Below are 144179 nucleotides of genomic sequence, written 5' to 3' on the forward strand. Positions count from 1 at the left end.
ATAGAGCACTCATCATTTTTCAGGAGAAGCAGCAGGCGTATTGGATGAAATCCTGGACCCATTGAAATTAATCTGAGTTTTGCAATTGACTTCAATGGGGCCAAGATTTCACCCATGTCCCTACTATTGTCAAACATAGGGTCAAATTCATCCATCCTTCCTTGAGCAATTCTCCCATGGGAGTTTTGCTCAATTAAGGATGACATAATTTGGCTCCTGGTTTGACTGGCTGGCATGAGTAGGGACAAACCACGTTAGAACCATATTAAAAAACCTTTAAAAAATATGTTTTGGCTTTATCTACAGTCACCAATCCACTGTGCCAGGAAAAGGTTCAGCAGGAGCTGTTTGAATCATTTTTAAAAGCTGTTTTCAAATATGTCCCCTTTCCCAGGATAGACTGGGCCTGTGACAGAGCTAAAGCTAAGCAATGATAATGACCATAATTTTCCCCGAAGTTTATTTTACTTCAAAAGGTGTGGCATTATGTTTTGAATTGAACTGTAATTTCAACACTATTCAAGGGAAAGGAAGGTATATACTACTGATTCAGACTAAAGGCCAAGATCCTTTAATCTAGAAAGCAGTCATCATATTTGTGTGATTTACTGGTATCATTTCAAAATAAAAATATGTATTCGTTTGAATAAATGGTAATCAGTAAAAACCAATTTATAAGGGATATAAGCAAGTTCAAGTTGTTAAAAAAAAGAAAGTGAAGAAAGTAACATAATGTAGATAAGCTTTAAAAGATGTTTTAAATGAAAAAAAATCATTCAGGGCTTCCAAATGAAGTTGCATGAAAGTAACTGGCCTTCAATCTAGGTAGTTCACTTAATTGAAAATGACATGGCACATTCTACAATTGTTCTGCAAGACTGCAGAGTATTCTATGTGAAATGAGTATAGAATATATCACTAAATGCTTAACTAATTATTTCTTTTGTTAGTCAAATGCTTTCTACGCTTTGACCTAAAAGCAAAAATGAAAACAAGAAGTGTACCTTCTGTATTATGAGTCACTAGAATGGGTTCAAAAACATGCCCAACTTCATAGAATCTCATTATTAATTATCTATGTAACTGGCAGCTTTCTACAAAGCCCAAAATACCGTCCATGTCCTTCAAGGATATCTTACTTGTGAATGTGGAGAGCACTGGCAGAAGTACATTTAAGTTGAACTAGTTCAAGAAGACTAATAATGTATCTACTCCATTTGTGTGAAAAACTGGAATAATGGGAAAATATTAACACTTAGTCACAACTAATCCATGTGCATAATATAAAAAGATTCCATTCAATATACCATAATCTATATTTATACTACAAAAGATATATATGTTTGTGCACAAACGTACTACTTATTTCCTTGCTTTTTGTGGTTTGCGTTGGTGGGATCTGCAGACTAGCCACCTTAACTCAAAGTTAATGAAGAATTTTGTATCCATAATCTCTTATACTAAATTATATATTATATAGAGAGGTTAAATCTCCCATACAAAATCATTCATTAACTTTAAGATACAGGATGCACTCATCCCTATTTATGTAAACCACAAAAAGCAAGGATCCAACAGTTCAGTATTCAACATCCCATCTGTATTCCACTCATCAGTTCTGCTTCTCCATCCTGAACTGTCTCCCTTCCCATGATTCAAGCCACCCTTATCCTGTACACCAATATTCAACCTGTTCAATATCCCACCATGTTTATTAGTTATACATTCATGTGTTTTTGGACTGGTACAGGGTTGCTGTGGCTTTCATTTATCACACAGAATGTGCTTTTGTAATAAGTCTGGTGCGATCTGACTGCAAATGGTAGAGCTGATTCTTCATTCTTTTATACTAGATTTACACCAATGTAACTCCACTGTTTAGTAGTCTAATATCAGTATAATGTAATCAAGAATAGGAAGCAGGCTGCAATAAATGTTCTTCTGTAATGTTTAAAAAAGTTGTATTTGTATGATCTGTCTTATTAATGATTGTTCTCAATTTGTTATGAATAAATTCGAAAATGTAAATCTACATATCTGGTTATTGGCATTGGGGTATTATTTGACTGGTCAGATTTGAGGGCTACATAGTGGTTGGTTAGGATGAGGTCTGGCTTATGTGGACTGTATGTGGCAGAAGGGTAGTAGTTCTGGTTGAGAAGGGGAATGGATAGGTGGGGTATAAATGGGGTGTTGGGGATCTGAACTGCTATTTCCTTGCCTTTTATAAGCATGTAGTGATTGATTTGCATGTAATAATCAACTAAAAAGTAACATTTTTCTGAGGGATTTCTCAGCTTTTTTATTCAGTATAGATATCAGAGTTAATAGTTATTCATATGGTTTCGCTCATGGATATGTTATCCACTAACCCCATGTACTCCCTTGCATAGCTCCAGTGTCTTCCATGCTCCCCAATCCTGTTTCCCTTCCTGGCTCCCATGCAGACCTGCACGCCTCTCACATAATCCCTCCATCTCAACTTGGCTCCCCAAAGAGCTACTGTAAGGTACAATGGGAGTAGCCTGAGCTGTATGGGAGTCCAGTGCCTTTGTATCATGGCAGGGATATGAGTAGGGCCCTACCAATTTCACGGTCATAGGATTTTTTAAAATTGTAAATTTCATGATTTCAACTATTTAAATCTGAAATTTCATGGTGGTGTTGTAATTATAGGGATCCTGACCCAAAAAGGAGTTGAGGGCATGGGTGTGGGGGTCGCAAGGTTATTGTAGGGGGGAGTTGCAGTACTTCTACACTTACTTCTGCATTGCTGCTACCTTCAGAGCTGGGCAGCTGGAGAGTGGTGGCAGTTGGCAGGGAGCCCAGCTCTGAAGGCAGAGCCACCAGCAGCAGCAGTGTAGACGTAAGGATGGCATAGTGTGGTACTGCTACCCTTACATCTGCACTGCTGCCTGCAGAGCTTGGCCTTCAGTCAGCAGCCGCCGTTCTCTGGCCACCCAGCTCTGAAGGCAGCACAGAAATAAGGGCGGCAATACCACGATTCCCCTAAAATAACTTTATGACCCCTTACAGCTCCCTTTGGAGTCAGGACCCCCAATTTGAGAAACACTGGTCTTCTCCTTGAAATCTGTATAGCAAAGGGTAAAAGCACACAACAGACCAGATTTCACGGTCCGTGACATGTTTTTCATGGCTGCGAATTTGGTAGGGCCGTCTATATGAGGCTAATTTAGGTAGAAGAGATGGGGGAGCCTGGTGTCTTTGTGTCCAGGCGTTGACGCTTGAAAAGCTCCCACTATGTTTCTGCCTTGGTTCCCCAGTACATCAGAGCAGTAGCCTAAATTTCTCCAGTTTTAAATCTTGGGTTTAGGCTGGGGGTTTGCACGGATAGTTACAAACTCAGTGTAGACAAGGCCTCAATATGCTGGAGGGCCAAGGCAGAATTGCTGGGGAAACAGAGGGTGAAATCCTGTTCTCATTGAAGTCAATGTTAAAATTCCTGTCAACTTTAGTGGGGCCAAGATTTCCCCAGAGTGTGTCTTGATCAGTGCTTGAAGGGCTCCTCAGGGTTTTGCTGCCACAGTGCTCAGGCTGATGAGTCAGGAGCATCAAAGGAGCCCTTTGAGTGTCAATACATCAACACAGACATTGGGGTCCTCTCACCCCAGGTGCCCTTCACAGCCACAACCCTGCTCTAGGTTCCCCCGCAACTGCTCAGCAGATAATCCTTTTACCTCTGAGCCCCTTATCCTCACCAAATCTCCCCCACATTCCTATTTACCTCCCCATGACATCACAGAGCTCTTCCCCAGACCCTCTCTTCTCACTCTTGTTGCCCAGTCCGTCTTCCTGATTCACCAGGAATATAGGAGAATGTGCAAGGCAACACTGGTTAGTTAGGGATAGAACAGGTCAAAAGATTTTGACAAAAACCATTTCTGAGAATAAATAACACTATTTTCAAAAAATGTCATTTGTGTGTCAAAATGTTACTTCTTGTCAAGGAAGCAGGCTGACAAAAAGGGCAAATAGAAACAGCTGATCCTTCTATGCAGTTCCATTGGCTAGTCTTGGTGAAAGCCAATTAGCTTATGATAAATAAGAGGAATAACTCCTTATGTGTTTAATTTTACAATTTGAAAATTGAGCTGTCTGAGATTTTCGCATAATACATGTGGGTTCTTGAAGTTTGGAGTTCATGAGAAATGTGATTGCTCAGCTAGAGGAGCCCAAAGATATAAGAGAAATAGGGCAAAATTTCAAAAAAGGGAGCATTATAAATATTTCATATATAAAAGTAACTCTTACTTTAAAAATTACATAGAAAATTCAGTTGTCCTGTTAGGACTTAAAGTGCCAAATTTGGAGATTAAATTAAATCATTCATTTTCATGGCGAAGCAGAAGAATTTTGAGTCCTGATTTAGATACAATCTTAACAGAACCTTCACTGTGGAGTCTCTACTGATGCATCCATAGTATGCTGCAAAATACATTTTATCTGTACTGTAAACTGAGGAGAGAAGTGTCATAGCTTATACAAATTAACATTTGTACCAATGGTATATTATCCATTTATTTTTTATTATTACCGCCTATCTTGAGTTAGCAATCTTAATAGTTCTAGGTGTTTTCCAACACAGAGGGTCCATGGATGCATACAGCCTGATTTAAAAAAGTGTGTGTATGTGTTTTATATACAACACTGATCCCATAATGTCTAACAAACACACTTACCTGTTCTCATGTGAGCAGTGTCAGTGACTTTAATGGGATTATTCACATGAATAAAGTTAAGCATATGTGTGTTTTCAGAATGTGTGCACTTACTATTATAAAATACACACTGTTCTTTCTTCTATGATTTGTCTCTGCAGAGAGAGGCAAAAGCATGATGTACTGACAGGTGGTCTTCATTATAAAGGTCATTGACATTGTCAAGCATCTTTTGAAAGGTGACACTGCACCTAGAAGCTTATCAGGCCAGAGCCATGAAATCTAAAACAATTTCTCTGACAACATTGTAAATGGGTAATCTCTCTGACACCCTTTTAGCTTTAACACAGTATAAAAGATTAAAGTTATGAAAGCAAACAGTTTTCTTAGAGTCTCTCCCTGTGGTTCTAATCACCCTTTCTTTTTCCTTCAGCAGGCATGTATTCACTTCTCCTAAGCTTTGTCTCTGTCTCTAAGTACTCTGCAAAAGTACCAAAGTTGTAAAGGAGCTACTTTAATTATAAGTACTACAGTAATGGATTCAAGTACACTCATTTATCATAAAGGGCTTCCTCATCTGTCTCTAAAGTATGCTCACAAATGCGGTGTATTTGATAACATTAAGGTGGAAAATTTAACACATTTTAGTTTTAAACACTGCATATTGGTTCACTTTTTGTCGGTGTGTCTGAGCATGTGTGGTCTCTTCCTAATTTATTTCCACTTCAACCCACTGGGATCAAACTGCAATCCCTGTAGGCAAAAGAAGATTAGGGAAAGAGACTGTTTTTTCCCAGACACAGAAGGGAAAGCAACTCCTCAAGTACGCAAATTCTTCTGGCCGCTGTACAAATTGTTCCTGAGTGTGGAGAGTTTCCAAAAGACCTAATTAGCAACTCACTGCAAACATTTCTTTGCATTAGCTAATGATCCAGCTACACTTGTAAGCAAACAGTACCAACATATCTAATCAATGCAGAAAAACCAACAGAATGCTTATTAAACATCTGGATGTAATTTTCTAGTTAGACTTAGAACAAAATGAAAACATATGCAGGTTCCTTTGATCTGTGCTTCAACAAAGAAATTGTTGATAAAAAAGCATACTGGCCAGTCAATGTGTCGTTTTCATAAAGCCTGGTCATTTCTCTTCAGATGTTCCCAATTTAATTTTGTTGGTTTCCCGCAATCTCTAATTTTACCATATTGTGCGAAACCACAAGAGATTCTTTGGATCTGATTTTATTTGAGGTTTTACTGCTGCATGATTTGCTACTGATTTTTTTTTCCTACTTAGCCTGGAAGAATTTTTTTAACAGCAGGAGATTGAGGGAAGGTAATATAGAGATGATGTCCTACTGGAAGTATTCAAAAATTCTTGTGCATAAGGAAATTATTAATTTGAAAAAAAGTTGAAATCATAAAAAATGTAAAGAACAAGTGTTAACTGTAAGATAATGAATTATAAGAAATTTAATTCTTTTAATTTGCTTACATCATTTGATTTTATAAATAAGGTAGACTCTTAAAAACAAGTATGTCTTTTGCATTTCATCATAACCCCAACAATATTGCACTACTGTATTACATGTACTGTATAACTCAGTCACTGTTTAATTTATTTTTGGCTCCTAGCTGTACTGTTTGTGCATTACAAACAAATATTTAAACACGTGCACTTTCTTTTTCTGACTGAAAATCCAATGAACTTTTAACTCTAGAATTTTTAACGCATAAAATCTATTGCATTTCATAATTGTCCTTTTTACATTTTTTTTCTCACTGCATTATGGGTTTCAGAAGAGTGAAATAAATTACAAATTTCAGAAAGAGTCCCCTTCTGCATTAGCAAAGTCCTGATAATTGACATAATCAGCATTTTATTATAGTGTTTTTGCCACTTTGTGGAAATTTTAAAATACCTGAACACACACATTCATATTGCTTTTAACCAATAATGTTAACTGGAAATGAAAAAACAAATAAACAAACAAAACAACCCAGAAACATCTAAGGTAAACTGAATATCATTTCCCTAATAGAGCAAGATGCTACATCTGAAACCTAATATTATACTAAAACTACATTTTGGGCCTGATCTTGATTTTGTGCACCAAAAACTCCCACTGACTTCAGTATGAGTTTTGGTACATAATCAAAACAGGATTAGGCCCTTATGCTGTTTGAAGTAAGAACATTACATTACTGTGCTCATAGTGGGGGGAAAAAATAACAGACTTCAAACAGACGAGTACAAATTATGATTAATCAGATTTCTGGTATTTTAGTATTGAAGGCAGCCTCTGAAAACTGTATGTTTATTTAAAACATAAGACTAAAGCAGCTTGATTGTTTAAACACTCTTATTTTTAATGCAGTTAGAGAATTTAGTAGTATAATTATTACGGCATAACAATCTGGGAGAAAATATTACCTTGAATGGAATACAGCTTTCTACACACTTACCCACTTATCCAAATTTTGCTCTTAATACTTAAACCAGTGCAAGAAATATCATAGACTCCAACTGAATTAAATTCAGGTTATATTTACATAGGTGTACCCAAGAGCAGATTTTGGTCTTCTACCATCAACCATATATATGAAAGAATGTATTCATTTATTTATTTATTTACTTGTTTATTTTATACCTATAGCAGCTTTCATTTAAAAAAATATCAAACCGCAAACAGTTCTGCTATTGGTTTTACTTCTCTTCCATACTGATTTTGATGGAAGAGGCTCAAAATGCCCTTAAGTCTCTGTTCCTAGCATCTCAATAAGTCAGAAAGCACTTGTTAAAAGGTATGAGGAAAGCAGAGAGCTGTATTTGTTAAAACATGCCCTGAAAAATGTAAATATGGTAAATAAAGATCACAAGACATTTCAACTTTCATGTAGGCGAGCAATTAAAAAAATCCACTTCTGTTCTTGTTCCAAAAGACACTGTTGTTTTAATGCTTTATCTGTTTTTATCTCATTAACAACTTGTGCCAGCAGGTTAAGCATAGTATTAACCAAAGCTGGATAAGAAAGTGTTATGTTGTCTCAGGTTCCATAACTACCAGGTGCACCCACAACATGTATAATAATGGTTTGCATTTTATAGCACTTTTCATCCGGGGAATCTAGAGTGCTTTATAAGCATTAATTAATTAAGCTTCTTAATGCCTGTGTGAGGTAGCTAAATATGCTAATACCTATTTTATATGGATAAACCAGTACACAGAGAGGTGAACTGACTTGCCTGAGATAATACAGCAAATCATTGGAAGAGTTGGGCATAGAACTCCCAGAAATTCTGACTCCCAGTCCTGTGGATGGACCACTAGACAAATTTACAGTCTGGTGCCACAATTACTGCCTTCTAGTGAAAAGCAAACCTTTGTTGACTGCCCTTAGGAAATGGTGAAAGAAGAAAATATACTTCTTACTTATGACATTGCACTCAATTTCAAAACCCTGAGGAGTGCAAAATTCATTTGGTGTTTTGCAAAATACTTACAGGTAATGAGAGTTTGCTTTGTTTTTTGTCCTCCCCACCTCCGCCTTTTGTCATTTTTTATTGTAGATAAAACTGGTAATAATGCAGTTAAAAAATAACACTGAGAATTGAATAAATCCATAAATTGATCATGTCTGATGTAACAATTTTCAATCCTATTGAATTTTAGCCATGGTCAGTTCTAATTTATATTACATACTGAAATTTAATACAATTATGAATAAATCACATACATGTTTAAAGGGAAGTTTAATTGTAGGGTAAGAAAATATTTACTATAAAATTGCTCCCTTTATGTTCCAGTAACTCCCTTTGATATTTTAGGGCTTCTGCTTTAGGTAAAATATATTACCTGAATAAGTGTAGGAACATTTATTCAAATATTATTTTAAATTATTTTAAAGCATTAAATTTAAATTATTTATTAAAGCATTATTTTAAAGCTACTAGTACCTAATGCTTGATTATTAAATTCTGTTATGAATAAGATGGTTGTTACTAGAGGATGTGTTCTGAAGATGTTTACATCCCATTGTGGGCTGTGTCAGTATTTGGCGGGGCAGTAGTCACACATGGAGCATGTGGAATTTATTTGACCCTAGTTTACTTCAAATACACCTATAAACTGTTTATAATATTGGATGTTTCTAACTGCTTAACTCCAGTGGAACCCTTTTAGAAAAAGTCAGTTTTACTCAATGGGCAACTTCAGTTCTGTGTGAGGGTCACTGTAACTAATATTGCAATTGGTGCATTGCAATGCATTGGATCAAGTTGAGACAGTCATCCTACTTTACTATATTTTCCCTCTATTGGAGTACACTATAAGCAGGTGCCAGTTTGTGCACTTATGTTTATGTAACCTATAAATTAAATATGTATGTGTGCCATATTTGTCCATCAGAGTTAAAAAGTAAACTGGGATAAGAAATCATAGGCCAAAATGTGCTTTCAGTTTACAGCAATGAACAGCACTGAGTTCTTTTGGATAAAAAATGAGGAAAATAGAGCAGAATGCGACCTGATTTTTATTTGATGTGACTTGGATATTGTTTTGGATGGGCTATATATCTGTATTATAACAACATAAAGAGGGTGTGTGTAATTTATATTCTTTAAATAAAATTGGAGTCTGTACATACATACTACACTAAAATAGCGGGCCACTAGTAGATGTTATGGGTAAATCGTCTTTCCCTACAAACCCCATTTTGTCATGTTCATAGTTTTCTGAAAAATTGTCTTTTGGGCTACAAGTTTTCATGCTGGGTCTGGTCCCCGCGGTGAATTATTCTAAGAAAAATGTAATACAGATAGATATGTGCACACCAAGCTCAAAGCCTGGAGCATAACACTCCAACCCCCAGCCAGTGTGTTTAACCAGGGCACTGTATGTCTGGCTCTAACTGCAGCTTGTCCTGCTCTATGGTAGGATGCAGTATTTATCTCCCCGTGTTACTTTCACAGATTGAGACTAGAGAAAGGGGGGAGGGCAAAATGGAGGAATAAACCAGATCCCAGCAATACACGCCTCCCTTCATTCCCTTTCCCTCCTCCTCCTTTTTCTCTGCCCCCCGCCCACGTTACTTTGATTGACAGTTCAGCCTCTCCCCTCTCCTTCCCACCGACCTTCCCGTTCTCCCTGCCTCGCTGAGCGTTCCACGGCCTCCTATTGGTCCACTCGGAAGAGTCCTGCAGCTCCGCCAGGAGAGCTGGAGGGACCAGAGGCTTGTCCCATTGGACAGTCGAGAGGAGTACATCAGCACCCCACGTTGGTGCATGAGCAGGCGATTGGCCAGGGATCCCCTCCTCCCCTCGAGTGGGCGGGGGCGGGTGGCTGGTTAGCTAGAGGAGTGTGAAACCGCGTGTTAATGTAACCAGCGCGGGCGGATACATTGTGTCCTGTATATTGAGAGGCTGCTAGTGCCGTGGCGCTGCGCTGCGCTCCCCGGCCCATACCCCGCGAAGTTTGCATACTGCGCACTATTATCCATGGAGGGGCAGCTGTAATTGGGGGGCTGTTTTTTTTTCCCGACCGCCATTATCTGGATGTGTCACCTCGGGGTGCTGGAAAGAACTTTGTCCCGGCCGTGAGCGGGGCGCCGGCCCACGGGAGCCCAGGATGCTGCTGCGCGCGGCGCTTGCGGAGCGCTGATGGGAGTCGCTGCTCCCCGATGCGCGGCCGGCCGGAGGAGGCTGTAGTGGCGCTGGTGCGCGGAGGAGCTTCCCTTTGATTAGTCCCGCCTGGGGGGTGGGTGGCCTGGGACTAGGGGTGGGTGTTGGTGCTTCTCCTTGCAACGGCCCGAGGGGATCTCCGCGGTTCGTGGTTCCCCTTCCCGTGGTGCATGTGCCGCTGCAGCCGGTCCTCGCTACTTTGCGACCGGCCCCTTCGCCAACGCCCGGGAGCAGCGCGGAGCTCGCCGGAGACTTTCTCTTGCGCCCCCATCTGCTGAGTGTCCCGCCGGTGCCAGCCCGTCCGCGCCCCGGCCTGGATTTCCCCTGCGGGCAGGAGCTGTGGGGAGAGGAGTCGCCTGCGCTCGGAGTTTCCGGTCTTACAATTGCACAAGTTACGAGTCTGCGAAAGGGGATTATTTACTCTGCAGACAGAAGCAGCGGCCAGAGAAGGAGGAGGAGGTCGGGCAGCGAGGGGAGCGGCCACCCCCCGCCTTGCACCGCCCCCGTCCCGCGGAGCCGCGTGGCCTGGGGACCGGCTGGGGCCGACGCGCCCAAGGAGCCGACACCTGCCCGTGACTCTTCCGAAAGCGGCGGGGGCGCGTTGCTGGCCGAGCCCCCAGCCCAACAACAACAAAGGAGAAGGCGGCGGGAGGAGGATGTCGCGGCCGGGCCGCTGAGCAGCGGCGTCTGCCCGCGGGGGCTGCTCGGGGCTCGGGATCTAAAGTTGGCGACTGAGTCGAGAATTGAGCTGCAAAGGAGCAAAGCGGCGGCCAGAGCCATGTTCCCCCAGAGCCGGCATCCTGTAAGTAACCCCCGGGCCGGGCTACCCTCCGGCGCCCCCTCCCTGCAGGAGCCCCATGGCAGAGGCGATCCCCGCTGCCCTTTGCCATGGGTGAGTGAGTGGCCCCTGCCCAGCTGCCTGGAGGGCTTCACTCTTCAGCCCTCGCTGTCCTGCGGGCCCCAGGGCTTCCTGCCCCAAGAGCGACAGACCCTCACCAGGGCACGGGGCAACTTCTTGGTTTTCCTGGCCCCACCGGGCGGGAGGGCTCCCCGCGTGTCCCTTTCCCGGAACACAGTCCCTGCCTGTGTATGGAGGGTACTGGGGGAGGGGCTCCTTCTCGCCCCTTTGTTTTAATGTGTAACTTATTTGCATATAAATGACAATGGCGGGGCCGGGACGCTCCTTCGCCTCGCCGCCAGGTTCGCTCCTTCCCCCTTCTTTAGTTGCAGCCAAATAAACTGGCTCGAGCAGACAGGATGTGTGCGACCCTCCCCACCCCCGCATGTGATTTTACCGCAGGGAGGAGTTAGCACCGACTAGTTTTCCTGGGATAGTGGTGACAAGTGTAAAGAGGAGAGGGGGGGATCCTGCTGCCCGTCTCTGTGCAGTTATATCCCAGGGTGGAGTGAAAACCACCGTACTTACTGATTGATTGAGAGGGGTGGTGGGTAATAGTGACGGGGTTGGGGGGGTTGAGTTGGGTCCCTAAGGCTCTTCCCCCTTTCTTTAGCGGTCTCCTATTGTACCCTGTGCTGGAATTAAGCTTCCTCTCTTTCCTGGGGTGCGATGTTCATGAGCGTGGGACCCATTGCTATTGGAGGTGCCCCAGTTGGAGTGTAGGGTGGCATGTTGCTGGGGAACGGTCTCTAAGAAATTAGCTGTGCAGACAGTGGAATAAGTAGCTTATCTTTCATGCATGTCGTATGGCCTTGCTAACTGTTTTTTATTTAAACATTTTTCCTTGTGCCTGCTCTTTCCTCTGCTGGCCTTTCTAGACACCGCACCAGGCTGCAGGTCAGCCTTTTAAATTCACTATTCCAGAGTCTCTGGATCGGATCAAAGAGGAGTTTCAGTTCCTCCAAGCTCAGTATCACAGGTGGGTGCAGCATGCTTTGTTCATAATCAATTCTTTCTGTACCATAGGCCTCAGGCATATACTGCATTTGAGGATCCAAGCTGGTGCACAGCGTGTTGTTCAGTGGGGTGTGTTTCTTTTTTCTTGTCTCCACTTTCGCTGGTGGGAGAAGCTGTGTTTTATATCAGCTTCCAGATGGTGGCGTGGGGAGTCACCCTTAAACCCTGTCATTCACTCCTTTTCTTTCCTTGCCATTGTTTTCACAGCCTGTTTTGCTGCTGTTCAGATGAACTTTTATTCTGTGTGTTTTTAGAGCTTCACAATAACTGTCAATATTTGCTCTTGGGGAATTTTGTAACTGGCTGTGTTCAGAACAGCAGGTCAGTGGGTGCTTTTGTCCTCATGTTCCTGCATTCCAGTACCAAGGCACTGTTGAAATAAGCTTTTAATAAGAGTTAGAAGTTCAGTAGGAAGCAGTGGAGTCTAGTGGTGAAAATGAGAGTGACAGAGTTTGGGACCAGTAAGTTCTGAGCCCAGCTTGGTCACTTAATGTTCTGTTTGTGACCATCTGTAAAATATTCAGGATGGGAGTGTGAAATGTAACTCTTTGGTAGGATCCTTAAGTGAAAAACCCTCATAAGTGCAAAGTATTCTGAGAGACTATCTACCCTAACTCCCTAGTAGAAAATGTTATAGTTAGTTCTCATGTAGTGTATGTCTGCATTTTTTTGTTTACAATGTTAATGCAAAAATATAAAAATGAAAATAAGCAGTAATTAAAGAGCAAATAAAGATTTTTTTAAAAAGCATACAAGTATTTTAGTGTGCTACCACAGATAAGTGAATTTCATTGCTTTGGTAGATTTGAGTTAGGGTTGCTATGCCATCCTTGAAGCTGGCAACTGTGTTGCTAGTTCTTGTGCTTATTGCTGAGGTCTCTGCAGATATCAAAGGTGCATTTTCCCATCATTACATAGATAATACTTTTGGCATTAACAGGGAATATGTCCCTTGGTGTATGGCTGAGCAGAGATGAATAGAAAGTTCTGTATACAAATTTTCTTCTTTTTGAAGTTTGGATTCGGCCTTCATGATTATGATGTATATAGTGTTTAGCTATACAGATAAAACCCAACTTATCAAGCCTTCTGGGGCCTATTTTTTATAGGTGTTATATTTAAAAATTGCAGAACTTAAACTGTATACTGTTACATATAAAAAAGGTGAGCATGCACACCAGCCACTTTGATTGCTTACTATTTTCTTTAATTAAAAAAAGTCAGTTGCCAGTCCACATTACAAAGAAATGATATTTAATATTTTATTTTAATTGGAGATATTGGCATAGTAAGGGTATAGGTTATTTGAAACTACAGCTGCTTCACTTTATTTTTGTTCTCAAAAGTATATAAAAAGAAAAGATATATCAAATTTTAAATAATGCTCAAAGGCTATACATCTTCAAGACTTTGGCTAGATAGCGTAGTACAAACTCAGGAGACTTTTTGGAGTAAAGGTTTAGAACTGAAACGCAGGTGAGTCTTCTGCTGTGGTTATGCTTTTGTACTCCGGTACAATAATTCCTAATCACCTAGAAAGATCTTTTTACTTCACATTTAAATTGTAGTAATTCAGGCAGTACCATAGTCTGGGGGTTGTGGCAATTTTTGGTAATCACTCTAAGCATAGTTTTTTTGTATTAAAGCCTTATTTAGTATGCATTTAAAATGAGTCAGATCTGATTTTAATGGATGCTGTGTACTCTTTATATTCATATCCTGTTTTTCTGTTATGATACCAGGCTAAAGTTTGTTATTTATATTGAAGGGGAAAGACTAAAAAGGTATCAAAGAGCAAATAGGGCAGGTAGATGTCAAAACAAGTGTCATAACATTTACATTAAAGTGTCTGTTTTATTTTTGTAGCCTTAAATTGGAATGTGAGAAACTGGCAAGTGAAAAGACAGAAATGCAGAGGCACTATGTGATGGTAAGTATGAAATATTTGTTTTTCCCTTTTGTTTATTACAGCAAATATTTTTTAATACTTTACTATTGTATACTGGTTTTAAATTGTATTTTCCTTTATTTGCAGTATTATGAAATGTCCTATGGATTAAACATTGAAATGCATAAACAGGTAAGATGTTCATGTAAGTTCATAACTACTACATTTATAGTCCAACTTTATAATGTGTTTAGGGTACTAAAATGCAGCTTTTGGATTTATATTTGAATTAGTGCAGTATGTCAGAAAGAGTGGATTGATTCATAGTTGTGACTAGTAAACATTGTTCACCTGCCTAATATAAAATGATAGGACAAATAAGGTCTGCAGAACAGAATGATTGTGTTGGTGCTGGTTCTGAAAGATGTCGATAAATATATAGGAAATGGCTTGCCTCTAAACAAAGACACTTGAGTTAAATAGTTTATAAGGAAAGAGATTTCTTTGAGGAAATTCCTAGTTCGTACAGCCCTAGATTTGTCTAATCAGTCTCTTGTGCATCTGCAGCATATGTTGATAGTTATTGAAAACCTAGCAATTTCAAAATATGAGAAGATTAGTGACTTGGAAAATTCTTATGACCGAGTTTGCAAGTTCCCATAAAATTCACACTTATGGGCACTATAATGGTGAATAAAAAAGAGGTATTGAACTGGAACAAGGCACTAAGGACCTCATAAGAGAAGAAAAGCTAAATGATTGCTCAGCCTGGAGGACCCTCAATTGAGTATTCATTGTCTGCCAAAGAAAGCATTAATGGCAGGGTGTAAGTATTCTGTAGATATGCTGACATTCACTTTTTCATCAAGATGCTGGTACAATAAGTCTTTCAGAAATCGATGGCCTCTTAAAAAAATTATCATTAGATGAAGTTGCACAGTTGGACACATTTCAAAGTGCAACAATACAATTCTTTCTTGATGTATATGTGCTATTTCATCTAAAACTCTTGTTTCATTAAATTAAAGAGCACGGCTGACCGGCTAGGGCACAGTAAAGAAATTGATTAGTTCAGGTTTCAGATCTTCAATGTATTCAAGGACTTTCATTAAGGAAGAATATTTCAGAGCTGAATTCTGTTTTTGTAACTCTGAACTCTTTGATATTTTTTCTTAAAATTTATCATGCCCTGGAAAATATCAAATTTGGTAATGTAGAGTTAGATGTGTAGCTTTACATGCTCCGTTGGAGATGCATTTGTTTAAATTCGAAGTATTGACTAATACAGAAATATGACAACTTTTGTTTTGAGGTAACAGAAAATTTTGTAGGGAGAAGATTTGGGCTATCATTTGTGAGACTCAGATTAGATATAGAGCTGATTTTTTTCTTTTTTTTTCTTTTGCAACATTGTCAGCTTTTACTTCAGGCAACTGTTTTGGGTTCAGTGGAAAAAACTCTTTTCTTCAAATAACTTAATGGTGACAAAGTTATGATAAAATTTAATATCTAAATGCAAACCTCTTCTGGTATAAGTATTACAGGAACTTTTGATCCTATTATAAGTTTATGTAACTGTCCTGTAGATGGGCTTAAAATAATGGAACAGTTGATGAGAACATGCATTTAGTGTATAAATGCACTAAAAATGTTAACTTTTGATGTTACTCTAAAGTTAAGTCCACAGAATCAAGGAACCTCAGAGCTCATATTTGTATTGTCAGGCTTTAATGTTTATATATAAATGGTGTGTAATGTTTGTTTGCTGTGGTGACATAGTGTAGAAACTTTTAAAATAAATGAGAGAATGTATTATAACCTGTGACAGTCTAGCTGGAAAAGGCAGTGTGTTTTGTGTTGCCTAATATTGTGATTTTTAATGTCTGTGTTTTGGTTAATCATAATCTAAGGGATGAAAAGATGATAAACTTCTGGGGAAGTGCGTGACGATCCAAAAAATGAAAGCTGACAAGAAAATAAGCGGCTTTAGTGTTAGTGGGTTCTCATGTCATCCATATAACATCTTTCACTTGAGTGCAGAATCTTTAAAACCTCAAATTCAGACCTAAACTACAGAGGTGCAAAATAGCACTGTTACAATTTAGTATAAGTTGTCTTAAATTGAAAAAACATCCTTCTAAATTTCAAATACTGTGAAGGCATTTGGTAGATAATAATCGTAATTCTTATTAAAACTGGTGACGTCTGGTCCCTAGGGTGTAGCCAGCCTCAAATTGATGCTTTTTGCTGGCTGATCACCAGCATGGCCTAAGTGCTCATTATGTTGTAGAGAGGGCCTTTGGAGCTCTCATTACGTTTGACAGGAATTCTCTCTAGGGGGAAACTGGGCATTAGCTAGACTCCTGACAGGCTGAAATTATTCCTGCTTTATGGCTTATAACCAAATGCTAGCAAGGCATCATCAGGGGACACAAGAAATTGTCATTTCTGACAACATCTTTGTTACAGAAAAATGCAGTGATGGGGAAACTTTCCACTGAACAAGCTTTAATGTTCTGAAGGCCTGTCTCCTGTGTAGATGTTACCCTTGCTTTGTGTGAAGCCCTTCAGAGTTGTTGGTCTGATGAATTTTTATTTTTTTATACAACTTCAGTGGCTCTTCACACAATGAAGTGCTGCACCAGTGTTAAAATAAATGTGTCACCCAAATAAAAAGTGATGTAATTATAGCTTGCCTTCTCATGTAAAAGCTGGTTTGTTGCACGGATATTATGTGTTAATGTTGTGTCAACAGTTCCATTATCCTTTAATTCAAGAGTTTATAACAACATTCAAGCCTCTGTGAATTTATTCCAGACAATTTGTTATAAACAGCCCTTTACAAAAGCAAATATGCCATTCTAAAATGTACTGCATTAACTTAAGCAGTCTTTTAGAAAGTGATGCACTCAGGTCAGGAAATGGCAAAGTTAAGGTTGCCTCCACAGCCTTCACTCTGCCCCTTGTGCATATGTATTACAGTAGTTTTTAATTACATATGCCTCTTCTACTTCCTACTTCTGCCTTATTTTAACTCTGGAGCATGGACAGTGCTTAGCGAGCAAAGTGTCTGTTCAAATATATTTATTGTCACTGTTCAGTTTGTAGCTTCCTTTCTTGTTTTTGTCATGGACTAGCTTTGGTAGACTTAAATTAGACTTGTTATATTGTTTAATATAGGTTTTTATGCTGTTTTACAGGTATCCACATTAAAATAAATGGAAACAAAGAAATACAAAACAAAACTTAATAAACCAAAACAAAAAAAACCTATAGAATTGTTCTCAACTAGTGTTTGGATGTGTGTAGTAGAGGAGATGATGTTCAGGATATATTGACTTGCATGTAGATTTTATACTCATTCTAATGACTGGGGAGCATTTTATAGGTTTTTAAATACTAACTTTTCGTTCTCAATCCTTTCCTGCTGTGACTTCCATGGCCAGCAATGGGTGCACTGCAGCTGCTGGCGCCGAGGCATACTGTCTGTCGGGTGTTAATAGCCATATTATACTTCAAGGGCTGCTGTCATCGGGTATTAGAGCAATGTCTCTTTATTTTCATCAGCAATGTCTGTCATCTTCTGGAATAAGTCAGGAGATAAAGCTTCCAGTGTGTTTAATGTCCAAATTGTTTAGGTGTAAGATTAGCTTTTGTTCAGTGGCAGGCAGCCAAAGAGAGAGCCATCACTGTTGAACCCACTGACAGAATTATATAAACTACTACAGTGTGTGGTGACTTTCTGCTGTCCTAAAATTGACAGGTGGGTCTCTGAATCTTTGGGTGGATAGTTATGAGCTTTGACCTGCCTTCAGGCAAATGTCTTTCCACTTTCTTTGGCTTATTGCCTTTCTTGCAGAATAATAAAACCCTTAACTGCATATATGTTAACCAGTAGTACAAGAGTTAAATGTCCTCTTAGTTAAGTCTGTCATGTGAAATCACTTTAAGCAATATTCGGGACCCAAGTCTTTTACTATCACTATCTCCAGGAGCTGGTTAAATTGTGGGGAATTAAGAGGCTTACTTGGCTCTCTGCAGCTCTTTAATACGATGGTGGTATTGTTGAAAGGGATTTAAAGATAGATTAATTTTTTGCCTTTTTTCTTAATTGCATTTTAATTATTGGAGTAAATTTTTTGGTTTTTTCCTAAAGATTTTGATGCTATGTAATGACAACATTAAGTGGCTGTTAACGTTTGGAAACTTAATATACATAGAATCTGTGTCTTAAAGGAAACATAAAGATAGGATCATAATGACTTTCTTCCCCTCTCAAAATGTCATATTTACTTTACAAGTGTGATTAATATATAAAAGAACCATCACCATTTCTAAATGGGTATAAAGTGAGATGACTACACTCAATCTGAGTTCTGGGTACTAGAAAGCTGACAGGATTGGTAATGAGACAGAACATTTCACCTCTTGATCATTGGCTTGCCCAAGTCAATGATGTAGTTACTACTATCTGTCATTTATTCAGTGGACTATGCTAAACGAGCTAGTAGTCTTCATCCATTTCTAAGTAGATAGCTTGCCACTTTGTCAGACACCATTACTGCAATCCTTTTAACTAGTCTCAGCAGTTGGGCCAAATTTAAACACAAGTTAAATGAATGGGTACTTTATTATTGTTGTTTATATTTTAGCACCAAGGAACGGTGGACCAGGCCCCGTGGCACTTAGCGTTGTACAAATACGGAACAAACAGATGGTCCCTGTCTCAGAGAGGTTATGGTTTAAATAGACACCTAGGGTGACCAGACGTCCCGATTTTATTGGGACTGTCTCAATATTTGCTTGTTTGTCCCACGTCCCGACCGATGTTAGGGATTTCAGTTTTGACATCTGGTCACCCTATAAACAACACAGGCACAACCTACGGGAATTGGAATAACGGAGTTAACAATGTGATGGTGGCAAGCTTTCCATGGTGCTTGTCTCCCTTATCAGCAGTGCATTTGGAAGCAGTATTTTGAGTCATCAGTTTCCTTGCAAACTTAAGTCAACTGGTGTTAATAACTAAATTGTAAAACAAAATTCTCATGAGGGATATGCCTGTGTTATATCCTGGAATGTGGCCTGTACTTTTCTGGTAGGTGTTTCAAAACAAAACATTTTTGGCAAAGTAGTAATTAAGCTGCTAAAGATAGTGGGCAGCAAACTGAGTTTCTTCCCAACTGATGTTTTTGTTCCTCTTACAGCTTTTTGATGTTTTGGATAAACAGTCGGTCAAAGTAAGGTGACCAGTCAGTGTATTGACAAGAATAGACACAAAAGAAAACTGCATTAGGAGGCAAGCCATTGGGATTTGCAGTAAATATATTACAGAACACAAGTGAATTGCCGATACTGCTTGTTTAGCAGTTTGCAAGGGCAATGCGAGTATGGATTTTTGAATTAGAAGGGAAGGACTGTTCTTTCTCTCTGCCGGAACATCTAGTTGATGGCTGAGGAGAAAATTGATTTAGAGAACAAAATGCTGCTGCCTCTATTTGTGCCATTTGAAAAGCTTCTATGGATTAGTGAGTGAAAACAAAAAGGTAGCTTTCAGTTTAAGAGAAGGGGCAGAATGGGTCTGTTTGTTTAGGTGCATCTTGATCAGGTATTAAGCACATGAGATGGGGGGAAAAACAGCTATTGTGAGGTCAAGATAAGGAAAGGGCATCTATAACTGAAGCTTTGGGTTTTACACAATCTGCTTAAGTCTGCCTAGTTCTAAAATTGTTTTAGAAGTGCTTATCTTCTGATAAACCCAATTGTTGTACTCTGCCCTGTAGTAGATCCAGTTAAGATTTTATTTTTAGCTTAATTAAAAGAAATGATGGAAACAAGTTAGGTCAGGTAGCTCTGTAAAATAGATTATCGAAGATTTCAGGTACTCACCATGTAGTAAACTGTTTTCCGCACTGCCGCTCTTGCTCGTGGAGTCTTATGTCTGCAGTAGCTTACAACAACATTCACGTGCATGACCTATTGGTATCAGTGTAGAAACATGTCCAGTGGATTTTAATAGCTTCAAAATCAATGCTAAATCTTTTTCAGTTTAACTCTTGTTAAAGGAACAGGGCCAATGTAAACATTTCATTTAACTTCTTTCTTGGAACTGTTAATAATGCCCTAAAATCTTTATTTCTTTAAATTTAATTGGTCATTAAATTTGCAACACCACTTGTTAATATAGTGTCATTCTGATGTGTAAATGTTTAAAAGTTGCATAATTATTATACCTTTCAGTGAAGACTTCCTATGTATTATTTTTATACTTTGATGTACTAGGGGATGGCTATGCCAGTTTCTGTGGTATGAATGTGAATTTTTCCATGTTACACTAACTCCAAGCAGCTCCTTCTCTTGATCCTCAAATCTGATGACTTTTTGTGTCTGAGTCATTCCACTGAAGTCCAAATTGCACCAACATTCTAATCTTTTATTTAGATTTTGGTAGCACCCAAAGGGCCTCAATCAAGATCCAAAACCTATTGTTCTAGGTACTAAAAAAGTGCATATTGGCCTAAAGAGTTCACTATCTAACTTGAAAAACCCTGGGGCCTCTCCAGCTGTGCAACGCTTCTGGGTTTTTTATTGCTACTTCCTGATACAGGAAAGTTCTATATGATAGAAGCTTCAAAGGGCATTCTTGCACATTGGTACATGTGTGGGTATGACTATGTATAAAGGGCCAAGTCTACTTGTTAAGACAAACACCTGTCAGGGATGGTCTAGATAATACTTAATCCTGCCATGAGTGCAGGAGGCTGGACTGGATGACCTCTAGAGGTCCCTACCCATCCTATGATAAGCATAGGGTAGATATGAAAGAGTTACTGAAGGTGACAGGATATTTAGAACTGGCAGCAATCGATATAAACATGGATAAGATTTAAAATAGTTACAAGATGTCCAAGGGGGAGAAGTTAGATGGGAGTAAAATGCTAGTTCTTGGTCCTTTGTATTCCTGTAAAGGAAGAGTCTTAATGTAGAGGCCCAGCATCAACGGGAATCAGATGCTGCATAGAAAGTAGAGATTCTGCCTGCAGCACTAGCATCTACCTGAAGGAGATATTGTATTCCTTTGTCCTGGGAGGACCGTTTATGTGGTTGATATTCTTCATGCTTTAAGTTGGATGGCTTTGGAGATGCTCTTGTTCCTAGGAGGGGACAGTGACAACTGGGTGGAATTGGGGCTTCAAGAAGAGAATTGGGTGTAAACAGTTGACCAGAGGTAAAGCTTAGTTTTACATTTATTCAATTATGAGGCCTAAGACAGTTTCATTGTGTATTCGAGGCTAGATATTGAAACAAAACAGTGGAACTGAAAGGCTAGTTATGGGCCTCTGTGAATGTGCGTAAGTGCTGAGTGTTAAGTCAGAATTCGTGAAGTGAAACATCATGAAAATTTGGATTAGCAGGCAGATGTGATAAAAGTGTCCTTCTGTTAAGCCTAATTTAAAAAGAGGCCTGACATACTAAAGATGTGTGAAAGGCTGTTGTCAAGATGCTAAAGTGTTCCTTATTCTTGCCAGTTGGCCTGGGTTCAACAGCATTTACAGCGGAAAGTGGGATGGGCAGTTGTTTACAATGCTTGGTCAATAGCTGCTGCAAAGCAGCTCACTGTGCTATTACGGAGAAAATTGGAACTGGAAAACTGAAATGTATCCAGTGACTCTACTTTAAAGTTGAGTGAAGTCCAAACCCACATCTGATAAATGTAACAGTTGACTTGTGTATCTATAGCTTAAACTGACATCTGAGAGGCTTCAGAAAAATGTAGCCTAGAGTCTGGAATCAAAAATGTAAATTTTCCACATTGTGAAATGTACATAGTATGCTTTGAGACTTTAATAGAAATCCTGATATTTTTATTTCCCAAACAAACTACATGCACCCTACATTTTCAGTGGGGAAACATTTAAAAGAAATGTGAGGATGTCATCTCCTGGGGTTTACACTCATAATATTTTGGCTGCCGTACCTTGTGATTTTAAGTGAGTACAAATACAAACGTGGGGCAGAGGGAGATATGCATTTACTAGCTGTCATGTTAAACTGTTGGCTTTTGCCCCAAATACAGGAATTGTTCCCTTTATATGAAATGAGTGTCCATTGCTGCTTAGTTTTCCTTTCATAGAGTAAAAAACCTCACCCCTCCTGTTGGTGAGAATATTAGTAATGACAGTGTTTATAATTTTTAAATATAGTTTAAAAGCTGACTTCTACTGTTTGTCGTATACTGGCTAATATGACTGTAAAGAGCAGATGAATTTGGCTACTTTTCTGAGTCTATTACTCAGGAGGCCTGTAAATTTGATTGGCTGTTACAATTCTAGCAGAATCATTCGATTTGAGAGCAATAGAAAGATAAGATATCCAATTACCCAAATGATTTGCAGGGTTAGCCAACGTTGTCATGGAGACGTGAGTTGGAACAAATTAAATTTTAAGCAATAAAATAATCTTAAAGCACGTCTGGGAACAAGAAAATTTGGCAGTGGCACTTACCTGAATTGAATCTTAGCTTGACGCACTGTTGTTTGACATTGATGTACTGTGCGGGCCTCAGCTTTTAAATGGCATGTTGTCTTCATGTTTTTTTCTTTTTGCAGTCATTGCCAAAACAAGGGACTGTATTAGTTGTAAATAAATGGTTATTAATAATATATGCTTATCTCAATACTCAACCTGGATTCAGTAACGCTTATGAACAGGAGAGTTCATAGAATGTTAGACTTAAAATACTAAAAAGCTTCAAATGATTTTAGTTTTCAGGTTGTTTATATTATTAAAAAAAAAAGAAACCAAAACCCAACCCAATTATTTGCAACTAACATTTTTTAATGTCTTTATATAGCAATTTTTTAGCAGGCATAGTGGAGACTAAGAAGTTTAGAAGCGAGACTGAGTTATGAACCCCTTTTTTGTTTTTGAGGATCTTGATTTTTTTGAAAAGCACTACTGTTCTGTTTTTTTTTTTTCAGCAATGCTGCAAGAATATGAGAAAATACATACCTCTAAACTTGGACTGATGAAGAATAAAATTTGTAAACAGAATTGTGATGTGTGAAAGGATTTTTTTTTTTATTAATGCAACATTTAACTGATTCCTGGCTTGCAGCATGGATTTAAAACAGTCAAGTGAGTCGCATAAAGAGAGCTTTTATCCACCTCTGTTAGACAGATGGAGATGAAAATTGGTCTGAGGTCAAGCCATTTGCAACATTCTCACATGCTTCGATTTTCATCTCATCCTCTCCACAGATCATCTCAAATGATTCAGTAATGACCAAGAGTGCAACATTGACCTCTATTCCCTGGTGGATTAGTGTTACACAGTATAAATGGCTGGACGTACTTTCCTTCATGCAGAAATTGTTCAGTGCTGTGTTTGGCCTTCCATGTGGAGAAGTGCAAATGAAGGCAGAGTACTTATATTTAGTTTCTAATGCTGTTGTAAGCTTGAATTGACAGTCTATAATTTTTGTCCTTGTGTGTTTTTTTTTCTTTTTTCTTTAAGATACTTGTTCCAACCTTTTTACACACTCGGATGCCTTTTTATTAATAGGATGAAGTTGGATAACTTGATTAGTCACTAATTTTTTTTTTAAGGCCATTTCTAAATGTAATCTGTGTTAGCTTTGGTCTAACTGGCAAAGACTTGATACAGTAGGATCAGTTTTCTTTTAGATTTTATCACTTGTATGACTACATTTCACATGCTGCTTCATTTTTACTTTTTTAAAGCTGCTTTTGTCCTGCAATATATGGAATTTTGGTGTAACAGTTTAAATATTTTAATGACTACTTACTCTAAAGTGGGTTTAATCTAGTAATTCCTGTAAAAGATTATTTTTGCTATTTTATGATTTACAAAGAATACATAGGTAAGTAATGATCTTGATAAACCACGCTGTTTATCGCTAAGGGTCAAGTCCTGGTCCCATTGAAGTCAATGGGAGCCTTTCAAATGGTCATCTTCCAGCACTTTCTGTGAATAACTTTATTATTTAACCCAACTAGAATGTACTTTATTTTTCTGCCATCTGCACCACTTTGTCTGGAGAGACTTTACGTACAGTACATAAACTTGTTAGAATCCCAGGTGTCACTGGAAAAGGAGCGGAACATCTGTAGTTGTAGCAAGCTTTTGTTTTAACATAAGCATCCGACAAAGTGGGTATTCACCCACGAAAGCTCATGCTCCAAAACGTCTTTTAGTCTATAAGGTGCCACAGGATTCTTTGCTGTTTTACCATAGACTACAGGATCATTTTAAAGCCAAGACAAGTGTTTTTTTGAATATCAGGTTTTTATATTTTAGACTTTAGCACCATTGGCAAAGAATTTACTTTTTAAATTATAAGATGACTAGATAGCTGAGATTTGGATTTTTATTCATGTTACTCCCTCTTAAATTGTTCTCTACATTATCTAGCATTCTAAAATGGATATGAAATGTGGCATACAAAACTGAATAATTATAAGGAGGCTAAAAGGCCACAAATGTGGCATGCAAAATCCTGCTCTCACACGCTTAATGTACACCAGAATCAGACTGAATGCTTTCATATCTTGATCTAGTTTTGTGACCTACAAAGTGTTGTTTTCAGATCTGTAGGAGCAGACTTCTCTTAACAAAGTGCACTAACCACACTGCTCCATGTTATGCTGCTAATTTTTTTTTTTTTTTCAATTTGGGCTTTAAGTTTTGAGGTGCCTTTTGAAAACAGATAATGGTATTGAGCCACAATATTTAACATGTCTTATTAAATATTGTAAATATATGACTTAAGATAAAGTTAGCTGAGATCTGAAATATCACTTACAGGGTTAGAGGTGTTTTTATGGATCCTTGTTGCTAAGGACACTTAAGCCCTATTTACACTTGTAGAATACCCTTAATAAATAAAATTATTGCATAGGTAACACTGTAGGAACTAACCATATGTTAACAATGTTGGGGGCCTTAGTGTAAAAAGGCCACGTGCCTTATACTATATGTTGACTTGCCCCAGTCAGAGGAGACTTGTGTAATACTATGTCAAAATGCCTGGTGTGCCCTCTGTGCTAGGGCTTCTTCCAACATTACTAGCAAAGATGAGCTAGTGGTAGTAATGGTGAGAACTTGTTGAAGTATTTTTCTTGTGTAACTAAGGCCTAATATGGGGGTGATGTCCTTTAAGATTACATTGCACTTTTTCCTTTCTCACTTCCAAAGCAAAAACTAGCAGCTTCCTGAAGAAAAAATTGGTTTCAGCATGGGTTTCTATATTATACGTTTTAAAACAAGGAAGTTGTTTGCAGGTTGTATTTTAGAATACTAAGCCATCTGTTGGATCAGACATTTGTGAAAATTTTTATTAGTATTCATCATTCTTTTACAATATGGAATAAGTAAATATTGTTGTATTGGTAGAAACACTGCTTTCATAAGTGCCTAAAAAGATCTGTGTGACAATCTTATTTAGGAATAAGTATGGCTGCTTCGTTTTTTGTCATTTATGTCAAGAATGCAACTAGAGCAAAATGACATTAAAAATACAAACACTTATGCTTAGCAACAGTTGGGTCAAAACATTTGTCATTAATTAGAAGGAACCAAGGCAAAAAAATTACATGAATACAACACTGCAGGCTCAGCTTCACTTTGCAAAATGCAGCTGAATTCCTTCATGTTAATTTTAATGATGCTTCAAAAAGGAGGGCAGCACTTGAATCAGGGGTCTGACAAGCTTGTCATTTGCAAATAAATCAAAAGACCATCATTGCAACAGCAAGAACCAATGAATGGAGTTGCTTTGTTATTCTTTGATAGGCCCCACACTCAAGCCTGCTATTAAAAATGAATGTATTCAAGAGGCTCTGCATTAAGAACATAAACAATTAAGGGCACTTGAGATGTTCTGCTAAGAGCTGCCATACAGATACTGGAGCTTTCACATGCAGTGCAGGCCTCTGCAGTCTGCTTTGCCAGTGCACCAAAGAGAACATGGACAATTAGTGTTCATGTCTGTGCACAAGTAGCTTTCTGCATGATTCCCCCCGCTTTTGTTGGTCTTCAGGCATACATAGATCAGTTAAAACAATCTGAGGATTGCATCAAATTGGAGACTGCCCCCAAGTAACTGTTAAAAGAACACTTTTAGCAACTACCAGATGACTGAATATAAATATCTAACTTTATAAGCCCCAAAAATTGGTGACTTAAGTCATGATTAGCTAAACCATTCAGACTCTCTTAATGGAGTTGGGTTTTGATTTTCAAGCATATTTCTTTCTAGGAGAATTGTGATGGGAGTTTGTTCTGGCAGTAATGGATTTAAATGGCTGTAGTCCTCTCTGGATCTGCATTTGAAACTTTCACAATTCTATAGGAACATAGAATACACTCATGTTCTTTCTTGGATTGCTAAATGAGCAACTAATATTCTTTACAAGGTGGTAACATGGTGGAGGTGAATATGTAGAAACTGAACTAACACATTACTTGTATACATCTAGGTAGCCTAAGTTTATGGAAACAACTTTTTTTTTTTTTTAAACCTTTGGGGAAGACTTCAGAGGAGCCAGGGCAAAGTTAAGTGTTCCTTGGTCACTAGTCATGCTTCCAGTGTTTGAGAGAGAAACTAATGTAGCTTGGGTATTAAATAATCCCTTTAGTAGCTGCTGATGGATTTTTGGTGGATACTTGAACAGTGTCTTTTTCTGAACTGAAATTTCTAACTTTCAGTATTTTAAAAGGTCCCTAGAGGCAGGTGCAAAGGAAAATTACTAATTAGGTACACACATCTGAACAGAGGAAGATCATTGTTACAGTAATGTTGTCAAAGTGGAAAAACATATATGTAACTGTTAAATATTGTGGTATTATCTATGGGTATTGTAGGAATTGTGAGTGTTGTAGCTAGATGTACGTGACTATTTCTCATCAATGTATATGTTGTTACATGGTTTAGTCATAAATTTCATCTTCCAAGCTTAAGCTTTCCAAGATTTATATGTTCCTGAAGATACGTTTTAAAAACAAAGTTTTGTTGGCTTGAGAGGATGGTGAAAGCTGTGATGGGTGGTGATTGTATTTTTCCTATGTTAGTAAACTCTTGAAACTTGGCATATTCTGTTAAAATCTGTTTTGATTTTTCACCCCTTGAGAATTTCACTCTATACCTATGGAGTCAACTTTTTCATGAACCTTGTTGCAGAGGTGATGCAATAGGCAGCGAAGGCAAGCTAAATTGTGCATGATATTACGTAACTGGATTAACTATTCATCCCTTAGTTCCCTGATCTAAAACAATTTCCAGGCATTTTGGTGAAATGACCAGTAAATGGGGTCATCAGCCTACTGTTCCATTTTTCCTAACAAAATACCGACGTCACTTAATATTTGAGGCATGTCCATGGGAGTTGAGGGAAGAGGGGGGGCTCAAAAGACCACTAATGGGTTTGCAGAAGACTTATAAATCATGATTGCTAGGATCTTCAGTAACAAAGGGTGGGTTTGTAGGGGTATGAGCTTAAAACAAACAAAACAAAACAAACCCCCAAACCACACCCAGACAATATTAAAGGGTTTGCTTCCCCATTGTTTAGGTTCAGAAGGAACTTTTGGATGAGACCAAGAACAATATCTCTTTAGTCCCCTTCTTCTCAGTGCACATGCTCATATGCTGATTCTTCAGTTTCAGGTTTACTGTTGTGGTTATTCTAGTAAACACTTTTACAGGGTCTTAGGAAACACGTACGCATGTGCATCACCAGAACAGTGCCTGGGTGCTGCTTTTATGCTACCAAGAGATAGGCAATGGTGCTCTCTATCCATAGTTTGATTCTGTGAACAACGTAAAGTTGAAAATTAGACATTACTTTTTCAGCTATAGTAATAAATGTTAATTTTTACAATACTAGGGCCAGAGTCAAAACATGAAAACAAGATTTTTAAATTGATAGTGCCCCTTTGAAGTAGTAAGTGCCCATTTTTAACAACGTGAAGAGCTCTGTGTTATCTCGAAAGCATCTTTCTTACCAACAGAAGAAGTTGGTCCAATAAAAGATACTACCTCACCCTCCTTGTCTCATGTTTTAACAACTGACCTTTCACTGTACAGTAAAAGGTGACATTTATCAAGAGTTAAGAGGAACAGTGGAGGCAGTGCATTTAACAAAAAACCCAATAACTTTTTATTGATTTTTCATGTATTTTTTTCATGTCACAAATATCTCTGGTAACCTCTTTGGTTGAACTATGTAAATATCTTAATGGTCCACAAATTCTGAAATGCAGATTGGATGTAAATTAATTCTCAAATACTTCAGTGATGTAAGGTCAAAAGACTGTTTATTTTCCACCAATATCAAGAGATTCACATTTGTTTGATGCATTTAGTGTTTTTTTAAGGAAAAGAAATCTGAAAATGCCATAAGGATGTTACATTTCATGGACAACTACTTGGAACTAAAAAGTGATCAGTAGTCCTGTTGTCTTGCTTTACTGACTTTGAACCATTTTTCATTCAATGTCTTTGATCCCTGTATATGAACAGAGGGCCCACACCTCCAAATGTCAGACTTCCATGAAACACCAAATATTTTAGAAGTCTTGCTTTAAAAAACACACAACTAACCCCCAAAAGCAAAATCTCTAATCAGTTACAGTAAAGGATTACAGGCCAGAGAATCTTTACTTAGGCTCTTCTGACCAGAACTGCTTTCCGCTTGAAACTAGAACTCATCTCCTCCCATCCTGAAAACAAAGGACTTATGACCTAATTTTAATTAGGTCATTCAGTCGATCAGGAACTATATATTACCACTCCTCTCTCATGGGGATTCAACCCATTACACAGCAGTCTACTGGCATCCTAATTGCTGGCAGATCTCCAGCTCAGGAGGGGATAGCGTGTGGGGAACATGCTGCAAAGAGTGAGTTTTGGTAACTACATAAATGTTAGTTGTGTACGTGAAACTTAGGAAAAATGCACATAATGCACAAACTGGCCAACAATAGCTTGATTATTTTTAAAACTGCTACAAACGTGTAACAGCTTTCCCATATTACTGATGCTATTCTTTTTTATTATTATTATTTGGATTGCACTAGCACTGAAGACCCCAGGCAGACCCTACCCCCCGGACTAAGAATGCAAATAAAATGATCTCCACTCCAACCGTTATTTAAATAAAAAAGCTGTTTCTGGTCACTTGTCATCTTGTGGAATGGGAAGGAAAGGTCAGAGAAGCAACCACTCCTTCCTCCTCTGAGGAAAGGGAATTCCGTTTCCCTTCCTCCTTTCCACCCTCTCACCCCTTTAAAAAAAATAAATCATGTTAAGGGGAATACTATTGGTTGTGCCAGTTTTCAGTGGAACAGCTATCAAGTAGCTGGCTGCTGGTCCCTGATTCTCTGTTCCAGCTCTGATGCAGGCTACCGGGCCCTGGAACTATTTTAACTTGCATCAATTGGGTTTAGTTCCCTAGGGTGCTAGGTGTATTCCCCTTCTCCAGCCTCCCTGCCAAGGGTTGTGGAGAGGGGAGCACTCAGGCAGTTCTACTAGTTCTGCATCTGCTGGGCACTACCCTACACACAGGGAATCCCCTCAAGGAACTTGCAGGTGGCTTCCACGTCTCTTGTTCTTCCTGGGTGGTGCAAAGGGAGCAGAATGGGACTGAAAATCTGCTCCTAGGATCATTAGGGTAGTTGGGTGAGGAGGAGGTTCAGTGGTTGACTTCACAGCAGAATCTTCAGCTGTGAGCTGCAGCTAAGATCTTTGAGTAAGAGTTCCTCTATTCACCATAATATTGGAATTTGACTTCGGGTAAATGGATGGAGAATCCTTGCTATCAACAGACCATTCTCTTCTGTTAACCCTATCTCTTATTTTATAGATGGGGAAACAGAGATGTACGGTTTAGTGATTTATCGGGGGGATGAAGAAGGCTCATGTTGATGATGTAGAGGGTATTAGGTACAATTCTTGGAGTCAGGGAATCTGGGTTCTACTAATCTTAGTCTGATACTGACATGTTACAAGTTGGAGGACACTTACTATATAACTAACAGGTGTGTAGTGAGGTATAAATAAATGTCTGAAATTCTGTATGTAAAAAAGATGAATGTCAGTGACAGTTGGGAATAGAATTTGGGAATTCCTGGTCCCCCAGCAGGCACATGCTCTACTCTAGGCTGTGCTGTGTCTGGGAAGGAAGGTAAAAACATCTTTTCCCTTGATGATGAAATATTTGAGATTTGCCGGTTAAGCTCTGTTCTCTACTGTCTTCAGTGAAGCTGATCATTTTCTCCTCTGCTGTTTCTCCTTGGGTTTTTACAATTCTGTAGTCTTGTTCTGATAAGTTATCCACTGCTTGAGTGATTCCTTATCCTTGCCATGCCCCCTGTATGTTTGCCTTCAGGGTTCTGTTCCTTCCTTCATCTGCTCCATTATTTCAATTGTTTCTGAATAGATGTTTCTCAAATCAATCTCTCTGCCAAGTCTCTGTCCTGTTTTGCACCTGTCTCTTGGGTATTTCGTGTACACTTTTGATTCTATCTTGCTGTCTCAAAAACTCCTAATCTATCTTCACTATCCCCTCTGTTAGATCAGTTTCTTCAGTGTCAAGGTCCTGCAAAAAATGTTTGCACCACCATGTTTGTTGTTATTTCTTTAAGCTCTCAGTCCTCCCTTGCTTTCTGCTCCTTTTGTCCCTGTCACATTCTTCATGCCCTTCTGTCATGCTCCCCACCTCTACTTAACTGCCAAGCACCCTCTCCTCTATCATATGCATCTCTTCAGTAATCCTTTCTGCTGTACCTTTTCCATCCTCTCCATTATTTGAACTGTTGTGTTCTTTTTTTCTTGGCTTTTAAATTGTTAATTCCTCATGGCAAGGAATATATCTTGCTCTCTAAAAGGATTGTCTAAACACAGCACCTGATAAAAATCACATGAAAGAATATTCACTTCACATGCCATTTTAGTAGAACACTATTCTGTGCAACTTGGTAAATTGAGTAATAAATCTGCCTTTTAAAAGGCTTTAACTTGTGTTGGATTTGAACAAATCCTTTACTTGTTAATGAGCTACTTATAAAGACCAGATTTTTCCTTAAATATATATATAGAGATTAGGTACTTGAGACATAGCAGATGTCCTAGAGTAACGAACTAGGTCAATGGCCTGATTAGGGGCCTATTAGTAATCATTTATACTTTCACTAGACATCTTAATGAATTTTTACAATACTTGTACTTAATATATGACTCTGTAAAGTAGCTGATTTATGATAATGTACCTCATGCATGTTTTAACCCAAATATTTACCTTTTTTTCTATAGACAGAAATTGCCAAGAGATTGAATACTATTTGTGCACAAGTCATCCCGTTTTTGTCTCAGGAAGTAAGTAAAACTGTTCAACTGTTAAAGTGCAATTATGTTGCTTCTCTGTTTGCAAATTAGCTAGTTTTAAGATGTTAATTTTATCACAATGCTCAAGTGTGAGGAACATCTGTTATAGCTGAAGTGTGTAGCTCCCTCCTCCCTCCCCCAGGTCCCCCCGCTAATTTAGTCTAACATCAGAGTTTAAACTGAAGAACTGGTGACAATACCTTAACCTCAAATTAATTCTCTTCAGGAAAAACTATAAAATGACTATAAAACAATTTTTTGTTTTCATCTTTAATGACAATATTAAGTTCTACTTAATAGTCAAGTGTTAAATTCTGTGTAAATAAGAACGTTGGCCTTCAATGCTAAAATATTCAGATATTATTTTTGGGTAGGTAACACACAGTTGGTAACTCAAATACAAAAAGTTGTTCAAGGGTATAAAAACATAGCTTGACTACAGCTATAGCATATTAAAGACTACTTCTGTTCAGTATTGGAACCTGCTTTGGATTAGACTTTCAAATACTTCATAGTTGCAAAGACTATTTGATGCTCTTGTTAGATTAAATGTAGGAAGCTGCCTAGTCTCTTTGTTACCTCCACTATGTTCATTATATTGGATGCAGGAGTTATAAATGACTTATAAAATAGACACTAGCTTAAAGTTGTCAGAACCTTCTCATCTCAGTTGGAAACTATGATTTAGTTACTAGAAGATATTCTCTTTAAAAGTTTCCAACATTTAAGTTATTTGACGACTTTTGCCTCACTCTCATAAACAGTGAGTAACGAATCAAGTACTTCTACATCTTAACTGGCATAAGATGACCTATAATAGATAACCTGGGCTTCTGTCTTATTGTGCAGATTTCTTTACAGAAACTATTTTTGTGCATACTGGTCTCGGTTTTAATGTACTGATGTTTTTAAGAGGTGGGAAGAGGAGACGCTGGTTCAACAGCTTAATTACACACATTTTTAACTTTTTTTTTTAAATAGCATCAGCAGCAAGTGGCCCAAGCAGTAGAACGTGCCAAACAAGTGACCATGGCTGAACTAAATGCCATCATCGGGGTACGTGGCCTTCCAGGTCTACCTCCTACAGTGTGTATAACCAGCTTTCATTTCTTATTGCTTTGGTTGTTTTAAAATAAACTTGAGAATTTTTTGATATCTAATCTGTTTTGATACCTAATATTGTTGCTCAGACTTATTTGACTTGGCTCACTCAGATTTTAGAGGAGGTAGAATTAACAGCAGCTTATTTTGTAACAGAATGTCTTTTTTCATTCCTGCACCCACATATTATATCAAAACCTTTGCTGCAAGAAAGACCAGGGAGTTTGGGAAGATTTATTATCTATTGATCATGGATATTGTATGCTACTTGATCTAAGTTGCCTTTGTTTTGCCTCCTGCTTTTTGTGACATTTGAGTTTTTGGAACCTGTACAACTATTCAGTCATCTTCCTTTTCCTTTCTTCTGCATCTTTTCATGAATTTTAAAGTAGCAGGCTAATGAAAGGAAACTTCTCTTTCTTTTGAAGTAGTATTAATTGTCTGACATAATGTTCTAATAGCCTTTCACCAAGTTTGTGCTTCTAACTATGCTGAAATAAGTTAATACTACTTGTTTGTGACTGGTTGTCAATCACAAGTCATTTGTTTTGCATTAATGAACTCTGTGAAACCTGCATTCCTTCCACTGCATGAGTTCATTTCCCCCATCACTAAGTCTAGAATATATCTCATGTTTTCTGCCCTTCCAGACTAAGTGAAAGAAGTAGCCGAAACAAGAAGCCGTCCTTTCTGATTTTATTCATATGTGAGCGCCTTGAGCGGATTCAAATTACTCATTTATCAATTTATGTTAATTGCTTGTGAGAAGATGTCATGCTGGTCTTTATAGTTCCCTCAGACACTTTGTAATGATAATTAGACATGCTGCTGTACGGATTAACAGTGCCATAGTCCAATGACGTCTACAGACAATGGAACCAGTTAATCCATCTGTGCTTAAAATTACATCCCAACTGGAGATGGGGGGGGGGGGGAAACATAAGAGCGAGGGAAGATTAAAAGAATGAGCCTCAGCTTGAAAACTCTCCTTTCATCAGTTTCTCAATTGCAGATCTGCAGTCGGTTTGCCTGTGGTAAGCTATTGGCAGTCAATTAGGTGAAATAAACTGGGAGAGTGACCTTCATTTCTTTTTAATAGCTTTTCCCTCCCTCAAATGGGGAGGTTCAGTGGATTTTCATCTTAAATTTTATTCAAGCTGCTTTATTACAGTTGACAGATTAGCTTTGCATAAACATACCCCCCTTCAAATTGGAACCCCGTTTTTCCCTTATTTTCAAATTTTGACTGTTACTGAATTAATTCACTAATCATGTTTAATAAAAGTTACATCTGCATTTGTCTGCAGTCTTCTCTGTGCTTTGCTTGTGTAATGAATTGCCTTATTTTGAAGATCAATTAAATATACATGCAAGCATATTGTATGAATAATATTTGATTAGCAGAGATTTATAGAGCGGTGTTTTCTTGCTGTTTTAAAAGGGTACAATTTCACTGAGGGCAGATCCTGAATAAAAAGTCCTTTCATAGTGGACTAAACCTGTAGGACACTTTTGCACAGTGCATTGTGTGTGTGTGTGTGTATGTGTGTGTGTATGTGTATATATATATATATATATATATATATATATATATATATATATACATATACATATACATATACATATACACACACACACACATTGGACCAAGAAATTATCCTGACAGCGAAGACTTACTGCATAGCAAAACTTGTCTTACCAAACTCGCTATGATAGTGTTGTCCCAAGTGGCATTTCCTGAATGTGTACTGTTCACTTCTGTGTTCTTAGGTCTACAATTAAGACTTTTTCGTAGGCAGGGTTTTTTGGAGGTAGGGAGAGGTATGTTAATCTTATGAATAGAAATCACAGAATTATTTAATTTTAAACTACCAATGATCCTTCAGTAGAAACATTTCCATTTGTTTTATGAAAGAGTACTCAACAATGCTGTCATAGTTCAGATGTTGTGAATGAGGGAATAAACATGTAGATAGCACAGATGTATTTTAATTTTCACTGTAGATCTGTGTATTATGCATACTAGAAATCAGATGCATGTGAAAATGATCTTTTACAGTTTTAGGTGATCAATAATTATCCTATGCTGCACAATAAGTTTCATGCTCTGACACATGCTTGATTTTGTTTGAAAGGGATTGTGTGCATCCTGGAAAATCAGAGTAGCATAAAATTGGGTTGACAATTCAGTGGACCTTTGCTCCCCTTCATTGAACATGCAGTGTGTCTTCCTGTCTCCCCAGAGGGGAGGAGGCATCAGGAGGCTGCTTATTCCTACAATCAGCAGCTGCACTGAAAGTAAACGCAGCCCGGTTTGATAGCAGCTGTCAGTATTGTTCAGGGACCGGACTTAGTGTAAAGAACAATAGAGGGGCCATGCTCTTAAACTGCAGTGTCTTTCAGGCCAAGAAAAGAAATAGTAATTTAACGGTTTAGACATCTATTATGAGTGTGAAAGATCATGAAAGACTTCTTTAAAATGTAAATAGGCCAAAGCATTCTCCAACAGTATAAGGTACAATCAAGTAGCCTATGGCGGCATCATGCTAAAGATATTTCTGTACCATAAGTGTTGGGGATGGGAAGAAAGTTAAGCATTTTCTCAGCAGATGTTCAGTTAGGTGTTCTCCCTGACTTGGTAAAATCTGCATTTTTGGCATTTCTGTCTGAGCACTGATTTTTCTTTCCTTTTTTAAAAAAGGATTGTGATTCCTTGACATGGTGTAATTCAAAATAACTGGTTCCATATTCAGTCTTGTCTCATTAATCTAGTTATAAAAGAGTCAAGACTGAATTTGTGTTCCCATTGGGCGCACATATTGAATTGGGGAGGAGGGAAAGCAAAACCAAACCTTGTAATTTAGTGGACATAAAAAAATTAGATTGACCCATCTATGTCGCTTGGAGGTGTGAAAATCCACACCGTTGAGCAACATAATTAAACCGACTTAAGTCCTTTTGTAGACAGCACTTGGTCGACAGAAGAATTCTTTCATTAACCTAGCTACCACCTCTCAGGGAGAATCCCTCCCTTCAGCCCAGATAGTGTCTACACTGAAGCACTACAGCATCACAGTTGTAACACTAATATTTTAAGTGTAGACAAGCCTTAAGACTTGTTTCTTGATAGGCCACTTTTAAAATACAAACACACTACTACTTTAGCTACTTGAGAAAATTGAATTTAGAGCAGGACTGAAAGATATTGTGGGGGGAGAAGGGGAATTATCTACCTCATGTAAAAGCAATTTTTAGTCAGTGTAGATAAAGTGTATTTAGATTGGAGGAATAATGAGTGCGCTGTTGCATTCAGAAACTTTAATGAGTGAAAAATAAAATTCAGGTAGTGTTAACTTATTTAATTAAATGTTGGAATATCAGTTGTGAGATGTGTGTTTGTGCACACACTCATTCACAGCCCCATACTAATGATTATTGAAATGTGTTATTGGGATTGTCTAATTACTCATGTTAAGCCACTACGTGTTAGTTTGGCTGAGCTAAGTATTTTACTTTTCAGCTGTTTTACATGTCTGTGCATGTTCAGCCATTGTACACGTCTTATTTTTTTTTTAATTACACCAGTGTTCATTGTATTACTGTTTTTCACTAAAGTTGATTGAGTTAAGTAATAGATTTGCTAGATACTTAAATGAAAAGTTTGATTGTAAAGGATAGGTGCACCTGTTAACTCCTTGGCACCACTGATTTCAGAGCTTTGCCTGAAGTCTGTTTGGGGGTTGAGGAGAATCCAGATCATGGCATGAAAGGATTAAGTGGACTATCATGATAGAACTTGAAGGGATTTTTTTTTGGAAGATATGATTAAGCAACAAGCTGGAAAATCAGAGATGCCTATCAGCTCACATCAGGAAGAGCTAAGGGACAATTATAATTAGTCTATCCCACTGTCAGCAATCACATAATTTTGCAAGATTTATATACGGGCAACATTAATAAAATCCAGACATTTCTATAAAGTGTACATTCTTAATTTAGAACTACAGATCTGTAAATTGGAAAGGTTTTTTAGTATAGAGAATGTAGCATACAGACATGAATGCTTAGTTTGACATTAGTTGCTAATGGTTCTGCAAAGTGTATCTTTTTGGATTGACAGTATTTTTCAAGACAGATTGATTTGTAGACCTCCAAAAGAGCTCTCCACTGTTGCATCAGGTGATTGGCTAAAGGATTAGCAAACTGCTGAATTATTTTTCTCTCCTTGGCTGTGGTTGCCAGCTATCTCTGGGATGGTAGTGTGAAGCTTAAGAGGATGAGGTTAACCTCTTGAGGGTTTATTCTTGTGAATGTGTAGTTAATCCTTGGAAAGCCTGTAAATAACTAGGCTGTATGTTTTATTATAAAATAGAAATACAGACTAAAACAGAAATGAATGCAAAATTCTGTGCAAGGGAAGGGCTAAGCAGCTGTAGCATTACTTTACTTTAGATCCTTCTCAGCAGTGATCTGTATTTTATGCCAAGTGATATTTGTGGGGCGGGGCAGTGTAAGAACAATGACTTAGTTTTCTGTAAAAAGAAAGCTGAGTGCAAGATACTAATGCATCTTTTTGGTACACTTCATAGTGTGCTAACCTATAAGAAACAAGCTAAAACTTTGGTGTTCAGATATTTATAGTTTTTAAGTATGTACAAAAGTGCATACACACACTTTCTGTTGTGCCTTAAATTACATGGGATTTCTTACTGTGTATTTGCATTAGATACAAACCAAATAATTGATTTCCTTTTAGTTATCGCAGCTGAGGCAAGATTCATTATTTCAAGAGCAAGTGACTTGCTTAATGTTGGGATTAAGTAGTTACCTTGACTTTAAGCTTTTCTTATTTTATTATGTGATTTTTTATTTTATTTTATTTTATTTTTTTTCCCTTCACTGAAGTTGTGAGCACCCATTTCTGGAAAATCATGCCACAAGGTAATTGCAGTTCTCAAAATACACATTCTTGCAAGATGGCAACAGTTATGTATACTTTCTGTGCTACAGCCCAAGCAATAAGGAACATAAGTACAACACTTTCAAATAATAATTAAATGTGACCTTTAATAATTATGTATGTGGCTTTTACTATATAAAGAAGACCTGAAAGGGGGCTTAAATATGCCTGTGTGGATTTGGAAATCATGATCATCATGTTTTCCATGATTTTGCTGGAGGATCTGAGAGATGTGAATGGTACTTGTATGCAAGGGGTAACAAACAGCATGGTCGGTATCCAAAACATTAGTGAAGTTGAACAGTGTGTTTTGGTTTTAAACTGACTAAAAATCCCTTCCTCTCTCCATTGCACAGTTTTTATTTTGTCTTTTGTCCTGTCACCACTTCAATGGAGAACTAGTGATCAGTCTTTCTCCTAGATAAGACTTTTATAAAGCAAGCAGGTACTCCTCTACCCCGATATAACGCGGTCCTCGAGAGCCAAAAAATCTCACAGCCTTGTAGATGAGACCGTGTTATATCGGGTTTGGTCCAGTATACCGGACCGGACCGGCTTCCCCGGCAGTGATTTAAAGGGCCCGGTGCGCCAGCCGCAGCGGCTGGAGCCTCTGGCCCTTTAAATCTCCTCCCGAGCCTGGCTGCCAGAGTCCTCGTGGGGATTTAAAGGGCCCACTGCTCCAGTTGCTGTGGGGAGCCCCGGGCCCTTTAAATCACTGCCAGAGCTCTGGCAGTGGGGCTCAGGTGGTGCTTTAAAGGGCTCGGGGCTCCATGCTGCTTTACCGCGTTATATCTGAAGTCGTGTTATATCAGGTCACGTTCTATCGGGGTAGAGGTGTATAGGGAGAATACTTTCAAGTCCCTCTACATCGATCATAAAAAAGCAAAAAAGGATACAATACTCACATCACCTTTAGACTGGTGTGTAATTCAGCTAATCATCTCTGCATCTCAAAACAGTATGGATATGCTTGCATTGATTATATTTTAGAGGTGTAATGACTGAACCTGCAAGTAAATGTAGATGGAGATGGGCAGAATTACAAGGATTATGTGGTTGACCCAACAAAAAATTATTCTTTGTTTTTGGTTGCAGAATTTGGAGAGCAGTACATATGTGCTGACAGATTTATTCTAGTAATATTCATTAGCCCTGTCAATTTCCAGACCAAATTGCAAAAATTTGTCTAAAATAGAAAAACATGCTTTAAGTGTTTTAAAGGCTTGCTTCTCTATCCCCAAAACCACTCCCAAAGTGGATTAGGTAAGTGGTTTCAGATGCCCAGCCTGTAGGTTCAGTCCAAATATAACAATCTAATTCCATGATAGAGTAAGATACTACAGAATATACCTGCTTGATTAGTTTCTAGACCTTTATGGTTAGGAACGCTCTTTGAATGTCAACCAATGTAGTATTGCCTTCAATGTTTGGGGACACCCTTGGCAAATAAGAGAGAGAGATTTTCCCAACAAGAGTCAGCACTCCGCCGTATGTGCTTCCCTTTATTGTACTTCACCCTCTCCCCTTTGTACTCTTCTCCTTGGTCCAATATTCCAGGCTTTATCCTTCATTGTTTTTTGTTCCACCAGTGCTGACCCCACCCCCATTCTTCCTGCCACTTAAAAAAATTCTTTCTCTCTCATGTGTTCCAACTTCCTTCATTTTATTTCCCTTTCTTTTCTACTGTTGTATGGTCTTTGAGCCAAAGACCACGTCTTATTTATGCAAGTGTCTGTCACACCTGTAGTGCTATATAACGATATATACTATAAGTATTAAAAATCTAATTAAAATAATTACTCAGTGAAAGCTTAACTGCTGATCATAAGCAGAAAAACCCATCCAATGTGCAAATACAAAGGGGTGGGGCTCTTCAGCCCCACTGTTTCAAGAAGTGCAATGTTATACTCTGCACTGCGGAGACCTACAGTAAGATCTTTCATCTTCCTGACATTGGGCCTGGGCTTGTCTTTTGAGAGCCAGAAGGGAGGGAGGAGAGAACCTAGGTGTTGCTGGATTTCTGGGCATTCTTCCCAGAGGTTTAGAAGAAGGAAGAGCCGCTGTACCTTCTACTGACTGCTCAGGAAAGAATTTGAGAAAAAACAGTACAATATTCGCAAGTTTTACCTCTCTTAAACAACTTGCTTGCAAAATCGGACATAAAAATACAGAAGCATCACAGCACACTAATCCTGAAAAATTGCTGCCTTTCTCATTTTTACCATATAATTATAAAGTAAATCATGATTCCCAGTTTGAGAACTAGTGTATGGAGCAGTATAAACAAGTCATTGTCTGTATGAAAGTTTAGTTTGTACTGACTTCACTAGTGCTTTTCATGTAGCCTGTTGTAAAATTAAGCAGATATCTAGATGAGTTGCTGTATACCTTGAAGACCTCTGCAAATAGTGTATATAGTGTATGGAGCAGTATAAACAAGTCATTGTCTGTATGAAAGTTTAGTTTGTACTGACTTCACTAGTGCTTTTCATGTAGCCTGTTGTAAAATTAAGCAAATATCTAGATGAGTTGCTGTATACCTTGAAGACCTCTGCAACCCCCCAGGGGTATGTGTACCCCTGGTTGAGAACCACTGCCTTAAAGTAAAATGAAGAATGTATTAAAATAAAATAAGGCGTTACAATAGTGTAATGCTAGTCTGTATGAAAAGAATGAGATCTAGAGATATCCTAAGAAGGAGATACCAAAGCATTCAAGAACAAGCAGAACAGTCCATATGATAAGAAGCCTAGGGAGGAAGCAGCAAATCATCTGCTCCCACCGGATAAGTCTTCATTCGACACTTTAAACCTGGAGTTAACTGAGGTATATCTTTGTAGAGGCTGGTGTGGACACCCCACACGTTTGTTCCTTACCCAAGGGTGTTCATCCATGGGAACTGAAGGGAAGAACAAATCTTTGCCTCCTGGAACAAACATGTGGGGAGTGTTCACACTAACCTTTGTCAGTTAATGTGAGGTTAATGAACAAATTTGTAGACAGTTGACTCAAGTTAAAGTCGGCTGAAGATGACGAGAAGCATCTTTCTTGTGGCTTAACTTTTCGTCGCGAAAACTGTGTGTTTTACACAGATTGGTACCTTGGTGTAAAATTCTAGTTAAGACCAGGCACAGGCAGACTTTACCTCAGTGCAAAGACTTTACCTAGTCAAGGTCAACCTTGTATCCAGCCCACTCACTTTCATTAGGGACTTTTTAAAAACAAACACCCCCCCTCCCCAGTGAACACACAGCCTCTTTGGGGCCTTGATGACTGGGTAAGAGTGGGAATAGTTTGAGATTCTCCTGAAATGTGGGGTGGGGAAGATTGCAAAGAAGATAATGGAAGAAATCATGTGAACATAAGGAAAGATATAATAGACAAAGGAGGATGGAAAAGGAAGAGAAATGGCAGTGGTTCTGAATCTTCTGCTTCTTGGCCTCTCATGGAGTTGTAAAGATTCCTATCATGTAGATGTTCTGTTGAGGGTCTCATGTCCCTAACTTTGTAGATCAAGGCAGTGTGTGTGATGTGGGTCTTAATTCATTAATATGTGTATATATGCCTCTGCAGAGTGAGTTTGACACCCTTGTTTCACCCTGAGTTGAACTAGTTTTAGAATTAGAATTAATTTGGATGGGTGAGTTGGGAAGGAGTTGCTTTTCGCTAGTGTTTCATTTTCCTACTTAACCTACCCCATTTCAGTCAAACAAATTTGATATAACTTTGTTAGATTCCTTAATTTTTTTTTTGAGATGAGCAGTTGAGTATTAATTAACATGGTTTAAAATATGAGTTGACTGAAGAACAAGGCAGGAGCTCTGAAACGTTAGCTGATTTCATATGGAAAATGTGAAGAACAGTTGTAAGCCATTCTGCTAATATAAGGTTAGCCTCCATAGAAAAGGCAGTTGCTTTAAAACAAGATAAACTTACTAGTAATTTTTGTTTTTTGTAATTTGACATTGTTTTAGCATCAGTCATCTCCACAGAAATAAATGGTGCCAAACAAGATTATGATTTTGTGGGAAGGCAAAATAAGTGGCAAGAGCAATAAAGATCCTGTTTTCATGCATTTGTCTATAAGAAAGCAGGAAAGAGAAATAGAATTTTCCCCCTGAGACATTTAGGCTTTTAAATAATAGCTAAGTCCCATTATTACCCATGAGCTGTATGTATGAAATGTATAGATTTCGATAGTTTTGCTGATACTACCCTTCTGTAGACTTAAATCTCTTAGCAGGGTCACATTTTGTGTAGTTAGAAATAGAACAGGTTTGCTGAAGACACTATTCCCTTGTTTTGAAGAGAAATTCTTTTCCCCAACACAGGGCACTATAACTTGTTCACATAATGGAGATCTTTCAGATAACTTGTGCAGAGCTACAAAGATTTCATTCTCAGCTGTCTAGCTGTGTAGATGCAGCAGTGTGCACTTGCCTGTTTGTTTTCTGTGGCATACTATAGCTTCAAATCCCAGCAAATAAAATCTGAGCCTAGAATGAAAGAGGAAATAAAGGAACTGAAATAAGTACAGACAATTCAAAACGGTGGATTGAGTTAAATCAAAGTTATTTTAAGTCACTAGTTTTTAATCATGATTTAAATCAGCAAACAAGAAAACTTGATTTAAATAATTGATTTTAATTAAAAAGCGCAAATGCAAAAGAGTGTTTTATAAACAAAGGTTGATTTGCATTGGTTGGTAATCATTAAAATACATTGATCTGCTATTAGATAACAGCCTTTACACTAAATTTATGCAGTTTTACAGCTTAACTTGCATTTATTTAGATTCTTAATATTTACATTTTTTGTTATAGTAAAAAATGTGAATAATGCATGCCTTATTCACTAGACGAATTTTTATTTGATTTGTCAATCTCTTCAGATGGGAACACAATTAAATGAACAAAACTAGCATTTCAAATTTTTTTATTAAATAAAGCTACCTTAAAAGTGCCTTGATTTTTTGTTTTTTTGTTTTCAAAACATGTCTTGCATTTAGAACTAATGGATTTATTTAAAAAAGGAAGTATTATCTGTAGCTAATTGAACTGGTTTTCTGGTCCCTGTGTCCTTTAGGATTTTAAAACTAGTAGATCTCACCCTCACACCTAGTTTTTATTTATAGATTGAAAGAGGACACCAAGATTTTCCACTTTTTCAACTTCCAGTTGGTTTCTTAACTTTTGAATGAACTAGTAATTGAACTGAGCTAGTTGAATAAACTGAAATTAAGAAAATATTCTCTCTCCATTTTCAGGAAAGGCTACTGCTGTCAAAAACAGGTTTTGCACATCAGCAAACTCTTTGGGTCCAGGTATTTAACCACTGATTTCCACCAGTTCAGTGGTTTGACTTCCTTTAAAGTTTAGCAGCAAACATGCACTGCTTAATATTATTTTTGTATTTAAATTAAATGATTTTAATAAGGTTGGACCTTAACATAAATTGTCAATTTCAAAGCTAGTTGAAAAAATCTTAAAAAAACAAATAAATAAAAAATCAGGTTTAAATAAGATTGGGGATGGTGGGGGGGGGGGAAGTATTTTTAATCCACCCTAAATCAAAAGGAATTAGATGAAGATTAAGCAATGAAGGTAGCAGCTAACTTTTTTTTCACTTTTTCACAAATGAACTCAGATAGGGAGAAACTAACCAACAATTGGATTATGATATTATTGAACATAGAGATACAACTAATTTGACAACTTCATGGACAAACATTCCAGCCTCATGGATGCGGTGGTTAGATAGCTCAAAACAAGAGCACATCATAATGATTGGGAAAATGTGCTCTTCTCTGTTGACTCTCTCACTGGAATAACCCAGGATCGAAGTGTATGATGTCCAAAAGATAAATTTGAGGGACATTCAGCATCTACTGTCATTGGAAAGCCTGAGATGATGATGTCCTTAATGTGGGCCTTTTTACACACTTATACTAGTATTGGGCTTTGTTTTGGTATACAATGTACTTGACAAAGTTCTTCATGCTAATCAAGACTACCACAGGGCACCACAGGGCACTCTTCCCCCAGACTACCTTAAGCACTCTAGGTCTCTCGCTGAAACATTTTTCCTTTTAAGTGTGGCTGTGGAAGTGCAGATAAGGGGCAATAGTGCTTAGGCCCTCTGTATCTTATGAGGTGGCTACAACTTTCCGGGCTGCTAATATGCATTTGAGTGAGCAGCTGGGTGGTTTGAGCATTGTCCTGCTAAACCCAGGGTTGTGAGTTCAATCCTTGAGGGGGTCATTTGGGGATTGGTCCTGTGTTGAGCAGGGGGTTGGATTAGATGACCTCCTGAGGTCCCTTTCTACCCTGATATTCTGTGATTCGACGAGTGTGATTTCTTTTGGACTCTGCTTCCTAAAGGGCAAGCAGCTGTATACAGCACCAGCTGGAGACTCCAAGTAGCCTTCAAGAATAGCCCCAAAATCATTGGGTTTAACCTTGAGGCTACAAAGATGTATCTTATGTGACTAGCTATGTATCCCTGAAGAGTGGTGACCATTTTTGAGCAGACTGGAGCTGAAAAGGTATTCCTGGCCACTGCTGTGTTTATTACCGTTCAGGTATATTGAGGAGTTCAAGAAAACCCTGAGATTGTCTTAGCTACCACGAGTTTCCAAAGCTGTGTTTTTTAAAAAATTAGGTGCTTACATTTAAACAAGGCAACACTAGTGCACATGGGGATGAAGAGGCAGTAAGGCTGAGTATAGCAATAAATTTTCCCTTCTGTCTTTCTGCCCCCTCAGAAAGCCAGACAGACTTTCTGTTTTGGCTGAATTTGGAAAGTCTCTTTCTAGCAAGAACAGTATTTCAAGGCTTTAAACAGTGTCTGTGCTTACCCAAGCATTCTTCAGGAAATCTCCCACCTTTTCAGTACCACTGGGACAGCTCCAGTGGTAGTAACAATGGAAATAGCGCTAATGCGGGAAGGGCATAAGTGCCTTTACCACTGTGTTGTGTGGACATGCTTAGAGCTAGTGGCTGTGACTTGATGGTAGAAATACTAGTCTTTTCTGGGTTAGTACTAGAATCCTGTCACCATCAATGGAGCTGCCCTAGTAGTAGTGCAGAGTCAAGAGACTTCCTGAAAAATGATTACATAGATAAGCAAGTAATCACAGGTGTTAGAACACTTTCAGAACCGCTCCCATCATTCTCCATAGGTACCAGAATCCTGGAGGGCCAAAAGTTCTTTGGACTGCATGCTCACTAGGATTAATGTAAAGATGGAAGTGGGAAATATGACTATAAAGGCGGGGGTGTTTTCGCTCCGTCATCTATCTCAGTGCAACTTTGAAGTATGGGAATGCACTTCTTCCTTCCCTTTCAAATTCAGCACCAATTGCTAACAGGAGGGTGTGCAGAAAAGTCCAGCCCTCTTAGTTATGACCCTGTTTGTTCTGGGGCCAGCTCAGTATGTGAGACGCAATGACAGCCTTCTTTGTAGCCCTTCGTATGGTAAGAGACATTAATGGCTGCTGGAAGAAACGTATGTCCGAGACAGTTTACATTTTGCAATGTGTACTCTGTCCTTATGACCTGAGAGAGGCTGAGTTAGAGGAATTAGGGTGGGAATTGGGGCAAATTTAGATAAAAACTTGTATAACCACTCAAACTAAGCTCAGTTTGTTCTCTAGGAAAGTGTCATTACTTCCTCCAAACTCAGTGTAGGTGTGCCTGTTTTAATTTGCAATTTACAAATGTATTTACAAACAGTATGACTTTATTCTCTAATGGGAACACACAGCAGCATGTACATAAAACACAAAAACCAAACGCAGCATTACAATACAGATGCACTTCCTCCCCTAGGGAAAGGATGTGAAAATGAATACCGTGTAACAGATATTAGTTACATCACTTAATACGCTACTGGAAGGTGCTCAGACACTATACTGATGAGGGCAGTATAAGAACTTGCATAGAATAAATATTTCATATGCTCATATACATGCTTCATAGTTGTGTGTCCCCGTCCCTCGATTTGATTAGATGTGCTTATTATTGGGGGAAACAATCTGGATACAATATTTTTGCTCATAGTCCAGATTTCTAGTGTTGCAGTAGAGATGGGATAGAACTTCAACTAGCCAAAAGAAGGTGGCAGAAAGACTTGTGGCTGTGGAGGATGGAGCTTTAGTTTCTGAGGTTAAATCTGGTAATAGCACTACTTATCTCTCCTACTCATCTTGAGTTTCACCAGGGTAGTCTGACATTACCACTCTGCACATAATAGGCATTAAGAATATGGTTCAGGCTTCTGCCTGGGTGGTGAAACTGTCTACACTAGCTCTGCTCTTTGGTAGCTGTTGATCTGTGGCTTGGGAGATAGCCCTGCAAATTCTACTTGCACCAGGTCTAACTGCAGGAGGACAAACCCCAATTTAAAAGTCTGCATCTACCCCATGTCCAGACTGCTGAGCGTACTTCACCTTTTATGAGTCTTTAACCTGGTCTCAGCCCAATCAGGTAACCTCTGTGCCTGTTCATTTCTAAGTCCCTGGCTGCTGGTTTTTTTCCCTTCCACACCCTGACACTAGACTGCTGATCAAAGCAGGGACACAGAAGCTACATCTGCCCATACTGAGACTAGCAGGATCTGTATGTTAAGACATTTTTAGTGGCGGGCTGTGGATCACCCTATCGGAAGAGCTGAGTATGTACTAACTATAATCATTTTCAGAACTTGGTGCAAAATGCATGTTTCTGAATAAGCCTACTTGCGATCTAGGAACTACGAGGCGTGTGTAAAGGTATAGGAATGGCATGTATACTCTATGCTGTACTGTCTTTATATAATGTGTGACTATTCATGCACTGTGCATATGTAACAAGGTGGAGCTCTCCCAAGATGGTAGTCCCTCCCCACTCCCCACACTTGCTCTACCTCAGCTCCTTCGTGCAGCATAGATAAGGAACGTATACAACATTAGTCACCTTAATATGTAGGCACTACACAGATCTTTTGGGGCTCAGCCACTTGCCTAGAAACTGAATATGCTTCAGTTACAACTTGTGACCGAGCCCCAGAAGGTGAAAGCAGTGACTGCTCTTTCTGCATCTTGTGCCCTTTAATATTTTGGGCCCCATGGCAAGATATTAAGGTGATTGATGCTTTGTACATACCTTATATCAGGAAGCTGAGGAAGAACAAGTGAGGAGAGACTACTGCTGGGGAGATTGCCACCTTGTTATGCATGCACAAGCGAGAGAGACTACCAGTTTGGGAGCATTTCCCTTAGTACTGCAGTATTTGAGGAGGGGTGGAACTGCTGCTTCTGCCTCTGCTTGGCAGGCAGAACAAAGAACTTACTAGCAATTTTTTTCCATTGTCAGGAACTGGGAAAAGAGAGGAGTGATGGAAGAAGCCAGGAGGTAGGTTTAGTGGGGAGAGAGTTGTAGAGTAAGGTGGGGCCTGGGCAGGAAGAGGATGACTGAGTTTAGGGCTTGTCTAAGTGAACACCTAGTTCAAAGCCAGATGAGGCGTAAATCTGCCCCCACTACTGTGCCGTGCACTAAGGGCTAGTCTACACTGGCAGTGCTAAAGCACTTCTGGGGCAGTGTTGCCATGGCAGCTCTTTAATATGCCTCGTTTAAAAAAAACCCACCTCAAAAAAACTGGGGTGTAGCTCCCAGTGCTGGGGCACTGTTTACACTGGCGCATCACAGCGCTGCAACTTGCTGCACTCAGAAGGATGTTTTTTCACACCCCGGAGCGAGAAAGTTGCAGCTCTGTTAATTGCCAGCGTAGACAAGCCCTAAGTGTTCACTTAGGCAAGTCCTTAAAAACTTAATGTAATCACTGTGTAGAGAGGAGAATGGGCTCCTGGCAAAGATTGCTTGCCTTGGGAGCCCTGGATTAAATTCCCTACTCCACTGCAAGCTTCCTATGTGACCTTGGGCAAGTCACTTTAGGACCAAATCCTCAAAGTTACTTGGCTGTTCCTCCACTCAACACCTAACCGATAGGTGCCCTCTGCCTCAAGCTATGTGCCCACATTCCCTCTACAGTGCAGGAGGAGAGAGAGAGAGAGATGCCTAAGAAAGAAATCCCCAGAAGTCAGTTGATGGGAAGCCACCTAAGCTAGTCAGCAGTGAAATGCTGGGGAAAGGGGTGGGGAGAGGCTTATGTGCCTGGCTGACAGGCTGGAGATAAATGCTTCCCTGTGCTTGGGATGAGTCATGAACCGTGTCCAGCAATTAAGTGCCTGGCCCAGGTCAACTGTTTAGGTAGCCCATGAGCTAGCAGCCAAAACCATTTGCGCAAAACAGACACATTTCACAGTTTTTACAATGAGTCCCCACAATAGCTAGTAGGCCAGGGATTAGGTCATTCACTGCACATGTGGGAAACCCAGACCTGATTTGGAGCAGGGACCTGAACCCTGGTCTCGCATATTCTGAGTGAATGCCCTAATCCCCAGGAGAGAGAAGAAGACATACGCATGCATCCTACCTTGTCCCCAGGTGTCTTGTGCTGGCTGTGCTGTACTGGCCCCCTTCCGCTATCCATGGCTTGCATCTGGCCTTACTTCTGCAGGGTCTGATGGTTCCTAGCCATACTCATAGCATGCCTACAGTAGTGGGTTGTGCTGAAGAGAGAGGTGCTTCCCCTGCAAAGCTTCAGGGCCTCTGTAACTTTGACTTGTGGTGTTGCTCCAAATAGCTTGTTAGCTGTGGGATTGTGTCAGGGCTTAGGTGGCTTTGAAAAGGCCAACTGGTGGAAACTTTGGGGACTTAGGTGCCTACAGCATTAGGTGGCAGCTCAGTGGTGGCTTTGAAAATGTCAGTGTCTAAGGATCTTTGTAAGTCTTGGCCCAGGTCTTGCCTTACCTCAGCTTCCTATCTATAAAATAGGGGTAACTATTTCCCTACCTCACAAGGTGTAGTAAGGATAAATACATTAGAGTGTGAGGTGCTGAGGTACGACTGTGGTAGGAGCCAAATAATTTCATAAGATCTAGACATAGGAACGCCAGGATAGATCAGTCTATATGGGTAAGTACAATCGTATGCTAATATGACACACCTCTGTAGACTTATAAAGAAGTTTGATATGGTACCCATAAGAAAAATATCAGTGGTTTGAATCATCAGAACCTCTGTGTTTTAATCGATATGAATCATCTAGACTTAAACAGAACTTTTCAAAGCAAAGGTTTCTAAATCTTGTTACAAACACGAAGGCTTGCTCTGCAATTCTAAGTAATGTGGCCCACTGAAGTTACTCTCCAGTAAATTTGGTGGAATGTGGCCCTTGATTTTTATATATATATATATATATATATATATATATAAAAGGGCCACATTCCACCGTGATATATAAAATCATCATCTCGACAGAAATGCAATTGCCTCAGAATTTGAAACATAGCCTCTGTTTTGATAGCATACAATGTACTACACAGCAGTTGAAGAATGCAAGAACATTGGAAATATAAAACTACTGGCAAATTTAAGCAGGCCCTAGGTATTTAGACACTTCAGAAATCACACTATATAGATCAGGAATCGTCAACCTTTGGCACACAGGGTAAGCACACTGGCACACCAGAGTAAGCACGCTGGTGGGCTGGGCCCGTTTGTTTACCTGTCATGTCCGCAGGTTCAGCCAAGTGCAGCTTCCGCTGGTCGCTGCTACAGGCCAATGGGAGTGGCGGGAAGTGGCACCTTGGCCCACGCTGCTTCCTGCCGCCCCCATTGGCCTGGGACAGCGAACTGGAGTCAGTGGGAGCCACAATCGGCCAAACCTGCAGACGCTGTAGCTAAACAAATGGGCCCGGCTCTCCAGGGTGCTTACCCTGGTGAGCCGCGTGCCACAGGTTGCCGATCCCTGATATAGATGTGTAAAAAGAGCTTACAATCTAAATAGAATAGATGAGTTAAAGAAAGGAAGAAGTATCACCATTTTGCAGATTGGGAACTAATGCGCAGAGATTAAGCTTGGCCAGTATATCTCAGGAAACCCCTGACAGAGCTAGGAATTGGACCAAGATTTACTCGGTCGCAGTCCTATGCTTTAAACAAAACCATCTTTCTTAATGACTAGATTTGAACTTTGACAACACCCTTATTCCAAACCAGAGGACCAGTGAAATGTTGCCCTCTGATAGGATAACTGAGTTTTTTAGCACTTGGTCTTTTGAGCTGTTTTTGATGGTGAGGGGAAATTGGGACAGAAATTTTGAGGAAATAAATGCTGTTTGAATCAGCTTTCAAATGATAAACTGAATTGTTCTTTTGCCAATATTAAAAGAATTTGAGGGGTGGGGAAAGGTGGCTGTAACAAAGCAGTTCTGGTTCAATTAGAGATTATTTTTAAATCAATACTGTGGTCGATTACCGCAATACGATTGCTTGTGCGTGCATCATTGCAATTATTCTCCCACTGCCCTCCTCCTCCCCCCGCCCTGAAACTGGACACAGCTCTTGCTCTGCAAGTAATGATAGTAATTGGTGGTAAGACAGACCTGTTACTCATCTTTCTGAGCACATTCCTTATGGCAGGTGTCTAGATTTTAATTAAGTGCTAATGAGCATGCTTATCAGACGGTGATACTCTACCAACTTTTTCAGTTTTATGGCTCACTATTGCTGAGCTCTTAAAAAGAGACAGAGCCGGCATTAGTATCTTTGAAGTGACAGGAAGGTGATTATATGCATAATATAACTGTTGCTGTCATCTAAAGTGGTGAATGCCTACTTAGTGAATATGTCCTCTGATTGTTGCTGTTATCCATTCTCCTGCTCCCTCTTTTCATTTTCCTGTTGCAGACAGCATAGGCTCTCTGTTTGGAGTGGGTGCTGGGGAAGAAGACTAAGATATCTTAGGTTTTGTCTACACTGGCATTTTGTCGGCAAAATTTTTTTCATTCAAACAAAACAAACCACACCCCGGATGATTAAAGTTTTACTGATGAAAAGCACCTGTGTGAACAGCAATTTGTCAGCAGAAGAGCTCTCTCCTGCCGACAAATAGCAGCTACGCTGAGTAGCTTTTAGCAGCACAGCTGTAGTGGCACAGCTATCTCTAAAAGATGCGTAGTGTAGCCATACCCTTAATAACTGAGTTTTTTCTAACGGACACAGAACATGAGCTCTTCGGGGCTGGGATTGTCTTCATCTGTGTTTCATATAGCACTCTCAGTCTATGCATGGCTAGAATATAGGTAAAGTTTTAAATTGAAACTAGATTCAAATCATACACACTCAAATGAGATTGCTCCAGTGTTGCAAGAGACCAAATTTAGTCCCTTATTTTATAGCAATTATAGCAATCATTCTGCAGATAGTTATATAACTGAGAGTCCTTACAAATAAGCCAAAGTCATAGAATCATAGAATATCAGGGTTGAAAGGGACCTCCAGAGGTCATCTAGTCCAACCCCCTGCTCAAAGAAGGACCAATCCCCAACTAAATCATACCAGCCAGAGCTTTGTCAAGCCTGACCTTAAAAACCTCTAAGGAAGGAGATTCCACCACCTCCCTAGGTAACCCATTCCAGTGCTTCACCACTCTCTGAGTGAAAAAGTTTTTCCTACTATCCAACCTAAACCTCCACCACTGCAACTTGATACCATTACTCCTTGTTCTGTCATCAGGTACCACTGAGAACAGTCTAGATCCATCCTCTTTGGAACCCCCTTTCAGGTAGTTGAAAGCAGCTATCAAATCCCCCTTCATTCTTCTCTTCTGCAGACTAAACAATCCCAGTTCCCTCAGCCTCTCCTCATAAGTCATGTGCTCCAGCCCCCTAATCATTTTTGTTGTCCTCCGTTGGACTATTTCCTCATCCTTCTTGTAGTGTGGGGCCCAAAACTGGACACAGTACTCCAGATGAGGCCTCACCAATGTTGAATAGAGGGGAATGATCGCATCCCTCGATCTGCTGGCAATGCTCCTACTTATACAGCGCAAAATGCTGTTAGCCTTCTTGGCAACAAGGGCACACAGTTGACTCATATCCAGCTTCTCGTCCTCTGTAACCCTTCGGTCCTTTTCTGCAGAACTGTTTCCTAGCCATTCGGTCCCTAGTCTGTAACTGTGAATGGGATTCTTCCGTCGTAAGTGCATGACTCTGCACTTGTCCTTGTTGAACTTCATCAGGTTTCTTTTGGCCCAGTCCTCTAATTTGTCTAGGTCCCTCTGTATCCTATCCCTACCCTCCAGCGTATCTACCACTCCTCCCAGTTTAAGTGAGGTCTATCCCTCTCTTAGTTGCTGACACAACACTGACCAAGATCAGTTCTGTAAAGGATCGTATAGGATTCGTCCACAGTTGTGCTGGAGAAAGTGTTTTCCCCATTGCTGCTGCTTTGAAGGTTTGGTGAAAGCACTTCAGAGTGTACAGCAGGTGAAATGAGTGATTGTGGTCTAAGGAGGAATACTCTACTCTTGATTTTTCCCAACAAAATGCATGCCTGGCACCATTATGAATGGATGCAGGAACAGATGGCTGATACAAAACAAATTCAGTTTTGTTAATGTTTGTATACTCTGAAATGCTTTCACCAAACTTTTATAGCTACTGAACTTAGCTAAAAGGAGAGTGTGGTATAATAGCTGCCAAAAGGGGGAGGCAGGAGGTGGGAAAGACTAGGTTTAACTCAAGCACTTTAGGCAGTGTACGCTAAAGAATGCAGGTTTCTACAACAACAGATCTGGAATGCTCATAACATTCCACAAACATTTCAAGTATTGCTAAAGCTTCAGCAGCTCTGTGTAAGTCCAAGAACAGCTTTGCTAATGTCAGTTCTGTCTGAACTCTTGGAGTACTGCTGTGGGCTGGAAGCTGCCCCATTTCAGTCAAGTAGTGTTCCTGGTGTAGTTCCACAATGCTGTGCCCAGTGATAGCTCTGATAACTCAGAGGATTGGATCAGTCTGCTTGTTAAGGTTACCCATCTACTGGCTGTGTGTGGGCTCAAGGGCAGCTGAGAAGGTATTTGGCTGGTCTTGGCTCTGCTCTCTTCCCCCTCACTTGACACCCCAACCCCCCGGACGTTAAAGAAAGAGAGAAACAGCTTCTTTAAACCACAATTTTAATGTAACCTTTTTTCCTCCTTCTGCTTCATGCGTACAAGCCCAAAGACTGTCAGTGATCCTCTGCCATCTGTATGGATTGTGTGGAGATGTAGAAAGGCATAACTTTTCCCTTTCCACCATGTGCAATCCTTGTGTGTGACCGTTCTTTTTGAAACAGTAATTGGACCAAATGATGATGTGAACAGGTGCAAATATGTGTCTTATGCAAACATTAGATATGTAATATTGCATAGCTCTGAGAAATGCAACAGATGCTTTACATGTAAACACAAAAAATATATAAAACAAGAAAAAAGAGCTAAGAGATGAAAATATTATCTAAAAGTTGCAAAGTCAAGCACTCCAGAGTTACTACGATAGTGTGTGCGACATTAATTTGGTGTCCTTCCTTGTATGTGTGCATTATGATGCAATCTTTAATTACATGATTGCATGCTGGTTTTTCCACAGGCCTTTTTCCCTCAGAGTGGGAATCATCAATCACTTAATGAGCAGCTATTCGGTATTTTGTTTTGTTGTCATTGATCATGCCCCATTTAGTGCAAGCTATCCCAACCCTGCTCTGAAGACAGGATTATTAAATTTACTGTTGGGCTTTTCTGTGATGTTCATTGCCGTACTATTCAAGTGCATCACAAACTTTAAATTTATTTTCACAGCGTCCCAAGGGGAGAGTTTTAGGTGGGGAACTGAGGCACAGAGACATTAAGATAAAAAATGTCTACTAATTATGGGTGCCCAATTTGGGATGCATAGGATCTGAATTTTCAGAGTATTCAGCATTATACGGCACTTTATATGTTCAGAGCATAGTTCCTATTAACGTCAGTTGCAGTTGAGTCCTTTGCACTGCTGTAAATCAGACTCCATGTCTCAAGTTGGACATATAACGTGGAATACACGAGTGAACACCTGTTAAAAATTTGGTTTAAGTGACTTGACTAGCATCACATAAGAACTCTGTGGCAGGGGCAGGAATGGAATTTAGTTCTCCAGTGTGGCATTCACCTGCCTTAACCATGAGGCTATCCTTGTCTTCCTATAATCCCGTCTCATTTAGACTTCTGCACCAAATGAGGCAGCGGTCCGGACCTGCTTCACTGCTGGAGCAGGTCCATCCCGTGAACTGAGTGAAGCATGGGCCCTATGGGAAAAAGAGTATGTGATCATGTAGTTAAAGACTCTATCATAATGCATACCTGCAGGGAGGGCTGAATTGCATAGGAATCCTTTATTTTGGTATTTCTAACTTTTGAGTGCTTGACTTTGCAAATGTAATGTTCTGTTATTGTAGTTTTTATGTATTTAATTTCTTGGATTTAAAAAAAAGCAAACTAACCCCCTCCACCCTGCAATTCCATCCTATGACATCATAGTGAGACATATATGGTTCAACAACAGTGTTGAAACATTTAGATCCTCTGCCACTTGAGCTTATGGAGTAACTAATAGTACTAGTAGGTTGTCATCTTCTGTGTGGCCCAGCACATTCCAGAGGGGAATGAAGCATGCAATTTGTCAGTGAGAGACAGATGTTTGCAGACTGCAGAGGAATAAGGAGATACAGGAATCTTGGGTTACATTCCAGGTTCTGGAGAGAAATGTCTGTAGTGGTCAGATATTTCTGTCAAGCCTGACTCCCTTCTGCTCCTCCAGCCATTCTCAGTTCCAGGCCTGTCTCTCCCCTCCTCTCTGCCTCCTCCTCCCAGACTCTCTGTCCCCCTGGCTTCTTATCCCAGTCGCAGTTTCCTAGCCGGTACCAGTCTCCACACTCCTTGACTAGTCAGTCCTAGTCTATCCCTCTCCCAGTCCTATTTCTTTCTCTCACCCACTGGCTCCTTGTCCCATTCTGCACCTCCTGCAATGACTCCCTGCCCCACAGTTTGGTTGCTGTTTCCTCTGCACTCAGATCAAGCTACTCTCTTTTCCACACTGCCTTGGTGCTAGCACAGGGTCAGCTGAGAGCACGGGAGAGACAAGTCTCCCCACTCTGAGTTCTTGTGCCCAGGGCCACAGCTGGTTGCAACAGTCAGGAGCAGCAATTGCAGGAAAATCCCTGCATACCTGGAATGGCAAGTGAAATCTTTGTGGAAATTAGTTGCCAAATTCTAACTACTACACATTTAGAAACTTCGATGGATTTACATAGGGGGAGCACAAGGCACATCCCTGACATGAAGGAAACCCCTTGCCAAATTTCAAATCCCAACTTCAAAACAGGAGTTCTCAGTGAACTAATTGAAGGAATTTTTTAACTTGGGCAAAACAACTTATTTCCCTATAATCTTGTTCTTGGAAATGGCGGAATGATTTTTTGCAGAAACTTGCCCAAAAAATTTCAGCTTGTGGCATGCCCCCAGCATGGGAGATTTCAGCTTGAATGGTTAAAGTTTGGTAAAATTATTAGCAACTTAAAACAGAGCCTTATAATAGGAAGTGTTAGGCAATGTTAAATAAAGGCAGCGGTATACACCTGATCTAGGAAGCTGCACCTGAAATTGAGAGAGGTGTCATAATCCATTAGCACCAGTGCTGTAGGGAGTGCTGTATTTGAATGCATGAACTGGTTGATGCTAGCTAGGTTTTTTAGTGTAGACACTGAAATATTTTAGGAACACAGGTTCTATAAAAGCTCAGTTTAAGCATGAAATAATGCAGTCTTGTAGGCTGTCTTTTTGGTAGACATTTTTTCTTATAAATGGCCCATCATTTCAGTGATGATGGGAGTGCTGTTATAGACAGAGCTAATGTGTTTTTAACTGCTTTGTTTAGCTTTACTCAGATCAGGAGTAGGTAGTGTGACCAGACAACAAATGTGTAAAATCGGGACAAGGGGTGGGGGGTAATAGGAGCCTATATAAGAAAAAGATCCAAAAATCGGGACTGTCCCAATAAAATCGGGACATCTGGTCACCCTAGGATGACAGGGTGACACGAAGTGTGGTGGGGTGGAGAGGAAGATAAGGTAAAAACAGGATTGATTATGAATAGCTAACCAACATTTTTCTTCTCTTTTCTTCCTCAACTATGTGCTTTGCGTACTTCCTCCTGTGAATAACAATACCATCCATAACAGCAGCAGCAGTTGCAGGCTCAGCATCTTTCCCATGGCCATGGACCTCCAGTGCCTCTTACACCACACCCATCAGGACTTCAGCCTCCTGGAATTCCTCCACTTGGAAGCAGTGCTGGCCTTCTTGCCCTCTCTAGTGCTTTGGGTGGGCAGTCTCACTTGGCAATAAAAGATGACAAGAAGCATCATGATGCAGAACACCACAGAGGTGAGAGGCATGGCAAGCCTGATTAGGACATTGTCAAATTCGCACATTGCTGCAAATTGTGTGCATCTCTAAAGAAATCAAATTATATAGAATGAAAACGAGAACAAACTGTTGTAAAAAAAAATTTTTTTTTTTAAAAGCGTGTCTGCATTTCTACCACTGAAGCAAAATTAAGCTTGGAAGTTTTCAGTATTTGAAATAGGCAATCCATTAGGTGTCTCCTGCTTTATAGATTGCAGGGCATTTTAACATCCTGGGAAATGCTTAGTGTAACACCAGTGCCTGCACAATATTGTGGATAATTGTTAAACTGCATAATTGGGTAAATTTTTTCAAAGAAACTAATGTTGTTAAATGGCTGGGGAGAAGGGAAGATGGGAATGAGAAGTTAAATTTTGAAGTGAATGTGTTAAATGAAAGGTTTAGATAACTGTATCTGTTACTTTGGTTTCATAGGCTTAAGTTCTAGTACACATTTAAATATTGGGCAAAATTGCACTTGACTAATTTTTGAAAAAAATAATTTATTCTGTCATGAAATAAAAACTAGGCTTTGTGTATGTTTAAACTGTAAATCTATCATGTTTACAAAATACTGTAATTTTCAGGAAATCACTGTATTAGGAATGTGCAATGACTTATATAAATAAAAGCCATTTTAAAACTGTTCGGGGCTTGTGTTCTAATTTTTTCCCCCCTTTTTTTATTTCTGTTCTTGCCTCTGTGTCTGAACGGGCATGTCTGTGCATTTCTTGGTTACTACGGGAGCAGACAGAGAGCCAGGCACAGTAAGTACCAATACTTCTGTTAACATTAAAATGTTTCTGCTTCAACAGTACTAGATAAACAAAAATTACTCACACCTGTTTTTTCTCTGTAGGTTTCCTTGTTCTCCCTCCTGTGTAGTCACAGTTGTGTATGACAGGCATATATGTACCCTGTTCAGTACATTGTTTAAGTTGGAAAAATTAAAAGAAACTGTTTAATTACAAAATTTCTGTGGTCATTATAAAATCCTAGCAATGTCGGAGATTTGAACTTTAATCAGACTTGATTTGTTTGCCTTCTGGAGCTACTTTTTTTTTTTTAAGTCATGTTTATTCCTGCTCACATTTTGAGTGGCAGTTAAGGTGTTTAAAAAAAAAAAAAGAAAGATCTGCAGAAGTTTAAGTTGCAGAACAGGTGAGAAATCAAAATCCACACATTACTGCTATTTTCAGTCTCTTGGGCATTGTAATTTCTCTAACTGAATCTCTCTACCCATACAAATGTCTTCATTACTTGATTTATGCTTCAGCTGCAATTTCCCTTGAATAATTTCCTTTCAGGCATAAATTAATAAAAATTTCATTATAAAATAAAGGTCTGGCTTAGCCCCCACCCTTCTGTCCCCATCCCAAGAAAAGTCCCCCAAAGGGTGCTACTTTGTTTTTTCTTCACACTTTTGTGTCTGAGTAATGATGTCAAATTCAGGTGTCAGCAGGTATTTATTTTGATTTATAAAATGAAACTGTATTCACTAATGCCGTGGGTGAATTTGGTCCTTTATGCAGCAAAATGAGTTGCGATTATTCTCTTACTCTCAGTTAGAGAGCAGTGTAAGATGCAGTTTCACTAGAGTTATTCATTGTCTGATAGCCTTAAGACACTTACCTGTTTTTGTTTATATTGCTTGTATATGTCGGTTGTTTGAATGGCAGGGCTTGGAAATATTTTAATTAAAAATTTCCTTCATGCTTTTTATATGATAAACTGATCTTTTTCTCTTGCTTCCAAGTTGGAATTAACCGTTCTTATTTATATCCTTGCTCAGTGCAGTGGCATGGAAATGGTTAAAGGGTAGAATTCTCAAAAGCTCTGAAGGGATTGAGGAGTACAAGTCCCATTATATAACAATGGGATTTGTGTTCCTAAATCTATTTGGTGCTCTTGAGAATCCCACCCTTAGGCCACGTCCAGACTAGGAATTAAAATCGATTTTAGATACGCAACTTCAGCTACGAGAATAACGTAGCTGAAGTCGAATTTCTAAAATCGAGGTACTCACCAGTCTGGACGGCGCTGCATCGATGTCCGCAGCTCTCCGTGTCGATTCCGGAACTCCGTTCGGATTGATGGAGTTCCGGAATCGATGTAAGCGCGCTCGGGGATCGATACACCGCGTCCAGACTAGACGCGATATATCGATCCCCGAGCAATCGATTTTAACCCGCCGATGCCGCGGGTTAGTCTGGACGAGGGCTTAGTTAAGTATTTTCTCAGAGTCAAAAGATGGATCTCACCACACTTTTTTCTTGGTCCTGTGTAAAATACTTTGCTAAAAATATTCTGCAAATAATTTAAAGAAAAATGTGACAATTTGAGAAATATGCAGTATGCTTAAACAGCAAATATGCAAAGGACACTTGAGATGTGTTGACTTTAAAGATTAGGTGCCCAGAATGACAAGGCAGTGTTATAGAATGCAGACTCTGTGCAACCCTTCATTATGTACAACAAAGAAAGTTAGATACAGTATAAGTCTGATCTGCTGGATAGGGCTGTCAGAAAAGTATTTTTAGTACATTGTGTGGGTTTCCAGTTTCATTTTCTTAATTATAATTGAACTCATAGTCAACTGAAACAATTTCACCACAGTCGTGACCTGCCACCATATGTAAAATCCATGATTCCCTGCTGTGGGTGTGAGGTAACTGGCATACGTGCATTCTGGGATATCATGTAGGATCATGTGGGACTTCAGGGCCCTGAAGAATGCACAGTAAATGTAAAGAAAATTACATGCTGATTGTCCTTGCTGCTGGATATGCCACCTAGAATTGGATGTCTGCCACTCTTTAGATCCTAGTTCAGCAAAACTCTTAAATGGGTTTACATGTTTTGCTGAATAGAGATGAATTTAAGCATGTGACTTAACACATATAAAATGCATTGTTATTTTGGGGTATCCGTTTCATGGCGAACAGAAGTTTGCGTTTTTATTTACTTATTTATTTTTAAAGCTATTTAGACTCCATGGGACATTCTCCAAATTGAGATTCAACATTGGTGGCTAACATTTATTTGACAGTGAGTTTTGGTTGGTTTGAATTTTCTTTCTTAGTCACATCTTTAATGTCACTTTGAAATGGTTTTTATATTTAAATACCTTTTAAGGCTAATATTCAGCTGGTCAGAATTACATAAGTCATGTCCACATGACTATAAATCTTATCATAGTGTTTCCTAAACTAGCACTATATTCTTATCATGCAGATTACTATTTTAATCAGTCATCTTGGTTACCTACATATTTATTTCAATGAGGCTTTGCATATTAAATGCATATGGTGATGCTGCCAAAACTGCTGACAAAAATATGCTCTGATCACCCAAGACACTAGAAACCATATCGTAATTTAAAGTAGCTGCAATATTGTTTAATATTGCTTTGCAGTACTTCACTATTATTTCCAGTGAAGATAACTGGTGTGAGCTTCCAGTGCAATCAATGGGTGTTGATTACTCTAAGATAAAAGTATTCAAATACAAACCAAGCTTTTTATGCTCATCGGTGAGGTATTAATGTATCTTAATGGATTAAAGTTGTTCGAGTTTTTTTGTGAGGCTCTTTTTAAAAAAAACAAAGTGCGCCCAGACTAGTACGTGTAGTCAGACTAATACATGCAGTCAGAGTTTATAACTGCGTGGTTTGAAACAGATGCATAAGCTAGTGAAAACTGGGAGTAAAATACTCCATATGTGGAGGTTCATTAAGCAAATTTATTATAATTCTGGATGATTGTGTGTGAGCAATGCCTATAGAAGTTGCTACTGTACATACACTCACTGCATCTGGATGGCTGGACTACAACAATTTTTTTTTCTCCCTTACCTTGTCACTCTTCTTATCCTAAAAATCCTGAAATTGGTATAAGAGCAATTTGTCTGCAAGCTTTTATTTTTCAAAAAGTTATTTTGTGCACAGGTTCTGAGGATGATGATAATAATTTAAACTAAATCTTTAAAATTCAAATTGGCCAGTTTCAGAGGCAGAGGTGTGCACTTACAAACTCAGTCAGGTTTCCACTGATGTGATCCCAGCTGTCCAATATTGAGCCAAAAGTTTGGTGCAGGAATGCAGACATTTTAACTGTTGTGATCCTTTTGGCTAAAAAGCTGACCAGTCAGTTATGCTAACTAAGTTCTGTAACGAAGTTTAATAAGGGTTTTAGGAGACTCCAGTGCAAGCAAGTTTTGTCCATATTTTTCTCTAAAGGGTACAATGGCAACATCTGTCAGACTCATCTCAGGTATTCATTTTATCACTTGTGCTCTCACCGTTCTAGCAGTCTATTTAGACAACATAGAAATGCAAATATTTTCAAGTACTGTATTGTATCAACAGTAATTCATAGTGGAGTTTTTTAATCTCTTTTTATGCACTTGTGATTCATATAGTCTGAAGACAAGAATTCCGACTATGTTTTTAGAAGACTTATAAAGTACCTTTAGTTTGAAAGTAGTTAATTTTTTGCCTTGATTACCGTTTATGAAAACAGCAATATTTATAAAGCAGTCATGTTCTTTGTACAGTGAATAGAAAACTTTCTTGCTCCCCACCCCACCCACAAAGAACTCAACACCCAAAGACAGGCATCCTAAAATATTTCTTTCTTTCTTTCTTGGGGGAGGTGATTGTGGTGGACATAATGGTTTATGTAAACTATTTAAAATGAAATTTTGAATAAATAATAATTTGAAAAGCTTAGTATGCATTTTTATATATGAAAGAACCAATGCTTTCAAAACTGCACCAAGATGATAGTATCCTTCCTAGAGCTTATAAGAGGGAAGCTACAATGCTTTCTTTAACCATATGATATCCCTCTTATTTATTTTTAAGGGCCATGTCAAGTTAAAACGTAAGGCCAATCCTGTGTCCAAATGCATGCAAAATACCGGTTAACTCTAACTAGAGTTACCTGCATGCAACTGTGAAATACTGTGTTGCAGTCTAGTGTGAAACTAACTTGAAGCAGCAAGTGCCGATGGCTGGCAACAAAAGTTACAAAACAAAAGAGGAGAAGAAGGGGTGGTGAAGATAATGGATAATTCCCCTGACTCCCATTTTGACAGGCATTAGTTAGAAAATATTGAGTTCAACAGAAGCACAGAGGAAAGCAATTTGGCATTTCTCACTGTGCTCGTATAATAATGTAAAGATACCAGTTTTTATGATGGTGGTTGCTGCCATTATTAGATTTAAGTTCCAGTTGTAATTAAACTTTTTCAAATACACTTCAGTTTTTATGTGGGAAGCCTCCTTCATTCTGTGCAGGTCATGACTAGTCTACAGTAGTGAACAGTAGTGGTTTCTCTAGCTTATGATTGGTGCTGACAATTGTGATACTGTATATGTAAATTAAAAGTAATAATAATTAGTGTGCACACTCATTTCAGTTAAACCTTCCTCCCCCCAAAAATCCAACCACTGTACTCTTCAGTCTGTTTCTCGGTGTTTGAAACTTCTGACCCATGCCATAGAAACTTGTGTTGATTACTGCCCCTGTTTTCAGGCAACTTGTCCCGCTGAGCACATAAATAACTGGTAGCTTTTTAATAGTAGCAGTGGTGCTTCTCTATCCTGTAAAAATATAAAATATTTATAATTAATTTCAAGTAGAGGAAGAAAACGGGGATTTGGGGGTGGGAATAAAAATAAGAGAAATGAGGGAAGATGGCAAAAGAGCAATGAGGCTTCATATTTAAAAGAAAAATCCACTTATTTTAACATTAATTTCCTACAGCTTATTTTTCTGGAAGAAAATTCTCATATTTAAGGGTAGTGGGGGTTTGGTAGAGAACACAGCAAAAGTTGTTACTAACTGTAAGTTGTTAGGACTTGCGTCAAATAAATCTTTACTCTTGGGCAGATATTTTAAAAATTTACAGCCCATAGGATCTGTGAAATGATTTCCCTCCTATTCAACTCATGCTGTTTGTTTTTGTTTACTAGTGGTGCATGACAGTCATCTTTCTCTTGATAGGGAGCATCAGAGCTTACTTTGGCCCTCTGATATTTTGGTTGTAGATGTTATATTTGCTCCTGCTTTTCTTTCTGACAAAGGATAAACGTTTGTTTTCCTGGTACATAGAGATGTTGGCAGATAATGCTGGTGTGTTGTGCAGCAGATCAGGTCTAATGCAGTAGCTAAATGAGCATATCAGCCTTTTTTTTTTTTTTTTGTCTGCTGACAGTACAGACAAGTGTGAGTTCAAACTGTGACAATGGTTGAGGTCAGTTATTGCAGTTGGTTAGATGTACAGCAGAATCTGTAAAATGACCAAGCACAGTGGAAAAAATACAGCTCTAGAGAATGTCTTAACTGGTCCTATGTGCAGTTAAAGCATGCATGCAGATGTGATGGGAACCCTGCTACCTAATTGTTATAATGTTCAATGTAAAGCTAATTGTCAGTGTGGTGTGTGCTAGCAAATTAACTTCCGTATGCCGTAGTATAACACAGGATAAATGAGGTGTTTTGGACTCCCAGTCTGTACTGCTGACACATACTTTCCTTGTGGTTTGGAAAGAGTTCCTAAGGGGAATCAGAATGGCAGCTAAGGAAATCCATTTGAATAATGTGCATTATATTCACATTAGGGAACCTGCCTTCTCTCTCTACATCCATGAGCGGGTTTTCCTTTCACATTTATTGCCGATGGTTTCGGTGTTTGAATTTTGTTGGCAGCAAAGTCGCTTTGAGATCCAAGATTGTCTTTATGCTGACTGGTAATGACAGGAAGTAATGTCACATTAAGCTTTTTTCTTTTTCTTTTTTTCAAGAATTACTTGAAGGGAATCTATGCAAATAAATAATAACACTGAACCACTGGAGAAAAATAAAATGTTAGTTATAAAATTGATTTAATAATTTTTGCCAATCTGGATACATTGTATGTAGACTTTGCATTCTTAATCCCTGATAAATTGGGTTCTTGGCATGAAAGGAAGGATTATCCTCAATTAAGTGTCTAGTCTACGGAAATTAAGACAGAACAAAAATTGGTGTCATGCTGTTTTTCTTCTTAGTGAGTCAACCAGATATTTTTTGACACACAATCAAATCAGTTAACACTGTAGATTTCAATCCAAAATGAAAAGTCTACTATTATCTATAAAATCTGTATTATTCCTATAGGGAAAATAGTAATTCTAACATTTCAAAATCAGTCATTTGTAGAATGATAAGACTACCTTTTTTATTTCATTTGTTGTATTTTAATGAGCCATAAAAGAGAGACGAGAACTGATTAGATCTCTATAGAAATATCAGCTGCATGAGGGTGTTGTGAAGCTGCTGCTTTTTCATGCTATCAGTCCTATATTATGCCATTTAGGGCACTAATCATGCGGGAAATATAGACAGTACTTGACCTGACATAATGGGAGAATCTTCTCAGTTTGCTGTTCTAATCGGTAACTGTTCTCTGAACCCTCAAGTCACTTCTGTTGGCAGGAGGCATGCTGAGCCCTGGGTAAAAAAGTTTGATATTGTCATCTGTGTTCTAGTTTTTTGTTTACTGTCATTTGTGTCACTTAAGTATTTCATAAAGTGCTAGTAGCATGACTGGAAAATGGAGACCGTTTCATACCACCTGATGAAATTCCATACAACTGACACTGCGAAGGAGTAGTTTGCAATAGCAAGCAGACATACATAAAAACATACTTTCATCAATTGTAGTGTATATTTTGAAGCTTGCTCTTAACCCTTTAAATATTTTAATGTACTATTTTCATTTCTTGCCCAGACTAATCATTGAATTTATCCAGTCTAAATTGATTGTTTTCAGGACTGCTGTTAATGTAACTATTTTTTTGAATAGTTAGTAAAAATCTAATTTTTAAAATACCCCTTTATTGTCTACTGTGACTGTATACAACTCAGAACAGTGTTGGCATAATCTGTGAATGAACACCCAAACCATCCAAGATCTCAAACTCTAGGATGTTGGACATGTTATGTTAATTTATCCTCTTCACATTCTTACATCATAGACTTCAGCGATTGTCAGGGAAATTGACTGGAATATCTATTGCAGTAGCTTCTCATGTGGATATTTTTATTCCAGAGTAAGGGCTGGTCTGCACTTAAATGTTGCAGCAGCATGAAGTGAAGGCACTATCTATGCCAACGGGAAGGCTTCTCCTTTCATTGTAGGTACTTCATCTCCACATGCTGCTGTCTACACAGGGTTAGGTTGTTTAACTATGTCGGTTAGGGGGATCTGGATTTTTCACATTCCTGAGTGAAATAGTTATACTGAGGTAAGTTTATAGTGTAGACCTGGGTGAAGAGACTCTCGTTGTGGGTTAAGAGTTTCCATATAAGGAACTATTGAGGAATAACTATTCTAGTCACTTTTTCCTTTTTCCTCAGTCTGGAAAACTGGAGAGGGATGGAAGGGGCTGAAAAATCATGAGTAGATTTCTTGATGCTGCAAGTTGGTGTGGAAAAATGGTGTTTTTTTGTTTTTGTTTTTTATTTAAGAATAACCTTAAAAAGATTGCCAATTAGTTTAGTTTCTCAGGGCCTTGCTACCCATTATCCATCCCCAGTGTGACCCTGCAGGGTAATGAAACTGTATTGGGGGTAGCTCTAACATGCCTTGCCCCTCCCCATTTACACTCCACACAAATTTCAAATGTCTCTCTTCCTTCCTCCACTCCTTTGCCCACAGTAGAAATTTTGGTGAAAACGGTTTCTGCATTTAAGGCCAGATCCAAAGTAAGTGGGGATGTTTGCAATGATCAAGTCTGCATTTAGTACCCAATAAGATACATTATTTTTTCCAAGATCTTTTAAAATAATTATCTTGTCTGCTACACCCCAAACTATATCCAGTCAAAATGGTTAGCTTTTAAAAATATGTTGGAAGTCGCGCATAGCTGACATAAAGAAGGCAAGGTATTGTTAATGCCCCAGAGCAGTGTTTCTCAACCTTTCCAGACAACTGTACCCCTTTCATGAGTTTGATTTGTCTTGCGTACTCCAGGTTTCACCTCATTTAAAAACTACTTGCTTACAAAATGAGACATAAAAATACAAAAGTGTCACAGCACACTATTACTGAAAAATTGCTTGCTTACTTATTTTTACCATATAAATATAAATCAATTGGAATATAAATATGGTCCTTACATTTCATTGTACAGTATATAGAACAGGATAAACAAGTTACTGGGTGTGTGAATTTTTTGTTTGTACTGACTTCACTAGTGCTTCTTATGTAGTCTGTTGTAAAACTGGACAAATATCTAGATCAGTGGTTCTGAACCTGCAGCCTGGGGCCACTTGTGGCCCAGTCAGCACCCATGTGCGGCCATGTGACATCCTCAGTGCCATACAAGTAGTATATATATTGTGTGGTTGCAGCCTACATCACACACACAGAGCTGCATGTGCAGCCCACGATGGTAAATAGGTTGAGAACCACTGATCTAGATGAATTGATGTAACCTTTGCGTATCCCATGGGGCACACGTACCCCTGGTTGAGAAACGTTGCCCCAGAGCACTGTGGGGGAGCAGGGGGAGAGGTGGTGTTATATAGGAAGTTTGCAGATGCTCTTATCTATTTGACTGGATGTTTTCAAGATCTATAGTCTCCCTGTTCTTAGGAATTCCAGTTTGTAACAATAATGGATAAGGACTACTAGTGGTTATTGGGATGGGGAAGTTACATCCCGGAAACTGTGGATCCTTGTCCCTTAATAATTATTCTGTAAACAAGTAATTAAATACATATCATAGGAACTGCTTGTGTGTGTGCACGAGTATGCTTTTGGGGTTTATATAGTGCCACGTATACTTTTTCGACTGATAAGTTTTTCTTTGTTTTTTAGAATACTGAATTGCACAGAAGCGTGTCATCGTTTGGTATAGACACGTGCATGAAAACATAGGGTGCGATCATATGTGCAGGAACTATGCATTAAAGGGACACTAAACTTAAAAATAAAATAAAACCTATTTTTGATCTCTGTTAATACTTGAAATTACTCTCTACATATTTTAGGCACAGATCTTGCAAGTTGCTTGCATGAGTGGAATTTACACCCATGTGGAATAATTTGCCGGATCCAAGTCTTAAAAATACAAATTGCTCTTTCCTTTTTTGCAGTTATTTTCTGTGAGTTTGGAGAATGAAAACCAATGAAGTCAGTTTTACATTTTATTATTAGTTTCCCTTTCAGCTTCTCAATCCTGCAATATTTGTGTTGCTTTAAAAATTAATTCTTAGCTTTTTTTTTTTTTTAAAGAACTATTTCTGTTGGTCTTGGGTTTAGCAAAAGCAGGCTTTTTCCTCCACAACTTTTTAATTTGTGGTCAAATTTGAGTTGACAGTGTCTCTTTAAGCTGTATCTTCTATTGCAGACATTGGGTGTTCATTTTAAAATACAAATCCATTTTTCATCAGAATTGGAATTTTAGTATATATTGCTTCTGAAATGTTGGCTTCCTTATCCTCTTGTGTGTGTATTTGGAAGGAGAAGCTGGGTTAAATTCTGCCTATACTTATCAAGGTAATTAGTTCAGTCATCCAACAAGCCCACCTTTTAGCCACAAAAACATTGTGGTAAAGACATTACTGTGAGCTTCTTTATACTGAATTTCATTGGACCCTCCCATATGCTTTGTGTAAAGCCCTCTGGCATTTGTGTAGCTTGAATAGTCATGAATAAAAGAGCTTAGAGCGAGCTTTAAAGTACAGCCTCTGAAGTAGGCAAAAGAGGATTCAAGTTGTCTTGTGTACCCTGTTTTGTTTTCTTCCACTGTGGTTGAGCATTAATGTTTGAGCACTGCAAAGCTTCGGTTTCAAATGCGGAGTCATTCAATGAGTAGCAAACTGACTGACTTTATGTTTATGATATTTTAAGAGTGAAATATCTATGGCTTTTAATTGTACACAAATATTTCCTTCTGGACTCACCACTGAATCTGATTTGGCCTCAAGTAAGTTTTCTTTTAAATATGTTAATATGTATTGGCACCATGCTTCCTTCTTGTGATAAATTTTTTTTAGATGGCTTTTAGAAACCAGGCTTATCAGATAGGAGTTTTTTGCACAACTCATTCAGCATTGTTCATGGCATTAACACATCACTGAACAAATTGCCCTCTTGCATATGCTAATTCTGTACTTAAAAGAATTCATTGTAACATGTTTTAATGCTTTAGCTGGAGGGGAGATGGGAATCAGAGGCATGTCAAATTGTGTCATGTGACCCAAAAATATTTAAAATGCCTTTTTTTCTTTGGGTCAACAGTTTGTGCTTAGCATAACTGAATGAAAGTAGCCTGTGTTATTTGTAGAAAAGATTAGTCTTTGCTCTTGTCTTTTGTATGTGTACTGGCCTCAGTTTTTAAGTCTAAGACTGATTAAAAAATGTGATAGCTTTAATTTCACACTAACGGTGAATTTTATGTTGACAGTGAAAATATTTAATCTTTCTGTTTGCAGTAAATTTGTTGAAGACATCCTTTTGAGGTTACTATCACAGCTAATAAATAAATAAGCACTGGGTAATCTTACTCTGTAGTGAACACCTACTTAATTGTTATTGTTTTAAGAGGTAGTGTTCATAATGGTATATGCAATGGGCAGATCATCCAAGCTTTATTTGTTTTTGACATTGTAAAAAAGAGAAATCCATCCTTAGTTAATGACTTTAAATTTGCAATTATAATGTATAAATGCCACTGTATGTTTGTATATATGTGAATACATATAAAATACTGTATGTTCATGAATAAACAGTGTTTCTCCTAAAGTAAAACAATGAGGTCAGTTAAATTGAGTAACCTCACAAATAACTACTGACAAGTGAACTAAATTTCTGATAGGTTGATTTATGCAAAGATTAAGCAAAATATAAAATGCATGAATCCCTATCATTATAATTTGCCTTTGAAAATTCTGATGAGTTGAATTAAATCGAATGAGAGATTGAGAAGGTATTACATGTCTAAAATATCTATTGCATCTAATTTTAGTTTTCAGGTGTATATGAAGGAATTCGGGAAGGAATTTTTGATTGACCTTGTTTTTTGTCTTTATAGAGTAATTCTCTGTTGGTACCGGACAGTCTGCGAAACACGGATAAGCGCAGGAATGGTCCTGAATATTCCAATGATGTCAAAAAAAGAAAGGTGGATGATAAGGATTCTAGCCACTATGTAAGAAATCTGTTTCAAATAAATGATTAATTTATTTACTGATATTTTGTGTGTGAGCAATGAAATAGTTGTTAAAAGCCGGGCAGATTGATTTAAATCAGTTATTTAAATCACTCATTTTAACAATTATTTAAATTAGCGAACAGGCAACCTCATTTAAATAATCTATTATAATATGGTTTTGTATTTATACTTTTTAGTTATTTTCCTAAAGAAGATTAATTCTCATGTTGAATTGCAGCTAAATATAGCTTCACATTAAATTTGGTGTTTGTTTTTGCTAATCAGGAGGATACACCACATTTATTTAGGCAGTTATATAGAATAATTTACATTTATTTGGATTCTTAATTTTTCTTAATTCACTTTTAATTTTTTGTTAGAAAATGTGAATGGTGCATTTCTTATTTATTAAATGATTATTTTTAACATAAGATTTATGTCAAGTTCTATTTTGATGGAATTTCAATTAAAAGAGCACAAAAAAATGGGATAATTTTTAATTAAACTATCTTAAAAATACTGCATACATAATATGAAAGTTTATCAAAAGGTGTATCGGAGTATGTTTTTTGGATTTAAAACATCTGATTTGTTAAACAAAGGAAGTATTATCTGTAGTTGGTGAATCTGATTTTCTGGTCACCGTGTCCTTAAGATTTTAGAACTAGTAGATCTCATAGTCTCAAACCTAGTTTTCATTCATAGATTGGAAGAGAAAAACAAGCTTTCCAGCATTTTCAGCTGCATTAGTTACTTAACTTTGAATGAACTAAGCACAGAGCTGAAATAGTTAAATAAACTGAAATTAAGAAAATAGTCTCTCTGCACTTTGAAATATGTAATGCTTAATATTATTTTTACATTTAAATTATATTATTTTAATACATTATAATAAGTTTAGGCCATAGACCATAGATTGTCATAGGTCCAATTTTAATTGTAAATAGGTTTATTGAAAACAAAAATAAAAACTGATTTAAATTTTTTTTAAAAATCCACCCTTGTTAAAAGCTGTATTTCAGGTTTCGTATGGTTGTTGCCACACTTATTGATGATCTCCATATTCATTCATGCTATATAATGTAATGACTGAATAGTTTAGCCTAGTCCCACGATTATTACTGTCATTGAGTTTTAGGGAACCAGCAGTGCCTGCCTTTAGGAGTCAGAAGCCTTCTAAGATTCAGAAGCAAGTTTTTTACCTCTGTTTCCTCCCCTTATGCAAATTGTAATACACCTCTACTGCGATATAACGTGACCCGATATAACATTTATTCGGATATAACATAGTAAATCAGCGCTCCGGAGGGGCGGGTCTGTGCACTCTGGAGGGTCAAAGCAAGTTTGATATAACCTCGTTTCACCTGTAACACAGTAAGATTTTTTGGCTTCCGAGGACAGCATTATATCGGAGTAGAGGTGTAGTAGCCACCATTATAGCTTGAATGTGCCTCCGGGTCCATGAGGGTACATCTACAAGGCAAGCAGTAACCTGTGGTGAAATCCACCCCCCTTACTTCGGAGCCTGAACTCAAATGTCTACACAGCTATTTTTAGCGCTGTAGTGCAATCCCCACAAACTTGAGTCTGTATAGTCTTTGAAACACACTGCCACTGGTTTCTGCTTGCAATGTAACCTAACAAAGCTACTACTACTTACCCTGACTGAAATTACAAAATTTCTATGAAAAGCAATGGGAAAAAAAATAAAAACCCACCAGTAAAATGTTTGCACGACTTGTGTGTTGTCTTTTGACCAGCTTTACTTGCCCCTGAAGTTCCAAAGAACCACAGCAGAAAGGGTCGTGGATCATATGCGCTGGCTGCAGTGGCTCCTCTTTTCTCCCCTTAACCTTCTTCCAAGATTATGGTAGATAAGCATGGGAGGAGGAGAATTTAATGTAAATTAAATAGAAATAATAGTAATTGGAAAGAGAATGGAGATGTTAGTCACACAGAGAAACAGAGGGGAGGACTGATCTATTTTTGTTAAAAGTGAATTGTGACACAATTGTATGGTGGTAAGAATGCTCTGAGTCTGTGGCTTCAGGCGCTAGCTGCATTGCTGGTCACTCAGACCCAAGAAAATTAGATTCTGTTGTACAGTAACTCCTCACTTAGGGCTTGTCTACATCAGAAAGTTGCAGCGCTGGTGAGGGAGTTACAGCGCTGCAACTTTGAAGGTGTACACATCTGCAGGGCATCACCAGCGCTGCAACTCCCTGTTTGCAGCGCTGGCCGTACTCCCGTTTTGTCTCGGGTGTAGAGGATCCAGCGCTGGTGATCCAGCGCTGGTAATCCAATGTAAACACTTACCAGCGCTTTTCTTGACCTCCGTGGAAGGAGGAAGCCTCTGGTAATCAAGCTGGTCTCCTTTCCCGGTTTGCTCTCTCGTTCCCCGAACCGCCGAGCAAGCGGTTCTCCTTACCTGCTTGCTCGGGGTTCCGGGAACGAGAGAGCAAACCGGGGAAGGAGACCAGCTTCGCCGCGGTTTGCTCTCGCGTTCCCGGAGCCACCCAGCAAACCGCAGGGAAGGAGACCTGCTTGCTCGGGGTTCCGGGAACGAGAGAGCAAGCCGGGGAAGGAGACCAGCTTCGCCGCGATTTGCTCTCTCGTTCCCGGAACCCCGAGCAAGCAGGTCTCCTTCCCTGCGGTTTGCAGGGTGGCTCCGGGAACGCGAGAGCAAACCGCGGCGAAGCTGGTCTCCTTTCCCGGTTTGCTCTCTCGTTCCCGGAACCCCGAGCAAGCAGGTCTCCTTCCCTGCGGTTTGCAGGGTGGCTCCGGGAACGCGAGAGCAAACCGCGGCGAAGCTGGTCTCCTTCCCCGGTTTGCTCTCGCGTTCCCGGAACCCCCCTTGAAGCCGCCCAACAGCGCTGCAGTGTGGCCACATCTAACACCACTTGCAGCGCTGGTTGCTGTAAGTGTGGCCACACTGCAGCGCTGGCCCTATACAGCTGTACTAATACAGCTGTAACAACCAGCGCTGCAAAATTTTAGATGTAGACATGGCCTTAGTCACCCCTTAACATTGTTTTGTTGTTACCTTGCTGATCAATTAGGGAACATGCTCGTTTAAAGTTGTGCAATGCGCCCTCTAATGTGTTTGGCAGCCGCCTGCTTTGTCCACTGCTTGCAGGAAGAGCAGCCTGTTGCAGTGAGCTGGTAGGGGCTTAGAACCAGGGTGGACTGACAGCCCTCCTATCAGCTCCTCCATCAGCAGCCTGCTCCCCTAAGTTCCCTGTGCTGCAGCTGCCCAGCAGGCTAGCAGTTGCAACTGTCCGTCTGCCCTCCACCACCACCCCCAGCCACGTGCTGCTCCTGCCCTCTGCCTTGGAGCTGCTCCCCAAGCCTCCTGCTTCCTGTGCGGGGGAGGAGCGGGAGAGGGAAGGGGGCTAATGTCAGGGTGTCTCCCCTCCCCCCTGCTCCTACACCCCACTTACCCCTTCTCCATATAGAGCAGGATGGGGACACAGATGGAGAGAGATAGAGGGAGCCTGGGGCAGCAGCTGCTGTCTCAACTTTGTGATCCAAGACAGTGCCCTTAGAGTGGATCAGCTTCCTTAAAGAGGCAGTGTGCTTTTCTCTCTCCCACACACAAGGTGTGTGTCTGTCTCTGTCTGCTACGCTATCTACCCTCCCCTCCATTCCTGCTGTCTTGTAGAGTGAGAGGCTACATTTAACAACAATGTGTTAACCCTTGATGGCTCAGCCCAGTGCTATTTCATCATTTAGCACAGGGGTTCTCAAACTGGGGGTTGGGACCCCTCAGGGGGTCATGAGGTTATTAAATGGGGGGTCATGAGCTGCCAGCCTCCATCCCAAACCCTTGCTTTGCCTCCAGCATTTATAATGGTGTTAAATATCTAAAAAAGTATTTTAAATTTATATGGGGAGGTTGCAGTCAGAGGCTTGCTATGTGAAAGGGGTCACCAGTATAAAAGTTCGAGAACCACTGATTTATCAGCAAGGCATTCCCTGGAAAATATCCCACCCTCTAACGTCACCACCTCAACCAAGCTTCACAATCATAGCTGTGAATAGTATTAAATTCTTCGTTTAAAACGTTTACTGTGTGTATGTCTATATAATATATAGTTTTTTTTATCTGGTGAAAAAAATTTCATTGGAACCTAACTCCCCCATTTACATTAATTCTTACGCGGAAATTGGATTAGCTTAACATCATTTCGCTTAAAGTCGCATTTTTCAGGAACATAACTACAATGTTAAGTGAGGAGTTACTGTAATTCTCAACATCTGTGGGTATGATTTATCTCTTTCACTTGATCTCAGGTTTTCACCAGATGCTTGTGTTGATCATAATAGGTGCAGTTCTATCCTCAGTGACACCCTTTTAGTCTCTTTGATTTTGGGGTTGCATCAGAGCAACTGTAAGCAGATTGGGGCACCTTCCTTCTCCTGTTAACCTAACCCTATATTACCACTGCATCTTTGAAACCAAAGTCTGTGATTTCTTCCACCATCTTGTATAGATGCTGGGAACTTTTGACAAACTTTCCTATGCACTAAAATCTTTCAACTCACTAGTGTCCAGATGCTTGCAATTTTGGGAGTATTAGTAACCTCATTTATTCAAAGGAGAGCATGCTTAAACCATTGTCTGTTTCCTTGGGAATCATATACAATGTGAAACTGTTGATTTTATGGAAGATAAGACAACTTCTCTTTTTGGTAGAAACAGTAGGAATGGAACTGGATTATAAATAGATAAGATAAATACTTAATTCTTAAAACAGAGAGTTTGAAATAATTCCATGCTGTAACAGGCTTCATATTTAAAGATTTACTAGATTTCCAACTGCACTCACATGGCTGCTGTTTTCCTGCTTTCCTGAAAGCAGCACTTTTAATGACAAGGAGGCATTTGTGTCTAGAAAGCAGAAATAAGTTGGCTAAAGGGAATTGTGGGATTGGAAATAGAACAGTAAACTCAAGATCTTTCCATTTAATTTCTGCTCAAAACTTTTTGATATTATGAAGCTTCAAAATGGAAATTGGGATGGTCTCAAACTGGACTCTAGACTTATCCAGAATTACCTTGGATTTAGGAGAATCTTATGAAACAAGTATTACACATAGGAAACTTCTTTGAAAACCTTTGCCATTGTGCTTTTCATGTTCAAAGCACTGTGCAAACTGTAACTAATTCTGCAACTCTCCTTTTACAGTGGATAGGACTGAAACATATAGGTTAACAATGAGAGCAGTTAAGGATGTCTTTTTTCCTCAGAGTGTAAACAGTCACTGGAGTAGCCATACACCATTTATATTTTATAGTTAAATACAAATATTCTTTCAAATATCACAAATCTAATGTAAAGCTAAAAGGCAAAAGAGCTGTGCTCCTATTTTCATCAAATTTGTATATTTGCCCTATCATTTATAAAACTGGCAAAGGACTCTCTGCTGCTAATGGTGTGGCTCTCCTCTTTCTGTCTGTCTAATTCGGGTAGGACAGTGATGTTTAATATTCAGGTTGTTAATCCAGCAGATGCTTAGCCTTTTCCCATGCTTTTCAAGTGTATTAAATGAAATAAACAATTTTTTGTAGGACAGCGATGGGGACAAGAGTGACGATAACTTGGTTGTGGATGTATCCAATGAGGTAACTTAGTTTTCATTTTTTGCATTTTTAACATTTGCCTAAACATTGAAGGAAAAATTCACTATCATCTAAATGTATATAAAAATAATACTTGGCTATTTTCTTATTGCTAATATTAGTAATTAACCTGAAAAATCTTAAAATTTAATGCCTGCTGGCTGCCATATAACAGGACAGAGCAAAATGGGCTGTCTTATCTGCTCCTTCTTGCACTAGTTCATATACATTTCATCCTTCCCATAAGATGCATTTCAACATTTCACAGCTGCTGTCATGGCTGCCTCTGTGTGGTGAGGAAGAGTTAAGATGGGGATGTATGTACAGGACCAGGGTTGATCAGGCAGTGTTTTTAAATCAAAGTGTCTTCGGCAGGGGTGGGATTGGAACACAGGGTTAAAGTGAACTGAGAGTTGAGATGCAACTAGATATGTCCACAGAATTTCCTAGGGGATGAGTGGCCCTTTAGGAAGACCCTACCATTCCTCAGGAAAGACAGTCTAGGTAGTAGCAGTTCCTGCCAGCAGCACCAAGGTGGAGAGGACTAGTCCAACTCCCTCCTCCGCCTCTTATGTCCTGCAGATACAAGACTTTGGGAGCATAGGATGCCATCAGTCCTCTTCTCTTACTCCGATCTGCCTTCTAGCGGCACTGGGAGGCAGGGCCTTTACCAAGCCATGGTGTACAGATGAGGTCCGCTCTATCAGCCATCAGTTTCTTATCATTGGATGGTGGAAAGTGGGTATCCGAGCAGGGAGCTAGGTAACTAGCAACATCCTCAGAAGTCCAGACCACAGCAATATCTGAGCAGATAATACAGAATTGATTAAAATACTTTCTGCTCTCCTGCACCTGATACCACCTGCAGGGGTCCACCCGACCCCCAGGAGAGCAGCAGTGTGTGTGGAGGAACCATTGGAGTCCTGATGGCTTTGCAGCCTCCGCCCAGGGCAGGCATGTGGCAGGGGGGAAGGACGGGGAGCAGGGGGCAGGGGGAGGAGGAGTGGGGGGAAGGTTTGCTGCATAGAGGGGTAATATGGACAGTTTGTATAGAAGAAAGAAAACAATAGATAATACATACTCTATGGGCCAGGAGCTCAGGGTCATTTTCTTTGAGGGCGGGGATAAGCAAAGTGGGTTATCGTTTGACAAGAAATTTTTAAAATAATGTTTGCATTATTCAGAGCTATCATGCTGCGGACACTATGAACTGCATAATCATATTACTGTTACTCTTGTTCTCCCTTCCCTCTTACTGTTTGTCACACACTTGTCATATCTCATCTGTAATTATATTGTAATCTCCTCTTTATATATTTAAGAAAAAAATTACCATGTTATTATTTAAAACTCACATGCAAAATTAACTGGATTTATTTTAATCAGTGGGCTAACTGCCCCCACTGACCAGATGAAGAGGAGACATTGTCACAGAGAAACAAACAAAAACTAATATTTAAAAAAAAATTATGTATTTTAAACTTATCTACTTAAAACTTTCCAGTTTTTTCTTGGTGATAATTCTGTGGCAGTACTTTGTACAAGCCCATAGCCATAAAGTAGTTTTCTGCTGTCCCTCTTCCCCATTTGTATTTGTTTTTTGCTTTATTATTATTATTTATTTTAGGATCCTTCATCACCACGGGCAAGTCCGGCACACTCGCCACGTGAGAATGGCATAGATAAAAACCGTCTGCTGAAAAAAGATGCCTCTAGCAGTCCAGCATCCACAGCCTCCTCAGGAAGTTCCACTTCCTTGAAATCCAAAGAAATGAGTTTGGTGAGTATTAAAAGCAGTCTGTAGTCCAGAGGAAATACCTATCTATTTCTCATGTGTATGGTCTAACTACTAATCACTGTGCATAGTGGTTTGCTTGTTGGCAGCGGATGTCTGATTTTATATACTTGAAGTTGAAGCACGTTCTTGTTCTCCTAGACCTTTATAGTACTATACAATCCTCTTCTTCGCTGATAAAAACTTCTACTTCACACTGATCTTTCCTATGCACCTATAACTAATGGTTTCCAAGTTTACCGTATAATGCAAATGGTTCACTTTAAACAGTGTTTCGAGTTGAAAATAGCTTACACTTATTCTTCACTACAGACAAAACATACACACGCAGATCTTTTAAAAGTTCTGCAGAATCATGGTTGCCTTCTTCTAAATAGGCTGTTTTACTCTCTCTTTTGGTAAAATGTCATTAAGTTATTTGATCATGTTATACTGGCACATATTATTAAATTGCTTTATTTTAAGAGATTATCAATTAGGCATTACTCCTTTTTTGGACTTTAATCTGGGACATTAGACAAACTGTTATCTGTAATATTTGAGATGCCGATTTTAGACTGAAAGAATTTGGTGATATGTAGAATATTGTCCTGACATAAAATTATCTCAGACATATTAATGCCTGTGGAGGAAGGGAAAAATGACCTTCTGCATTTTGTGCTTGTTTAATTTTGGCAGGAATAGGAAAGGTCAACATTTCTCACTCATAAGTTAATGCTATCAACATTGTGTGGATTTATGAAAATTGGCTGAGGGAGTAAGTAGTAGGTGCCCAGTGTCCCAGCTGCTGTTGTGATAAATTGTGTAATATGGCCTGGATTAAAAATAATACTCATTTAATTTGTTTAATGATACCAGCATGAAAAAGCCAGCACGCCTGTTCTGAAATCCAGCACACCGACTCCTCGAAGTGATGTGCCAACTCCAGGCACCAGTGCTACTCCAGGACTTCGTCCAGGCCTTGGCAAACCTCCAACAATGGACCCTCTAGTTAACCAAGCTGGTAATGCATTGCTTTTCATGTGCTTTTCTAAGTCTTCCATTAATCTTTTACTTATGTAATTTGTGAATATTAAATAAATGTATTGCTTTATTCTTTATATTGTTGAAGAGGTTTGATAAGAAACAGATGTTCAGACTTAGCTTTCAGCAGCTTGTACATCTTTCAGACTGTTTACATTTTTTATCTTCTTTCCAAATAATCTAAACTATGTAATGACTTCTTTAAAGTTTCTGCTAATTATTCTGAATGCAAGCTCCTTCCTAGCCTTATCCTGTATTTGAAACAGCTAATATTTCCTGAAATGTAAATCTTGACAAATTCAAAGCAATGCTTACCTTCGCTGTTCAGTCTTCAGATGTCAGTTTTCTAAACTATACATCTCAGCCTTATTGCAGTAAATAGAGAAAGACCAAATAACGTGAACAATGGGGAGAAGGAAAATATGAAGGAAGGAAGGAATGGGCGGTATGTGTAGGGATTATTAAAAGTACTCAGAATAGCTAGGCATATATGAACTCTCATTTACAGAGAGCCAGGATATGTGGTGGTGATGAGCCTAGTTCAGAATGTACCTGGCAACATTAAAAGGGACTGTGGACAGAAGGGAAGACTGGGTGTTGCAAAAGAAGTATCCATCTGGAATGACAGTGATTTCTTCCCTGTATGCAGAGAAATAGAAAATTACTTGAATTCAAAATGAACACATTATTTCATTAAACTGCAGCTGCTGGTTTGAGGACACCCTTGGCGGTGTCAGGACCATACCCTACTCCATTTGGAATGGTGCCTCATGCTGGCATGAACGGAGAGTTGACCAGTCCAGGGGCAGCTTATGCCAGTCTGCACAATATGTCCCCGCAGATGAGTGCTGCTGCAGCTGCAGCCGCCGTGGTTGCCTATGGACGATCTCCTATGGTAGGAAACACATTGCTTGCCATCTCAATAGGATGAGTTTTGGTTCACTGGGAAAGCTACATGTGTCATTTAACATTGTCTAAGTTTAAGGCCATAACAACGCCAGAAGCTTGGCTACTTCACTGTATGTTTCACTTTGCTCTATGGCTACAGAAGCAAACTGGTGCCTTGAAAACAAAGACTCTCAGTGTATTTATGTATGTTTCAGTTTTTGTTTGCCTTCATTAGTGCTTTGGTTCAATAAGAAGTGCCAAACTATTTATATATTTTTGTGAATAAAAAGGTAGTGTTGGAAGCTACAAAGCTCTTCATTGGTTCTCTGGACATCTGTTTTTCTCCTACTGGAGCAGATTTGTACACTTTATAGACATCCTAAATTAATCTTGCAGCACATAGAAGGCTTTTTATCCACTCTTTTGTGCTTGTAGTTTTATTTTTTATGAAAATAAAAAGTTGAAGTTGGTTGGTGTCTTTTTTCTTTTTTTATTGCTCTGTGGCCTGGAGAGTTAGAAAATTCCTTATGCCTAGCAACAGTACAAATAAGGTATTCTTTAGTCACCACTACCATACAGTAAAACTAAATAGGGGCCCAGTTTTGCAAACATTTAAGTGTGTAACTTTAAGCACACAAGTAGTCCCAGTGAATTAATTGGGATTATTTCTGAGTAAAGTTATGCATGAAAGTATTTGCAGGATATGTGTGGCTTGGTTCTGTATTCTCTAAATTCTAGAATGAGGTTTATCTTTTTAACTGGAAAACAGTTTTCTTGAGCAGGAAGGATGGAAATTGTAAACGGCATATACATGTCTTTAAAACTACATACATTACGGTTTTAAGTTATGGATACCATTTCAAAGGATGAACTTTAATTCACTTTGGTCCATATTTGTTGTAGGCGTTGCTTGAAGTATGTATTTATGCTAGATGAATTAATATAATAAGATTTAAAATGCTAGGAAATCCTAAAGTAGCACATAATGTATTAAGTATATCATTACTGTCATATTTAAGCTGTTACGATCATGTACATCTATTGGTTCAGTTTTTGAATGTGAACACTGGAAAACATAAAAATAAATCTCTTAAGAATGTCCCTTTAATACATTCCAATAAGAAATATTTGCATTTCTAAAATACTCTACACCATTTTTTTTAATACATAAAATGAGTTGGGGGTGAAGGAAGGGGAGCTGTGTTTTCTCATTCAACAGGCTTGAGATTTATTCATTTTTCACTATCAGGTTGGATTTGATCCTCCTCCTCACATGAGAGTACCTGGAATCCCTCCAAATCTAGCAGGAATCCCTGGGGGGAAACCGTAAGTAACTTTTAACACCTTAGTAACATCTGAAACAGTGAGAGCACTTACTTATCTTATGTCTGCAAACAAGACTTCCAAATGGAATGATATCTTGGGTGTTTTGAAAGAGATTGCTGTTGTCCTCTTCTGATAAGGAGTGTATCTTCTAAATTCTCAACTGGCAGCTGTCTTCTTAATCACATTTGTGAACGTTTAGTTATTTCTGGAGAGAAGCTGTTGGTGGGATACATCCCTGAGTTTCCTTTCTCTCAAGCTTTGCTATTGAACTAGAGGTAGCTAGGGGAGTTGGAAATTAGTAGTGCTCAGCAGAAGAAATAAGATGTTTTCACCTTTATATTGAAACATGTGAAGCTGTCTTTCAGCTGCTACAAATAGTGGGTGCAAATCATATCCCCCTTATATTGGTAGATATTTTAGCAGGCGTGAAGGTCTGAAATCACTGTGTCTCAAGCTTCAGAAATTTAGCTGGCACTTAATGGGGATCATAAGTACTTACTCTGGCAAAAGGTACAGAACTTGCATAATGAAGCAGGCCCTTCTGAAAACTACCTCAGAGACATGCAGCTGTAGAGCAGCCGAATACACAAGCAAAGATGTACAATGGACATATAAAAGTAGGAGGGTTTATTTTCATAGCAGTGCTTGAAATTAAATGCTTGTATTAATACTAAATTCACTATATAAAGAAAAGAGCACTTAAACTAAAAAACTTTGTTAATGGTGACCATGCCATTTTGGATTCACAGATAAGTGTATTTTGGATTTTTAGAATAATTTAATTTTTTTACTGTAAAGGTAATAAAATGAAAGCAGTCTGATAGTTCGCTAATATTCTGTTCTGTCAGATGAACTGTGAAATTCTCTTAAAGATATCTGGCTTTCTGTATTTTCACAATGTAGTGCTTTGTTGGCATATTAAGCAACATTTTAAAATTATGCTGCTAAAATATGTTTTTCAGTTTGGTGGGTGAGCATTTTGTTGAACCTTGAGCATTTGCAGCAGTTTGATTTGAGTAGGTTGTAAAGGTTTAAGTAGCCTTAATTAAACTTGGTTAGGTTCCACATTTAGGGTAGAATCATGGACACAGAAAAAAACAAAAAAACCCAACCCTCTAAAAACTCCTTATTTTAACAGTTTTCTTAAAGATTTTTAGAAAATAATTTTATACAGTTTTAAACAAAGCATAATTTCCAAAGAATATATTATTGATAAAACTCAATTTTCTGGTGGTATTTCCTTTATAACAGGTATATAGTTTCCCTCTCAACCTGCTCTGTTTCCTGGCAGTGTTTATCTAAAATGCCTGCCTAATTTGTGTGTGGGAAACCTTCCTGTTGATTACAAATATTCTGCAATATGGTTCTAGTTTACATTAAACTATCTGCCTGATTTAATAGTGAAACTGGTTTAAATTTTCCCTTCTTCACTCACGTCTTCCTCTCACAGATGCATCATATGCCTCCTGATTACCTCATGACTTTGTTATGAGGCTTTGTGCTTACACAGGTTCGTACTCAGAATCACTTGTCCTGCACAGCTTTCAGAAGAATGCAGTCACTTAATTTTTAGTGTGATTTGTAAGTTATAAGAAACATTTACTGTGTTGAAACTTACAAGTTGAATCTTTACAAACACACCTTGATTTGCTTCCACCATGTTTTTCAGCCTCATGTGCCTGTCATCCTGACTGATTAAATTGTGCAGTGAATATGGTGTTTTGTGTAGTGCATGTTTCTTCTCCCACTTTTTCCTCTTTCATAGGAATTAATGCAAACTGCTTCTCCTAAATCTGTTTTCTTTGCTAATTACTGCACTTTTACATGCAGACTCCACGAATAGGTTGGCACTCTCAGTCCCTTCTTGGACCGAATTTCATGAATGAAATCCTCACCTGTGGAAAAGATCAGAGAAGAGATAGTGAATGTGCTGCATTTCTAAGAGGGGTCTAAGGATGGTATTATGCATCAAACATTGGCTGTCAAGTTAAATATTGAAGAGCGTACTAGTTCTTAAAATAGATTTTTTCTGTTTTAAGGGGCCATTCCTAGTGACTTCCTAGTTACTTCAGTGAAATGTGGCCCACAGTTTTATAAATAAAATATTGTTGAATCATTCATAGGGCCAATAGATATGAGTAATTTTAATTCTTGGACTTCATTTATTAAACCATTTCACTATTTCCATTTCATGACTTCCAGAAATATTTAATCAAAAGTGTACTGGGGAAGAGGCTCAAATCTAGATATCATTGTTGCAGTGTTCAAGGCACATCAGCCATGTCTGTTTCCTATTGCTTAAAAAGTATTATTTGAATGAAAAATATTGTGTTTGTTTTCCTTCTGGTCACTTGGATTTTGACTGAGAGTTTAAAGCTTAGTTATTGAAACTGCTTCTGAGACCCCTCACTTGCAGTTAAAAGTTACACACTCAGTCATACTCCTGGTCATACTACTTGGAGACTTCTTCCCTCCTTTGCTGATAGTCGCTGCCTCCTTTGCCTGTTCTTACTATAAATAAACATGATAAACTTTTAAAATCCCAGCAGTCTTCAATTGACTGCATTAGGATTTAGACTTATTTTAGCCTCGTTCATTCACAACTAGTAAGATGCCTTCCATTGCCCAGGGTAACTTTATGATATCATCTTTTATCTGTGTTAGATAAGTCTATTGACATTTTCTGGTACAAAATACGGGTCACAGAATTTCACAGACTGCAGGGGAATTCTCAATTTATATTTGAAACCTACTTTCTCCCAGACACACAAATTGAGATGCCACATTGTGTTTGTGTACTAAATGAGAGATGGCATTTTAGTTGTGTATCCTGTTGCAGGTGGGAGGGGGGAGGAAGTTTTCCAGTTAGAAATACTGAATCCCCTGCCATCTGTGTCTGCTGACTGCTGTAACTCTCTGTAGCTACTCTGGGCTCTTGTGTTTTGTTGTTGTTCTAAGTACCATTGACTCAGTTCTCTCTTTCCAAAGGACCAGCATTTCTGTGAGCACCTGTTCTTCTTTGACCACTGTACACACTGAGATCTTATTATTAGAATAGATTGCTGTTAGAAAAATAAGCTGCCTCTTAGGAACCTGCTCTTGTTTTCCAGTTGCCTGCTGTTGCAAGAATTCCCTCTGGAAAACACCCTTTTTTCTACAGCTTCATCTTCTGCTGTGTCACTAAGTTTAAGTCCCTTACTCCCAACCTTTACTGCTTTTTTTTTTTTTTTTAAATCTGCCACTGGCAAGTTTGTTCTCTTCAGAGCCTAATCCTGTTACCAGTGATGCTAGTGACTCTGGCCCATTGCATGCTGACCTAGAAAGCTGTAAGGTGTTTCAACTCTCAGTTCCCATTGCCACAAATTAGCTGGTCTTGGCAGTTGATAGCAGTGCCCCTTAGACACTCTTATTTTCTTTTCTTGTGTTTCTCCCTGAGAACCATTCCTTCCATTTTCTCTTCATCTTGCTGTCAAGCTGTATTTAGTATTTATTCTTCAGTTTTCCTGCCTTCTTTCTGTGGTTTTGTGGCGTTTTCCTTTTCTCCTGTATCATCTTTCTATATTCCCTCCATTGCTGAAGCCTACTGCTAATTTTTTTCCATTACTGTGGAACTAATATTTCTCTAAATTTTTCTTTTGTCTGCCTGTAACTGCTGTTATGACTTACTACTTTTTACTTCTTGTTGTTCAGTTTCACACTTCCATCCTCATAACAAATGATTCAAGCTTATACTTTAAAATCTCTTGCTCAGTAGTATTTGGAAGAGGTCCGATGATCTAAAACTACTTCAGTTTCTTTAGCTATTGGCAATTATTTATTTATCTTGTCGTATATTCATCATGTTGCACAAGAGTGAATTTCTTTAGATTTTTCTCTTGGTTTTTTTTCTTTCTCTTCTGGTGTGGTTTCCAAATCAGTAATTACTTTTCTCCTGAAATCAGTACTATTTGCAGAGATGACTATCTGGTGTGTGACAAATTGTGCACCTTGTCCATTCTCTCCCTACTGTACAGTGAGCAACACGCAGTATTTTATACTCTTCTTTTGGCTTAATGCCGTATTCATATTTGCTCATTTAATTAGTCATTCCAGTGGAGTTTTTAGCTTTCTTTACAGTCCCCTATGGCTGTTGAGTTAAGATTCTTACAGGTTTTCCCAGGGTGTGAGTTCTGACTTCTTCTAGCACTAAGTTGCTGCACTCAGCATTGATGCTAGAATTAATGGTAGCAACATTGTGGTCATAAACCTGACAATTAAAGAACATGCTGTCTTAAAATAGAATTGAAATGATTACAGCTGTTTGTGAAGGGGTGCTGCTGTCAGTGAGATTGGAGTGGCTGACAATATGGGGCAGAGCGCTGAGGCTGGTGGGGCAGGTAACATTCACTGGGCTAGGGGACAGGTAGTACTGGGATGGGGCAGAGGCAGGTACCTGTCAGTCCTCCAGCATTCAGGCAGCGCCAGGGCCAGCAGCCTCTTCACCTTGGAGTCTCCCTCGCTTGCCCAGGGGCCGCTCCTCCTCTTGGGCTCCCCGGACACTGCTACCACGGATGCCCAGGAGGGCGTGGAGCGGGGGGCACTGACATGGAGGAGATGCAAGGGGCTGGGCTCAGCTGGGGCCCTGCATCTGCTGGCCAAGAGCAGCAGGAACCGGGTGCCGCTCAGGGGAGCCGGGCAGCCTGAGCCCCGGGGGAGTCGGGCAGCCTCTGCAGCAGAAGGAGGAGGTGAGGAGCATAGCTTGCCATGGGGCAGGAGAGGCTGCGCTGCTGCTGCTGTGTCCTGATCCTGCCATGTGGTGCAGAAGAAGGAGGTGCCTACAGCTGCTGCCCCCCGCTGCCCATGGAACCGGAGTGCCGGGCCTGGGGCACAGCCCCGCCTGCTGATAAGGGCCAGGCTGCGGCTTCCTACTCATCGCCAGATCACGAGTGAACCCAGCCCCCACTCATCGCCCTCTGCTGCCCCTGCCCCGCTCCTCCCAGCAGCCTCCGCTCCCCCAGCTCAGCCCCACATACCTTTCAAGGTAGGGTTACCATATGTCCATATTCTCCCGGATGTTCTTAGATAGTTAATTATTCCTCCCAGATAGCAATGTAATAACTAAAAAGCTGAACATGTCTGGGAAAATATGGCTATATGGTAACCCTAGGGCTGAGGTCTGTTATTTCTCACCTCTATTATTTATTTATTTAAGAACATTTTTGCTGTTAACAAGCGTGTTATCTCTGGAGACTCAAATCCACAGTTTGAGAACGGCAAAACTAAGCATCTCTGATATCTTCTAGACTGAGCACTGAGTCCGATTTGGTAGATAGAAAAATTAACCTAAATAATCTATACAGAAGCCCCTGGAACTGCATAAGATTTGGTACCTAATCCATGAACTATTGGAACTCATAATTTACAAAAATTTTCTTAAACATTACATGACTATATTGTCGCTTACTGTAGAATTAGAATTTCTAATCCCTATTCCATGATGAGGTATCTTTAAGCTGTAATGTATCTTAATTAAAACTATCTTTAGATAGGTTTTTTCCTTCAAAAACCATTTTATCAAAAAAATCCAATTTAAATAAAAAAAAAGTCTGATTTTTTTTTTAAATCATTGATTTTTATCCATGTATTGTGTTGTAGTAAGGATGTGTGTTTTTATCAGTGCTCTGTTTGTACATTTCAAATCTATTTCGGAGCATATAAATGTTATAGACAAGATTGAGATGGAGACAAAATGTAACTATTTTCTAAAATAATGTCAGTAATTTTAATAAGGAAGTGGCATTTTATTTGTTTAAATGTTTACCATGCAAGTCCTAGTCTTTTGTTTTGATCATCCATTTTTATTAGGGCTGTCAAGCAATTAAAAAATTAATCATGATTAATCACACTGTTAATAATAGAATACCATTTATTTAAATATTTTTGGATTTTTCTACATTTTCATATATGTTGATTTCAAATACAACATAAGTATACAGTGCTTACTTTATATTTATTTTTGATTACAAGTATTTTCACTGTAAAAAAGCAAAAGAAATAGTAGTTTTCAATTAACCTAATACAAGTACTGTAATGGAATCTCTTTATCATGAGTTGAACTTACAAATGTAGAATTATGTACAAACAAAATCTGCATTCAAAAATAAAATAATGTAACATTTTAGAACTTGCAAGTCCACTCAGTCCTACTTGTTGTTCAGCCAATTGCTCAGTCAAACAAGCTTGTTTACTTTTGCAGGAGATAATGCTGTACTCACCCCATTTTAGTGGGTTTTTCAATCCCTGGTTATAGCACATGATACTACAGAAAACACAAATCAGAAAAATCCGAGAGTAATAGTTTTAGGATAGAATGCGAATTAAATAGTGCATGTAATACTGAATTTCATCTGATTACACTGACTGAGAAGCTGTAGGAAGGCTGTATTTGGAGTATAGGGTAGACACTTTGATCACCCTTTTTATGAAAAGGGTATTTTAAGGAAAAAATAAAAGGGAGAACATCAAACTATGTGACTCAGACTGCCCAATTGGTATTAGTGAGCAGGTAGTTCATTCTCCTCTCTATGTTCGTTCAGTTTTTGGCCTTTTTGAGACTGTCATAAATGTGGTGTTAGCGTTGATGGTAGTATTGGTCTTTGTGATGTGAATCAGACATGTATTAAAACATTAGGACAAAATTAGTGATCTCACCAAGGCAATAAAATGTGTTAAGTTAGTGAAAAGGCTTTGTCCTATAATGGTATTCGGGCTATAAAAGAAACACTAGGCCCTAACTACTATTAGTGGAGTATTCTGAAAGTAATACATGTGGGGCATCTGCCTATCTACTTTTTTCAAGGAAAAAATGTATCTTTATTTAGCTACTGTTCTCCACATCCCAGCCATCAGTTTCAGTTCACTTGTACTCAGACGCTGACATGAATGCAAATATCAAAAGCTGTACAAATAATCAGAAATGCCTGGGAAATTGGGCTTGTCAGCTTCTTTGCAGAAATGAGATCCTGCAAATGCTTGTTCAGAGGTACAGCAATTAAGAAAAGGTATCAGTCACCATTTTGATTAAAGTTGTATGTCCTCCATTTGTTCATAGAATCATAGAACTGGAAAGGACCTCGAGAGGCTATCTAGTCCAGGCCCCTGCAATCATGGCAGGACTAAGTATTATCTTAGACCATCCCTGATAGGTGCTTGTCTAACCTGCTCTTAAAAATCTCCAATGATGGAGATTCAGTAACCTCCTTAAGCAATTTATTCCAGTAGTTAACCACCCTAACAGTTAAGAAGTTTTTCCTAATGTCCATCCTAAACCTCCCTTGCTGCAATTTAAGCCCATTGCTTCTTGTCCTATCCTCAGATGTTAAGGAGAACAATTCTTTTCCCTCCTCCTTGTAACAACCTTTTATGTACTTGAAAACTGTTATAATATCCCCTCTGTCTTCTCTTTTCCAGACTAAACAAACCCATTTTTTTCAATCTTCCCTCATAGGTCATGTTTTCTAGACCTCTAATAATTTTTATTGCTCTTTTCTGAACTTTCTCCAATTTGTCCACATCCTTCTTGAAATATGGCACACAGAAGTGGACACAATACTCCAGCTGAGGCCTAATCAGTGCGGAGTAGAGCAGAAGAACTACTTGTCGTGTCTTGCTTACAACACTCCTGCTAATACATCCCAGAATGGTGTTCGCTTTTTTTGCAACAGTGTTACACTGTTGACTCATATTTAGTTCATACTTGCAGTCTAGGTGTTAGGTTAAATTCCCTGAGGCTAAAAGTTGATTAGGTAGTTGCTATGACCTCATAGATGTAGACTTTTTTTTAAGGGGACTTGTTAATCGTACCACTTAATGCACTTTTATTTTTTGCTCTAATTACTTCTCTTGCAAGAGGAGATGGAACTGTCTGCTGTGAGTGGTCTCGTCCCACCCCAAATTTTCTGTGCCTATAGCATTTGGCACCGCAGCTTAGATTGATATAATATGAAAAATAAAATTAGCCAAGCAAAGGAACTGCTAAAGGTTGCTTTGATTTCTCACAACTCAGCGATGTAATGGTTGACCTAATTCTTTTTCTGTCTTTTTCTCTCCTCTTCCCTCTTTCCCCAAAAGAGCATACTCCTTTCACGTTACTGCAGATGGTCAGATGCAGCCTGTACCTTTCCCTCCTGATGCCCTCATTGGACCAGGAATCCCTCGCCATGCTCGTCAGATCAATACTCTGAATCATGGGGAAGTAGTGTGTGCAGTTACCATCAGCAACCCCACAAGACACGTGTACACTGGGGGAAAGGGATGCGTCAAAGTCTGGGATATTAGCCAACCTGGCAACAAGAGCCCTGTCTCTCAGCTGGACTGCCTGGTAAGCAAACAGGAACTTATGCACAAGGGTAACTTCTCCTTGGAGACTTAATAAGGAAATAGCTCTCCAGACCTGGATTTTATTCATATTATAACGAAATATCAGGCAGTTCTGTTTCCTGCTTTAGGTATGTAACTATTTTTTAAAATAAAATGGTAGCAGTGGTGAGGAAGAATCGTAGTTTATTCATCACAATATGATCAGTAACAATCAAATACTGCACTAGACAGATGACTTTTAAATGGAAATTGTCCCCAGTTCTCCCTCTTACAGATAATAGGGGTTTCCCCTTGAGATGAGATGAACGTGACAGAAAGTGAATGCAGTCAGGTTTGCTCTGTGATGCCTAGAACATTCAATAAGTATTTCTCTTTTGCTACAGTTGGTTTAAATAGAAGGTAGTTACAGTGTGCCCGATTACAGTACAGGGAGTGGTCTCAATCTTAGTATGCTTTTGTTCGGAACATAAACGTACATTCGTTGAGAGCTGACCGTGATTTCAGTGCTGTATACAACATGGAGCAGGCAAGATGTGCCTGCTCAACTAGCTCAGGAAGCTTCATACACCATGCTCTGCTCCACAATCAATAAAACCAGCTGAAAAAGGTTGGAAAGAAAGTCAGCCAGTAAAATGTGAAGTGTGAAGGCAAGTGCTCTACTAAGGGTATAAGCTATAAATCTCTATAGTACCTGTTTAAAACAGCAAGTTTGCTTTCAATATTCAATGGTGTTGGTACAAACCAAGGTATACAGTCAGGCTTTGCTGGACCTTCTTCATTACTATCCCAGTGTTAGCCATCAAATATCATTGCTGAATATATGTGATGTGCTTTGTGGAGGATGCAGTCCTGGAAGCAGTGTTCATAGCTATCTACGTATAGGTTATTTTGTCTTTTATTGCTGCGTACAACAGGGCCAGCAAGGTCTGCTACCACAAAAACTGATTGTCCTGCTGTAATAAGGAAAGTAACACAAAACAAATAGCAATATTGCTTTCTTGTATGTTTGAAGTTATAGGCTTTATCCTTTTGGCTGCTGCAGAGCTCTCATCACAATAATTTTGCCATATAAAGTGGGGAAATCATGACAGCCAATTATTTATGGAGTAAAACTTGTAATGGCTGAAACCTGGACTGTTTCCCCTTAGTACTTTTTAGTCAGTAACATTATCACAAATGTGAAACCAGTTATGTGGTTACAGCCCTGCTGACAAACGAAGACCCAGTTTAAGTCCCAAGAAACAGGTTAAGGGCAGTAAGGACATAAAAGGTGCAGCGTTTGTAGCTATAAATGGTAAGCACAAAATAGAGATTAAGGAAAAAAAACTCTAGGGTGGCATTGGTCTTACAGACTGTTTTTCATAGATGGTTTCTTCACACTGCCAAAGTAAGAGGTCATTTGCTCTTTCCGAAATATTCCTGCAGTGCTGGCAGTCATAGCAGAAGGAGTGCACTTGTACAGCAAGCAAGTTCTTGGCTCTATTAGCTTGGCTCTGTCAGTTTGTAATGAGATCTAAGAATTGCTATCCATCAGATTCAAAACACAGTAGGCTTCCATACTTGCAATATGAAAATTGTAGCTTAATTTCTACAGCTGTACTCTCTGCTCAGTGGTGAGAGGTAGGAGATGGAAGCCATTTAGAATCTGCTGGTGAATTTTGTGTACTTTGGCACCAGGAAAATACAGCCTACTGTTTAAAACTTGGATGCAGCATGGATCATGTCATTGGTTATTATCAGTAGGCATTTATTAATGTAACTGAGGTGGCTTGTATTATACAGAATAGAGATAACTACATCCGCTCCTGTAAATTGCTGCCTGATGGATGCACCCTCATAGTTGGTGGGGAAGCCAGCACATTATCCATATGGGACCTGGCTGCACCAACTCCTCGTATAAAAGCAGAGCTGACATCTTCTGCCCCAGCCTGCTACGCCCTGGCTATCAGCCCAGATTCCAAGGTCTGCTTTTCCTGCTGTAGTGATGGGAACATTGCAGTATGGGATCTGCATAATCAGACGTTGGTCAGGTGAGTTATTCTTACTTTACAAAAGGATTTTTACTAAAGTTATTCTTTAGATAATTAGCTAAATATTTATTGTTCCTACATAATGTATTTCATGACAGAAGTGTTACGTAGGTAGTCCCTGTTGTCTAGAGAACAGAGTGAATCCTAGTTTAGTGATCTCAGCCTAGTCCTGGAACCAAGTTCATAAAGGGCCTGATCCAAAGGCCACTGAAATCCATATAAAAATTCCCATGGACTTCAGTGAATTTTGGATCAGCCCCAAATCACCGCAGACCGTGTCATATATATCACTTTAATCTTCATGGTTGATGAAGAGTGAATGCAAACTTTGGGGTAGTATTGAGGTGTGTTTTTTTTGTCTTGTCTTGACCCTTGTTATGTAAGTATTGAAAATCACCTGCTTATAAATGGTAACAAAATTTGACTATCCAAAAGTGATTTAGAAGAGTGTGGATGCTGCCAACTGTATCAATAAGGCAAGAAATACCAATAGTCCATTGTGCATGAGAAATGAGTGTTGACAAGACATTATGACCATGTGTTCTTTGGGAAACTTCCTGTGCAGTAACATCTTGGCCTTTTCTGTTGAGATTTTTTTTTAGCATATAGTTGATTATACTGGTATTGGGATGCACCAAAGGTGTTAAACAAGGCTTGGAGCAGCTCTTACATTTTGTTTAATTTAACCATAGTATAAATAATGTTAAATTAAAATTGAAATGATTTAATGCATTGTTTTTTTTTCTGCCATTCTTGCCCAGTTTTCGCCTCTCACATTTTTAAGGTACTATTTTTGGTAGTTGGTCCATTTTTTTGGAGGCTAATAAGTGATACTTTTGTAGCCAACCTCTAATTCTTTTAGGATTGGTTCGCAGGGAGTACGATTAACTTAATGCCCAGATAAATCATGTCCGTAACTGACTTTCCTTTAAGCCTTCAAGACAAAACAGTGCATGTGCTAGAGGCAGAATCCATTTCTAAATGTGAGTGCCTGGCATGGTAATGTTATCGCTTTTTGCTGTTATGCAGAGGCTGGATCTGGAATTGCCTGGGATAGCTTATATCATAATAATGCTGTGGTCCACTAAAAAGCTAACTTTTGGTCCATTGCTACTAAATTTGTAGATATCTATGGTACTGTAAGGAAATAGAGCTTAAATTAGGAATGGCCCTGATTTTCAGTAAGTGTTCAGTACACACTCTGGGCCTATTTAAAATGTCTCTGAGTGGGCACCAAAAAAATTGAGGCACCCAAATCCTAGTCACTCTTTAGAATTTAGGCTCACATGCTTGCACAAAGGATAAAGCTGTTTGTATGTTTAGGTCCACAAATTTGATTTTGGCATGTCCTAAAATGTGGATGACCCTTGCTATGTATTTAAATTATGTCTCAGTACAAATAAAATCTTTCTAAATGTTATGACACTCTCATGAATGACCAGGACTAGCTGCCATAGTGCTGTGATGCACTTTTTTCCTGTGTATGTTTGCTTCTAATCTTCCATTGCCTGCTACTTTTACTAATTGATAACTCCTTGTGTTTTCAGATCAGTGACTCAAAACAAAACATGCCACATGACCTTTATTGTGGCAGCTGTAAATGATTTATAGTTGACTCCCAAAACAGTATTCTCTCTCCCCCCACCCTGTCAACCTTTGACACTAAGGCATAGGACTTCCCCAAAGCCCATCGCCAGTGAAAAATGCAAGCATCTCAGAAGATGTTAGTCTAAGGATCAAGGAAAACTTGTTGACCCTGTGTTGCTGAGAGCCGGAAGTTCCTAAGGCAAAGCTTTAAAACAAAACATACTGTTTAGTGACTATAGGATCTCATGACCTACTACCACGGAGGGCATAATTTTGCTGATTCAGTCATGGTGGCGGTGTTGTTTTTAGTTTTCTGGATTCTTTCCTACTAATATTTATGTAACCAAATCTGCTATGTATTTATCTTCTTGATTCACAGATAAATAAAAATGCAGAAATAACTAGTTTGTCCCCTGGATAGTTTGTTTTTTAATCTTGGTGATTCATTCATTTTTTCCAGGTGTGATAGGTAACATACTTATACTTTGTGTTTTAAATAGCTTTCCTTCCTCCCAAAATCTGATAGGAAATATTTGACTACTTTTGTTTAGCTAGCTGTATTACAGATCATTTCCCTAACACCTGCAAAGTGGTTTTTGTAATGTGTGCATTTCACGTCCAGCCAGGGGGAGGGGCTGGCTCTTGCACATCAGCAGACTCAGAAGAGATGACACACACATACAGAATCCAAAACTAACAACACAACAGTGTTTACCTTGAGCTCTGGCAGGAAATCATTATTCAATCTAGTTTGTTTTATCAGGCAATTCCAGGGCCACACAGATGGAGCCAGCTGTATTGACATTTCTAATGATGGTACCAAGCTCTGGACGGGAGGTTTGGACAACACCGTCAGATCCTGGGACTTGAGAGAAGGGAGACAGCTACAACAGCATGACTTCACATCACAGGTGACTAGGTTTTCCTACATTTTTTTTTTTAATTTGCTAGTTTATTTAGGATGATACTCAAGAACTAAACCCAGTGCAAGGGGGGCATTTTTATTTTGCTGTTAGAAGCCAAACATGCATTACATTTTGGAATTCCTATAGATTATTGGCTCACAAAAATGTAACGATAGCCTAAATTAATCTCACTTCCCGCTTCCCCCCAGACATAGTTGAATTACAGAATAGATAACTAAATATTCCCCTATCCTCTTCTCTGAATTGGAACAATATTCTTGCTGGTGAACAATTTGGATTTGGTTTTAGTCTCTTTCCTCCATTGTGATATTTCATTCATTAACATTGCAAAAAGATAAAGTTTTTCCTTGTTTAATTTGCCCAGATCTTTTCCCTTGGATATTGCCCTACTGGTGAATGGCTAGCTGTGGGGATGGAGAGCAGCAATGTGGAAGTACTACATGTAAATAAACCAGACAAGTATCAACTACATCTTCATGAGAGCTGTGTGTTGTCACTTAAGTTTGCTTACTGTGGTAAGTTGGCCTGAGCATGGCACTGGAAGCCAAGAGTTCCTGAGTTCTAATCCCTGCTGTGCCAGTTATTTACTGTATGACTTGGGGAAGTCACTTCACCTTTCTGCCTCTTATTTGCCATCTGTAAAATGATGGTAATACCCATCTACCTTTCTCCCATGGCTGTTGTGGACATTAGTTCATGTTTGTAAAGTGCTTTCTACCTACTATGTGTTTTGTTTCGTTTTTTAAGTATTATTATTACAAGCAGCAACAGCATTCCTCTGTGATGGGTTTCATATTCTCCCCTCCCCCAATACACACACACAGATGTAAGCAAAAACCATGTTGATTAGTACCAAGAGCTTTGAATAGTGCTAATCAGCCAGGTAATAACCCCTGAGGTTAATATGCCTGTTGAGTTAAACTTCTTAAATATGAGTTGAAAATGTAAAATCTGTCAGTTGTTGGATGTTTTATTATACATTCTCATTTCCTTTATGTTACATTTCTAGGTAAATGGTTTGTGAGTACTGGAAAAGATAACCTTCTTAATGCTTGGCGGACCCCCTATGGAGCCAGTATATTCCAGGTAAGAGTAATAGCCCCACCCCGCTTAATTTCTTTAAAAAAAAAAAAAGTGTTGGAGGGAGAGTGAAGAAAGGATTTTATTTTTTTAGTCATATTTTTCTTTGAGTAATTGCACGTGCCCATTCCACTTCAGGTGTGTCTGCGCCCAATGCACCAAAGTTGGAAATTTTCCCCTTAGTGATACCCATTGGGGTGGCATATGCGCCTTCAGCCCCCTCATTCCGCTGCCCCAGACCTCCCTCAGTTCCTTCTGACCACTTGGGATCAGTAGTCAGAGTGCATGGGCATGCTGTTGCAAGTTTCTCCCTTTACATGGAAATTATCTTTCTTTATGTAAATAGTTAAGTTAGTGATATTCATTGGTGTTAGATTATTGTAGGTTTTATTGGCTGTTTTTGTTGGAGCATTGGTTCCCTCTTATTCGTGGGTTACTGACACCCAGTACTGAGGTATGCGTTGGTCTCTGGGTTTTAAGTCTTGTGCTGGCTGCAAGAAATCTATGCCAAAGAATGATCCTCATTTCACCTGCCCAAAGTGCCTCATTGTGGGTCATTTTCAAAATCCCTGCCATATTTGCAGGGACTTCAAACCCCAGACGAAAAAAGACAAATAGGCGAGACTGCCATATCCTCCTGGAGGCTGCTCTGCATCCACCTTCTGTACTTTCCTGTCAAGGAGGGCATCAAGTACTTTAGCATTGGTGAAGACTGTCCCTTGGGACACTGCTTCTGAAGGTCAGCACCAATCCCCTTTTCTAGCGCCGAGAAAGAAGCATGGAAGATCATACCATTCATCAGAGGAGACGAGTCTTGGATCATTCAAAGATCGAGGTCCCTGGGAACATCCATCAGAAAACAAACTGGAGGACAGGATAGAATGTCCTCTGGGAAGAGATGCTCCCTGTTACCAACCTCTTCTCATCAAGGATTATCAACTCTGGCATCCATGCCTGTGCCATTAAGAAGGACCTCTGCTACAGTGCTGCCTCTTTCAGTGCAAAAATAATAGCACCAGGAAAATCTCTTGGTACTGATGACAATGGAGACCTATGTGGCAGCACACGATCTACTCTGTCTCATGGTGCCAAATTCTCTGATTGTCCAGGAGACAAGCTAGCTGGTACCAGTGAAAGGCCCTGGCTATGGACCTACCTCAGAGACAAGTTCATCCCTTGATACTGTTTGGGCTAGCTCTTTGGAGTGTCCAGCACTTTCTTGCTCAATTCCATCCAGAGGTAAACAGCATGCTGTCGCCAGTTCCGATATTTCTGGAGAGACACCTCTAGGCTCTGGCGCTGCTTAGCACAGTACAACCATGGTCATGCAAATCAGGAGTCTACCTCACAATCCAAGGAGGATCCTATGTCCCTCACTCCTGGGTTAGATGACAACGCTCACCTCCATTTCAGGAATTCCGTTCCTCGTATCTATCACAAGTGCTGAGACGTGGACCTTTGGAGCAATTGTGGCTGGGGTCCTATGCCATACTGGAACCTGTGGGGCATGCCTCCCACTTCCAGATCCTCCCTGGTTTCCTAGCCTTATAGATCTTCTAGCAGATGACATATCACAAGGTCCGTACCAAGAAGACTTTCAAGACCAGACTCATGCTTCCAAACATTGACCTACTGCATCACAGGAGGATTAGCCTTGGCCTCCTCTGTATTTTTCCTCCTCTCATCTGATGAGACTGTATTTCCCCCAGGATTCCTCACCTGTCTGGGTTGACATCAGGGCTTATCGAGAACTTTTAAAAGAGAGTAGCTACCTCTTTTGATATTCCTGCTGAAGTGGTTCCAGGAGAGTTCCCACAGGCTTTTTAGTTCAGCATTATGGGTTCAGCAGGGCCTTCTCGAGTGGCTCTGCCCATCAACAACAGCTGCAAAATCCTTGTGGCAAATGCTATCCTCTGCCTTTCACAGCTAAGAGAACTGACAGCGGGTGCCATGTCCCTTCTCAGGGCTATGAATGTTTTTATACCCATCCTTTGCCAGGTTCCTTCATTATCTTGGAGGTGAATGAGTGTGTGTCAGGATTGACCATCTTCTACACCACAGGACAAAGACATGAAGAAATTAGACCTTTCTGATAGGAAAATTTATTCCACATCTGGGCTACAATTTCATATCTTTAGCCAACAAGCCTTATTGGCCAGATATGACTTCTCCCTCTGTGACGCCAATATTCTGTAGTTCTCAGACCACTCTGCAAGCATTCTTAGATGGGGTAGATTGAGCACCATGGAATCTGCAATATCCTCCCATATTTTTACTAACATGTTATCCTGGTTCCTATATCCTTGGTCCCATATTACTACAGATCAGGGAGTCCTAGGTACTGTGAAATTGCTGTTTATTTCCACTCCCCCCACCCAACTTCCTTCCCTACTTCTCTTCAGAGAACACTCTCACAAGGATGTCCTCCTCTGACAAGTGCAGTCTCATCTCCATTTGGGAGCTAAAGAAGAGGTTCCCCTCTTTATTGAGGTTTCTATTCACGTTATTTCCTGATTCTGGAGGCAAAAGAAGGTCTCAGATCCATCCTGGACTTGTAAAACGTTAAAGAAGTAAGGTTTTGCATGATAACCCTAGCCTCCATCATCCCCTCCCTTGATCTCGGTGACTGGTGTGCCATCTTCGACTTGAAAGATACCCATTTTCATGTGGCTGTCCCATAAAACTACAGGAGATTCCTAAGATTTCTGGTCAACAATACCCATTATCAGTTTGCAATCTTACCCTTCTGCCTGTCTGTTGCCCTTAGTCTGTATATTTATAAAATGCATGGCAGGAGTAGCTGCATTCTTAAGGACAGTAGGAGTCCAAGTGTTTCCTAACCTGAGTGACTGCTAGTACGAGATCAATCCAAGCTACAAGTGGAAGTCGGTCTATCCAGGATTCAATCCATCTTCAGTGTTCTGGTTATGTTGAACAATGAAGACAAGTCAATCTTCTTCCCAGTTCAGAGAATACAATGTATAAAACAATCCTGAATGCTCCAGTAGCCTGGGCGTTCCTACCTCAAGTCTGATTCCAGACAATGTTAAACATTTCCATAGATCCCAAAGACCATCCACCTACAACAGTAAGATACTGCCTCAGATTACTGGAGCACATGGCCTCCTGCACATATGTGGTTTGGCATGCCAGAATTCGTCTCCAAAAGTTTCAGAGCTGGTTAAGGTCAGTGTACTTCCTGACTCATTACCCATTGGATATGTTGATATGAGTACTTGGGCATGAGTGATAGCCTCCTTGGTCTAGTGGATGGATCCAGCCTATGTGTTTGTGGAAGTTTCCTTCATCTCTCCTTTACCCACACTGACTTTTTGATTACACATACCTCTTCTCTAGGTTGGGGAGCACACCTGGGAAACCTACAAACTCAGGATCTGAGATCTCTTCAAGATTTAGCTCTCCACATAAACATGTGGGAGTTCAGGGCTATTCATCTGGCCTATTGGGCTTTTCTCACTCACATCAGGTTGAAGGCTCAACAAGTCCTCATGGACAACACTGCAGTGATGTTCTCCATGAACAGACAGAGAAGGTCCAGTCAGACAATTCATCTTAAAACCTATCACCTTCCTGGTCTTCAGAGCAGCTTGGAAGATTGCCTGAGCAGTTTGTTCAGCATAGATCATGAGTGGTCTGTCGGGTTCATTTTTCAAACCAGGTCCCTCACATAGACCTGTTAACTACTCACAAAGTGTCAGCTATTTTGGTCACAGTCAGGAATTGCTGACAGATGCTTTCCTACTTTCTTGGAAAGACAAACTGTTGGATGCCTTCCTTCCTATTCCGCTATTTCTCAAGCCCAAGAAGGATCATGTTTGTATGGTCCACATAACACCAAGTTGGCCTAGCCAGTATTAGTTCTCCAGTCTGCTGAGCCTTTGACACTATCTACAGAACCCAGCTTGATTTCCCAGGACCACGGTTGCCTGCTACATCCCAACATGGCCACTCTTCATCATACTGCCTGGATGCTCCGTAGAGATGGAGTATTATGGTCTCATGAATAGCAGGATGCCATTTACTAGATACGCTTCCCTGTTGAAGAGGAAACAGTTCTCCCTCTGATCAAAGCAGAAAGGTGTTTTTACAGTCATGGCCATTATCCAACATGTTTTGGACGGTTTATTCTATCTGAACAAGAAGGCCTATTGATTACTTACATCAGAGTTCACCTGAGAGCTACCTCCATTCTCCATCCACCAATTGCAGGCCACTCAGAGTTTTCTAATCCTGTAGCAATCAGAGTCTTAAAAGGTCTGGACAGGCAATATCCCCATGTCATGGATCCCATTCCTCCCTGGGACCGAAATCTGGTGATAACAAGGTTGATGGGTCTCCCCTTTTAACCAATGGCTACCTGCTCTTTACCTCATCTGTCTATGAAAGCAGTGTGTTTTTGGTAGCTACTACTTTCATGAGAAGGGTGATAGAGTTATGAGTTCTGGCAGCTGGCCCTCCTTACTCAGTTTTTTATGAGGACAAGGTATACTTGTGCCCACATCTGAAATTCCTGACTGAGGTGGAACTCCAATACTTTTAATCAGGCCATATATTTACTGACTTTCTTTCCTAAGCCCTGTTCTCCTAAGAATGAGGAGAGGTTTCATACCTTGGATGTTAGAAGAGTACTTGGACAGAATTAGGTTTTATAGATCATTATCCCAGCTGTTTGTGTCAGTTACAGTCAAATGAAAGGACCTCAGAGGATTTCATCTTGCATACATCTGTGCTATTATGTTGCCTATGTACCCCCTCCAAACAGGGTGATAGCGCACGCTGCAAGATCTCAGGCAGCTTCAGCAGCTTTTTTGGCTCATGTACCTATAACAGACATTTGTAGAGCAACTTGGTCATCAGTGTACCTTTACTACTCGTCATGCTGTATCTCAGCATTCCAAAGATGATGCTACTTTTGGACAAGTAGTTCTTCAATCCTTGTTCAGGTAGACTCCAAAACCCACCTTTGGATCGTACTTCTTGTGCATCACCTGAAGTGGAATGGACATGTGCAGTCGCTTGAAGAATGAAAAACGGTTACTAACTTGTTCTGTAATGGTTGTTCTTTGAGATGTGTTGCACATGTCCATTCCATGATGCACCCGCTGTCCCCTCTATCGGAGTCCATCTGGTTAGAAGGAATAGAGGGTCTGGGGTGGCTCTGTTCTTTATACCATCATGCAGCAGCATGAGGTGGCTGATGGTGCATTTGCCTCCCCAAAGGGTATTGCTAAAGGAAAAACTTTGGTTCACTGGGCGCGCGCGCGCACACACACACACACACACTCTCTCTCTCTCTCTCTCTCTCTCTCTCTCTCTCTCTCTCTCTCGAAGTGGATGGACAAGTGCAATACATCTTGAGCAGCAGTTACTGAACAAATTAGTGACAATTTTTGTGTTTTTTTTCCCCCCACATCTAGTCCAAAGAATCCTCATCAGTGCTTAGTTGTGACATCTCTGTGGATGATAAATATATAGTCACTGGCTCTGGAGACAAGAAAGCTACAGTCTATGAAGTCATCTACTGAAAAATGTGATGGGGACATAACTTATAGAGTTGAACTGGGCCAAATGTTCTTAATTTGTAGAAGTAGAGAGGTTTTACCTTTTTTAAAAAGGAAGAAAATATCAATTTCTAGGCCTTGACATGAAACAACTCCAAGTATACAAAATAAAATAGAAGGCAACATCCAGCAACTAGGTATCAGCTACCTGGACCAAATGAAACACGGAGGCAAGATGGACAGATGTAGCCTAGGTTTGGAGGATTTAAAAAAACTGAGTTTGCTGATGAATGTTGAAGCCTTTTATTTTTCTTTCTTTCTTTGTGACCTCATGCAGATCTTTCTCATTGCCTGAATATGTGGGATTACCTTTCTTTTCTTTGCAGTTCAACTTGCATTCTGTCCTGTGTAGAGCGGTGGTGTCTCAGATGAACTTGTTTTCTGGTTTTGCATCTTGTGATATTTTTTTTGTATTTTTGTTCAAGGTCAAACGTTTGTATAAATTGTAAATATATTTGGTTTATTACAGTAAAGGCTTTAGTACCAACGGTCTTTTTTGCTCTCACTTATTAAGTGATCTGTTTAAAGACTTTTTTGGGATACAAGTACCTTTTGTAGGAAAATGCAAAAACTATGTAAAGTTTGAGAACAATGTCCTTTACTTTCTTTACTAACCATCCCTAAAGTTCAGTATCATACCTGAAAACAGGAGTTTCACATACCAGTTTATAAAATTTAGTAGGAACTGTTTTGTGCTACAGAAAACTGAAAAGAATTTTTTTTGTAACTGATTAATTAGTGCCAATATAAAAATTGAAGAACAATTCATAAAGGATATGCATTTAATTATTTCTCTCAGATGTCCAATATATATTTGATTTGGCAGATGTAATATACATATTTGTGCCTAATTATAACCCATTGAGTTCACTCCAAAACACATACAGTAAGGGGTGACTTTTCTCACTTACCTAATTAATCAAGTTCACCCAGAACTACATTTTAAATTAATACATCAAATCTCTGGTGTATTAAAGGGAGATTAAAGTGAATAATGTTATTGGACAAATTATACCACTTCAGATTCTATTTTCTCTTTGAGGAAGTGATGTGGCCTGGCAACTTCTGGTCATTCTGTATAAATAAGGCTCTGTGAAATCTTAATGAGGGCTCCTTGAGTTAAATTGGATCATACCCCTGCCATTGACTGGGCCACTGTTATGGTAGTTTTGAAGAACGATGCTTCGATGCCAGTTACCAAAGCTAGAAGCCCCAAAATTACCTGACTTGGCATTATGTACTTTAAAGATAGAGCTGGGAAGAGAGTTTGTGAGAACTACTACTTCTGATGCATATAAATTGTGTATATGTTGGAAAACTACATCTTCTATTCTGTTATGATAGTCCTAATTAATAGGATTTTGTCTAATGTTTGCATGATAAGCTCAGATACTATGCTACGAAGGGTCACATATGTACCTTGGTCGTATATAATAAGCTGAATAAGTATGTTATATATGGAGCGTACAGAGGAACAGGAGGGAATTTATATATATGGCAGATAAACTAAGGTTTATTTGCAAGGAACTGCCCTCTCTGATTTTCTTCCTGATGTTTTAAGAAGTGGCCCACATCTCTGCTCTTACAAAAAAAGACAAGTTACCAGCAAGAAAAGACTGTGGTTGAGAGATTCATTAGCTGGCTGCAGTGTGTCCCATGTGGGAGAAAATTTTCTCTCTGGTTTCCAATGCCTGCAGAGACATTAGTTTTCTTTTCAATTTATGTGACCATTCTACTGAAACCATTTCATAGCACTGTGGAATTGTAATGGCAGTAATATATAACTTGCATTTCGAATGTAAAATGTTAACCATTCTTGATGGTCTAGTTTTGTTGCCATTTAAAATTGATGCTTTATCTATACATATCCATACATGTGCCTAGTGCTGTACATCTGTATGAAAATTAAACCAATTAGGTTTGGTTACGAATTTTCATGCTGCTTTGGTGCATTGTGAGGTGTGAGGCTGAAGCACTCTGGTTTTGACCATCTAGGAGCATTGTGTTTGGTATAACTGCACAATCAATTTTTAAAATATTAAACATTTTCAAAAAGAAGAATTGAAAAAAAAAATGTACAAGCTTACTAAAAGTTACTCTTTTAAAAATACCCCTACTATTTTAAAATTCAAAAATTTTAAAGTTATTGGGAGTCTACTCTCTGTATCTTACTTTGCTAACCAGAAATTGCAGATCCCAAAACAGAGCTTGTTGGCTAAAGTTTTGCTCATGAGAGATCTTTATCTTAGCTGACATACTCTTTTTATTGTTTCCAGGAGACTAATTCTAGATGGACAAATAGGGCTAACATTTTAATATGTTTACTTTATTTAAAAAGTTTCCTTTTATATTTTTTTATTCCATGTGTATTTTCCAGGAAAGAGAACTGAAATGCTTGCTTTTGATAGTCTGGGATGCTCCTTGTAATCTTTTCAAATGCCAATTTGCATTAAAAAACCCCCAAGAGTGATAGAAAAAAATAATTACACCTAAGATGGTCCCCCGCCCCCCCTTTATGAATAATATTTAATCCAATGGCAATTCACTAACAACCCATGATTTGTGCAGTTAGGCTGTGCGCCCACAGAGTTGGAATATTATTTGTGAAGATAAGCTTATGCTATATAGATGATTTGAGGAACTTTTAAATCCAGTTTCTGAATGAGAACAACTAGATCCCTGATCAAGTCTATTTCAGGTTCTGATCCAGCCATTTTTCGGTGCGTTTCAGGAGACTGCTGTGTCTACAACTATCCCCACTGAAGTCCAGTGGGGTTCATTGTGGGTGCAGCAGTCCTCTCACACATGACTTAATGAATCAGGGCCCTAATATTGAATCTGTATTCTTGCCCTTTGGCCTCATTCATTTCACTTTTCTGGACATTTTTGTAAGTTTTGCAACTATATTTCAACATGACTCTCAAGCTATCAAGCTTTTCCCATGAAACACTGCAAAGGACACATCAACTTCATAAATGTTTCCAATTTTTTTTTCATAAAGAGATGCTCCCTCACTCAGTAAAATCTTGGAACACTTCTGCAAACTTCTCAACAAGAGTCAGCAGCTGTAGAACCTGCAACTTTTTGTAAAATAGTGGGTGGAGTAGGAATGTGCATTGGGGAGAGAAACAAGCCAAAATTCTTCCTTTGTTGTGTGCTCCTGCAGTAGCAGAAATGGCACTGAAAGACGCACACAGAGACATGAGCATTCTGGATTTTCTAGCAATAACTGAAAAGTGGTTTAAAATATTTATCATCTGTTTGCAGTATTATTGTGGCTATGTTGAGCAAGGATGGTGTCACTAGCCTCTGTTTGCCAGACACTGGGAATGGGTGACAGAGGATGGATCACTTGATGATTACCTGTTCTGTTCGTTCCCTCTGGGGCACCTGGCATTGGTCACTGTCGGAAGACAGGCTACTGGGCTAGGTGGATCTTTGGTCTGACCCAGTATGTCTGTTCTTATGTTCTTATGTTGGACCCAGGATATGAGAGACAAGGTGGGTGACATAATAACTTTTATTGGACAAACTTCTGTTGCTGAAAGAGACAAGCCTTTGAGCTCCATGGAGCTCTTCTTCAGGTCTGAGAAAGTAATTGGAGTGTCACAGCTAGGTTTCTTCCAACATGTGTTAACACCTTATGCTTAGCAATCTGTTCCTTCTTGTATTTAGCTGTGACACTGATTACCTTTTCCATATCTAAAGAAGAGCTCTGTAGAGCTCAAAAGCTAGTCTCTTTCACCAACAGATAAATATTACCTCACTCACCTCGTCTCTTTTTTTTTCTTGCCCTTCAGTTATAAAGGAGTCTCCTTTTTAGCTCCTTTCTGGAAATATCTACCTTGACTTGCTATGTGGCCTTCAGTACTTTGTATTGCCTAAACAGCACACAAGAGCACTTTAGTGTCAGACAGAAGCAGGGAAGCCTTATAAATTATATATTGGTTCTCAATGCAAACAAAGACTGTTGGAGAAAAGATTTGTGGAAATATCAAGTCATCGGAACAAAGTCATTGTACTAATTCAAATATCTATTTTGTCTGTTTACATTATGAATTACAATATGACATTGATATATTTCCCAATAATGTGTCCTATTTATATAAAATCCTATTTATATCATTCAAAGCAAAGAACTTTCCCCACATCAACCCAGAAGCCTCCAGCCCTCAATAAAGGACCAGGAATATGTCTGAATACTTGTGATGGATTCTTTTAAGAGGCTTTAATATTTCAAGAGCTTTTATTTTAAAGTAGTATGTGTAGCAAATGGAATATTAAGTGCATAGACATTTAAAATGGTAAAATTACATTTTGCCATGGTATAAATGTCAAAACTGATTCTCTGCTTATCATGCAATCTAACATACACATTTATATACAAAATATGGGCTGTCATTGAAATCACTTCACTATGTTAGTAACATCATTTGTGTAAGTGGGTAAAATTAACAAAAGCATCTAAGTCACTTAGATGCTTTTGCAAATTTTATCGTATTGTCCTACTGAACTCCATGAGACTACTCACATGAGTAAAGTTATTCAAACGTCTAAATATCTTCCAGATCTAGTCCAGTAATAGGACTAGAAAAATATTAACAACATTTTGTTCTGTGTTTTGCTTTCATTTGTTCGTCTTTATTGTGTTGGCAAATTTGGTTCTGCAAATGTGTAACCAAATACATATGTAAAATAAAAATACTTTTAAAAAGCCCACTTTATAAATTATGAACATAACAAATAATGAAAACACACAAAGGATATGAGAAAAATGAATGAGAAGCAGTTTGTGTTCAGAGGACCCAGTATTGTTAGAGACACTTTCCTTGAGACAATGTGTGTGTGTGACTGTAGTTCTTCACAAAGCTGGATTTATGTTTCCTTGGGTTGGGGTTAAAAGTGCAATTCTGCTTTGAAAGGTGACTCTAAAATTGACATTGTTCGGTTTCATGTTTGTTGTCTCAGTGACGTCCTTATCAAAGAGTTTACAAATAAGAAGATGGCTTTCTTATTTCTAACTGCCAGCACCACAGGCTCCTTCTAAAATAAGAAAAAAAAGCTGTTCTTTCTGGTTCATGGATCAGCAGCAATACAGATTCTGGAATTGCACCTTAGTTAGCAGATCTGTTGGTGATGCATGGGCCAAAAAAGAATCTGATTTATTCTCCCGCTTGTTTTGGATCTGCAGCACTAACAGGAATAAACTCTAGTATCTTTCTTTTCTCATTGAGGTAAGCAGAAAGGATTTGAAAACTGCCCTTGGAAAAGCCTGGAGTAAGAAGTGTCACTGTTGCATACATATAAGAACAACCACACTTTTAAAATGTATTTTTCAAATCCCAGGTAATCAATATAGTTAAATCACGCCTTGTAAAATTGTTTGGTGGTTTCTATGGGGTAAATGTAAAATAATAATCTGCGATGGACTTTTCCAACCAGAAATGGTGAGACATGAGTTTGATGGTCTGTAATAGTAACTTAGTCAATTCTTTCATTTTTGAAAAAAAGGTAGTTCTCAACATTATACAGAATATTATAAACTATAGGTGTGGTGCATCTCTGATCTCTTCTGAAAGCAAGGAGCACAAATGCAGGTGCATTCTGGCAATCTACTAACTTTGTGGGTGATAGGATCTGATACTTATATTCACCCCTTACAAGTTTTGGATAGAGAGGCTCATCCTTTTTTGTAATTTTCTATGTAAATTTTGCCCATGCTAAAGCCACACTAATTAATGTCAAGATGCTGGAATCAGTACTGTGTAATTCTGATACTGTACGTAGCTTGTCAAGGGCTGCCTTTTTGCTGTGTCCACAGAACAAGGGCATTATATTTCCTGAACATCTTTTATATCTGTGAATTCTGCCAGGAATGAGTAGGAGATTAAGATCACAAATAGTTAGGAGATTAAGTAATCACACATACTGCTATGCTTAGCCTTTTGATGCACTCTGTTATGAGCATAGAAAATGGAGATGGTAGCTTGCAACTGAAAATAATAAACATTCATGTTTCTTCAAGGACAACATTTAATGGCAGGAAAAAATTAACAAGCAGACTGAAAAGGTCACAAAGGGAAGTTAACATATATCATGGAATTAAGAAATCATTTGTTACATCCTTGGTAGTGGGCCTAATTTGTTTAAAATAAAATCCATCTGTTCGTTTCTCACTCTTTGTTCCACTTCCTTGCAGCAATCCACAGTGGATTACTCCATTACGTTAAAAATTGGATTAAAATATGATAAACTAGTAATTCTTATTTTGTGGTTAACTGCATCAGGATATTTTGGAAAATGCCCAAGCTCCCCTTTATTCTTCTGAACAATTCCAATAATTTTTTTTACAGTCCGACCAAAGAATATTTTTTTAATTAGGTTTAAAATAAATGCACCATTTTATTGACAAATTCTAAAAGAACACGGGCATTTAATAAAATGTTTTCAGTGCAGATGATGATTCAGCTACCCACTTCTGTTCAGAATGTTAGTAACCTAGCACACAGCATACATTTCCAGGACTTTGGGGTCAAATGAGTCAAATTCCTTATTTCAAGCTCATATGGAATTAAAATGACACTTGTTTCTTCCTGGGACAGAGTGCTTTCACTTTCCATGCAGTGACACAGTGCAGTACGATGCCTCACTCTGCATCCATTTGAGTTCATATCAATTCTCCTGAGATGTTCTAACCCATTATACAAAGCGCTTCCAGTGAAGTAAACCTAATCAAAGGAGAGTGTAATAATTTAATACAGTGCAGAATATGTGTGCTGCTGACATCAGTTGGGTGATCTGGAAGATGATTGAGTTTTGAAATATGTACTTCAGTCTATATAAGTCCATATACATTTATCCAGCATTATTTTTGATTTGTTAAACTCAGTTCACTCATGGTAGCTACAATACCAGTGCATGTTGCTAGTCCAGCTAATTAAGCAATGATTAGCTTGCTTTTAAATAGTTTTGATTAACACTATCATTTATCTGCTATTTTGTTGTTACATGCATGTCATTGTCTTGATACTGTATTTATAATTTTCCTCCTCCTGCAGTGTTTTTAAATAGCTCATTAAAAACTCAGATATGAAATGGCAAGTGGTTTAAAATTGAGGATTTCAGAATGGATGTTCAAATATTTCGGCATTTTTTCACAGTAACTTTATATTTTTCATTACTGAGATTCAAAAAATCCTTAAGGCTGAGTTATAGTATAAATCCCAGTACTAAGTACAAACTAATTTTCTCTGCCAACAGACAGCCTTAACTTAAATGGGATTTTTTTTATTCTACCTAGTTCATTCCTGTTGAGGATTTTTTTTAACCTTGCTACTTCTAATGACTATAATTTCCTGAGTATTAAAGTTTATTTTAAATGACAAAAATATCATTTAGAAACTTGTTCACTTATAAGGTGCCATCAACTTTTTTTTCCACAGTATTTACCCTGGTCCCACAATTTTCACTATACTTGAAATGGGAAAAACAGTAGTAAAGGTAGCTGAGGATAATTTTTAATGAGTCCTTCAGTGTAAATTGTTTTTGTCTGGGTTTAGCTGCTTAAAGATACCAATATCCCTATCTGTATTCAAAAAAAGATTAAGACAATATTTTTAAAAATCTTTGCCATTGTTACTAATACCCTAGATCATTTTAATGTGGTGATTTAGAATATTTACTTTTTGTTTAGTTCAATTTGTTTAGGTGTGTGTCAATAAATTGATGAAGTGTGAAACTACAGTGGTCAGTTTCACATTAGAGTTCTCAAGTAATTTTGGTCTTCAGAGACTGTGTTGGCAACATTTGATTGTTTTAGAGTCTTGTTTCATGAAAATGTATATTCAAATGAGGTCTCAGACAAGGGTGGTTGTTTTTTTTTAAACACCCAAAATGTGAGGCCCTCAAGGGCTTTGTTGTTTTGTGTCCTTAGTTTGTTACTTAGTGTAATATATTTGAATTTAGCCAACAAATTGATCCATTTTTGTAGACAAGCCTTGTGCAAAGACCCCCGACACATATGAAAATAAAGAGAAAACATCACTGCACATTTAGTAATGCAACTGTACATTCCTCTCTTTTAAAAGCGAACAATGTCGAGTAAGCTATTTAAAAGACAGTTAAACTACTAATCATACGTGATCCATTTTTAACTGTGGTTTTCAGCAAAAGTGCTACAAAGTGATATGTGGTGATAACAAATTCAGAAGGAAAAGAATATGAAATTCAGATAGCAGCTTGAATGATTTGCTGTTAGCATGGGGCCCAATAACACTACAAAGCTATAAACTCTGTCGATTTAGATTGCCCAGTTAGGTGGCAGAGATGCAATTTGTCTTTTCTGTAGCCGCCTGCTGCTTGCTAGCTCCATCTCCTGTCACAGCCTATTAGCTCCCCAAGAAAATTGGTGGGAAATTGCCTGCAGATTGTAGGAAATTGCATCTCCAGGCCCTGGAAAAAATGTAGGCTAGCACGACACTGACCCTCCCAGAGCAGCTATTAATACAGCAAAAACTGACCTTTGGCTTGGTGTGAAACGACTTTGCTATTTTCTGAATAAAGACTGTATTATGTGTGGTTGAAGGAGGGAAGAAATTATTATCCTAGCCAGGCTTGTAGCCAACCTGCCTGAGGAAGCTTAAATATTACTGATAGGGTTTTCTCTTTTACTTTTGGAGGATGGAAAGGGGTTGTTGGGGCACTTATAGATAAAACTATATATCGGAATGTCCAGAAGCAACCTTTCAGCATCTCAGCAGCATTTTTTAAAAATCAAATGCAAAATGTCTTAAAGAAAATGTTCAAAAGAAATTTCTCAAGCTAATCTCAAACAAACCAACAGAATTTGATAATCCCCTGCACTGGCCCAGCCTTGGCAAGAGTAAAATCAGCCTCGGGGCTGCTCTGTTTTACACCAATGGCATTAGATTTTTAATGGGCCATATGCTAGTGGAGGATCAGTGTAGCAGAGTAAAGCCCACTCTCTTCCCCCTATGTTGGTAGTGGAGGTGGCTGGCACAGGAGGCAACACTGACACTTTTAATTAGTGAGGAGTTCATCTCTGCCAGGAAATTCTCCAACAGACATTTACAACCAAAATCTAGGTGATAATTTTAAAATTCATTTCACATTCTCTTCTAACGCAACATGCAATGAACCCTCTCCCCATATCCTATTTCCAGACGTGCTCTCTTGTGTTCAGGCCATCTTCACAGCACAGCGTAACCGCCTAGTAGATGGACTGTGTATTGTGCACATTTTAGCATTAATTTTGAGTACTTAAAATACATCCAGATGTTGTGTTAACTTCATGTCCTTGCTTTTATACAAAGCTACTTCAAAACCTACTGCTGAAGAAGCTCTGTTTTGTTAGGATAATAATGTAAACCTGAAATGCCCTATTGATCAGGGGAGCTGGAAGGTCCCAGGGTAAGTACTAGGGGATATAAAGTCTTTCACATCTATGTAGGTTGCTGGCTTAAACACAGATGAGCTCCATTGTTATCTGATGGCTATCCAGTGACCCGTGTGAAATAAATGTTTCATTCCCTGTTGGAGAAGTGTCCACCTCACACAAACCACCACAACTGGCACCTTTACTGACAGTCACAGAATAGACTGGGCCATGGAAACCAAATTATCCTCTTACAGGTAATTCCTTGAGGTTAGGGTTGAGGCACGGTGACAGGGCAGTGTGGGAAAGCATGCACTGCTGCTCGTGTATAATATTGCTATTGGGAGGATAAATAGGATTTCACACTGAAGGGCTGTCAGATGGACACCTTTTATAGGCTCTAAATGATTATACAAAGGCATGCACATGTATAGTGACCAGAAGTGCTAAACTCTTGCTGAGGAGTTTTCTTTCTTCATTAAAGATAGCAGTGATTTCATCAATGAGTAAGTGACTGTAACAGGAGCTATGCAGGGCAGCGATCAGACATTGTACATTTTTTTTCTTTAAAATACCAGAGTAGGAACAAAGGATCTTCCATGCATAATCAGACCATGGGTCCAAGTGTACAATACTGCCTTCAGTTGTGGCCAAATGGTGACAGTTCCTATAATGTACCTACCCAACATATGTGAGATATCATTACATTTGTTTTAATATGCCTGACTCCGGGTATACAGTATCAAGATTACTTTCAATCACAGCTCCAAATCCCAAAGGGTGTTAAGAGGCAGGAAAGTTTAAGTTCCACACAAGGTAGGGGGTATGTGAGGAGGCGAAGAGGACTTGCAGATGAGATTTTACAAATCAAGTTGATGTCTGTGCCTCTTGAACATTAAACATACAATATTCCTGCTGCAAACTGCCTAAGCCTATATGGTAGCATGATATCTTTAATGACTATATACAGCATATGTGGTCTCTCTTTTTAATGCCTCACCTAAAAGACATTCACTTCTGTTCTCCTTACATACACCACATTATCAAGTCTTTTGAAAAATCCAGACAAAGTGTTTGACTCTGATCCCTAGTAAAGTTTGAGATCACCATCCCATCTGATGTATTTTCTTTTATTTGCTAGGCATGAATTTCATTGAGTGATGCTTTGCACAATAAAGTGGAGGGGTAGATCAGGCTTCTTTGTCCTAAGCATTAAGCGGTTACCTGCATAGTGATGTTTTGTAGCTATTACTTCTATCCTGTGGCAGGAAAACATGGCACCAAGAGTTAGTAGTAGGAAAGGGGGCAGAAATGAGTTTATAAACCTTATTGCAGATGTTAATAGTTCCACTGAACCATAAGGCATTGCTGCTGAATCATCAAATGGGTGAATGTTTTCTGGCCTGCTCCCTAGATGATAACACGCCTTTGATCAATCTGATTGCCCTTTGCTGTACAATTGGTACTTCCAGAAATTGGATTCCCCTGACTGAAGAGATTGTGAGAACTTCTCCCTGCACAACTGTATTGTCTTTAATGAGGTCAAGCTTTATTATTCCACCTACCACGAGGAGATAAGACAATCCTAAAGTGCATTATGAGGCAGGACTGAAGACTTGTTACTGTCTCTTCATAGTCTCCAGCCCAGAGTCTTTGGCAGGGTGTGAGGAAAGGGCTCTTTCACACCCAGAGTGCTCTTTAAGGGGAGTGAGGGGCAGGTGGGTCATAAGCAGCACACACTCTGTGAAGCAGGAATTATCCTTCCATTCTGTGTTTGCACAACATCAAAGAGCTTACTAGCTAATTTTAAGGTATAAACTCAGCCTCCATAGTGTCTGAGTACTTCCCAGTACTCTGTAATATATTTATCCTCACAACATCTCTCAGGTGTGCTGTTAGGTCTATGTTCCAGAAGTAAGTCACAGACAAACTTAGGCCCTGTTACTATTGATATCAATAAGAGTTAGACACCGAAACATTTTTGAGACACTGGACCTAAGTGACATGTCCCCCAGCTTACTTGGGAAGCCTGTGGTAGAACAGGGAATTGGCCCCTGGTTTCTCAAGTCCTAGATGAGCATCCTAACCACTGAACTAACCTTTGGGTCCTTAGTGGAGCAGGGAGTAGCATACATGCTTCTGGGGAAAAGGCATGAACTAAAGTTGTTTTTCTAAAATTGGTTCAGAAGGATTTCAGTGCAAATACAGATCCTTGCTCTGAGTAAGGGCTCCGGACCATATTGGGAAAGCTCAGCCAGTAATGGAACCAGAAGAGATACCATGTGACTTATGGCTGTAGCCCACAAAAGCTTATACTCAAATAAATGTGTTAATTTCTAAGATGCCACAAGTACTCCTGTTCTTTTTGCAGATACAGATTAACAGGGCTGCTACTCTGAAACCTGTCATGTGACTTATGTAACCCATGAGTCTCAAAAATTTTAACAAGTAATATGGATGTTTGCTGCAGAATTTTGGGTCATCCTAATAGAAAAACAAGATTTGCCCACGTTTCTGATATGCCATGTTTCAAAAAACTGCTTTCATGTCCTCCAGTATACTATGAACATGTCACCCAGCTCTATACTAGTGTAATTGCTTTATCCTCACAGGAAAATTTTAACTATATGGAGAAACTCACTGTATTTATAATTGTGCATATTGTAATCCCAAGGACTTGCACACTCACTATAAATGAGTCCCACGGTGTCTTTAATTTTATGAAATACTTGTTTCTGTACTCTGCCAAACTGTCCTTTATTAGTTACTCTTACATACTGTCTCGAGATGAGAAAAACAGGTGCCTATTTCCTTTTCCCCTCCACCCCCAGAGAACTCTCCCCTATGGAAAAGTCCTATAGAAGTTAATAGACAATGATAACCTTTCTCTAAAATGTTTTAAAACCATGCTGTAGTTTAATAGAGAATTATCTTCCTGTTGGTAACAGTATGTGCTGGGCCCTTTAAGGGAGGCCCTTTAAGCATGGACCCAGTCCTGAATCGGTCCAGAACCAAGGGAATTCTGGGGGTTGTAGTGCCCAAAGACCGTGAGGGCAGGCAACAACAGAGCTTACTGGGAAAGGAGACAGGGCTATAAAAGAGCTCACTTCTAGGTACCTGAGAAGTGGTAGCTGTAAGCTGGAAAAATGTTACATGGGTTAGCTGGGTCTCTTCAGGTTAAAAGCCCAAATGAGGTTGATTAGTGATTAGCTCAGAGACAAAGTGGAGATTAAGAAACCCCTGGGGAGGGGAAGGAGTTTGATTAATGGGACTGTTTGCAAACCCTCAGCCAAAGAGAAGTGAGCTCTACACTAGGGAAGCTGAGCCCCAGACAGATACAAGTAAAGGAAAATGGGTGGGACAAACACAGTGGGCTGAGACATGACATCAATATCAGCTTCTTGTGTAGGGGTCCCAGAAAAGAAGCCCCACTCCTTCAATTTGCTGCAGCAAATTAGATGGGGGATGTTAGAGGGAGCTGAGGTCAAAGTACATTAATGAGCCCATAAGAAGAAAGACTGTTCTGTTTGTTTGGACTACTGTATTTACCTCTGAAGAGAAGGATTTTATATTTGACTGGAGAGCCAAATCACCCAGCTGCCAGAGTGAGAGGAGCTGTCTTCAGAGGGGACACTGAGACATGTATGAAAGGGTGAACTGAGGTGGTGACTGAGAATCGATGCCAGAGAGGTAAGCTAAGCCCCCATGCTTCCATAGAACAAATTCTGGACTAAACTCTGTTGGCTGCTAGAATGTCTACGGGCTTCATGTCTTCTTTTCTCAAAGCTAAATGTGCCTTGTTTTTAAAACTTTCCTCATAAGTCAGATTTTCTAAACTTTCTGTCATTTTTGTTGTTCTCCTCTGGACTCTTTCTACTTTGTTCACACTGTGTCCAGTTCCAGGTGCCAGACTTTTATTCCAGCTGAGGCCTCATCAGTGCTGAGTAGAGTGGGACAATTACCACCTGTCTTACATACAACACTCTTGTTAATATACCCCAGAATGATACTTGCGATTTCTGCAGCTGCATCACATTGTTGACTCACATTCAATTTATCATCCACTACAGCCCCTGGATCCTTTTCAGCAGTATGATTTCCTGGACAGTTATTCCCCATTTTGTAGTTGTGTGTTTGTTTTTTTTAATTCTTAAGTGAAGTACTTTGCACTTGTCTTTACTGGATTTCTTCATGTTGAATTCAGGGTAGTTCTCCAATTCATCAAAGTGGGTGTCTGAAACTCATTTGGCTAGCTTGCAGGAAGAAAAACTACTCGCCAATATTTCCATTCGTCATGGTTTAATTTTTGCCCAATCTACAAGGTTAATTTTGTGTTCTGGCTACACCTAGCAGGACACAAGAAGGCAAGGTACTAGTCCACCCTCTTTCTCCAGTTAGAAAGTCCCATAGCAGAATAAGTTATAGGAAACTATAGAGAAGAAGAAATGTAAGAAGTGGCAGCCTTCAGTGGGGCAAGTATTTACCTCATTGCTTAGTTTGCCACTCCCGGTCAAGGAAGTGTCTTGCATAGCAGTTAGATCCAGCTGCCAGTATTCTATGGATGTGTGAGGAGACCATGTTGCCACTCTGCACTCACTGAGGTATGTTATTTATAGACACTGAGTGTGTGTCCCTTTTGAAATACCATTTGGTAAGAAGTCCATTGTAGTCTGCTGACTTGAGAATGAGCCTTTGTGTTCCAGACTGCAGTCCAGAAGATGCCAGTTTCAAACATGATGATGAGGACAGAGGGTTTTTTGCTTCTAATTATGTGATCTGTAACGTCCTCAGAGCTTCCTTCAGGAAGCTGCTATGCTCATTTTCAAGCCGTTAACTTGGAGGTGAGGATGAGAGTGGAGCACTGGTGAAGGAGAAACCAAGGTGGAATATCAAATTCGTGAGATCTGACTGAGGAGAGTGACGACAACAAAGAGAGCAGTGATATTTCTCTCTGACCCTGATTTGCCCCCACCCCAAGCATCCTTGGGAGAAGGCTTGTGAAAGAACCAGTACTCCAGTCCCACTCTGCAATCCTATGTACACATTTATAATTGTGGGCTTTGAGCTCAGAGAGCATCACCAGGTTAGGCTGGCTAACCAGTATATTGTATGTGTGACACATTTTTGACAGGTTGAGAGTAATGTCTGTATGAAAATCTCATACCAGATTCCCCTGCTGTCAGTCACTGAACTGTTTTCTTGGGCATTGTTCTTCTCCTGGGAACCTCCACTTCCTTGGGTGGAAGGCCTTTCAGATTGGTCTCCCTGTGGGTGTCTGTCTGTTTCCTGTTCAGGGAAGTGACAAGTAGAATGAAAGTTGGGAAGCAGAGGATTCCAGTTCTACTTGAATTTCAAGAATATTGATGCTCAGTTTCAATTCCTCCCAGCTCCAAATGCTCTGAGGTGACCTGGGTGGGTTCCATGTGGTAATGCTGAAAGAGGGTAAGGAGGAAAGACCTTTTAAGAGATTAAAATAGTGGGATCTCCAGACCATATTGGCCCTTGAGGGGAGCTAGAGAAATCAGGCATGTTCCCAGGTATGATGGAAAGGATTACAGGAGAATCTGCAATATCAAATTCTAAAGAGGTGAGCATACGTGCTGGCTTCCGAGGTGTCTCCCCTGAGAATAACCTCTTGCCTTCTGTGGGGGCCTGAGCTGTATGTCTTCACCATATCACTTATGTTTGTCTTCCAACCTGTGATTACAATAACCCCAACTGGTTTGTGTGAAAGGGTCCAAGATAATGGCTCTTCCATGTGTGGTGCCTTTTTTTTTTTTTTTTTTAAAGGGCCTAAGCAGAATTAGAGGCTAGGGAGGAATAGGAGCAGATATCAGCTCAATGGGTGAGGTGAAGTTTCCATGCTTCCCTATTAAAATAGACAAATGGCCAGGGGGGAGTAATGTGGACTAGGGGTTTACATGGAGGAAGTCTCATCCACAGTTCTGTCTGCCACCTTTATTGCTGGTAGGTTGAACCTACCCGACTGTCTTGTAGATCAACAAGTTGTGTGTGTGTGTGTGTGTGTGTGTGTGTGTGTGTGTGTGTGTGTGTGTGTGTGTGTGTGTGTGTGTGTGTGTGTCATTGCCACAAATGCCCCAAATTGCTGAGTATTACAGGGAAGTCACCTTAAAACCATTAGGCTGAACTATTAAAAATGCTTTACAGTTAATCTTGTTCTCCATGCCGTGCAAAATGACAAATAACATAACTAAATATACTTATTGGTAAGATTGCTGCCTTTCAGGTGTTGTGGTGGGTACTGTAGAAAAGGCTAAAATAGGTTTTGTATTGTGTGGGACTTGTTTGTTAAAATCTTGTACGCAGTGACTTTGAATCTTCTTCTACCAAGAATAGAATTGTGTTCTGCTGTGTTGTTTTTGAAATGTACTGCAATATGTGTTATAGCAAGTGTTTTCCCCACTACACTGCTACTTCAAAGTCTGAGGTTTATCCATAACAATTTCCCAGGCTTTCATCCAAAGCCTGAAAATATGCCTCAAGCAAGACATTCAATCAAAAGTAAAACATTGCCAGTTATTTGGCTGTCTCTCCAGCTCCCTAGGAGGTAGCTTGCTGGTACGCTGGTCTGAAGAAACTCATGTTATGAAAAGCAAAATGAAAGAAAACAGAAATTTAAACAATAAGAACAGCTTCACTTCAGAGAAATTATCTGAGTATCCCATAGCAATCAACTTCCACCTCCTAGAAAAGGAACTTTAATTCGATTTTCATTTTAACTGATTTCTTTCCTGTTGTTGTTTTTTTTGAGCTTTTTAAAAAAAGAGACTGATCCACGTTTTACACACACTTTATCTCTCTAGTCTTAGGTGTGGGAGATGAGAAAGGTCTATTAAATTGTTGGATTATCCTCTTATCTTTCCTGATTTTTAAAAAGAACCACCGCCCAGTTCTCCAAGTTCTGCAGAGGGCTGCGCTATTTGTACTATTTCATATGAACAGGTAAATTGTGATTGACCTCATAAATGAGACTGTGTAAGAATGGCAATAAATCCCACCCTTTCTGTGCTTGAGTTCCCAGGATGTAGAAGGAGCATGTACTCTTGCTGCTTCTGGGACTAGTGAGAAGTAGTCTAGCAGATGTATGCAGGATGGAAGGAGGAGCTGTTTTGTTCTTTTGGTGCAAATTTTATTTCCTTCCTGAAGGGGGGGGGTCCCATTGTCCCTAATTCAAGCATCTGCAAGAGGACCTGTTTGGGAGGAGGATAAGCTGTTGAAGAATATAAGGCCTTTCTCAGTAGGCTCCATGGATCCAAACCTGTCTACTGGTACAACTGAGGGCAATTACATATGCAGACTTCCACCTTACATCCACCAATTATACTTACATAAAGGCATTACTCTTCCCCCAAGTTTTTAAATGAATTTTTTCTTCCTCTTCTCCTTGTTGACTATGCTCCTTCCTGTTGTAGTCAAGTAACTCTTCTCCTTTAGTTTTCCTTCATAGTCTCTCATCGTGATACCTTTAATGAATTAAGCCTCATGCTGGGAAAATTCTACGTCTTGTTCTTTTGGTCACCAGAGAAAGGTGTCTAAGCTCTTGCTCTCTTTTAACTTCCCAACCAGCCTATTCTTTCCAGAAGTCCAGATTTGACTGGGAAATCCCAGATTTCTTCTTGGTGATCTGTGTTCCCCTGTCTTGAGAATTAATAGAGTGTAAAGCTACCTTCCTGCTCCTATGTACTGTTGTCTCTTTGAGCAGAGCTACATGAGTTTTGCATTTCTCCCACTCCACTTGCCCAGTTTTCCTTATGTTTCTCTCATTTTAGCAAAGTGGGGTAAGCAGTAGGAACCAGGGAAGCCATTTATTCCAGTAGCTTCACCAACCAGCACTCCGTAGTGACAGTAAGTTACTTCAGCCCCCATCATGGGGTCCAGCGGGAGCTCAGGAGACACTATAGTAGGGAGAGAGGGAAAGAAAGGGGTAGAGTGGAGGTAAGCAAAAGGGAGAAGATGTTAAATTAGGAGACAGGTATAGGAGAGAAGAACTGGAAGAGATTAACCTCAGACAGGAAGGAAAAAAAGAGAGAGCACTGAGCAATGAAATTATGTGTTCTCCTCTCTGTGTGATTCAGTCTAGAGTGGGTTGTAGAAAGCTGTTGGGCTCTTTGAGTTTTGCTTATGATATGTGAAGAAGAAATCGGTACATTAAAAATACGAGTGTGGTTCCGATATGTGGAGATCCCAGAGATGTCACATGCCTATCACTTCCCCTCCTGCAGTAACTGATGTGCTCTTGGAAAATACAAGTGAAGCAGTGTAAATCCTCTCTATCTAGAGAAGGGGTCGGCAACCTTTCAGAAGTGATGTGCCGCGTCTTCATTTATACACTCTAAGGTTTCATGAGCCAGTAATACATTTTAACGTTTTTAGAAGGGCTCTTTCTATAAGTCTATAATATATAACGAAACTATTGTTGTATGTAAAGTAAATAAGGTTTTTAAAATGTTTAAAAAGCTTCATTTAAAATTAAATTAAATTAAAATGCAGAGCCGCCCGGACCGGTGGCCAGGACCTGGGCAGTGTGAGTGCCACTGAAAATGAGCTTGTGTGCCGCAGGTTGCTTACCCCAATCTACAGTTAAATACCCACATGTGGAAATGGGCTTACAATAGGATGCACAATTAAACTAACATCAAAATCATCAAACTGTTAGCTTGCATGCATGTTAGCTCACGTGTAGCTGATCCTGAGCAACCACTTCATATATCTTGACCGAGCAGTTACCAAAATAAAGGATGATACTGTACTATAAACCAGCCTAATTAGTATGGTGTGGAACACTGATCTATATCTATTGAATATAGACAGTGCATTATGGTAATTGGAAAAGTCACACGAGTATTAGAACTGTCCTCATGTAACTTTTCCAGTAACCACAATGCACTAATAGAATGTACACTATGTATTAAATATACTGTACATTCGCTATCATTTTAGCACTAAGCAGTATAAATCATGTATATACTGTTAATTTGTACTATAGTGGTGACCAAAATCACAAAGGGGATTTGGGGCCCCGTTGTGTGAAGAACGGTACAAATACACAAGAAGACGTGGTCCCTGCCCCCAAAGAGCTTACAGTCTAAATGAGACCATTCAGAAAGTTTTGTGTATTTTATCTAGACTATAGTACCAGTAAGATAAAGTGTGGCTTAATGGATGAAATACAGTGCAAAACCCGGGTTGTAGACACAGCTGAACAAACTGCTCCTGGAGCTTGAAGGGTCACTGCAGTGTAAACAGAAGGCAGGGGTGACCTGTGATATAATCTCAAGACATAATAAATACATGCTTCATGCTGCTTCTTACCTTCTGCTGATTCTGGTATTTTAGAACACTGTGGGGCGCCTCCATGCAAAGATTCTAATCCAACTTCCTGTATTTGAAGTGGGGTTTCTTTTAATTATCTTTGAAAATGTGCATGGACGTATGTTTAGAATGTCTTAAGTTTATCTAGTATAACATGTAAGTATTCCCAACCTTACCTTCTTCTGGCAGACTGTAAAGGCAATTAACCAGTTTCAGGAAGTAAAGCTAGTTGCTCTGTAGACAGTGAGGGCCAGGTCTGCTGCAGATGTAGATCAGCATAGCTTCATTGAGCTCAGTGCAGCCAAACGAGCTTACACCTACTGAGATGGCCCTATATTTGAGTTACTTGAAGAGCCACTGACCCTTATTTTTCTTTACTGTGCATCCCCTATGTGTCTGTTCTGCTTATACTTCACTATACTAACTTCAGTTTCTGACTGGGCCTCATTTCAGCTGAGCAGGGCTTTCAGGAGAGCCATGCTGCCTATCACAGGTTACTGCTGTGCTAAATATGATGCTGCTAGCCATATATGTTGGCAGTATGGGCTGAAGGCAGATAAATACCCAACAATCTGCAGCAACTTAATCCAGATGGTCAAGTTTGTTTTCTTTACAATGCAAACTGTCTCCAGTGAATGTATGAAATCCATCTTGTAGCTTTGTTTTGCAGTATAACTTTAGTGGTAAGGTTTTGTGTCTAGGACTTCCAGAGGGATGATCAGATGCTTAAGATTAAGCAGATCAGAATCAACAAATGTAGTTAAAATAAAAATTGCAGGTACTGCCATGTATTTTGGCATAGAGTACGATGTTTCAGATAATGTTCTGTCTTTGGCTGAGAGTGATACGTGAGCTTTAGGAATACAATAATGGGATAACAATAATGGATCGGATTGTCTCTCCCCCGTGGTCCATACCACTCTCTGAGCAAGGATTGTTCCATGCCCACATGGAAAAGCAACTCAGCTATCTCCACTGCAATGTCTTCCCCCTAGACTTATGGAGGGCTTTCTATGGGTTTGGGATCCATGTAGGGGCAGGTCTTGGGAGGGGATAGGCTCAAGGTGATGACATTGTACTCCCATAAGAGCCCTGTGGAGTTCAGAGTGGGAAAATACCAGATCTCCTAGGACCACCATGGACTGCTTAATCCGTGATAGAGTGGTTCGGCTGGAGTAACTCTGTCAAAGTGTGGGTGAATGTGCACACTGGGGCATAGATGGTATGGATGGCCCTGGACTCCTATGAAGTCCTTGAAATCAAATCCTGTAGTTTGTGCCTCACCCCCAAAATGAAATTAATGGAGACACTTTTCTATGTACTTTTATTGCATGAGAAGTGGCAAACAAGCCTGTTAGGCTTTACATTAGTGCAAAGTGCTTTTGTCTGAGGATCTCAGCTTGCTTGTCAAACATTTAACTTATCTCACCCAGGGGCGGCTCCAGGCCCCAGCACGCCAAGCGCATGCTTGGGGCGGCAAGCTGCGGGGGATGCTCTGCCGGCGCTGCGAGGGCGGCAGGCAGGCTGCCTTCAGTGGCTTGCCTGCGGAGGGTCCGCTGGTCCTGCGGCTTCGGCGGACCTCCCGCAGGTGGACCCTCCATAGGCAAGCTGCCAAAGGCAGCCTACCGGCCGTGCTTGGGACAGCAAAATACCTAGAGCCGCCCCTGATCTCACCACAAACATTATTCCCATTTAACAGATGAGGATCAAAGATTAAGACCAAAGTCACTCAAACAATTGGCCTGCTGAGCACCCACGACCTTTAGATCCTCTGAAAATAGTGTCAATTATTTAGATACCAAATTTGAAGTACGTATATTTGAGAAAATTTTTCTTAAATCACCATAGGATGTCTATTGCCATTCATGTGCGTAGACTCCCACTCCTGTCTCAGTGCTATTAGCAGCCAACTATCCACAGTTCGCTTATGACGTGCTGTATTAAGAATTTGTCAAGGATGCCAGAAGCCCATAGGATGGGTATTCTCTTTTGCAGTTATAAATCTAAATAAACACAGGGCATGGAAGAAACTAATTCACTAGTGGTGTTCAAATGATTCCTTTCAAGCTAAAAATTGCAGTCAGGGGCAGCTCCAGGCACCAGTGTTCCAAGTGCGTGCCTGGGGCGGCAAGCTGTGGGTGGGGGGGAGCGGAGGGGCAGCCTGACAGTCACCATGAGGGCGGCAGCCCGCCTGCAGGAGGTCCACTGGTGTCACGGCTTCGGCGGCAATTTGGCGGCGGGGACGCCGAATACACTGGACCGGCAGACCTCCTGCAGGCATGCTGCTGAAAGCCTCCTGCCTGCCGTGCTTGGGGTGGCAAAATACATAGAGACTCCCCTGATTGAAGTGAAGTTTAAACAAATCTGATGCATGAGAGCACTGTGTGCTGTTCACTAAACCCTTTTGACGATGAACTTGCTGATAAACTGAGGAGGCGAATATCTGATAATAGAATAAAAATGAGCACTGGATGAATCATAATTAGGAGACCTATTGTATGGTCTCTAAGGGAACAGTGCCAACTTGTGATCAAGTGAATGTTAAAAAAAAAAAAAATCCAGTTTCAGATGCCACTCGTCCCCTATGCCAAATTTGGGGGTTTGACAGTTATATATTCTAATTAACAAAGAAACAAAGTTCCTCTTTCCTGTTGTGTGAAAGACCCACACAAACACTGGGGGGGAAATGGCTGTCCAAGAGAAATAATGAAACTGACTATCTACGAAGTGTGGTCTGATGCATCAATTCAAGTACCTGGGGGGAAAAAAATAGATGGAAAAAAGTTGTCTTTCATGACTTTTTCATTTACAGTCATAAATGCTTCTGGTAGAGTTGTAACTATACTAAGTTTAAAAAAAAAATTCAGACAGAGGTGTGACTTTTAAATTGTGTGTGTGTCCTTTGAACTGTCTGGCAGGAAATTGTTTCAAAGAAATGACTAACAAATCAATGGAAAAAATAGACAGTGCAATGAAGGTCACAGGCTTTAAGAGTCTCCACTTTACTGACTTTTTGGTAACCCTTTTCTCCCTTTAAGTGCACTTAGAACCAGTGATGACAGTGGAAACGGAATCCTTTCCCCTCTTTGACCATAGAAACGGTACAGGAAATGCAGCACCAGTGCAAGCATCTCCATGCTACTTCCTTAAGTTGTCTGTGTCGACCCTGACCTGCAGGGACTAGGTCTATGACTGAGAGAGCAGTTCAGTCTCCATGGCCAGTCAATATTCTCTCTGCTGAGACTGCCTGTGTAAACACCCTAGGTCACCTCAAATTCTAACTGAGTGAAATGCACTAGTGTGTGCCAGGTATCGCCTTGTTTTGTACCAAATGCACTGTGACAGTCATATAGTGGGGCATCATCACAAGATTGTTCACAGGCCAAGGGCTGGCTGATTTCTGTTGCTGAGCCTCATGAGGTTGCAGTTGGAATATGGCTTTTGAATGAAGGATACTAGTATTCAGAGGCACATAAACCATCTGTCATGTCCACGGTACCACAATAAAGATACAAAGATCAAAGAAGGAACAGACTGTGTCGGAGAGCAGAACTATGTTAATATCAAACACATTGGAAAAGTGAATGAAGTTGCATTTATTACCATATGTATTAGGTCAATATAAGCAAAAACATCTTTATTTAATGAAATGTTAGTAAAATTTTCAGTAAAGTTAGCTTGAAAGGATATGCAGATACTGGTGATTGTATATTTGAGTGACCTACAGCTACCTTTAACTTGACAATTACCTCAAAGAATTTAATAATATTGCACAATATTTGCTATCTATTTAAGACATAATTATTTGTACTGCAGTATGTCTAAGGATCAGTGTTCCATTATGCTGGAAAATGTACAAACATTTATTTAAAAACACACCAAGTACTAAAGGGTTTGTAATCTGTTAGAACAGGGAGACTAAACAAACTTTGGAAGGCAGGATAAGCATAGCTTAGCACAATGAGCCCTTTATTTAAGTAAGTCAAAATCTACCAGGGTAACTACTATATGATGCAGGAGGAATAGGGACAACTGCATGTAAGCATCCTGAGATTAGCCATGCATCAGGATGCCTGAATTGGAACAGAATTACCTTCCTCTATCCATCCTGCTCTGTTTACAAGTCAGGATAGTCCTGCTAACCTTGCACATGTAGGTTTTAAAACAAGTTCTTATTCGGCAAGGGCTGTCTCCTTCAGCTGGCAAAACTGGACAAATACTTCTCTAGAAAACCTGCCTCATCCCCACACTGGAGAAAGTGTCAATAAGCAACAGCTGAGTAAAGGTTAGACATACTATCTGCCAGGGGATGGCATTGGACAGCATGAGCACTGTGATTCCTACTTAAAGGCCTTCAGTTCTCAGTCTGGCTTAATAGCTTGCAGCTCCTTTGTTATACTGTGGTCTCACAAAGAGACTTTATGACAGCCCAGCTGGCTCTTTTCAATTCAAAACCATACTGTATAAAACTCTATCTTCATCTTTCTGCCTCCCGCCTTCTGGCATCAAAAAGTGTGAATAGCCAGAGCTAGTGCTCCTTGAGTACCCATTTGCTTTCCTAGCAATTCTGTGCAGAAAAAACAAAGGCAGCTCAGCATGTGAAGTAGTGTTGGTAGGAACCTCTGTGTGAGGTCCTTGGCAGGATTATCTCATTCCAAAGATCTAGGTGGCTGGAATTCTTCCCCCTCTTCCCCCTTTAATACAAATCCTTAAGTGTTAAGTCGGGCAGAAAATGAGTCTACTCTACATTTATCTTACTGAATGGCAGTCAACTCCCGCCTAATCTTTCAACATATATTTGTTCAGTGGATCAACAGATTGTGTAAGCAGCATGACTGACTGGTTTAGAAATGTGTCTGCTCATGTTTGGTTTGTATTGAACCATTGACCATTTTGTTTGTGAATCCATCATAAATTATATCTCTGGGTTACCCAGTACAAGTGAAGGATACTTACCCTGGAGTGAAAGACATCTTAAACAGCTGTCAGCCTTCAGAAGGGAAGCTGAATCTCATTAATGGTTTTATTTTTGTTTTTTAAAAGCCCCCTAACCATGCAGCTATTCTTTACAAACCTGGTGTAATTTTATCTCTTGTATGCTCAAGATTCCACTTGACAAAATGCAAGGACGTTTCTGGTTAAAAGTAAATGTTTTAAAAAATGGGAAGAACAATAATTTCATATGTCACTAAGAATTTTTAAACTTACATTAGCGGCATTTGTAATATTTGGTCACAGTTAATACCAGGAGGCACATGTACAATGCTTTCACTAAAAGAAGAGGTCAGAGAACATCACAGTCCAACTCCTGCTACCTGGGAAAAAAATTACACGTAAAAATTTCATAAGCTACAAAGTGATTTAGACTCAAGTGCCTAAAAATCACTTTTGAATTTTTTACTCTCTGTCCTTGGGCCAGAGTGCTAGGAGTCTAGATCTGACCCAGCGCTCTGGTCATTAAGGTACTAGCTATTGCCCCCAGGAGTGGCCTTAATTGGGAGATGAGTGCTCAATGGTTTAATTAGGCAGGAGAACCATCAACTGAGAACAGTTAAGGGAGTGAAAGGAAGGACCAGGCAAGGAGGCTGGTAGGGACCAGGGTATCAGGATGAGGAGCCCTTTCCCTCTCACTCCCGGAGAGTAGGCTAACGGGGAAGCTTATCTTAAAGATTGTTCAAAGTACACTGACGGTCTCCATGTAAGTACCTAGATCTTGAGTTCTCAGCTTGTGAGGATTTCTTAGACCTCTCTCTAGGGGTTGGAGGGACAGCAATTCCAGTTCCATGGGAATGGCAATGCCACTCAGCTAGCACAGGTGATGGAGGAAGTAAGAAGGGAAGGTTCTGAGCTCCAAGGGCTGCCCCTGAGAAGAAAACACAGGCAAGAAACAAAGCTGTCTGGAGAGGAGGTGCTACAGGGGTGAAAAGAGGAGCATCTTAATTTTGAAAGATCAAAGCTGGGTTCTGAAGGACAACCGGAGAAGGGTTTGTGTATGATCTGATGAGTTGGGAGTGATTTAACTCTTCTTCCTCTCAGAAGCAAATAATTTTAACTTCATGGATTGTCACAAGTGGATCCTGGCCATAAACATAGGCGGCAGGTTTGTATAATTTTTGGTGGGGCCTAAAATAGTGGTGCCTCCCACCCTGTAAGCCAATATAAAATGAAGCTACAACGTGTTGGCACCACAAGATTACAAGGGTCAATTAAAAGTGGAAAGTCAGAAGCAGCACTTGCCTGCTTCAGTATACAGTATTATATTGTGTTGCATCTGTTGTGACAAAGTGGGAATGTTCTTAATGTTTTCTCTGAATACTGTGTGGCTGCCTCAGTTTCCCCTGAAAGGTGCCATGTTGGGGACAAAAAGATCAGGTGGCCTCCTTGTCCAGAAGAGAGACAAAGGCCAGAGGGGGGAGTGTCAGTTTGGAGCTGGCTGGGGAAATGGGGAGAGGCCCAGAATTTGGGTCTGGGCTCCCCACCCCCCAAGATGGACCTGACTGAGGGATCCTGTTTTCTATACCTACAAGCTCTGTGTTAGACAGTGTTCCTGTTTTTTACTGGCTAGCTGAGAGTCACATCTGACTGCAGAGTTGGGATGCAGGGACCTCTGGTTGCCCCAGGACCTGCCTGGGCAGACTCGCTGCGGAAAGCGCACGGTGTGGAAGGGCATGCTGAATGCTCTGAGGTCAGACCCAGGAAGGTATAAGCTTCTTGTCCTGAAGACAATATGCTCAGGGAGAGGAGGCTCCCCCAGAGTCCTGATTGGCTTTGTATGGAATAGTTCCAAAGCATCCCAGGATTCCCTTCTACACCACGCACTTCCTGGAAGTCCGCACAGGACTGACACTCTCTCCTCTGGCCTTTATCTCTTTTCCAGGCATTAGGAGGCCACCTGATCTCTTTGTTCTCTAACACTTTCAGTTGGCATCTTGCAGGAGAGCAACCCAGGCCATCAGTTGCCTGGAGACTGGGTTTTGTCCATTCTGTGTGCAGACAGCATCACACTGGCCCTCTAGGGCTCTACAACAGTTGCACCCCTTAACCCACCATCTAGATCCTTGAGAAATGCATAGGGGAAACTGAGGCACCCACACAGTATTCAGAGAAAATATTAAGAACATTCCCACTTTGTAACACCTGTATATGACTAGTTATATACTTTAAAGGGTGTAAAATAATCAAGTATTGTGCTAAACACAATGATACTCCAAACTGACCACCAAATTTAAGTTGCGCATTTTTCCCCTCAGGTGAGGGCTCTGGGGTGGGGCTGAGGATGAGGGGTTCACACTGCAGGAGGGTGCTCAGGGTTGGGGTGCTGGGGGCACAGGCTCTGGGGTGGGGCAGGGCTGTGGATAAGGAACTTGGGATGCAGACAGGCTGCCCCAGGGCTAGGGCCAGAGAGGACTCCCCCCCACCCCACTGGCAGCAGTAATTTCCAGGGGAGGGACCCCTCCTCTTCCCCTCCCCTCCCCCTGGCAGCACATTCACTCTGCACCACAGTCACTGCACATGCTCCTAGGGCCTCTCTCAGGTCCAGAAAGCCCACTCGCCTCCCTGATGGTGGGTACTGGGGGTGGGGGTGGGTTGCAGGGCCACCCAGAGGGGAGGCAAGTGGGGCAATTTGCCCCAGATCCTGCAGGGGCCCCCACAAGAATATAGTATTCTATAGGATTGCAACTTTTTTTTATGGAAGGGGCCCCCAAAATTGCTTTGCCCCAGGCCCCCTGAATCATCTGGGCAGCCCTGGGGGGTTGCCATCACTTGTGGCCTCTGCTGCTGCTGCCCCTTATTCTAGCCTCACTGGGGATGGGGCTGCCCCTGGCCCAGCGTGGGGCAGGAGTGAGGACTGCAGGGTGGTGGCTGGGGGGGGCAGGGTGTCACAAAATTCACCCAAGCCCCAGCTGCTCAGGTCTAGAAAGTCCCCCTCTCCCAACCCCCAATTCCTTTTGGGGAGAGGTGGAGGGCTTCAGAAATTGCCTCTGGGATACAGTGTACTCCAAATATTTGCTCAGGGAATAGGAGGGCTGTGAACTGCCATGTGCTGTTGTTTGCTGGAATAAATAATCAAAGGCCGTGCTCTCTTCCCCCCCTCCCCATCTTGTCTTTCAGTGGATTTCAAATGGGGGTTATTTGCAGGTACCATCTTGCATGCAATTGAAAGCATTGAAAAACCCAGGCTTTACAATCATACTCTCTTCCTTTTTCTCTCTGCTTCTTTATTTCTCTCCCTATCCTTTCTTTAAACCACAGTTGATGACACCATTGTCAACTCCCTGAGACTCTGACAAATCTAATTGCAGTTTAAATATTTGTATTGTAGAAAGCCAGAAATGAATAATCTAACCAATGTATATTTAAGCATGTAAATATCTTAAGCACCAACTGCCAACAATCTTTTAAAAGGGTAAACGTATAAACTCTTGGATACTGCGGGTTCAGTTTATTGAATGCTTGCGTTTCCTTTGTGCACTTATACTTTATATATACAAAAATCAAGGACTAAAAACATGACTTGCAAGCAAAAATTAATAATTCTGCCTCTTTTCATGTACTGGGAATCTGAAAATTACACGACACCAGTAACCTACTCATTTGCAATGAAATTCCCATGGAAGCACATAATATGTTCACATTACTATCAAATAAGTTAACATATTAATTGTTGTTATAATGAACAACCAAAGGAATTTGGTTTGTGTAGCTGCTTTTGTATGAGTGCAGCCCTGAGTACCTTTCAGGAGAAATGGCTGCCTTTTAAAAAGGAGTGACTAGTACAATGGCTGTTGGTTCAGATTAGGGCTGGTAGAAAATTTTCTATTGAAACTGTTGCGAAGGAATATTGGATTTTTGACACTACTTTTGGCAAAAAAATCTGCTTTCTGTGGGGTTTATTGGTTTTTTGTTTTGTTTAAAAACTGAACATCCAAACCCTAAAATATTTAGGTTCTGAAATGCTGCCGAGGTGCCTCATGGGGATGGTAATCTGGGTGCCTCAAGCTCCTATTCTTCTCCATGGTTTGGGTGCCCTATCACACTTCATTTCTCATGATGCATTGTGGTCATGTGATTTCCATGATTCACTGCCTCTCCACACCAAGAGAAGAGGCTATGGTGCAGTATGAGAGATGTAGTTTGACCAGGAATCCTAGCCTACAGAGGAGAATGGGAGCAAAAGGCTCCCAAATTACAGCTCCCATGAGGTGCTTTGGCAGCATAACCGAATCTAAATAGACCAGCTTCTTTTTTTTTCTCCAAAACCTGAAAGCGTTGCTTGGCCAAAAAAATGGGATTTTATTTTTCCATCTCCACTAAGAAAAACACTCAAGATCTATTCCCAACTCTGGCACTCATTTGCTGAGTTATCTTGCAAAATCACATAAGGCCAAACTTTCAAAAGTGGCCTCTAACAGTGCCGTGGATATTTCAGGAAGTGCTGTGGCCCATAGGGCTGTCCAAAGACATTGCCCTAACTCAGGCAAACCCCCAGTGTTGTGTCAACTGCTGGAGCAACCCAGGATTGGGAGGGGACAAAGATGGCTTAAAGTCTCCTTAGCTGCCTTTCTCCTGGGCTGTAACTTCTGAGCTGCACTTCTAAGAAGTTTTGGGTGTTCAGGACTGGATGTCCTCCTGGGACATGGGAGGATTTTTTTAATTATTCATAGGCATTGTCATAATTGATCACATCTGGCGTCCATCTAGTTCAATATCCTGTCTCCAACAGTGGCCAGAACCAGATGCTTCAGAGGAAGGTGTAAAAAAGCCTCCTAATTACTAGTAGTTAGAATGTTTTTTGCCATGAAGCATATGATTTAATATCACTTTCAAAGTATGTTAGTGTTAACTATTATAACTGGATATTCTTACTATTTACATCACTGTATAATCCCTTTTTCAATCTTTCTAAATTTTTGGCCTCAAAGATGTCTTGTGGCAATGAGTTCCACAGTCATAATGATGAAAAACCATTCTGCAACCTTCCCTGATAGATATTTGTAAAGTCTAACTTAAAGGTAATGTGGCCCTGTTGATAGAGGTCTGGATTGGGATTCAGGACTTCTGTGTTTGCCACTGGCCTGCTATGTGACCTTGAGCAAGTCACTCTACCGTTGTGCCTCAGTGGCACCATCTATAAAATGGGGATAATGATACTTACTTTCCTTTGTAAAGCATTTTGAGGTTGATGGATAAAAAGTATAATATACGAGGTAGCTATTATTTTTCTATCCCCAGCCTCCCTTGGTAGCCTGTTAAACTGTCATTATTGCAGCGATACATTTGTAACTGCTGTGACACAAGATAAATGTGACAAGTGCTAATTCCAAACGCCCACTTTATTGAAACTGAGAACAGCTTAATTCAAGCACTTTGAATTTTCTAAGGACATCTGAGGTTTACAGTTACAGCACTTCAGTTTGTTATTGCCTGGAAAAACTAAAGTGTTACATTAAAGATCTAAGACTAAAAGATGAACAATTGTATTACAAGAAGAAAGCAAATAGTAAAAGTAGAAAAAAAAAAGCAAATAATTCTCATTGTTAAAAGGAAATAAAACTGAAGTTGCAAGATTTCACTTCTCTCCCCAAGGACATGAAACAACTTAAAAGCCAAAGCACTAAGAATTAGGCTTTCAGGAACTGCGTTTTACATCTCCCTCAAGATATGGTATTCCCCTGAAAAAGCTTTGTATTGCAAGAGAAGAAAAAATTGACATCAGTTACAGAAGCATAAAACATTACATAGAGGAATGAGAAAAATGGTGATTTGCCCAAAGATTTATGAAGAAATAGGCTTAATAATTGGTGGATTCAAGGTAAGCACATTTTCTTGCTCAAACTAATGGTGAGTTTCAAATTTTTCTGATGTGCATAAAGTGCCAGGTGACTATCAGGACATCAGTCTGTTGAGAGTGGCCAATAATATATTTTGAGATTGTAAATCTTGATCAACAGAGAACTGCACCTTCCTGAACGGTCTTATCAGTAGATCTTCTTTGTGGATGAGGGAAGAACACTGAAATGTGAAATTGCAAACAAGTAAAAAATGTCAGCCTTGCAATGAAGCAGACAAGGCCTGATAGGCTTACTGTCCAAACAAATAACTTGTCAGTATCTCTGGGAAAGGCAAAAGTCCACAACATGCAGACCATTGTCAAGAAATACAGAAGGTGTTTTGATGGGATGTTATTGTGGGGTTGCAGAACTGGCAAAGGGCAGCCCACAGATGTGGCAAAACAAATTACTAGATTACCTTCTGTAACTCCAGAGGCTAGTCTCTTTCTAACACTCTGTAAAGGGTGCACAGCTTATAACATGGGATAGTCACAATGCCACACAAAAGGCAGAAAGAAAGGGTTCTTTCCTGTAAGGATAGAGGGAAGCTTCTGGTCTGGCTATATCGGAGTAGAGCCAAGAAAGACCACTTGGGGCATCCAGTCCCGACTCACTATATCATAGCCATAAAGTCCTGCGTATCAGAGCTTTCTGGAAAGTGACAATTTTGTTCTGAGGCAAATTCTGATACGACACTTGCTTTTCATCCCAAAATGGGAATGCCACAAGGTGAGCTGTCCCTTTTCTACGGTTATGTCAGCCTCCTCACCTGTAGCACACCTCACCAGGTGAAGGACAGGAGCCCAGGAATCATGTTCAGTATTTATTTAGTACTCATGTTTGTCACTAAAACCCGACTGAGAGCAGGGCGCCATTGAGCTAGGTGCTGTACAAACAGTGAGTAGTAGACAGTCCCCGCTCTGAGGACTGTATGATCTAAATATGATGGGGCATGTGCCTCAGAGCCAAGCGAGCTGGAGAATATAAGGTGACTTGAGCTCTCAGAGGGGATGGGGCTTAAAGAAATACCAGGGCTGTGTGGCAAACTCTGCACAGATATTCTCCTTATCACCCAGGAAAGTGGGCCTGTGGAGTGCAAGCCTGCAGAAGGAGCAGGAGTTAGCTAGGAAGGCTCGAAGGACACAAGCTGGCTGGAGGAAAGTCTTGGGAGAGATAGGACTAAAAACTCTTGACCAAGGTGGGGTGAACCAGCTAGGAAAGTGAGATGGGAATTTTCTTTTGAACTCTAATATTAGAGCCCTGGTAGAGTTACATGGGAACTCTGAGGGGCATTCTGGGGCTGTGAACAGAGCTGAATCCGGACCAGGTAAGTCCCTGCTGCAGGGATGAAAACATAAAAAATGTACATAGAATGAAAAGTTCTGAAAAACTGTGATTTGGTAGTAACAATGAAAAACATTAAAGTTGTCAATTCGAAATGAAACGTTTCATTTCAACATTGCAAAATGTTGACAGCCCATGAAAAAAACCAGAAATAAGAACCAGTCCTCCTTTTCATATGAAAAAAATGTTTAAGAATGATTTTACAGACAACATTCCTTGACGTCAAAAATTTGAGTCGCTGATCAAGAAATATTTTTCCTTCCTTGAGCTGTTGTGGCCCTGAATGGTGGAGATGGCTTAAATTTTAACATTTCTGAAATATCAGTTGCCCTGAACAAATCTTCAGATTGAAGATTTTTGGATCTGTAAGAATCAGTTCTAAAATAGATTAGCCCAAATAAACTGAGAAACTCAATTAAACACAACATAAAGGATTTTTAAAATGGGACATATTCTACTTTTTATTACAATCAGTGTGAAGCTGCCCGGTATATAAGTCAATGTGTAATTCTTTCCCACTTGTATGGGTCCTAATTGTGGGGAATGGAAGGGAAGAACTAGAAAATAGTGTGTAGTTAGATTTCCAGTCAGATGCTGTACATCTGGAAAGTGGTCCACCCCTGGATGTGAATTTTATATAAAAATAAACTGCTCCTAGGTTTGGGTCTGTTTGGCAACTATGATTATTTTGGTTGCTCTGACTGGAAACCATGCCAAGAAGGTGGTGTTTGTTGTTTTTTAACTGCCACGTTGCTTTTGGAAGTCCTACTGAAAAGATGTTTGACTTACTATCTCACAGAATAAATGAGTCAGGGAGAAGTTGGGGCACCTTGAATAGAGTAAGAGGTTGGAATTTCCAGTTAAAACTCTTCTTGAGACTACCTGAAAGATTAAGGGAGGAGTGTTGAAAATTCCCCAGAGTGACTGAAAAGATATCAGGGGATGTCTCCAGAGTGATCTAAGAGGATGTTGGTAAGACTTCTAATAAAACAGCTTTTAAATAAATGTCACTACTGTTGCCTTCTAGTTGCTGTTGTTCATGAAGTATTCTTCCTTTATATACAAAATATTTTCTCTTCTGTTTCAATGTATACAATACGTATCTTGCTTGGACAATCCCCAGAATTTTTAGTACATAATTAGCTGCTGTGTTTTGTTAGAGTTCAGGAAAACCTTGTTTTAGAATATTTCCTTCATCTTGTTTCTTCAGCGTACAGATCTGGGAAACAATAATTAAGGATGGAGAGAAGCAGTGTAACATGTCCATCCTGGACACACACTCTCTTGTGTAACATCAGGGAGGCAGATGGGGAAAGATGGCATTGAGTTTCAGGCCTTGGGACTCATGGCTTCTGGGTTGAGTTACTGCAGACTCCATGTGTAACCTTGAGCAAGTAACTCAATCTCTTGATGCTTCAGGTTGGCAGTCTGTAAAATGCGAACAATACTCCTTATGTACTTCACAGGGCAGTTGTTGCAATACATCCGTTTACATTTTATAAAATGCTCAGATACTGTAATAGTTAAAAGACAAAACAAAAAAACCAACGACCCTGAAATAGACACACAAAGCATCATTTTAGGATGAATATATTATGTGTAAGAAAATAAGTGTTCTGGGATCAATAATTACTAGAGAGGAGAGATTTTTAGGTGGTGTATCTAGTTTAGGTTTTCTCAAACAGGGGTAGCAAAGGGACTTACTGGCCGCCGCTTCCAGCAACTCTCATTGGCCCAGAGCAGTGATCCGTGGCCAGTGGGAGCCACGATCGGCCGGACCTGCAGATGGGGCAGGTAAACACACCGGCCCGGCCCGACAGGGGCTTTCCCTACAGAAGTGGTGGCCCCTGTTTGAGAAACCCTGCTCTAGTTTGTATCTTAGTATACACATGCACACACTTTCTTCTTCCTTCTCTGGATCTTGAGTCTTTGCCAAAAGATCCTGCATCCCAGCAACACCTCAGATATCTTTTTACTTTGGCTTCCTATCCAAATCATAGAAGCCAGTATTTCCTCCTTGTCCCTCACTACTGTACTGCTGGGTACCTCAAAGCTATCTCGTAGTACTTCAGGCTGCATGGAGGGGTGAGTTCCAATGAATCCGTCTGTGTCGTCATAGAATGTACACACGTTTCTCCCTAAACTGGACCTACTATTATTATTTTAGACTGTTATAATGGCTTTTATAATGGCCCCTGTGACCTAGGTCATAGTGGGGAGCCAGCTATGGTCTCTCAGTTAGGGTGAACTGCAAAGAATGGGGCAGGCAATCCCCATAAAGCTGATGGATATTCAAATACTTAGATTTATTAAGCCAGTATAAAACAGCTTCTTTATTACCTTACTCAGAAGTCCAAACAACACAGTTCCCTTAAAGTGATCTAGTCCCAGGCCTCCATCTAGGTACCCACGTCAAATATGATGAAAATTTCTGTAAATCTTATCTAATCATATCAAAGAAAAGGTTCCACCAATCCCAAAGGATCGGACACATTACCTCCCCGGTTAATGAATGGTTCAGATCTTACCCAAATACATGCTACAGTCAATTCTTATTAACTAAACTTTATTAAAAACAAGAGAGAGAAAGAAAGATCAATATACATACAGACATGAGTTCAATTCATTGAGCTGAAGATTTATAGCATAGATGGTGAGCTTTGTAGTTGCAAAGAGTTCTTTCAGAAATAGTTTGTAGGTTATAGTCCAATGTCCAAATATCATATTCAGGGCATACTAGCATAACTGAGACCTCAGTGTTGCAACTCAAACTTCCTTTGATGAAGCCTAAGCAGATCTGAGATGATAGGATCAGGACTCAAGGATCTTTTATACAATTTCATGTCTTTTGACAAGTTGGGAATTCAAAATATAATTAGCATGATTTTGAAGGTCTATCACTGGTACTTAAATATAGAATTAACATAAGGCAATTTGCTCATTCGTCCACCATTCACAGATTTGCTATAAATTTCAAAGAGAGATGAATGCAGAGATATACCACGTTTACAATTCATTTAAATGATAGGATGTTCTTTTGACCTCTGAATTATCACAATACAGCATAGATAGGGATTGTTGGTTACATTGTTGACCCTATTTATACATATGTAAATACACAAAAACACAAACATTATCTCACAATGTGTCTTTTGAGGTTTATTTATTTTGCAGGATGTTTAACCCTTTATGGCATGTGTCACAGCCCATATGGTCTTACATCAAAGAGACTTTTTTATGACTGAATGCAGCCAGCCCTGGATCTCCTCATCACCACCAATGGCTGCAGATTAGCTTTTTGCCACGTGGCAACTTGCTCTTAGGAAGGCTTTCTCTTGGACATGCTATGAATAGAAGCAGAATGGAGAATAAGTTGTTGTTGAAATCAATCACTAGGAAAATAGCCTGCGCTCCACTGTGTGCAGCCACTACTTGTTCAGTTAACTGGCTTCCAGCTAAACTGTTAACGAAGTAAATCCAGTGATCCACTTAGGTAGTGACCAGTACATATGGGATGGTCATGAGGAGTATTTGTTATCAACATCTTTGCTGGCACCATATCAATGATGACTGCAGGACCACACAGTGGTTAGCGTTCTTCATAGGAAGTCTAATTCAGATGGTAGGGTGAATGCCAGTGCACCACTGGGAGCAATGCGAGGAGTGTTACAGGCACACAAGAAAGACGACATGATAGCTAGCTTGTCACGTTTTTCTGGGATAGACAAGGCCTATATTTGTTCCTGCAATGCAAATTCTAAACAGGATTAGAACTAATTATCTACAGTACAGTGAAGTGCCAATAACATGCTCTTGGGGAATTTTAACATTAGCAAATTAGTTCTCTCGTTGCATGCCTTAGCTTTACCTACTATCACAGGTTGGCTGGACTATTAGAAAATAATGCAGATGGTTAGTAAACTGTGTGTCTGGGGGTTGCTGCTAAGGCACCTAGTTTAGCATCCATACAGCATACTGCATGTGCACAGCAACAACTCAGGACCACATATTTTGCATTCATTTCTACCTGAGTTCTATCGGAATTGCCTATGAATTTCACTTAAGTATTAAAGGATGTTCTGAGAGCTGCTGCATGGTCATTGCAAGGGGAAAATGATTCCTTGGTTAGTATTCATGTATCTCTTCAGCATGTCTTTAGGATACCTTAGTGCATTGTGATATAGCATGTGAAAACTAAATATCTAAAAGCGTTATGTTAAAAGAATAAGCATGTGGCTCTATTTATGATGGGTTTACTCAGTGATTATCTGAATAACTTGATCCAAAGTGCTGTGCACTGCGGGTATATCTATACTGTTTATTTAAAACAAACAAAAAAACCTGCAGTAGTGTGGCTTGGAGCCTGGGTCAACTGACTCAAGCTCAAGCTATGGGGCTGAAAACAGCAGGACAGACATTCAGGCTTGGGCTAGAGTCCAGGCTTTGAGATGCAACCCCTCCCCTGCCCCAAGGTTTCAGAGCTGGCTAGACTCCAGCCAAAGCCCAAGCATCTACACTGCTGTTTTTAGCCCCATAGTACAAGCCCTGCAAGACCAAGTCACTTGACACAGGCTCTAAGGCTCTCTGCCATGTGTCTTTTTTTTGCCATTGTGATACAGGAGGGGCAGGGAGAAAAGCCCCTCCTCCAGCCTAGGGAGGGGCCACGAAACCCGGAACCCAACTGAGTTCGGAGGACAACAAAGGTGACAACAGGAACAGGCTTGGGGATCAAAGGGCCAAAACTAAGGAACCGGAAGGGGACACCAAGCAGAGAACCCCGGACAGCACCCACTGCTCCTCAAAGACATCGAGAGAGCCGGCGGACGCTGCCCAGAGGAACTCTGCCCGGATATGTGAATGGATGAAAGAACAAAAGACGGCCCCACAGTCGCAGCCCCCCCACCCCCGCCAACCTCCGCTCCCTGGCGTTACGAATGGCCACCTTGGCCATAGTTAGGAGGAGATTGATGAGGTGGTCCCGTGACTTCGTGGGGCCCCGGATTGGGTGTGCATAGAAAAATAAATGTGGGGAAAAGTGCAGCCAGAACCTCAATAAGAGGTTCTGGAGGAGCCGGAAAAGGGGCTGCCCTAGCGCACTGAAGGTATGCGTGCGCCAGGGTCTCCCTCATGCCACAGAAGGGAGAGGCATCAGGGACAGTGGTAAACCGCGCCAAGGGCACACCCGTGCTCACAGCTCCATGCAGGAGCCGCCAGCTGATATTCCCGGCGGGCCGCGGGACTAAGGTGGAATAAAAACTGGCCCGCCGGGATTCCCCACCTGCTGCTGCTGGTAAAAGGTTCCACCACTTGGTGTCTGGGCGGGACACGAGGGTGGGATAGTGAAGCGTGTGCAGCCCGAGCATGTACAGATGGTCCTGTGGCACGGTTTGAAAATGAACCGGCTTGCATGACATGCAGCCGGCTTAAGGTGTGTGGGTAGAAAGGCCGGGGAAGCTCACGGGGCAGAGGGCCGATGGAAAGGTCCAGAGGGCCCGGAGTGAGGGGCAGGCGGGGCTCACCCTCTTGCAGGACCCGCTCGAGGAAGAACTGAGCCATGGGAGGCAGCGCTGCCTTCACCTCCTGAAGTACACGCCGGGGGGTCGTAAGGGTGGAGAGCCCCACGCGTCGACCGAGCACCTGGGGATCCACCAAACTCCCCAGGTCATAGTCCAGGAGGTCTCCGATCTTGGTGACTCCCTCCAGGACCAACCTCCGGCACACCAAGAAGGACTCAGGCACCTGCACATGAAGATGGAGATGGAGATTGTGTAACAGGGTCTCTGGGAGGAGGCAGAGAGAGTGGTAGAGGGGAAATATATAAGCCCTAGACTAATTAAGGTGTGGTTCCAAGTACACTAGGGAGAGTGGCTACAGGTTAATTGAAGCACCTGCAGTCAATTAAGGCCCTGTCAGGAATCTAATAAAACCCTCTGCTTCAGGCAGTAGGAGGAGGAGGAAGGAGAGAGGAATGGAGTTGTGTTGTGAGATTTGAAAGAGCAGAGAACCGAAGTAAGGGAGACCAGGCCCCAGTGTCTAAAGACTGAAGGTACCCCACCCAAGGGGAAGAGAGTAAGAACCCACAGGGATTGAGAGAGGCTGGGGCTCAGAGTGAGGAGCAAACTTAAACCCTTCCCCTGCTCCCTCCTCTACCACCTTCCCAGACCACTAGCGGGGCCCTTGGCTCCCCAAGAGCAGGGGCAAGGGATGGCATCTTAGCTCCCCCAGCTAAGAAAAGTGCAGGACCCACCATAGTAACATTGGCCATCTTGTCACACAGTGTAGACACAGACTCTTCCAAGCACTAGACTCAAAGTATCTAATTCTGCACTCTACATGTGGGAAATAGCCATGTCATGGTGCCGTAGTTACAATTAGCTGTGGCGTTCAAGCTGGAGTTTCCTTGGTGTAAAAGAAGGGGGATCCTGGCAGGACATTGTCTATGAGGGACACTTGGACATAATTTTGCACTAGCTGAACTATTAGCAACATTTTAATGTTTAAACTATTTATTAGGCTAACTGTTTTGAAGCTTAAGCCCATAGTTCAAATTGTATGTATAGATGATTAATCAATGGTGCCTAGAGAGGCACTCCTTGATGATGGGAATGTTAAAAATATCTAAGATACACAGTTGTTAATGTATAATCACAATTTATTGATGCAGTTTAATACATCACAATAATTTAACTTTTGTATAATAAAACTCTATCTAGGTTTATAGTCTGGTGTATCCTTAGGAAACAGGCCATGGCTATTGGGAACAACTTACTGAGTCTTATCAGGTTCTCTCACTCAATGGATCAAATACCAGTTTGATCTGAAGAAACAGTCCAATATACTGAGGAACAGCATACCTTTCTGGATAAAAGATGTAAGTCTGAGTGACACTGATGTATATAATTTCCTGTGTGGAAGAGCAGATGAAAGAATGTTGTAGATGTCTGACACTGTGTTTTTCTCCTAATGAGCACATTACTAATTGCAGATATTTGTTGTTAAATCCCATAAAGGGCATCAAATACCAGCTTGCTGGAGGCTACATTGCTGCTAGAGCCTATTATACTTTCAAGGAGTTGATTTTTTTGTTTGTTTGTGTTTTTGTTTTGCTATTTATCAGTGACTGAAATGTGAATTGTTTTATACCTGAGGTTATTGTTTTGAATAAGCAAGTGGCACAAATATTGCATGGCTCTCTGACTCACTCAAAAAAATGCAGAATTCCACGTTCTCTATTTCCATGGCTAAAGAATTATTACTCACTCCCTTCCCCTGAAAAACCTAGCCCACACACCATCCAGAAAAAACAAACACACGTATTTCTACCACCTATTGCAAGCAAAGATGGCTAAAAATTTAACAGGAGGATATTTCTGGCTTGATGGTTACTTCATATGTGTCATAGTCAGGAAACACAGCCATAACTTAATGCTGATGGCAGTGGAAGTTGAATTTGTAAGAACCTAAGTGCTGCCATACTGGGTCAGACCATTGTCCATCTAGCCCAGTATCCTGTCTGTGACAGTGGCTGTGCCAGACCTTCAGGGGCAGTGTAGAGAACAGGGCAATTGTGGAGTGATCCACCCTTGTCTTCCTCCCCCAGCTTCTTGTAATCAGAGGTTTAGAGTTATCCAAAGCATGGCGTTGTGTCCCTGTCTATCTTGACAAATAGCCATTGATGGACCTATCCTCCATGAACTTATCCAGTTCTTTGCTGAACTCAGTTATACTTCTTTCTATCACAACATCCAATGGCATCGAGTTCCACAAGTACTTTTTAAAACCACAATTAACTTCCTCTTGTTTGTATTGTAGTTGCTGCCTATTAATTTAATTGGGCAACCCCTGGTTTTTGTACTCTGGGGAAAGGGTAAATAACACTTTTTTCACCCCATTCACTGTTTTATAGACTTCTATTATATCCACTCCCCCTTAGTTTTTTTTTTCCTTCCTAAACTGAACAGCCCTAATCTTTTTAGTTTTCCTTGTATGGAATCCATTCCATACCTTTGACCATCTTTGTTGCCTTTCCCTGAACCTTTTCAAATGCCACCATATCCTTTTTTTGAGATGGGGCAACCAGAACTGGACACAGTAGTCAAGGTGTGGGCACATCATAACTTCAGGTGGTGGTATGATATTTTGTCTAACTTTCTGTCCTTATCCTAACGTTCCTAACATCCTGTTAGCCTTTTGACTGCATTGAGCAGAAATTTTCTGAAAACTATCCATCGTGACTCCAAGATCACTTTGTATGGTAACAGGTAATTTAGAACCTATCATCTGTATATAGTTGAGATTATTTTTTTCCAGTGTGCGTTAGTTTGCAACTACCAGAGTTAAATTTCATCTGCCGTTTTGTTGAACAGCCACCCAGTTTTGTAAGATCCCTCTGTAACTCCTTCCAGTCTGCTTTGGATTTAACTAATTTAAATTTTGTATTGTCTGCAAACTTTGCTACTTCACTGTTCACCCGCTTTTCCAGATCATTAATGAATATGTTGAACAGCATAAGTCCCAGTACAGATCCATGGCGGACCTGCTCTTTACCTCTTTCCATTGTGAAAATTGACCATTTAGTCCTATCTTTCAACCAGTTACTGATTCATGGGAGGATCTTCCCTTTTATCCCATGTCTGTTTAGTCTCCTTAAGAGGTTTTAGTGAGGGACTTTATCAAAAACTTTCTGAAAATCCAAGCACACTTTATTGACTGGATCACCCTTACCCTGTGCTTGTTGACTCCTTCAAAGCATTCTAATAGATTGGTGAGGCATGATTTCCTTTTATGAAAGTTGTGTTGACTCTTCCCCAACAAATCCTATTTATCTCTGTCTGATAATTTTGTTATTTACTATAGTTTGTACCAATGTACCAGTACTTCGAAATTACAATCCAGTGATTTCAGATCTCCTCTGGAGCCCTTTTTAAAAATCAGTGTCACATTAGCTACTTTTCAATCATCTGTACAGAGGTTGATTCCAGTGATAGGTTACATGCTACAGCTAATAGTTCTTCAGTGTAAATTTTAAGTTCCTTCACAACTGTTGGGTGAATACTATCTGGTCCTAGTGACTTTATTACTGTTTAGTTTATCAATTTTTTTCTAAACCCTCTTCCATTGTCAATCTGTGACAGTCCATCTGATCTGTCACACCCCAAAAGACTAGCTCTGATGTGTATCTCCTCCACGTCCTCTGCAGTGAAGACCAATGCAAGGAATTAATTTAGTTTCACTGAAATGGCCCTGCCTTCCTTGGGTGCTCTACCTTTCTCATTTAGTGGCCTGCTGAGTTATTTGCATTTTTCTCTGTTTGCTGGCTTGATTGGTGATGTAGCACTTTATGAAGTGGACACACATTGCCAGCCACAGCATGACTTCAGAGCTCCAGCCCCAATGGGCATGGGGAAAAACAGATCCAGCATCCTCTAGTGGAAACACCAAATCTCTTCACTGCAGAGCCAGCTGTATGATTCTCCGTACTACTTTTTCAATTCCATGTGGGATGAAATGTTCAACATCAAATGGTCTGTTTCTGTTCCTGGCTGTGGTGGTGACATTTTTCATGTGGTACAGAGCCTTTGTACAGCTATGTGCACTGAAAGGGTAAAGCATATTCTGTGCCAGAAAACAGCCTTGTGACATTTCAATTGCCATAGAACTGTAAAATGTAAGAGTTCCTGGAACTTTGATGCCTAAAAGGAAGGTGAGAGAGTGAACGCTTTTTTCTCTCTTTGCAGCAGACTTTGGCAGGAGCAGATGCTTATGGTATGCAACAAATGTGCAGTCGGCCTCCTTGACAGAGCAGCAGGAAAAGGGTTATATTAACATAGGAGTAAAGTGTTCTTGCATAATGTCTCCAATGTATTCTGTATAAACAGGCTTTTCTTCAACTTCAGGAATCTAGACTTAGAATTTACTTTTTTTTTTTTTTTTTTTTTTTTGGCCAGGCCTGCAAAACATTTTTTTGAGCCAGACCTTCAACTGGTGTAAATCAGTGTAGTCCAATTATATTACACTGATTTACACAGGCAGAGGATATGGCCCTTTATCCACAAACTTAGTCTCACTAAGAAACCAATCAAAAACCTAATACTTTTCCACCCCAATTAAAAAAAAAAAATCTTAGTTTTGCCCACTATGAGCACATCCCTAAATGCACTAACAGAGGGTTAACTTTTATAAATAGGGTGAGCATGTGTCCTTGAAACAGGAATGTGACTCCAACAGAAAGGCAAAGTGGGTGAAGAAATATCTTTTATTAGACCAGTTTCTGTTGGTGATCTCTCAAAAATTGGACCAATAAGATTTCCTCACCCACTTTGTCTTTCATATCCTTAGACCAACGTGGCTTCAACAACACTGCAAACTTTAACAGAAAACCAAGAGCTTTCTCCTTATAATTCCCCGGGACTGACAAACCTCATGAGACTAGCCACCTGAATGCACATTTCTGGATTTAGGTACTTAACTCTAGGTACTGAGGCTTGAAAATTCTGGTCTATGTGATTGACCAGTGAACTCTGATTCTGGGGGCTTGCTTAACAGTCCACTGACTTAAGGCACCTCTCCTTCCATTATCAGCATCATCCTTAATGTGGACTATAAATTTCCTCTGGCAGTGATTTAAGTGGGCATGTGTAACATTCTCACTAGGGATTACACACACCCCTCGAAGAGAACAGGTTTTTCCTCACACAAAAGGCTTCTCAGAAGCCTATTGACTCCATCAGTTTAGCAGTCAAATATCTGTAGTTCAGATCTAGGCCACTCAAAACAAGCTTTCTCAGGCAAACCCGTTCTCAAGAAGCACATCACAAACTGCTTTGGTAGATGGCAGGCCAGGTTTTCTGATGGTGTACCTCTGTCATATTCTGTGGAGCTTTGCCAACTAGCAGAGAATTTGACATGAGAAAGTATGTTATGATTTATGCTGCTTTCCCCCATGACTCACTGCAGGAGCTGTTTCTGAAAGAGAAACCCTTTTTTTTCTCATTAGGAGGAACATCCCACATTTTAGATGCCACTTCACCTCTGTCCTACGCAAATCTGGTGTTGTCTTTTATTATTGCCAGTAGCAAAGATGAATCATGAAACTGAAGTTACGGAAAGTTGATTTCTGTAACAAATCACATCACTCAACTAAAAAATGCTGCCTCTCTCCCTTCCAGGTATCCTTTACTAGTGCTCTATACCCAGTATTGAGTTGGACAGCTGGACTTTGACACTTGGCTGGGCATGAGGAGAAAAAGTTTAACACTCTCAAACAGATATTTTGGTGCATTTAAACCGGTTAACTATAAGCCTCTGTGTGTGGTGCAAGTTATGGCCACTATGGAACCAAATGTTGTTTTCATTTCTTACCTTAAAGTTAACAGATTTTAATGCCAGAATGGACCATTAGGTCATCTAGTCTAACCTGTGCAACACAGGAAAAAGTTGTACTTTAAAATATATTTTAATTTTTTTTCATTTTTAATGTCCTTCATTTTTAAAAGATGGAAGAAAAATATTTTAAGTGAGAAAAGTCAGTCTCCTGCCAGTCATTCTCTCTCTCCTCTTCCCCCCCCAGCCCCCCCCAAAACAAACAGAAGTCCAAGAGCTGCTTGGAATGGTACTACAAACACCTAAGCACATGCTTAACCCTAAGCATATGAGAAGTCCCATGAATATTGTGGAACCTCGAATGCTTACAGATTGAGGAGGAACTTATTCTGTAATGTTAACTAGTCCTAAATTAAAATTGTACTATTGGTGGTGGTTGCCTTCTAGTACAGGAACACCCAGAGGCTCCAGTCATAACTGTGCTATTTCCAAACTCAAGAAGACATAGTTACTGCCCCAATGAACTTACTGATCTTAAAAATATAGCAGCCAACTGTGGTATACCAGTGGTGGCACTGAACCATACCAATATTGTCTAAAATTGGTAGATATATAACCTCATTATCTTCATTGTACTTATTACAGAAAATAGCTTATCTTAGTATTTGCAGTGTTTAGGTAACTGCAATTTTTTATTTTGCTATATAAGGCAAATGGCAAGCTGTTTTCCAGTACCACAGCTACCAGACCCAAACTTATAAACAGGTGGGGGCAAAATAGCTTTCTTCTAGACTGTCTCCTATTTGAAAATGTACATTTAGAGATGATATTTAGTGTTCCATATGAAGATACAAAGCATATTTTTCTTGCTGTATTTAGTACAAAGGACCCCTCACCGTTTAATTTAGAGATTGGGGTCTGATCGTGCTCTCTTGTTCACCAGTGTAAATATCTGATTAACTCCACTGACATGAACACAGTTACAGCAGTGTATGTGGTAACAGAATGCATTCATAGCTCAACAATAAATTGTTCTGATAAACCTAAACTCTTATCAGATGCCAGACCTTGCTGATATAGCATAGCAAAAGGCATTCAAGCATAATAGTTCTCAGAGGCCTTGGCAAGCTACTAATGGACACCACATACAAGCAAAAGCACCAGTAGAAATTGCAAATGTCAGTATCAGTATTTGAGTGATACATAGCTTCATCCTTACCTATATCCTTTCTTTGCCAGTTTTGGTAATGGTTGTTAAAGGTACAGTACTTCCACTACACAACATACAAAATAAAATACCAAGAACCTAATAAGATTTAGCTTTCCAGCAATATCAATAATTTAATCAGATTAATGACATTGTTCTACCTGAGGGATTCTATAATTAGTAGATTATTGAAGCCGCACGCAAGTTATCTACCATTAGCACCTGGAGGAATTCCTGTTGTCTTAGACAGTGGAATCAAATTATATGAATATTCCTGTCATGCAGACTGTAAAGATAATAAGCCCCTGGCATTTTGTAAGCTATATAAATCCTCAGATTTCACATTAAATATTTAAAGCACAGGAGGTGTTATTTGTTAGGATACTGATAAAGGGAGTTCAGCCATTGCAGCCGCCTTTTTCATTTGGTAAATCCCTCTTTGTTTGACTTGCTTTCAAGCCTCTGTTTGTTTTCTCTTTAGGTTGTATATTGTTTCAGTTCCTATGGAGGTATATTTTGGACTTTGCATGAGAAACATTCAAAATATTTTTACAGAAGGCTTATCCTTTTGATATAAAGAGGAAATTCAAACCAGAGGTATAAACAGATGTGAATCGAGCAGATCTCAACCGAACTCCAAAGAGATCTTGCCTGACATATTTGGAAAAGGCTGTCTTTCTTCCAGACAAATCTGCAAAGAAAAAGCCGCTTGACTCTGATGCATGCCCCAGTCCAATGGGTTTATTTGTTAAAAAATGATACCTAAGAATAGAACTTGGTGAGGTCAAAGTATACATTCGCGTATCATAAATGGAATATTGTATAGTACATAGAAAGTAAAAGCCACAAGGAAGATTACTGATGTCTTAATAAACTGCAGAAGTAGGACAGAAGCTTTTTAAGATGCTAAAAATATGAGAACTATGAGTTTGAAAGTGAGCTGTTTAAATTACCAGATGACTGAAACTGTTAAGTGCAAAACTTTGCTGGGCGAAAGTGTTTCTGTTTTTAACAGATTGCCACATCAGGCTGGAGCTGCAGCCGAGATAACAGATGACCTTTGAAGTCCTTAGGGTAAATTATGGTTTGTGTGCAAGAGATGATAATGCAGTTACAAAAGATTTATGTAATAGTTCTTCAAAGAGCCTGAGACATTAGCACAGGGTCATAAATTAGCAGGATTTTCAAGTAAGGAATTACTTTACATAGGAGGGCCCTGGAATTTTATCCCATGTGGTTTTGCCTCCACAAACTTGCTGAAGTTAAGTGAGGAGTTACCTGATGAGCCTTCACAGGCAGCAGTGAAATTACAGGGAAGTCTGGGCTGATAAGAACCAATCACATTTCAATAGCGATCAAATACTTCCCCAGTAGAGAAGTTAGCTTGTACTGTAGGACATATGTCAGAAATTTATCACTACCTCTTTCAAGAGACCTTAGGCTGAATAACAAGTTGAAAGCCGTCTTCAATCTTCCAGGCTTCAGCGGTGGTCTAAATAAATCATTTTAAAACTAATATGTTTTAAAACCTTTTACCCTATTAAAAATGATAGGCTTGGCTAAGTAAATCCTTATTAAATCATAGTGATGCCATTTTCCCTGTCAATTAGAGAACCCTATTTTTAGAGTCTTGTAAATCAGATTTCATTTTGAGCTGAAAGTTGCATTATAGTGTCCAAACTTAGGACCAATTTTGTATTACTGTTGTTCATGCCAGGGTTTTCCAGCATTGGACTGGGGAGGTAAAAACCTACAGGCAAAGGAATGAGGGAGCTCCAAATATAGTCTAAGCAATGGTGGGTGAGTAATGCTGTACCACCACCTCTGGGACACAGAAACATAAGGTTAGTACCATGATCAGTTGAAATGAAGTCAGAGGGTCCATGTTCCCTGGACTGTTACTGAGGGAACACCTGTGGAACAAGGAATGTAGAGAGCTAACCTTGAAACAACTCAGACACATGGACAGAGTAGTCCACAGGATTTACTAACATTTCACTTGTTCCACTTAACCTGCATCCAGTTTCACTCTTTGTGTGAATGAGACACCTCATAAATCATAATGTAATACTAAGTTAAATTCAAAACCAAAAGACTACAGAGGATAAATGGAGTTGCATGTGTTGAAATCCCCTCCTGAGCTCATTCTGCTCCAGTAGTGGGACTTACCTCGACGGATGTGTAGATCTAAGTTCTGTTAGGCCTAGGATCCCCAGCCAGCCTAGGACTCAATTCATATTTCATTAGATTCTCTGCTTAATCTTCTACCACTTAAAGGAGAGGAGAAGCTAAAAATTCTGATGCCTCATGGGAAATGCCTTGTCCCATAA

At 39.8% G+C, this 144179-nt stretch overlaps 1 protein-coding gene across 3 annotated transcripts; it reads left to right on the top strand.

Annotated features, from left to right (window-relative positions):
• The first annotated feature begins 10361 nt into the window (after window positions 1-10361).
• On the top strand, window positions 10362-101763 carry TLE1 (TLE family member 1, transcriptional corepressor). Of its 3 annotated transcripts, none has more exons than XM_030566721.1 (20): window positions 10363-11161; window positions 12136-12236; window positions 14141-14204; window positions 14310-14354; window positions 31496-31558; window positions 32549-32653; window positions 55766-55970; window positions 56742-56758; window positions 68080-68196; window positions 73772-73825; window positions 75450-75602; window positions 76476-76620; window positions 77345-77535; window positions 78778-78854; window positions 86964-87213; window positions 88995-89242; window positions 91593-91740; window positions 92120-92270; window positions 92765-92841; window positions 98274-101763. In XM_030566721.1, exons 1-20 carry the CDS (start codon window positions 11138-11140, stop codon window positions 98379-98381), a joined length of 2343 nt encoding a protein of 780 aa, XP_030422581.1. In that variant the 5' UTR covers window positions 10363-11137; the 3' UTR covers window positions 98382-101763. The 3 variants fall into 3 exon arrangements, with proteins under 3 accessions (XP_030422583.1, XP_030422581.1, XP_030422582.1); XM_030566722.1 differs by having other exon boundaries at window positions 32549-32623; XM_030566723.1 differs by lacking the exons at window positions 55766-55970; window positions 56742-56758 and having other exon boundaries at window positions 10362-11161; window positions 32549-32623.
• The last annotated feature ends 42416 nt before the right edge of the window (window positions 101764-144179 follow it).

The sequence above is a fragment of the Gopherus evgoodei genome, chromosome 6 (genome assembly GCF_007399415.2).
Source record: "Gopherus evgoodei ecotype Sinaloan lineage chromosome 6, rGopEvg1_v1.p, whole genome shotgun sequence".
NCBI classification, from domain to species: domain Eukaryota; kingdom Metazoa; phylum Chordata; order Testudines; family Testudinidae; genus Gopherus; species Gopherus evgoodei.

Coding starts and splice junctions, on each gene's coding strand:
- TLE1 (XM_030566721.1), top strand. CDS start 11,138: ATGTTCCCCCAGAGCCGGCATCCT. Junction 12,237..14,140: donor CTCCAAGCTCAGTATCACAG/GTGGGTGCAGCA, acceptor TTATTTTTGTAG/CCTTAAATTGGAATGTGAGA. Junction 32,654..55,765: donor TTCCAGGTCTACCTCCTACA/GTGTGTATAACC, acceptor CATCCATAACAG/CAGCAGCAGTTGCAGGCTCA.